Below are 105,234 nucleotides of genomic sequence, written 5' to 3'. Positions count from 1 at the left end.
AGCTCAGCTAAAAACTAAAAGAGCTAAAAGTCTCTCTCTCTCTCTCTCTCTCTCTCTCTCTCTCTCTCTCTCTCTCTCTCTCTCTCTCTCTCTCTCTCTCTCTCTCTCTCTCTCTCTCTCTCTCTCTCTCTCTCTCTCTCTCTCTCTCTCTCTCTCTCTCTCTCTCTCTCTCTCTCTCTCTCTCTCAGCTCAGAGTTTGATCTTCAGTCAATGAAATCTGACTCTTCATTCACTCGTGTTCTAACCCTCGAAGGGAACGAATGTCAATACGAGATTATGGAGCAGATGGAGAACTTTCAATAGCGCTTTAATTTAATTTCAAGCTTTATCTGACGTCCTGATTGACAGTTTGGCACTTGGCGGTGTTGCGCGCGCGGCTTGCGTGTAGGCTACAGACGTATACTCTAATTTTGGACTGTTTTAAGAGTCTTTAACGTGTTGAATTGATATGAAAACAGGACGTCTTTCCTCCGTCGGCAACCTCAGAATATAAAAGAGACAGCTTCGCGACATTTCGAGCCAGTTCTCTTCAGATACGCGCAGAAATGGATCTTGTGGGAATCTACCTGCTTCATCTCAGCTTCGCCGGTAGGTGATGTGCTGCATGCGCGTTTTATATTCTGTACTTACCAACATCAAAGTTCCGCCACAGAAAAGCTGATACAATGCTGAGAGTTTATTTTATTATTTATTTATTTTTATTTTATTGGCTGTTCATTGATGTGCACCGGCTGTATAGACTTTAGTTTAATTAATTAGAATTAATTGAACTGAATAAATATGAGCACGATAACCTGCTGTCTTCTCATTTGGATTTATGAATACATTATGCCTTATTAGTCAGCTAATGAAGTGTTTGCTCAGGTGTGAAAGGTTACTGCTTCTTGGCATTTGTCCTAACAGTTAAACATTACTCATAATAATATGATTTATAAATGGGCTGTTTTAATTTCACCCCACTAAAGCTATAACTTTTAATTGCTGCCATAGTAAAATCAAAGTGGTGACAAAGTCACAACCTGTGGGCTACTAATAAGTTCATTGCACTTTTTAGACCACTTTGAATTTAAGGAAATAAGTAGCCTTGTTGTGTGAAGTTAAATAGATGAGAACAAATATATTATGTTATCATAAAATGATAATGAATGCAGAACATATCACACTTAAGAGAGCACAGTCACTCTCTTACATCCAATAGAACATTGATATGTGTTCCTTTATAAAGGATGCAATGTGTTGTCAGGGACCTCAAATGTGTAGCCTCGGTTGATTGAATAGCCCGTGTGTTTTAGCAGATTGGATGTGTGCAAAGAATGTCTCTGTGTTGCTGTTAATATAATTAGATTTTCAGGTAGACTGTCTTTTGTGTATGCGTGTGTCTGTGCGTGTGTGTGATATGAATGAGAGGATGTGTGGCATTATAACAAGTGCATTTGCATGTTTTGAAAAATTGATTCACAGATGAAAGCTTTGAAAATTGAATTCACAGATGAAACCACATGAAACATGACCATAGCTTTGAAACAATTTTATTGTCCTTTAATATGGCAGTGTGAAAACTGACAAACATAGGGTCTTTTTCTGACTGGACTGGATTGCTGATCATTGGCTGATTATATTATAGATTTGAACACTGATTAATAGAAGAGCATTTAACTTTTTTTTTTTTAATTTTAAATCTTTTTTTCTATTAGCTATTTTTTTTGGCATCTATTATATATGCACCTTCTGGTTTGTCTATTATGAATTATTCAATATCCCTCTGTCATTCCAAAGTCTATCTACAGTAAAACATGCCAAGCTGTTGTTAAATTCCTTGAAACATCAAGCAGTTAAGTGACTGATCACTTAAGTTCCTAATAAATATTAAGAAATAGTGAAAATCTAAAACAAAAATCTACTTATGTAGAAGCAGGCCATTTATTTATATATATAACGCTCTTGACTCAATTTTAAAGAACCATTTATGACATGTTTATTTCCATTTTTAAACATAAAGTATGTTTGTGAATTGTTTAATTCATAAAATTTAATTAAACTAAATGAAGAATTAAAACAAAATTAATTAATTATAAATAAATTCATAGGTTTTTTATCCTCCTGGGACTCAGGAATAGACTTTTGTCCACTGTAGTGGACATTATATTTTAGTGAATTTCTCTGGCACCATACATGTCACATGTCACAAGCTGGGTGTCCTGTAAAGAGCACATTCAGGACATTTCAGAGATACCAAATTTTTAGAGGTTTCACCATGAAAACATCTTATCCTTGGTCTTTAAAAATGTCTGACATTAATTTAGTGATCAAATGTAGCACTCTTATGGAAATATGATAATATATTGTAATTCTAATTTAAATCAGACTACTTTTCAAATTGTATTTCATTAACCAACATCTCAGGAAAACGTTATGGGGTTTCAAATAAAAAAAATACTTTCTGTTACAGAACAGGACGTTGATTTCATACATGTCCACTGTAGAGCACATCAGGACTTAAATCATGTTTATCAGGCATTTTGGGAGACACAACAAGTGATTGGAAATAAGTTATACATCAATATTCCTATGAAATATTAGATATTATTATTAAAATGTTGCTAATTATTACTACAATTATTACACTTCTTTTTTCATTAAATGATGCTCCAAGAACACATTATTGTGCACATTATACAGTGTATAGATACATTGCATTGAATGGGAATATTCATTTATGGCCATTTTACCCACATATTGCATAAAGTAAAATGCTGTATCAATTCATTCCGTTATATCTTTCATAACATAGTTGAGAATCATCTTTATACAAATTTTAGTTAAAATAAATCCTGAAACCCCAAAATTTATTGGTGATGGGAAAATATAATACATATATACCATACATATAATTTCATGTCATTTTATTTTTTAAACAACCGAGTCCTGGTGTCCACTACAGAGGACATATGAATAAAATATCATTTTTCAAAAATGTTTTTTTACAATTTGTTTCTTATGCTCTAAACAATGTGATGACATGAAAAGAAACTAAATTCAAAAACTATTTTCTTTCTGGGTCTCAGGAGGATATGTAGTGCCTGATGTAAACCCTTTAAGTTTCTAAATAGAACTTTTTCTTTGAAGAGTGATACTTTTATACGCAGCCTTGGTTCTGGAAGTATTCCTATTCATTTTCACTGCATTTCAGGTAATTGTTCAGTAAATAATTCTAAACCTTGAGCCAACCCGACCAGCTCTGAATCACATTATAACATTTGATTTGAAACCTAAAAGTATTTAAATATCAGGAAAAAAGACAATACTGTATATGTAACATTTTACTGCTCATCATTGTAAATGATACAACTTACACAACTAATAGTCATTAATTATTCACTATCCATTATTTTTAATAATATTGCGAAAAACTCCCATATGGATAGATAGATAGATAGATAGATAGATAGATAGATAGATAGATAGATAGATAGATAGATAAAAAAGAGTATTTTTACTTCCTGAAGCCAACTGTTACGCTCTATTAATCCAGCATCCATCCTCCGTCCAAAGTTAGTTTTTATTGTCCATATATCCATTGAGCTTGAGTCAAGTCCCAAATCTGATTCCCTATTTTGAACATCAATCAAGACCTGTCTACCTTTTTCAAATCCTACATATACATTATGTGAACTTGTGAATAGAGGCCTTAGCTCCAGTTCCGTAGGTAATTCCACTGTCACTCAAGGGAAGTGAAAGGCAGGCAGTTTAGCCAAGGTGAAGATCGATTCATGCTCAGAGAGCTTGTAAATTAGGAACTCTATCAATGTCCATTAGCTCAGGCCATGACTGACATATGCTAATTCTGACCTTGTTGTTAACAGAATAATGCCATTATCAGCATTGACATAGAACTAGACCTGCAATTGAGCATTTATGGTTCAACTTTTCATAGCTTCATAGTTCAGGCTTACTGAAATATACAGTTTAAAGCCATAATCAAACTGTAGAATTGTAGCCGACAGCTTAAAGTTTAGCCTTTCTCCACGAGCCGACTGTTTCTCACTGTTACGCTCGACAGTGCCTCTCTCACTGTCTGACACCACATGCATAATCTGCACTCACATAGAAATATGATTCTTAATAAAGTGGCTTGCATAAACTTTTAGGCTTAAAGGGTTAGTTCACCCAAAAATGAAAATTCTGTCAGTAATTACTCACCCTCATGTTGTTCCAACCATGTAAGTCTTTCGTTCATCTTCGGAACACAAATTAAGATATTTTTGATGAAATCTGACAGAATTTTGACTCCTCCATAGGCTTCCAGTGTGACCGAAACTCACCGGCCCAGAATAGTTATTAAAACATCGTTAAAATAGTCACTACAGTGGCACTACATTAAGTTTATCATGCGACGACAATACTTTTTGTGCGGAAAAACAACAAAAATAACGACTGTTCCTCAATGTGGGCCTCTGACGAGAGTTCACGGGAGCGCCAGGACGCATGCGCGAGAACTGAGCTTACGGCGTTCTTCTTCTACTACTACTTGTTACTGACTGCTCACTCCTTGGGAGTATTTAAGCTCAGTTCTCGCGCATGCGTCCTGGCGCTCCCGTGAACTCTCGTCAGAGGCCCACATTGAGGAACACTAATAGTTGGATAAAGTCGTTATTTTTGTTGTTTTTCCGCACAAAAAGTATTGTCATCGCATGATAAACTTAATGTAGTGCCACTGTAGTTACTTGGACTATTTTAACGATGTTTTAATAACTATTCTGGGCCGGTGAGTTTCGGTCACACTGGAAGCCTATGGAGGAGTCAAAATTCTGTCAGATTTCATCAAAAATATCTTAATTTGTGTTCCGAAGATGAACGAAAGACTTACATGGTTGGAACAACATGAGGGTGAGTAATTACTGACAGAATTTTCATTTTTGGGTGAACTAACCCTTTAAACAATGCCTTAGAGGAACCATTTTAGGGTCCCTAAAGAACCAGTTAACAGTTCTTAAAAGATCAATTTCTCTTAGTGTAAAGAACCTTTTAATCATTTAAATACCTCCTATAAAGACCTTTTGTGCAATGGAAAGGTTCTATGGATTTTTAAGGTTCTTCATGGAACCGTAGATGCCAATAAAGATCCTTTATTTTTAAGAGCCAAAATATTAAACTTGTATATCATCCAATCAATGTGCTATTGACAAGGTTATTATTATATATATATATATATATATATATATATATATATATATATATATATATATATATATATATATATATATATATATATATATATATATATATATATATATATATATATATATATATTTAAGTTTAAACCATATTGATTAGTGGCTTCTAAAAGCACATCCCATCACTTTACTAACCACGTTTGGTCTGAGATTAGCTATGTGACACCACTGATGTTGTCAAACTATACTATTAAACTATAGGCCTGAACATTTCCTTGCTGATTAGAATGCAGTACTTCAGAAATCTGACTTGAATCCCTGGTTGGTTGCAGTGTTAAAGTGTGAAGTCTAATGGAATACGGTAACACAGCTGTGTGATAACAAAGTTGCATAGGCAGTGATGGCAGAGCATGGTATGCATTGATTTTATCTATATGACGAATGTGTAGGCCATTCAATGTGACAGACTAATGCTGCAAACTGCATAGAACTTGCACAGTGTACGTCTCTCTATTTTATTTTATTTTATTTAACAATATTTCAAACATTCACAAGTTCATTGTCATTGGTGGTGAAGAAGCTGTTCCAAGTTGAACTGTCAAGAAATGGCTCTGAATATTAATGGTTGATTTTCTCTGGTGAAAAGATAGCTCTGACATGCAATTTCTATGAAAATTAGTAATTATTTAAAGTTGGCTTTGAACAAACCCTTAACCCACGTAGCTCCCTGCCCCATTTGTGCTGCAGATATGAATGAATTGTGGGGCTTGTTGAGGAGACGAATGCTATTACTTTTCTGAGAGTAATGAGAATTATGCCTGATGGATGATAAAACTGGTGGAAAAATCAACATACGCTCATTTGAAAAACGTGCTTCTACCTACATTTCTGCAAATTCCAAAAACATAAATATACATACAATTCAATGCAGTTACCAGCTGAAATGAACACTAGAGGCGGTAAAACACCATACACTTTTATTCCTTTTCATGCAAATTATGATTACAGGGGCAGATTATTTATTTATAAAGACTTATTTTTGCATGGTTCCTTGGGCAATACTATATTATGACACCAAAACACTTTTGCCATTGTCTATGAGGTAAAGAAATACTTTGTGACATTTGCATCCCATAGCCAGCTCTATGAATGTCTTTTCTGACGTAGTAAACTTGCTTGGTAGCTCACTTGGTACAACATTGCACTTGTGATGCTAAGAGCCGAGTCCCTTGAAACACGAGTCCTGATGAAACAGCTCAAAGACTTGTAGAAGTAGCTAAAATGACATGGATGATGACCCTAACCCTAACCCTAACTCAGGTATGTTTTTCCAATGAGCTTGGGTTGCAAAAAAATCCTAGATTTACATTGAAGAAGAGGGACCAGAGTCAAATCTAGAGACCAGAGTATCATAAGGTTAGGCTTATGACTTTATCAAATAGCCAAGCACCCAACCAATACCCCAAAAACCTTAGCCTTTGCATGGGAAAGACTTCGTCCTTGTCCACACTAATACTTTTTCTTTTTCTCTCCGTTTTGGCCTTCCGTCCACACTGAGACGGCATTTTTATTAATGAAAGCTTTTTGAAAACGCTCTACAAAGTGGATAAATTTGAAAACGCCGTTTTCGAGTTGTAGTGTGGACTGACAAAGCTGAAATATTTAAAAACGATGACGTAAGTTTAGTCGTGCGTGACGCATATTGTACCAATGTATCATGTTTATACCGGTATGTGCCGGTATAACATATGTTATGTGCTATTCACTTTCACACCCTTGCTAAAATATTTTACTTTGCACACTCTTCATATCACAGTCCTGCAAAGATGACAGGAAATTTACTCAAATTTGCTGTCCTGCGGCAATACATGAGAGCAGTTGTGTTTGAGAGCAGTTGCGTTTTAGACCAAACATATGGTGACTGAGTGCGTCCTGGACGCATCAGTGAATGGTGAGATATATAATAAAATTATCCTGTCAGAAGAATTGCGCAATAACTTTATTATTTATTTTTCCGTATCATCTCAGTGAGCCTTTGTGAGTTTTTAATTTAGCGTTTTCAGGCGTTTCCCAAAAGTTTCTCATCCACACTGAAATGTCGGAAAATGCCTTAAAACACTAGTGTGGACAGAGAGCGTTTTTAAACTAAGACGCTGTTTTCAAATGTATGCAGATTAATGTAGACATAGCCTTTGTCACACTGTCTCCAGAAATTCTATTGATGGCTTTGGGATTTATCGATATACACTCACCTAAAGGATTATTAGGAACACCTGTTCAATTTCTCATTAATGCAATTATCTAATCAACCAATCACATGGCAGTTGCTTCAATGCATTTAGGGGTGTGGTCCTGGTCAAGACAATCTCCTGAACTCCAAACTGAATGTCAGAATGGGAAAGAAAGGTGATTTAAGCAATTTTGAGCGTGGCATGGTTGTTGGTGCCAGACGGGCCGGTCTGAGTATTTCACATTCTGCTTAGTTACTGGGATTTTCACGCACAACCATTTCTAGGGTTTACAAAGAATGGTGTGAAAAGGGAAAAACATCCAGTATGCGGCAGTCCTGTGGGCGAAAATGCCTTGTTGATGCTAGAGGTCAGAGGAGAATGGGACGACTGATTCAAGCTGATAGAAGAGCAACTTTGACTGAAATAACCACTCGTTACAACCGAGGTATGCAGCAAAGCATTTGTGAAGCCACAACACGCACAACCTTGAGGCGGATGGGCAACAACAGCAGAAGACCCCACCGAGTACCACTCATCTCCACTACAAATAGGAAAAAGAGGCTACAATTTGCACGAGCTCACCAAAATTGGACAGTTGAAGACTGGAAAAATGTTGCCTGGTCTTATGAGTCTCGATTTCTGTTGAGACATTCAGATGGTAGAGTCAGAATTTGGCGTAAACAGAATGAGAACATGGATCCATCATGCCTTGTTACCACTGTGCAGGCTGGTGGTGGTGGTGTAATGGTGTGGGGGATGTTTTCTTGGCACACTTTAGGCCCCTTAGTGCCAATTGGGCATCGTTTAAATGCCACGGCCTACCTGAGCATTGTTTCTGACCATGTCCATCCCTTTATGACCACCATGTACCCATCCTCTGATGGCTACTTCCAGCAGGATAATGCACCATGTCACAAAGCTCGAATCATTTCAAATTGGTTTCTTGAACATGACAATGAGTTCACTGTACTAAAATGGCCCCCACAGTCACCAGATCTCAACCCAATAGAGCATCTTTGGGATGTGGTGGAACGGGAGCTTCGTGCCCTGGATGTGCATCCCACAAATCTCCATCAACTGCAAGATGCTATCCTATCAATATGGGCCAACATTTCTAAAGAATGCTTTCAGCACCTTGTTGAATCAATGCCACGTAGAATTAAGGCAGTTCTGAAGGCGAGAGGGGGTCAAACACAGTATTAGTATGGTGTTCCTAATAATCCTTTAGGTGAGTGTACATATGTAAGATGTAGGACATTAGGACCCAGTAGGAAAAAGGTAAGAGTAGGACATTAGGACCTTCACTGCTCAGCCGGCTATATAGTGTGGCCAGGTTTTCTATAGGGTAAAGGAAAAACAGTGGCTGGCAAGGAGGATCGAAGAAGCAGCACAAGACCAACTGGACTTTAACCTCAAGACAATTGTTGTTTGTTTTCTTTTGTGCTTGTGTTTTGTGCTTATTTTATTTTATTTTTGTTTCTGGGCTCTGACCGAGCAGCTCTAGCAGCTACAAGCTTTTACTTTTTTAGGGGTCTGAGGGATTTTTGGGGTCCTTGAGATGTTCTGACATGCCCTGATAATTGTGCTTTTTTCAGTTGCTTATAAACATATTAATGGCAAAGGTGTAATTACAATCTATTTAGCACAAACAGGGCTAGCATGATATGTGAGCAACATGCATGTACATGTTTGTATTTTTGAGAGAATAATGTTTATGCATGGTTATTGAAAAAACTAAAAACTAAAGTTTCTGAAGTAAGGCCACAAAACACATACTAAATATGTGGCAATAAGACTTTTGACTAATGACTAATTGACTAATGTCGTTGCCTAGAGTTTTTTCTTCAAAATGATGTGAAAATCATCCTGCCTAATCATTGACAACACAATACATTGATTTAAATCTTGTAAAACACTTTTTGTTTGGAAAGGCCATATGCGCAAAGGGCGTCAACAATTCAACACCATCATGCATATTTAGTGATTCACACCTGAGGAGACAATGGGGCCCACATACTTAATGAGCCATTCATTCAGGTGTGTCACCTATAGCCACAAGAAAGAATATATATATATATTCTACCAAATTGGTTCACAGTTGGAAGCATCTCAATTTTTTTTTTTTTTTCACAAATTGTGCTTGCAAATTGTATAATATCCAAGGAAACATGTCTAGTAATTGTGCAGTTAATTCTCATACTGTATTTTCAATTTTGGAATATTTATCCTCTCCCCAAATTTGTCAATAATAAAACACAATAAAAATTCTTTAAAGAAAAGGCTTATATTTACCTTTTAAAATTTGTTTACATCTACCTTGTAAATATATATTTTTTTTATTAAAAAGGTTACAATTACAACAACAATTCAAGTGCAATCTTTCTTTGCAAAAACTAAAGTATACATTTTATCATACATATTTCAAAGTTAAGCATTCATTACTTTGAATATAGCCTACATTGACAAAACATACTATATTTAACATATTAGCAAAAATTGGCAAACAAAAGCTTATTTGAGGTGGCAGATATTTTACAGTAAAAATGTGAAGTAAAAGTACAGTACAGTAAAAATAATGTATCCAAATCTAGTCAACAAAATGTTGTCTTTCATATGTCTGTAACATAGGTCTTTAGTTTTTATTATAAGGAATATTTATGTTAATTTGCAGTTTAATACGTTGCTTATACAAATACATTTTATTTCAACATATTTCAGTCGATTTTTACTCAGTATAGCAAAATAGTTTGCTAAAAGCAGATCATTCATTCACACACAGAAACGCAATTCAAATTTAAACCGTCTTTTTGCGAGTTGTGGTAAACAGCGCGCATCTCTGCCGTTCATTCATTCACACAGAAACGTGATTTACTTGAGAATGAAAAAAACTTACTACAGTATTCCATCCGTTGCTCCTCGAAATACCAGCACTTCTGAGGTACATTTTCCATTATTATTATTATTCCTCACAGCGCTGCGAGACACAATGATCTGAATAAGCTTGATGTGTTTTCTCGAGCTGATATGGGGGCGTTCACAGTTTGCACGGATCGCCTCAGTCATTTGCGCTTGAATAGTGCGCGCTCTCCGTGGGCGGGGCAGATTAAAACGTAATGAGCTGAGATGAGAACGACTGACATATCTCTCTTTTTTTATAAAGATTACATAAACAGAGAATATTTTTTTTAAATAAAAATTACTTCATTTAAAAGAAGAGAATTCAAGCTTCATGCCTGTGTGTCTGTATGCCTGTTTGACTGAGTATTCGCTGAGTTATGGTTCATACGCGGATTCGGTTTCAGAATGGACTTCACTGACAGAGAGGAGGCAGAACTCGTGTTTATTTTTCTTTATTTGGCGAAAAACACAACACTTTGTTTTTATTGTGAGTATACACAAAAATAATACAAACTTAACAGGATCGATTGATGTATAACACAAGCATATAAGATAAGAAGTAATATTTTTATTTATTTATTTTTTTGCACTGATAAGGAAAAAAACGAGCCTATCGCGCCGGCGCGATAGCCGACCTCAGGGGGTTAATACCAGGCTTCAACTGGAAGCAGCAGCACAACCGAATGCTGCAGCAGGACAGGGAGGGGTAACCAGTAGTCAGCAAGAAAGTTTAGTAAACCCAAGGTATGTCATTTTCCCACGAGAGCGGAAATGCCCAAGGTTTTCAGGTAACAATAGTACTGGATGTCTGGGGGTTGAGGAGTGGGTAGAAGAAGCCTGTAGATCAGGAATGGGCAACTTCGGTCCTGGAGGGCCAATGTCCTACAGAGTTTAGCTCCAACCCTAATCAAACACACCTGAACAAGCTAATCAATGTCCTCAGGATTACTAGAAAGTTACAGGCAGGTGATTTTTTCAGGGTTGGAGCTAAACTCTGTAGGACAGTGGCCCTCAAGGACCGAAGTTGCCCATCCCTGCTGTAGATGTTTAAATTCTAAACATATGACCTCTACTGAGCAGGCACTGTTTCTGTATGACCATCTTGATGGGGAGGCTAAGTCAGAGATCCGATTTCGTCCCACTGCAGATAGAAATGACCCTGATCGATTCCTGGCTATTTTGCTTGAAACATTTGGTTGCCCTCAATCTTATATTGAAGCACAGAAAGAATTTTTTCAACGACGCCAGCGTGATGAGGAATCTTTATGCAAATTTTCTCATGCTGTAATGTCTTTAATGGAGGTAGTTGAGCGTAAGTTGAGCGGAATTCCTGATTCTGATTGTGTAATCCGTGATCATTTCGCTGAGTATGTTCAAGATAATATGCTTCGCAGAGAGTTAAAACGTCTCATAAGATCACAACCTAGTATGTCCTTTATCGACGTTCGCAGCGAAGCTCTGCGTTGGGCAGATGACGGGGAACATCCTAGCCTTCCGGGGGCTAGAGCCTACTCCTGTGATACCCATATAGATGCCTGTGAACTGGGGTTAAACTCAAGTGCTGTAGTAGCACAGCCCAGTAAAGAAATTAAAAGAAACCCTGCGCAAGCAACAAATACTGTTACGCCCGTTTCACACATACTCCGTTTGCAGTGCGTATGCGGTGCATATTTTTTTCTGCACCCATGTTAACAGGTCAGAGCTTTCACACTGCACGAGGATGCGGTCCGGCGATCCGTTCCAGGTGCGGTGCGTATACAGCAGTGCAGCGATCGTTTCCGCACAGAGTCTATTTTTGCTGTGCTGCACGCACTGAATTAAAGTGACAGCGCATGTTTTGTGGTCAAAATGAACACAGATTGACCTGAAAATGTAGTAATTTCACCATAAATGCATTTAATTAAATAAAATGAAGTAATCTCTCCATAAATTTATTTAATTAATTACTACTTTTTTCACAGTCATCTTTTTACTTTAAGAATGGGGTAAAGCAAGGAAAACTACAATATACCTCAACAAGGCGACATAATGAACAACACTTGTCTCATTCGTGGAGGTGGAAAAACAAGTTCTTTGTGACATGCCAGATTTATTGTATTTAAATTTAAATGCAAAAGAAAAGGCATGAGAGTCGGCTGTTTTTGTCAATTTTAAGTTTTAATTTAAAATGTTTGTGATTTTATTATAATTATGGTTAAATATTTGACCTCTTGCTTGAGCAACTTAATATAAGTAGAAGTAGCCTAATGCATGGAATAATTGGCCTACATTGTTTAAATTGTGTTTAAACGTGCATACGTCCATTAAAGAGTGTATATGTGTACAAAGAGAATCACAATGCTGACCAAACTTTTTTTAAATAAAAGTTGCTGCATAACTTCTGGATTTGAAATAAAAATAGCCAGTAGGTTTCTGTGGTACAGCCGCGGATCAGTTAGGCACTGCAAACGCAGCATATGTGAAAGCACTATAGCGCGTGCTGCTCCTGCGCCGCATACGCACCGCAACACGCACCGCATACGCACTGCACACGGAGTATGTGTGAAATGGGCGTTAGACGCAATTTTGCAACGTTTGTCTAACCCAGTTTGGCATGCTGCACCCAGTGGCCCTAGCACCAAGCCTCGTTGCTATCGGTTTGATTCAGAAGGCCAACCTATCTGTATGCGGTGTGGGCAGCCAGGTCATAAAGCTAGGCGCTGTCATAATCAGGAGGGTGCCCATCAAGCAGCTGTGGCAGGAGAGGTTCAGAGTGGGGCTGTGGGTCGGGGAGGAAATACTAGTGCTCAGAGCCAGGCTCTAGATGGTGGATTGGGTGGCTCCTTTTTAACATCCACATCTTCACATTCTACGCTCATTGGCCAGTGTCCAGTAATGAAGGTTGTAATGGCAGGTGTAGCTGTTCCATGTCTTGCTGATACAGGCTCAATGGTGACAACTATTACAGAGGACCTCCTCGTTGTGACGGATGTGTTTTCCAAGTTTGCACAGGCATATCCTATATCAGACCATAGAGCTGAAACGGTCTTTCGCATTCTTACAGAACGATGGTTTTATAGCTATGGTGTTCCAAAATGGATCCATTCAGACCAAGGACGAAATTTTGAGGGAGAGTTACTGAAACGCCTTTGTCAGTTGTATGGAATCGAGAAGTCATGTACTAGCCCTTACCATCCAGAAGGTAATGGGCAATGTGAACGGTTCAACCGGACATTGCACGATTTGTTGTGCACTCTACCCCCAGAACAGAAAAAGAGATGGCCTCAACATTTGCCTCAGTTATTGTTTGCTTATAACACCTCAGTGCATAGCTCTACAGGATTTTCTCCTTATAAGTTGATGTTTGGGAGAAAGCCTCTTCTTCCTATAGATTCGCTTCTGGGACTAACCAAGGATGTGACATTGGGTGGGACAGCAGAAGATTGGGTTCAAGAACATCAGAAGCATTTAACATACAACAACCTATCTTAAGGCACAAACTCAATTGGAAGCTACAGCTGCTTCTCGAGTGCAACATCGTTCTGTCCCTCTGCCAGTTTTGCCTATTGGTTCATTTGTGTACAGGCGAAGTCATCCTCCTGGTCATCATACAATCCAAGACCAATGGGAGCCTGTTGTATACAAAGTAGTTCCATGCCTGGACGAGGTTGGTGTATTATACAAGATCAAGCCCAAGGGTCAGTCGGGCACAGAGCGGAATATCCATCGACAAGAATTGCGCCCATTGCCAATTGATCTATTCTCCCCTCACCCGTGCGTGATTGATGTGGAGTTACCTAGAGATGTGCCCAAGGGTGATGTGGCACTCAGTCCTGACCCTAGTACCGACGAGGAATTTGACTTAGTGGTGTGTGCACCGTTGAATCTACATGATTCAGAAGGGCAGAGAAGTGTTGCTGCCCCGTTGGTATCCGGGCAGCTATATGAACATCCTGCTATACCAAGTCCCGATTCCATGGAACTGAGTCAAGACCTTGAAGGTGGTAGACCGGAGGAAGAAGAACAAGCATCAATTCAAACCATGCGACGGACCACACGGTTAACGGCAAGCCAGCATTCTAATCAATCTCCCTCGTGCAACCACAAGAAATGTGGAGGGTGGGGAGGAGGTTACAACTCACCCTACAGTTACTTCATCACACGTTGTGTTTAGACCCTGGTGTTGACCTTATTTTGCTTCTGTCACCGGGACGGTGACATTTTACGAGGGGGGTGTTACAATAACGAGTCCCAAGATCCAAGTGCAAGTAACAGACAGTTTATTAGACAGATAATATACTCAGAAGGTCAGACAAGAGGCAGGAGACTAATGAAACTCGACAGACGATACCACAAAGTGGATACTCAGGTGCAATGCAGGAAACTCTCAGTGTGGAGACACAGACAAGGATGCTGGTCAATGTAAACCCCGAAACCGGTAATCCAACGCAAGGCGGAACTCAGATGAGAACGCAGGGATCAAACACAGCAAGAACTCTGACAAGGTAACTGGCAATGAGAACAAGACATGAATAACGAACCGACACCCAGCATATCTCACTCTAGCTAGATATAGGCAGCTAACTAGCTGCAGCTGAAGTGACTGATTGGAGTGATCAGATGGTCACTAGGCAACAAACAAGCACCACACACATAGACCCAACACCTACAAAAACACCCGACAGATACACAAAATGAACACAAGGATCTATGAACCGTGACGGGGGTGAATGTAAGGTGTAGGACATTAGGACCCAGTAGACGACACCTCTGCGCGCCGGCTATATAGTGTGACATAGTCAGAGCGACAAGCCAAGGGGATTTTTGTTTTACTTTTTTTTTTTTATAACCTTATACACTCTGTGGGATTCTTTTAATTGAAATACTTATTGAGCAATGTGTAGTTTTCCAAAGAGACAAACACTGCAGTGGTGTGTGTATGGAGTGAGGGGGGGATATTGCTGTGTATCACGTGTACTGGATTTAACTGTGGTTATTTTACCTGTGGTATTCTTCACAACTTTATTTAAGACTGACGTGTGGTGTGATTCAATTCTGACACGTCTCGGGAGGGTAACTCGGCACATGCTCTTAAACATTTGGTGTTTTGATTGAGGGAAGTTTAATGGGGTATTACATGGTTGTCTTTTTAATTGTTTATATTATTGAACTATTGTGAAATAAATGTATACTTTTGATACACCAGCTTCCATCTGCGTGCTTTAATTAGGGTGGCTTACATGAAACCAGACAGGCCTTTTGAGCTGACTATTTAATGGTATAATCATTGGTTCTGGATATATTTAATTAGTAGTTTAGGGTGTGTAAAACGACCCCTGGTGGCCACACATATAATATAGATCTATGTTAAAATGTTGTTAAAAAGGCACTATCTCCAGAATCAATACCAATGTCCCTTGTCACATTATTCATAGAGTGGATAACAATTTTTACTGGCTGCACAGAGTAATAAGCCATACAGACATATTTATTGTTGCTGAAAGTGTATATATCACAGCCAGGGCCGCTGCTGGCCAAATGGGTGTCCTAAGCAGAATTGCTTTGTTGTATACCCCCTCCCCCATCTCCTCCAAAAGTTATGTAGGTTAAAATGCACACACACACACGCACGCACGCACGCACGCACGCACGCACAAACAAACATTATTGCAGTGATTATTATGTTTCTAGCATGTTATATGTTTGGCAACAGTTCTTCTTCAGGCTCAAATTGTGAAAGAATGGTTGGGAGGGAGCATGAAGAATCATTTTCACACATGAATTCGCACCTCTAAGTCCAGACCTTAAATTCATTGAAATTCTTTGCTTGGTTGCATGTTGCATGTTCTACTGTTATGGTGCCTATATAATGAATTACACAACCAAGCAATGAATAAAAGCTTGTAATTTAGACTGTAACATTGACTTACCTGTCGAGAAGAAAGCGGGCAACTTCAGCGTCCCTTTCAAAGTCTTTCAACTTCATTAGCTCTTTCCACCTGGGAAAAGCTATCCCGATATTTACCCTCGTTTTCTGAATTCGCCGGTCACATTTCCTTTTAAATTAAATTTTTGCTTTTTTGGCAACGAGGATTCCTTCTCCTATGGCTCGGCATAAGTTTGATCCTGCATACTAAGAAATTCTTTGCTTACGAGGATAAGTCAGATCATTGGCAGAGGTAATTTTACACCAAATGAGGACATATTTATGAATAAAGACATTGATTTTAGCTAATAAAATACTTAAAAAACTACACAGTGTACCTTTAATTTTACTAATGTCTAATTAAAACGTCTACAAATGTATAAAACTGATCAGAGATCAGGTAAAACCCACAGACACTTGTTCATTGGTTTTCAGTGACTCCTCATGATTCATGGGTTGACAGAGATCATTGCCCCCAGCGGTGAAACATTGAAATTTCCAAGTGTTTCTAAACGTTTCGAAACAGTCATGACGTAATGAAGCCTCATTTACAGAAATCACGTGACTCTGGCAGTTTGATACACGCTCCGAACCACTGATTCGGGACAAAAGATTTGTAAAGGTTTCAAAGCTTCATGAAGCAGTGTTTTGAAATTGCCATCACTACTTATTATTACAACTTATCTCATGTTTATGATGGGTAACGCAGGTGCTGGTCTACTCTGCAATGGTTGGACAACCTGAACTAGTCTAATATAGTCAGAATATGAACACTTATTATAGGTGTACCATAGTGATTCAGGATAAGACACAATCACGGTTTGGAAAATGGATTCATGATGTAGTCACTCATATAATTGTTGTACATTTTGAACACAAAAAAGTTACTGACTACAGCTTTAAATAAAAACTAACTTTTGGTGATCAAGTAACCAGTAGATTATTTTGATGATTAATCGAGTAATCAGATTTTGGTAACAATTTATTTTAGAGTGTCATTGTTACACGTTACATGTAGTTAATGTAGTAATAACTATAAATTATGCATAATTACATGCAATTAACCCTAAACCAAACACTCATCCTAAACCTAACCCTATAGTAAGTGCATGTAGTTAATTATTATTACTCAGTACTTGAATGTATAATAACATTGTAACACAGACACCTTAAAATAAAGTGTAACTGAATTTCTTTTTTTGTGGTAATAAAAGTGAATAATAAGTGAACCTTAGCCTTTAAAGGGATAGTTCACCCAAAAATAAAAATTAGCCCATGATTTATTCACCCTGGAGTCATCCTAGGTGTATATGACATTCTTCTTTCAGGCGAATACAATCAGAGTTATATTAAAAAATGTCCTGGCTCTTCCAAGCTTTATAATGGGAGTGAGTGGATGTATGTCTTTGGAAGTCCATTAAAGCACATCCATTCATGATTTAAGTGCTCCACGCGTCTCTGGGGGTTAATAAAGGCCTTCTGAAGCGAAGCGATGTGTTTGTATAAGAAGAATATCCATATTTAAAACTTTAGCGACTAAAATAACTAGCTTCCAGCAGACGGCTATACACTTCGATTTGAACATCAATTTAACCCTTGAACTTGACGCACAGCATAATGACGAACGTGGTTGCCCAGCCCTGTTTGTTGGAACCACGAGAGTTGTCAAAGCTTACACTGCTCCTACATCCTACGTTATACGTCGTCAAGTGTTACTCTTTTAGAGTAAGTCGACTTGCATGGGCCGTCTGCCGGAAGCTAGTTATTTAACCCTTGTTTGCCTCTGGGGATTAGCCCTTGGACTAAATTCCCTGGTTCTGAGCCACAGCTGAAACTGTCTCATGTGCAGAAGGCCCAAAGGTACACCGTGGACACAGCTGCCATAAGACCTAGAAGAAGTGATGGAAAGTAATTTCCTGACCTAGCCTGATATCGCTCAGGGTGTTTAAGATGGACTTGACACGTGCAGGGACAGCTGTGCCCATACCCCTAAATACATTGCCCTCTGGGCAGGAGAGAGAGCGCTTTTCTTGGCATTGAGTCTCAACCCCAGAGATACTAGATAAAAAATTTCAGACCGCAAAGGTCTAGGATAGGATGCAATCCCCCTTCTTTTTTTCTTTTTCTGGGAGCCAGAAAATAGTGGCTGTAATAACCTGACTGTCTGTCTGGGAGGGGAACATGTTCTGTGGCCCCTTTGTCCTGCAGAGTTTCCAGTTCTTGTTTCACAGTAGTTGAGACCACACTGTTGAAACACAGAGGACGGTGTGCAAACTGTATTCTGTAGCATTTTCCCATGGTTCTCAAAGCCCAAGGAAATATGTTTGGCAGTAGTTTCCACGCTGCTAAATATATTGTGACGCAATGTCTTGTGACACAGCGTCTTAATGGGGGAATGTTAAATATCCTTTGTCCTGGGGAATGGCAGGAAGCAACTGAATATTAAAAAAAATTCTGGAAATAGCTGCCCCCCAAAACACCAAAGGTGGCGGGGATGGAAAAGCAGTGTCATGAGGGTGTCGGGAAAGAGCTACTTAATATATTTTACGTGCCCCGTCCTCGGGGGGCTTTTTTGTTCTTCTTTCTTTTTCAGCAGGTAAGCCTGGTACGCCTTCCATAGTGTGCAGTGCAGCACCAACATGACCCACAGACTGAAACGCCTTCCCTACCTGCATGAATGTTGTTCTGCCCGGGTTTGTGGGGAGTGCTGACTTTTTAAGTGACGATGAGTTCCCAGGAGAGATAGCCCACGAGTGTCTCTTCCAACTGGGGCATCATTGTATAACCACATGTCCTTGCTCCCACGATAGTCGAATAAGTCGATGTTGAGGTCACAAAGACACATGAAGAATAAGGTTTCCCGCAACAAACGAGTTAAGTCGTCATAAAGGTCCTTGCAGAAGGGGAGAGAACATTGCTGAGGACCCGCCTCCTAACCCCTCATACACTTTATCATTGCAGGAGGAGTGCTCAAAGGTGGCATTCTCAAAGTCCATCTCCAGATGGCTATTTTGCCATTTAATTCCACAACTCACAGTGCTTTCACTCACCATGATTCTCTCTTTTTTAACTCTATTATTTTCGTTGTAGAGAAAGAGAAAGAGAGTGTGAAAGGCTTTATTCCTGCCTGACAAAACTAACTCCTAACAAAAGGGATAGTTTTCAGAAAGAAGTAGCACAGACGGTACAACTCTTTACCATGGTTCAAAACGCAATGCATAGCACATTAAAATAATTTAAATTATATGACATAAATTGCATTAGTATCAGTCAGGTGCATTGGTGGTGGTAAAATTATTAAGTAAATTAAACACGTTTAATTAACCTCACCCATGAACTTCAACAGCCAAAAATATATTCACGGGATTCATCTTGGGCTTTATTTCTTCGCTTCTCAGCGCCAGACAGCATTTGTGTTTTCCCGAGCATAGCTAGGGTTCAAACATGAGGTGGGGGCAGGGTAGATGCGTGTATGGCGTGTCACATGTGCTTACTGCTATCACCATAAAATGCTTTTTTTTATGTGTAACTGATCCTTCTCCGGCGAACCGGTGTGCTAACAAGGACACTAAATTCGCTAGTGCACCTCTTGAGGCCAGGTGAGTGAGGTTTACTTGCACAGCTCTCACTAGCTACTGTAGCTTCTGTTACGGATGTTTATATTTATTTTAATAAAAAAAATTACATTTATTTTTATGTTTATGCAAGAGGGTGCCACCCCTGGGAGTTGGTGTCCTACACAAACTGCATACTCTGCGTGTAGGCAGCACGGTACTGTTCACAGCCCTGCTAATAAGTGTACATGTACAACAACCTTTATTTATTTAGCATCCATACGATCAACAGCATTATGTGCTGCTATTATATATCTCATCTCATAATAATCGATCAAGCGGTTTCGTTGTCGGGCACTCCTCATTCACTGTGATGGCCCAATAGCCGATTGATTGCGATACTTATTTGACTTGATCCGAATGAATCATTTGTTTTCAAAATTGCCTTTTCACTTTCTGGGACACATTTTTAGTCTTTAAGCAGCAGGGGGTGGCTTTCAGATTTAACAGCGTATCATTTGCTCTGGCAGACAGGGGTTTTAAAAGTCAGAATGGGTTGTAACATAGGCTGCCTATACTGCCACCTCTATTCTGCTCTTATACTCAAACCTTTAAAACGGTTCTTATGTTTAATTATAGATGCTTTAGACCCCGCAGTTAAGCGGCCACTCTGCCATTCATCTAACGTCAGTCAGTTTGATGGTTTTGACCTTTCATGCTGACATTGTTCAATTCTTCACATTATCATCTTCCTACAATATTAAACTGTAATAGCTCCAAACAGTACATAATATAAAGAGTCAGATGGCACAGTTGAGAAATATAAGGTTCCCTGGTTAGGATTAATCTTAGTGGCAGGTCATTTAAAATGGTTGCTGAGCAGTGGAATGGAAATTAGCCCGCAGCCTGAAACACTGTATGTAGTGGGATATTTTCTTGGAATAAAAGGTTAGATCACTTTCCCCACCAGTCCTGTTAAGAAATTCAGGAGATGACTCCAGGGTTAGATGACTACGGTGTCCTCTGAGGGCCAAAGAGAGGCTCATTAGTTGAGTGATTGTTGACAGGTTCCCTGGCATAGAGAGATTGATGGATAGAGTGCTCTCCTGGCGGACATATACAATGACTATGTTTGCATAGACTGACATAATTTGGGCCATTTAAACAATTTTCACAAGACAAAATTGACATGTAGACATGTAATTGGACATGAAAGAGTAGTAAACATCCAATGAATTAAGATGGCACACAATCTGACTTTCTAATGGCAGTGGGCATTTTGTTTCATTTTGACTACTCCAGATATGTTAGCTCAAAATGGACATGGATTTTTTTTTTTTTTTTTTTTTTTATGGAATATTGCAGTATATATTGTAAATCACAATAGGGAAAATGCCAACTTTACACTTTCCATGAGTGTTTCTAATACAGCGGCTAAGGGAGTTATGACAAATTTGACATCCTTCACACTTCTAACCAACGTAATCTTTATTAATATATAAATATTTTTAATAATTTCCCCCCCCCTTTGTACAGTCATAGAAACACTGTCATGGATTTTTTCTTTTGCTATTGGAGCAAATGGGAACGAAAAAATATATATTTTTTGTAGTTTCCATTCACCAGAAATGTTCAGATTTCCACTCTGAGAACCCTTTAAATATGAAAAGAGTCCATTGGTGACTAATTCACATGAATATGTACGATTTCATTAATACGTTTTCGTACGATTTTCTTATGGCCCACTGACTTAGGGTTAGTTCTACCAGAAAGACTCGGGAGGCAAGTGGTAACAAGTATACATTTATTAACAGCCCAGCAAGCAAATATTATGATATAAAGTTCTTTGACGTAGGCCCCGTCCGTAGCTCGTAGTCCGAGGGTACGGAATCTGCATTTCCTGCCTGAAGGCGAAGGCAGGGGCGCAGCTGACCCCCTGGGAGGAATGGGAAGGGACCATCCTGGTGGTGGTGTTGAGGATGGAGGTGAATGAAAGTGTCAGCATCTGCAAACTCAGACATGTGTAAGTACCGATCTTTTATACTACAAGTATTAAAACACGATTGGATAGATGAGAAGGTAATAAGTGACGTAACAATTGAGTCTTCCCGGGAGAACTTACGCTAAAGCTTTCATGGAGGATCAATCTTTGTTAATGCTGGAACAACATTCCAATCCACCAATCAGATTTGAGGGACAAGTTTAGTTTATGTCAAGTTTAGGCTTACAACCAGGGTTAGGTGCTTCTACATCAGTGTTATTCACCTATCATTTCCCTCTGATTTTAGGGATAAGTTATGGGAAGGGTTAGGTTTAGGGGAAGGGATTGGGTTAGGATTATATTTTCAGACAGGAATGTTGTTCCAGGATAAATAAAATATGTTGACCCAGGAACACGTCTAACTCAGCAACATCAGGACGTACTAAGCTTTTACTGGAGCTTCAAGCCTACTTTTTTTTGTAAAAATCATGTTTCCATATAAATCACATTGAATACAAATTCCTACGAAATCACCACTTTGTAAAATAGTTAGGTTTTCTCATGAGATAGAGTTGGTCTAATAGCATGAAATCAAGCATAGTGTTAGTTCTTTTTTTTTTTTAAACAACTATTTTATTTGTCAAAAATTGTCACACAAGTTTAAACAGTGTTTCCATTTTCCATTACAACTGGATAAAAAAAATAAAAAAAAAATAAATAAATAAAAGATAATAATAAAATAAAAATAAATAAAAACATAAATAAATAATAATAATAATATAGAAAAAAAAAAAAAAAAAAAAAACACATACAGCAATAACATAGGCTGCTTGTCTATATACTCTCAATGTCCATCAATTCCACGAAGGAGTCACCATCTAGACTCTCCAAAAAGTTATAAAACACTTTCCAGATGGACCAAAAGGTATGTGGCTTATTTTTCAAAAAGTAGGTAATTTTTTCTAAGGCAAGGTGTGAGGTCATCCCCTTTATCCATTGAGACACGCCGGGACTTTCTTCTTTTTTCCAAGTACATGCTATTACACGTTTAGCTTCTAGCAAACAGAGAATTAACAATAATCTTTCATGTTTGGTGATTTTAAAATTCAGAGGACAAACATGCAATATACACAGCTTTGGATCAAGAGGAATTGCTTTACTAATGACTTGGCTTATAATATTCAGTATCTTAACCCAAAAGCAATTAACTTTAGTGCATTCCCACATACAGTGAAATAAAGTTCCCTTTTCTTGTTTACATTTGTAACACATGTCAGGAATATTCGGGTTGAAGTGATGTAACTTAACTGGAGTGATATATTGTCTGCTCAACCATTTATACTGAAGTAATCTCAAATGGGTGTTCATTGTCTGAGTTTGGGCTTTCAAGCATGCCATTTGCCACTCTTCCTCGGTTATATCAGTCTGCAGGTCAGACCGCCATGCTTGAAGTCTATCATTAAATGATTCTTTAGATTTGGCTACAAACAATTTATATAACATAGAAATCTGGCCTCTACCTTTCAAGCAATTAAGTGTGATATTCTCCAAAGTAGAAAGAGTCGGCTCAACCAGACTTTGGCCTTGTCTTGATAACATGAAGCTACGTAATTGCAAATATTTAAAAAAATGTTTTTGCGGAATTCCAAACCGTGTCCTAATTTCTTCAAAAGACATAAATCTTCCCTCGTTATAAAGATCAGACACCTTACTAATACCTTGAATTGACCAGATTTTAAAGCCTGGATCGGCTCTTCCAGGGCGAAAATTTTCATTACCAAAAACTGGTGAAAAGGGTGAGAAATGCGGTAATTCCCCTATGTGAGCAAGAGCCTCAAACCAAACTGCTATAGTATTTCTAGTATACGGGTTTTTAAGCATAGTGTTAGTTCTGGCAGGTCACATCAGTCAAGCTCACGTTAGCTGACTATAGGAAATCGACGCCTATCTCAGCATCCCTATGTAAGGTCTATTCCGTATTATCAGCAGCTTCATCGCATTGCAGGAGCTAAGTACCTTCCTCCATCCCCAGCTCTTCCTCTTGTCCACAGTCAGGACTTGACCTTCTGATATCTTGATTTATGTTGTTACATTAAATTATTGTCATTAAGAACATTAATGGTATCTGCATTAATGTTGGTTCTGTTCTGTTTACCCTGAGGGGGGTTATCACTGCTCTCCCTGCTCTTATCCATGCTAGGCTGCATGGATGGGCAAGGAGTTCTTGTCCAGAACAGAACCAAACCGCCAATCCAAACTGTATGCTAAATGTCAGTCGTCTTTGACAGAATGTTGTTTAAATTGCAAGTCAAGTTTAAGATAGTTAAATGCATCTCAAGACTCCAGTATTGTGCTCCATTCAGTTTGTTGGCCCTACAGAGGATAAAGTGAGTACAGAAGATATGGATGCAGAGGCCTATAATAATGGCACCTAATATTATATTCAACACATAAATAAAAAATAAATGAAATATCTATAACCTTTTATTGCACAAAACTATCAATCTCGTAGTCTCCAATAAATATCAGCACAAAACTAGAATGATGTGCCTCAGTGTAACCTGAGCACTTAGACCCAAAAGGCTCTCTCTGCTCCCATGTTCAAAAGTTTATAATTAGATCAAAAATGTTGTGACTGTGAAATGTCTAGTTCATGACATCCAACTGTTTAGACCTTTTGTGCTGCAATTATTTATTGAAGCATTCATCTGACTGCTATGTTCTGACAGACGCCTGGGAGCGAGCAATAAACAGCAAGTCATAAAACAAAATCTCTCAGCAACACCTCACTAATAAACCTGTGGATTGTGCATAATAGCGGGAACATTGATCACAGCGGGCGATTTGATGCCTGTCATTGTCTTTCCATTTAAAGGAGGTGAATTTGTACAAAGGCACTGCTTTGATGGTCATGGTGGTAGTGCTTTAAATTAGATCAATTAACAGACAAAGTTTTCTTAGAGTGTTTAACCATGCTGACTATTAGTAAAACCCATTACCATTGTGCAAACACGCTTTAAAGTCAGGATGATATGAAAATTCACCTAATCTGTTTTCTAAGTGCATGTTGTAATCTCACTCATTTGATTAATCAACCATCCTGGCCCATCTCGACCAGAGCCGGATTAACGCAAAGGCAAACTAGGCACGTGCCTAGGGCCCGATTGGCGGGATGGGGCCCAGACAGAGGGACAAAAAAAAACAAAAAAAATGTACAAATGTCCTATCTACAATTTATTTCAAAATGTATTAATTAACTAAAAATAGTGACGATGTTTATCTTAACCATAGACTGTTACATTACGTCACATTAACGCCAGCCCATGACTGTATATATAGAGGCGCCAGCCAGTTAAGTCCGAGGGGACGTCAGCGGCGGTCAGAGGCGGTCAACGAACGCATCCATCAGGTGCTACGAGTGCGAAGCAAAAGCCTAAATAGGCACGCAAAGAAGCACAGCTCGAAATGCAGGTCATCGATTTTGGAGTGATTGCAATGTATTTTAAATATAAACGTGTGGGCTACTGTAGATCAGCGTATTTCTGGAAAAATCATTCACCGCTTTGTTTGTCTAGTCTACGAGTTTAAAAGAGCGCGAGCGTCTAACGTGCCCAGACGCGACGCTTTGAATTTGCGCGTACAACGAATAACATCGCGTTGGGAGCTGACTAGTAAAAAGCTACAAAAGTAAAAGACAAGACGTTTGTATTCAAAGTTAAAAAAACCAACACACTGCAACATTTTTAAATGTTTCAAATAAAGGATCTCATATCTATGGGTCTATCTTCTATATTCTGATGCTGATGATTAGATAATACCCTGACATCATAGCCTATACGAATATTAGATTAGAATTTTTTTCCTGCTCAGTAGCGATCGTATCTTTCTCTTCCACTTGATTTGTGTATAGCATATTTAAGGTAGCAATGCAATACATAATATCATATTACTGATATTAATAATATGACAATATCTGCAGATATTGATTAAATGGGAGGGAAAAATCCTGCCCATAACGCAGCTATGAAAACAATTATAAAAGCAGGTTCATGTTCATCTACTGAAGTGGGATTCTGGAACTGTGAATAAACTGAATAAAACAGCTAAAAATAACAACAAGAACAATAACATCTTCATTAAACAAAAAAGAGATTACCTTAGATAAATTTTGATGTAGTAGCTACCAGTAAAAAGTCTGGACCCATTACTATCTTTAATGTTTTTGAAAGAAGTTTCTTATTATGCTCTACAAGCCTGCATTTATTTGATCAAAATACAGAAAAAAACAGGAATATTCAGCGAGGATGTGTTAAATATATAAAAGTGATAGTGAAAACTTTTTTAAAACAACTTTTTAATAATCAAAAAATCCTGAAAAAAGTATCACATGTTATAAAATAAAAATTAAGCACCATTTCTAACATTTGATAATAAATCAGAATATTATAAAGTTTTCTAAAGGATCACGTGACACTAAATTCAGCTTTGAATCGCAGAAATATATTTTAAAGTATAGTAAAATAGAAAACCATTATTTTAAATTGTAATAATATTTCACTATATTATTTTTCTGTATTTTTGATCAAATAAATCCAGGCTTGATGAGCATAAGAGACTTCTTTCAAAAACATTAAAAATAGTAATTTGTCCAAACTTATGTACTGTGTAAGTAAAAATATACTAAATTTAAAATTAAATGTTGTATAAATAAAAAGGTTAGGAATCATATTTGTTTCAAGTGTTTTTTATTGGGGGTGGGGGGCCTCCAACATGAATTTTGCCTAGGGCCTCCAAATGTCTAGAACCGGCCCTGATCTCGACTTTCTATCCTAGTTTGTCTAGCATTTTATGGCACATACAGCAATCAGAGTATTTGGTAGAGCATCTTTGGTGTCAGTAATAGTGCCAGATGCGGTCTGTTCCATGTAAATGCAAATATAAATGGAATGAAATAGGAATTTGAACTGTAATACACAAACAGCTCATTTAGAAAAGGCCAGAAGTCTGAATATTTCACTGCATGTAAACGTAGCCGGCTTCTCTGTAACTTCAAATAGAGGGCTTTTGCTGTTTGACAGTGTAAGTGCCAGTTTAAGGCGAACAAACAACCGTAGCCGGAGTCTGTGCTGAAGCCTAATAGTACAGTGAACACCGGGGGGCTTATTTATTTTCTCAAGAGTCTCAGCAGGATCTTTGGGATTCTGCCTAGTTCCAACTGCTGCTACGAAGTATTTGGAATACGAATTGGAAATAGTATTATATTTTTTTTTACGGATGGCCACAGTGGTGGGATCTTTAGACTTGGAAAAATATGTGATTGGTTTGATATTTTCTGATCTTTTATTTTATTTTATTTTACCTGCAATTAAACTTATTGCGAGTCCCTCCTCAAGGTCGGCATCATCCACAGACAGGTCTTCTATTGTCAGCCATTGGCCAGGAAGTGGAGCTTCTGTCTTTGGCTAGATCCTGAGGGAAATAATCTCTTGAATTAGATGTCAGGTCATTTTCTCAACAAGAGCCAGTCGATATTTCTGTAAAGGGGGCTCAGAGTCCGAAGGTCTTTTCTACATGTTTTTTCTTTTTCTTTCTTTCTCTGTTTGGTGTGTGCGTTTGTCACAGTGGGTTAAATCCACTGACTGATTCTTGCCTTTTAGTTTTTCTCATGAAGAGCTGTTGTCTTCTTAGCTCCTATGGAGACCGTCTCCTGCATAGACTCCTACACAATCTTCAGCACATTAAAATCTTTCTAGAACACACTCTGACAATTTTTTTTTCATGAAACCATTTTAATGGCATCTCAGTTGGGCAGGCCTTTTTATTTATAATATTTTATAGAGAAAAACACCCAATCATTTATACACAATCATTTTGTTTTGAGAGCAAAACACACAGTATTTCACCACTGAGTTGGACTGCGCTTCGAGTCAGAGAGGATCCATTTGCTTGCATGACACACAAATCAGTTTTTGGTTTGCATTGTGATGTCTGATACATGAATATTCAACATGTTACATAGTGTTCTGGAGTTTTTTGCAGTTAATTTTAGTTGTAGGTGTAGGTTAATTTGTATGCCTTTGATCAGAATCTCATATGTCACTTACATCAGCAAGGGCCAGATTTATAATTCAGTCTATTATTTGTATAGTTATTTTAAAATGAATAATTTTAAAATATGACCAATTTGAATCATGTGATTTGTCATTTACTCACCAGTGCCTATTTTACTTGCATTTGCTACAAGGCAAGTGTTGTTATTTTTACTCTGATTTCAACATTTATTAAAGAAACATTAAAAAAAATTGAACAAATGCAATTTATAAAAATATTACAATTAATTATAACAACAATAATACATACATACAAACTCAAATTAATATAAATTTTTTAAAATATCTGATATAATATTCTATATAAATCTACAGTCATATTATAATCATAAAATCACGAGAGAGAGAGAGAGAGAGAGAGAGAGAGAGAGAGAGAGAGAGAGAGAGAGAGAGAGAGAGAGAGAGAGAGAGAGAGAGAGAGCTGTAAGTGAGCTAGATAGCAGGGTAAGGAACTATGAGGACGTCAGTGGTAAAACAGTGATGGATGCGGTTGTCTGATCTCATTGTAGTCGCAACACAGCGTTTATGACAGCCAGAATGAATGAGCTCCTCGTGCTGAACAGCTCTTATACAGTACTCACACACTGTGAATGCATTATTTTCCTTTTAATCACTTACTTTCATAAGCATAAATTCAGGTTCAATACCTATGGCATTTAATTAATAACAGGCCACTCAGATGTTTACCCATATTTGAGGAGATGTAAATTACAAAACGGTAGCTTATCTGAAAGTGCAGGTACAATACAGTGTGCAATTCTTCTGCACAGCTGGGCTATACCACATGATATAGTTTCTAATGTCATATGAAGATTTTAGTTTTAAATTGGCCAATTTTAAATTGGAAATTTAATGAAGTAATCAATCTGCAGTGGTGTGGGACAGTGGTTAATAATCTAATAACTGGAAGGTTGTACTGTAGGTTCAAACACAACAAGAGGTGAATCTATCACCAGTGTGCACTTGAGCAAGACACTTCACCTCAGTTAAAGGTGTAGTCATGTTTAACCACTGTTCAAATTTTTTTTTGTCATTTTTATAGGATAGGGCATTTCTTGTGAAGGCAGATTTCTGCATCCAGATTTCGCAATGGGTTCAAATTAGTCATGTGTAATTTCTTGATTTGAAAGGTGAGATCCCAATTCGTCAGTTCACTTCTGACGTAACGTTGAACATGACAGACTGATAGGGAACAATGTAGTATAGCATATAGTCTGAAGCCACATGTTACATCTTGGATTTAGTTGGCAATAGTTTGTTTTCTTTAAACAAGACAGGCACATGAAAGGTCAATGAACAACATTTATGAATTGCGTGTCTACATGTTCATTCAATAGAATCTTAGCTTGGAGATAATTGTGGCCAAATTAAAGATTGTGTAGGAATCTGGGGAATCTGAAACCTGTGTGGTGCATGTAGAGTTTAACAGGTCACACAAACCTTTTAAATACATTTGTCCTCGGGTTAAAGAAAACTGTAGAATGTTTTGGATGGCTACCTCTCAGTTTTGTGCTTAGAAAATCAATAACTGAACACATGTAAAGGGCGAATGCAGTTGTAAGGGAAAAGGAAGATTGTGCTGGCATCGACTAAACAGCAATAGCAGGAAACACCCGTGTATTTGAAGAGTGAGGAGACAGAATTTTTTCCTAAAGTGCATTGACACTAGTAATAATGTAACTTCAATACATTGCAAGCAACACTAGATATTGCAAACTACAGAAGATGAAGCGGCTGTAAGAGAGTGAATTTGCATTTTCATTCAGCCCGTTGCTATTTTTCTGTAGACCAAAGTAAAAATAGACCCACATTTTTACGCAGCATAAAGTACACACAGTATTGTAAATGTTGACCGATGTATCGAAAAGACTGGTGCATTCTAAAACTCGAAATAATAAAATAATTCGGGGGTTAAATACTGTTATACAAAAGCATTATTCACTTTGGATCTTTGGAGAGTTGGCACTTTGGAGAAAAAAAATATCCTTGGAGAGTTCTCATCTCAATTGCTCGGATTTTGAGGCAAGTCCGATATCCATTGAATCATGAATTCAGAGAGCTCACATATAACACACTAAATATATTTAACCCTGTATAGCTCCCTTCGGTTTCACTCATTGATCTTAGGACACGGGGTCATAATGATCTTCGAGAAATAGACATTTGAGCCTAATCTTGGGTTCAATGGAAATGTCACAGTACCTCATATTTCGGCAAATGATAAAGGTCTGAGGAAGTGCATGCAGTCTTATTGTCCAATGTTCCAGGAATGGAAACAAACCATTACCAGTGCAGTTGACAGAAACCGGCTGGAGGGCACCTGCCTCGCCGATATGCTGCTGGATTTACAACATCTGCTCCAGTCAGGAAAAGACTGCCACCTCTTCCCGCCATGTCATGATTAATATACCGCCTAGCTGTGCTCGCTAACACGCTGTACACAACAATATTCTTCAGTCATTATTATGGTATGATGCTTCATTTTCTAAATCACACTTCAGTTTAGTCAACTATTTTATTGTCTTGCACTCTAAGAGAGTTTCCGTTCAAGGTCATCACACATAGAACTCTCATTTTGAGGGTTATAAAAATGATTAGATTTTCTCAACATAACATTTGCACATTCATTGATGGCAGGTGCATCATCTCTGAGTTTTTGTGCCATTCTCCATGAGTGCTTGAGGGTTTCATTTGTTTGGAACTGGAAAGCATGTTAGTCCATTATTGTGTCTCCTCCACTTTACAATATTCACAATATAACTGTTCTTGTTGTACATAATAATTTTGTATCTGTTGTAATTAAAGACCCAATACCTTCCCTTGTACCATGGCACATTGAAGCTAAATTAGCTGGAGAAAGAGTATGTCAGTAAGCATTTGACAGTTCAGTGTGAACAAAAGTGTTTAAAACTAGTGGCTCAGAGCCTAAGACTTGACTCTTGAGCGTTCGCTCCATATTAGACCAACTTACACACTCTCTCACCCAGAGTCAATGGGAATTAGCTTTAATTTGAACTTAAACAGTCAAATGAAGCTAAGGCCATTGCTGACATCCCTATACAGCCGACCTTAAAGACAGCTTGAAATAAAAAATTCACCCTGCTAAGCTTCTTAATAGATGTATCAAGTGTAAATAAAAATTACAAATGAGATCTTTCTAATAACTCAGTTCTTTTTCCTAGACAGTAATGAGATTAAATGGAGGGCTAATGGAGCAAATGCACATTTGTCTTCACTGGAGTTAAAGAAAATAGCTTAACATCACAAAACTATACTCAACCCAAACCCTGTAATCTAGGTTTTTTCTCAGATTTTTTTTAAATGAAGTCATATAAAAAAAAAAAAATCAGCTTCTTCCAAAATCAAACTGAGCTATCCAAATTGTTTATTTTTGTAACTGTATATTCTTACTGATGTTTCTCTGAAACATCTGATACAAAGTTAATACTTAGGCCTAGATGATGAAACATAAACTCATTAAGTCTCCATTAAAAATAAAAAGGTTTTCAGAATCTATCATATATATCAAAACTCTCTCCGACTTTCTGCTGATGTAATCAAGGCCATGTGAGCGAAGTCAAAAACACTTCAATATGCAATTAAATTAAGACATTTTAAATTCAGTCTATGCAATGTAAAGCACCAACAATTTTCTTTTCTTTTTTATGCAAATTATGATTACAGGAGCAGATTATTGATTAATAAAGACGTATTTTCGTGTGATTGCTCACACAATTCCTTATGACCTAAAAACACTTTTACCATAGAGTATGATGTAAACGAATACATTTTGACGTTTTTATCACAACTTTTCTGACTATTCTTGCTCGGTAGCTCACCTGGTATAACATTGCACTGTTTACTGTTTCACTGTTGAGTCATAGGCCCTGTTTACACCTGGTAAGATGCGTTTTGATCAATTGTATCACAACAAGGGAGAAAATTACCCATTTTTAACTGGTATTTTAATCTGTCTTTTCTGTCCACTTTCAACCATTTCTTAATTTCTTCCATCCTGATTTCTTCATTGGAGGGTCTATGGGCAGGCACATTTTTTTTCATATCTTTCGATCTAATGGACAAAATAAGCTTGTGCAATTTACATATAAACATAGCCAGAGACGACGGAAAAGCAAACGGAGAGCATCAGCTTTTGTTTCTGCTCTGACAGCCGCGAACATCATGCTTGGTATGTAGCCTATTTCGTCTTCAAACTAAACTTGGGTCTTCAGCCGGCAATGTTTAAATCCTGTCTGGCTTCGAAAGTGGACAAGGTTTTAGACCATGTTTACACCAACATTTAGCGTTGTCTATTAGAGATCTGATCAACCAAAATACATCTCCATACCAGGTATGTCATGGTTGCTTCAGCAAATGTGTTTTTATGTCACATGTGCTTTTGCTTTAGAGAGTATCATTTGAACGAAACATTGACAGATTCACGTTCATCTGTTTAGGGTTAAACTGAACGCGCCTTAAGCATCACTCACTGGATATTTCACTTTGAAAGTGTCCCGAAATGTGCAAGAAGGAATGTAATATCTTTGTGCAGAATTTTTTTGTTGTTGCAGAAAATGTTTTTCCAATGAGCCTGGGTTTGCTACAACCAAGTCCTGCCCTGCATGGTTATTGTTTCACTCAAAAAATATATCAAAAATCTTATATGAATATATATACTGTATATATGATATGAAATATATATGAATGTTAAATATTGCGAATGCCGATTCATGTGCTAATGAAGTTTCTCAGACTCACTTGCTATCAACATCTTATATCACATAACAGCTTAAAACTTAATACTGAGCAGCTTTATTTCAATTAATCAGCAAAACATTAGAGGAACATACACATAAATATAACTTTGATCAAAAGTCTCAGTACTTGTCATGTTTGTTAATCCTTTGACAGCCTTATCATGCAGCACAGTGAGGGGTGATGAGACTCATTGGCAGTCGACTTGGCATCCTTGTGCTGAAAAATGCATATGAAATGCGTGAAAACTTTATCTCCAGTATAACACGTAGCTGCAGAGGAGTGATGCCAGAACCATATGTTTCAAAGAGTTAGAGAGGCATTTTGTAAAATAGCATATGCACCTGCTAATGCACATTACCTGCTGTGGCAGAGAGATACAGATGCTCTGTGGGCACCAAATGTGAAGTGGCAGAGAATCTCAGTAGATGTTCAGCTGGAGTGAAGAGTCAACATATGGTGCGATGTTTCCATCACACTGCCAGAAGACTGTGGGATCATTTTCACTCTGCTTTAGATACTCTCTAAACTTCCTCGTAATGAAATCATCATTCTCTTCGAGAGTGAAATGCACTCTCTGTAGGCGTCAGTCTATACAGGACCCAACTGTCCTTTTACTGTCTCTAATGTGAAAGTTGGCAGATGAATCATATTTTTTTCCAGTCTGAAATTACAACAACATCTTTTAGCAACCATGTCTACTCTCTTCTCCCCACTGCGTATGTTCCATTAATTCAGAAATGGATTTCATCATCAAGAGATGAGCAATAGGTCTTAAACACTCTAGCTGGATGTGAGAGCTCATTTAAAATGTAACTGTACAAATCAGTCTCTTTCATACTTTGCATTATGGCAATACAGTACAGTGATTCATCAAGAGACACTGTTTTCTAGTTGCACCACATGACATTTATCAACCTGAACTAACCTTGCTTTGTCATAAAAATGATCTGATATTTTAAAAGACTTAGTTACCTTGACACACCATTCACAAGGGTCCTCTCTATGACACTTCCATGTTTGGCTATTATAATTTGATTATACCACATGACTGAAGACAAATGTTTTTTTAACATAAGGAGTGGAGCAGTTAATTTTTTTCTAAGAAATAATTATATTACCCCTTAAATGCATGAATGTTTCCGTCAATCATTACGTAATCTGGTCTTTAGCGACCCAGATCTTTATAACACAGATGGATCTCTACCTGTCACAATAATATAAAACTCTCCTGATATTAGATGGACAATTATAGAAGAATAAAATAAAGCATATTTTGTTACCTTTTTGAGCTGGGAAGAGTTCAGTTTGAGCTGATGTTTTATACCATCATCACTGTGTCACGATACACACACGGGGAAAAGGTAAGATCCAATCGCAAGTTTAATAGGGTAATCCGTAATCGTAAATAGTGATGTGACATTTGAACCGAGGCGTCGGAGCGTGTGTCGAGAAAAAGTGGGCGTGCCAGATGAAGCCGCGATTGTCATGATTCTGCCTTCTTGTCTCTGATTTTCACTGGTCTTGAGGCAGGATCATGACAGGCCCATGTTTTGTGTGTAAGCACATGGCCATTTGTTTGGCTGTGTGCTTGCGTTGTCTCGTCATGTAACCCCGCCCCCTTGTTATCTCATCTTGTTATCATTATTGCTTCACCTGTGTCACCTGTTTCCCTCATTAGTTTCTCCCTATTTAATCCCCTTGTGTTTGCTGTCCTGTGCTGGTTCATTGCCAATCTTTATGTGAAGAATCATTCGTGAGTAACCTGTTGAGAAGTCTTGTGAAGTGTTTGATCCTGTCTTAGCTGTTAGTTTATTGTTCAGTTTTCTGTCAGTCTTAGTCTAGTCTTGTTAGTCAATCCTGTCTTGTTTTGCCCCCTCGTGGGTTTTGTTTTCCCTGTTATTTGTAAAGAATAAACCTTGTTTCCTGCAAACCGTCTGCAATTGGGTTCATCCTTACACCACCATAACAGCGATTCGAGGCTTGTGTTGTTAACGTGAAAATCACGTGACTAATGACAAACGAGGCCTCGGTTTGTGTAAATACGTCATCGGTTCGGTCTGAGTGTCGCTTCCGGATTAAAGCCGGTTCGAAACTCGCGCCTCCTTGTGGGTGTTGTCAGGAGTTGTAGTAGTGTCAGGCTACGTTTACACGTAGGTGGCTATTTTCATAAACGGACATTTCACCCCTCTTCGTTTTCAAAAATAACATCATGCACACGAACCTGTGTATATGCTGTCAAGAGCATGCCAAACCTGTAGGTGGCAGTGTAACGAGAAGCTCAAGCCCACCTTAGCCAATCAGAATCCCGAAAATAGTCACATTCTGTGACGTCGCTACCTAAAACTCTGGTTTTCTCTGTTTACATGCAAACGTGCAAACGAAGATTTTCAAAATCTCCACTCTGGCCGGAGTTTTTAGAAAGAATCGGTTTCATTGGCGAATCCTCCGTTTGCGTGTAAACGAAGGGCGCAAACGATGGGAAATGTCTCCGTTTTTCAAAATAACCATGTACGTGTAAACGGGGCCTCAGAGAGTCAGAGAGTTGTCATTGTCGTTATTGTGTCATATGTGAGGGCTACAGCCTGTAGGCCTATATTATTACATTATTAGGTTAGAATAGTTATAGATAGTAGCCTATATTATTATTATTATTATAGTAGGCCTCGCTATATTATAGTCTTGTTATATTAATTAGACAAGATTATTTGGATTGCTCTGGATTTTTGGATCTGGACTGGACTGCTTTTTGATTTGGATTGCCCTTTTGGATTTGTTTGCTTTTTGTGACTCTTCCTTTTTCCTGGTAATGGAGCCAGCAAGAAAGAGGGAATCCTCCCCTGTCTGTGCTCAACAGAAGCATCAGTGTCCTCATTTGTACCACTGCCATTTTTACGTTCCCCTCCATCTGCATTCTCTGTTCCTTGTGAAAGGATATTTTCCAAGGCTAGAGAGATTTTGTCCAAGAAGAGGAATCGTCTAAACCCCAACACACTTGAAATAATTCTGTTTCTCAATAAAAAATCTATTTTTATTTTCCTTCCTTCCAGACTATTCTGTTGCATTTACTTTAATCTGTTATCTATAATCTGTTAAATTAATACATGTACTTTATTACACTCCCTCTAACATAAGCACTGCACTCAACACAGTGTCACTGTTGTTGTTCATACTGTCCCTATCCAAACAATTTATGAATAATTAATTAACTGTGTGTGAGACTCTGGACAAGTAAATTCAGACAGAGAAAGACACATATTTTATATTATACACAGTAATGAACAAATGTCTGATCATGTCTTTTTATTATTGCAAATGAAAGGTTACAGACATCAACAGTGAGTACAAAATAAATAAATAAATATTTTTTATTTATAAAAATATTTTTATAAAATATACATTTAAATATAAATATTTATTTGTATATTTACATTACAAATAAATATTTTTATTTATAAAAATATTTTTATAAAATATATTTTTTTTTATTTTTTATAAAATTAGGGAGGGAGGGCCACTGGTTCAGAATGAATGAATTTGTCTGCTATTTCTTTGCACAGTAGCTAGGTGTCACTAGTGAGCAATGCTGAATGAAGCTTCGAGTAATGAACCTTTAGCTAAAGCAATGGGCTGCGAGGTCTCAGTGGTTCAAGAAGCCTCATTTTGCCATCACTAATCGTAAATCATCCAGGCAAAGGGTCAAAAATCCATACAAAGGCAGTCCAAAACATGAAGCAAAACAAGAAACAAAACAGGCAAACGATCTCTGAAGTGCAGGTGACTTAAAACAAGGAATCAACAACAATCACAGAAACAGACAGGGTATACAGAAACTAACAAGGTGACGGGAAACAGCTGTGTGCAATGATCAATGAACAGACAGAACAGGATGATGGGAAATGTAGTCAAATGAGTGAATGACACCGTGGGGAAAGAGGACCTCTAGTGGAGACCAAGGGAACACAAACCAGACACTGTGACATAATAACCCACCCTCTATTGAGCGGCTACCAGATGCTCCAAGACCCAACAATAAACAAAACATGAGTCCAGGCGGGAGGTGAAATGGTGGAGGATCAGGGGGCGGGATGGGGGGCCAGGTCCATGGGGGGTAACAGAAACAGGGGGGAACAGCTTAGCCGGCAGCCAGGACAAAACAGACAGTCCATCGGGCGGCCAGGGCGGAGACAGGAACAGGAACAGACACCCGCTCAGGAACAGGAACAGACACCCGCTCAGGAACAGGAACAGACACCCGCTCAGGAACAGGAACAGACACCCGCTCAGGAACAGGAACAGACACCCGCTCAGGAACAGGGACAGACACCGGCTCAGGGACAGACACCGTTTCAGGGATAGGAACAGATTCAGACACCGGCTCAGGAATATACACAGACACCGGTTCAGGCACAGGAAAAGATACAGACACTGGCTCAGGAACAGACACCGGCTCCAGCACAGTGTCCGTGGTTCCAACTGGACTGGAGGCTGCCATCTTGGTGGTGTGTGCAGCCCAGGCACGCAGGACAGCAACCATATAAAGAGTGAAGACAGCCCTCTTGGCCGTGGCAGAGCTGACGGGTACAGCCTCCGGCACAGGAACACTCTCTGCATCGACAGACGTTACGCGAACAGTCTCTGGATCGACAGACGTGACCAGAAGATTCTCTGGATCGGCAGATGTGACGTGAACAGCCTCTGGATCGGCAGACATGACCTGAACAGCCTCTGGATCGGCAGACGTGACCTGAACTGGATCTGGATCGGCTTCCTCCATGCATGCACAACAGCCAATGCATAGAAGATGAAGAGAGCCCTCTTGGCCATGGCAGGACTGATGGTGGACAGCTCTGGACCACCGGCAAGATGGTGGCATCGAGCCCACCGCCTCTGGAGGCCCAACAATATCCGCGGTCCTTCGCGCACACATGGAAAAATACTCAAACAGGGAAATATGAGACCCTGAATCTCCTCCAGATGGAAAAACCTCACTCCGCGGTATCCACATATTGGTCAGTCCGTTCTCTAATTCCGCCGTACTTGCTGGATCTTTATATTGGTTGATTCCTTCTGTCACGATACACACATGGGGAAAAGGTAAGATCCAATCGCAAGTTTAATAGGGTAATCCGTAATCGTAAGTCATCCAGGCAAAGGGTAAAAAATCCATACAAAGGCAGTCCAAAACATGAAACAAAACAGGCAAGCGATCTCTCAAGTGCAGGTGACATAAAACAAGGAATCAACAACAATCACAGAAACAGACAGGGTATAAATTAGGCATTATTAATATACATTTATATACAACAATTTCTTGTTATATTGTTTAAAATGAATTGATTGAGCAATACTAAGAAGGTTGATGTCTAACTTTAAAATAATAATGAGGAGGAGGGTAGTGAATAATGTCCCGGGTCACTAAAGATCCGAGGTATGCGTTTAAAAAGCTATTTTTATTTTTCTTCAAGATTTTCATTCTTATAATGAGGCTTTTTTTTTTCTTCATAATGATATCAGGACAATTGTAAAATCTTAAATGTATTAATACATTTGGACAAAAGTAAAAACACTATGCCATTGCACACAACCTGGAAAAAAACACCTCTCTCTGTTTTATTTCCAAATAAAGGAAGAAGGTTGAAACTTGGAGAGGTCATCCTTCTTTGGCTGGCACATATTTAATTAATCTAATTAACAAACTGATACATTTGTTGTTCATTTATATGTAAGGAAGAAACAAGTGTATCTTTAGGGAATAGTGATAGGATGCAGGTGATGAATGGCTGATGTTGAAAGAGACTGTGATGCAGAGTCGATAATCAGTGGGGCCAAATTTGGGCTAAAAATATCTGCATTCTGATGAAATAAAAGGTTTGAGGTCACTTATGTGACATTGATTTAATTTACATTCATCCTATGTCTTCAGTCTATCAGTGTTCTTCTTAATGTCCTTTTACCACTGCTGAAAGCAGGCTTTTCCTGTTTTCAAGCATTAGACAGCACTATTCCCTTGTATACGCCTACAAAATGAACAATTCTCTCCAGATAATGCAAAGAAGGAGTCGTACCTCACTGATGGCGTGAAATGACATGACATTCTCACGTATGCTCAGTGTTCAGCAGATTTACACAGCCATAAGCACAGCAAGGCCGATCCTAGCCATCTCTTGACATCATGAGAAAAATGAGATGGCCTTGTCGGTCTTCATGACGAGACGCCATGAAATTACCTATTCTTAAATCATTACAGTAGCTGTAAATTAAAGCCCAGTAAGGACAGATGAAGAACATTTACGGTATTCAACAATATAAAGGAGTGCGTTAATACTGTATCTTCCCATAAAGTAATAATTGCTGAAAAAACAAAAAGTACAATGGCGCAGTGATTGTAATGACTGTATTACGTTTTCATATATCATTGTATATGACACACACACACACACACACACACACACACACACACACACATGAACACACACACAAACATATGTTGTTTTTCCATGTTTAATGGCAACTTTCCATAGACACAATGATTTTTATACTGTACAAACTGTATATTCCATCCTCTTACACCAACCCTATCCCTTAACCTACCCATCACACGCATTTTTACATCTTCAAAAAACATCACTTAGTATGATATACAAGCTGTTTTCCTCATGGGGATCAACAAATGTCCCCACAAGGATAAAGAATTCAGATATTGCCATCTTTGTGGTGACATATTGTCCCCAGAATGTAAGGTTTACCAGGACACACACACACACACACGCATAGGAATATGACTTGAGAAACCAAGACAGGAGTTTGATTAGTTTCAGACCTCAGCTTCATTACTACGAGTGCTAATGATTTTTGGGTTATCTCTGGGGTTTTTTTTCTGCGTAAGTGCACAATTTTAGGCTTTGACTTCTAAAGTCTGACAACAGACATGCCTGAAAAGGTTCAAAGAAATGGACAGACACAGATAGGTTGTATAGTTACGTTGTTCATATGCCCTGAATACCTGAAAGACACAGATGGAGATGGGTCTTGACATACTTTGCCCATCGCATAACAATCTCAAAATCTCTTTCCTACAGTGAAACACGCACATCATGCAAAGCGACCTACAGATGACCTGAGTCAGTCAGTTTGTGTAGATCAGACAAAGGCAAAAAGAGTCAGTAATGAGGGAGCACTCAAGTGCCTGCTGACAGTCTGAGCACCGTTCATTTAGCTTGTCATATTTTTCAATGCCAAACAAACTGCGTTCTCACATCGGCACAATGTTACTCTATAATTAGCTTGAATAGATGTTTTTGGATGTCTCACTACAACCTTCATAAAACTCAACCAAAGTGCTTTGAATCCTTTCATTTTTCATAATTAAATTTTCTGAAATATGATTAAAAGCTCATTGATGAACGTGGCTGAGTGCTTTAAATGTTAACCCTTAAAATAATGCCATGCATGTGCAGTAATGCTAGCTACAAACGACTTATCATATGCATGCAAAGTAAGCTACTTTTGAACATATAATGATACAGCTATTTCCTGAGCACAATGGATGTAAAAACTCACTTGATCAGTGCATATTTATATAGTCATGCCTGAATTCAGTGGAGAATCTAACCAGACGTAATCATGGACTGTTTATTTTCTCATTTCCTTCAGATTATCCAATTTAATTTCACAAGAATGTTGTCAGAAGTAATGAAGCGACACTATTTGGATATGATGTCACTCCTCAAGAATATTTGACCATTTGTTATGAGTTTTTTTTTCTCTAAAAGGCTTGTTAATTACATAGAATAACATTATCTCACCGCATATATGTGGTGTTATGCTGATGCACTCTCACGGCATGTATAAAGTGTATGCGAAAAATATAAACATTGTAGTTGCTGCTTATTTTTTTTCTTATTTTCATATATATTTCAACTTTTATAGCGACCCCTCGTTTTAACTCATTTTTTAAATCCGGTGAGAAAAAAGTCAGTAGCTTTTCCCTTCCACCCTCTTTCATTCTTTTTTAAAAAAATTTATTAACTTCAGGAGCAGGAAATTATTCTTGATCATAATTTCCCCCTGGGAAGATGATTAAAAAGTTACTCTTACTTTCTGACCCGGCATTGATTACTACATTGCCTCATTAATCTAGTTTTATTACAGCTTGCTACAATCAGTGTTTTCAGCCAGTGAAAATTTAACATTGTTTACAGTGCTTTCTTATGGTTGAAAAATAAAAAATAAAAAATGCTTTAATAAATGAAATGTCCCTTAAAGAGGTCGTGAATTGAGAAATATATATTTTTTCCTTGAGCTTTTGAAATATAAGAGGTCATCATACTATAAGAATATCCTGTAAGTTTCAGAACTGAAAATGTCCTTGTTAGCCCAAAAACAGTTTTGCAAACAGACTTTTACGATATGGACTCGACAGTAATGTGACAACATGTAAGTAACCATGTTAATTCTAATGCCTGATCTGTGATCAGCGATTTCTGATATGTAATGATTCATGTACAGTCAGATGTACTTTGTCTATGTGCCATAAAATCAACCCAGTGACTAAATGGTCAACTTCACATTGTTTCTCTTAGTAGGATGAAATAATCTATTTTTTAAACAGTGATTAAATTATTAATAGAAAGTGATCAAAGAACACTGCCTTTGCAATCGCTGGAGCTGTCAATTAAACAGTGCGAGTTTATCAGTGACTGAGTTCTGGACTCTTGCCAAAACTCCTGTTATAATCAACGACAAATCTCTTATTTACATCGTATTTGCACTGTTACTAATGATGAAAGCATTCGCTAGTGTGCAAAAATTGAGTTGCAATGATGAGATCACTGCATTAATGCGGTCAACATGTCTGTGATTGACTGCAATGCTCATCACTGCAACCTTTCATGCCACGATCTAAATATGATGCTATAGATCTAAATATAATGCTATAATCAGCACTTTTCATGATTATTTAACTTTGAGAGCTGTAATAGTAAAAACGTGCTAAAAGTTTTCGATAGAGTTCCACATGTAATATTTAGCTATTTCATTTGCAAAGGTGTTAGCCAATCACAGCAGTGGGCGTTTGCACTAAAGTCTCACATTAGACATGCCCCTTATTGGGTACAAAAAAGGCCTTTTATTTCTAATTTATGACAGTTTTTTAATGTAAAAATCATCCTAATATTATAAGTGCACCCCAGGAAACATTATAAAACAATAAAACAATGCAGTTCATGACCCCTTCAAAATAAACTCCAGGGTCAAATACTGCTTCGTAATAAACAAAATTAAAGCAATAAGTTGCATCAATGGTTCTAACCTTCATGTTGTATCAAACAAGTATTTTATCATTTAATATACTTTTTTATAACTCTGGTCTCAGCATACAATTTATAGTGACCATGTGCTTTGAATCTCTAAAAATGACAAACAACATAAAAAAACAGCATATGATGATTTGTGTAAAGAACAGATACTAGTAATAATAAACAGATAATAGAAAAATAACAGCACAAGTTTAGAACGACATGAAGGTGAGTAAATAATGAAAGGTTTGTTAATCTGTTTGTACATATTCATTTTTTGGTGAAAAATTTCTGCCACTGGCCCAGGTGTAGATCAACTGTCAGCACATAATGCAGCCTCTAATAAACAACCATAATACTATTAACTGCAAGACAGTTTTCTGCTTCTGATTTGCAATCTTTCTGGATGTTTTATGCAGCCTGCTGAACAGAGCGGAGGTTGACAAAGATCAATTTGTGACAGACCTCTGAGAGTCTCATTAGAACGAGCACCAATCTTTCTCACTGATGGAACACTTGCCATACACACGGCCCTGCCATCTTCTGCAGCAGTTGCCCTCGGTGCTGATGTCTGTCAATGCTTCACATTCCCAGCAGTTTCATTATCAAGCATGCCAGCTCTACTCGTGATGATTCAGAGGTGAAAATGGAATATCAAGGGTTAACTGTAGAAAACGGATATGCATCAGGGGTCATATGATTAAACATTGAGCTCATCATTGCAGTGTAAACAGACTGCAATAATTAGACAGCTGGAATTTTTTACTAATCAGACACCAAGAAATCAGCATGTAAACACCATTTTCCATGACCTGAATAATTTCGTTTTTGGAAAAATAATCTAATTATGATGTGCAAGTCTAATTCTTGGTGCATCTTATTCGTATGCGGTCATCCAAATGCTCTGTTCTTGGAAAAAGGGGAACCACTATAAAATAGCAAATCTGAAGTAGGGAATGTGGAGCAGTACATACATACAGCAGTCTGCAACTCACTCTAGACTCAATACAATTAATACATTTGCCGATAAATTTATTGCATTTATAATTTTTTGTTGATTCATTATTGTTTGAATTTATGTTTTTTTTAAATATCATAACTTGTGAAGGATGGACTTATTTCAAGCTTCGAGGTTCTGTGTACTCTTCTGTAACAGTCCATCTGAAGGGCCCTTTTTTTCTGAGTGAGCTGCTGTTACACACACAAATGGCAGTGACTAAACATATGACACCTGAAGGAGCCTGCATTGGGTGGTCAAATATGTTTCTAATTAATAAAGATGTGAATTGGTGATGAATAGAAAGAAAAATGTCAAAAGACAAGACAATCATTTGTCATTTGAGACCGTCATTTGGTACAACCAATTATATAAATGTTTCCTTAAAGGAAATATACTCATTTACGATAATGAATCATGCTTAATTAGAGGTGTATGCTAAGGCAAACATCCCTATTTGGATCAAATTAGGCTTTGGGGATTGAACAAATACCTATAATGTAACTCATCCCGCAGCATTTGTCCTACAGATTTGAAATAAATAGGCTTGTTAACTACTTGCTAACTTGTTAACTAACCACCGCCAGCATTTTTGATAATTTTTACAAATGTTTCATGGCCCCCAGAATATTTTGTTGTTTGAATATGTAAACATGCAATATATCAAAAGAAAGAAAAGAACCTCTGCTTTTACACAAAAAAGCATTTTATTCTAGCTTAATGCATTTTTTTATCAACACTTGAATGTGGGTAAGTTTAATAAAAAAAGCAACATTTTGAGCAAAATGCTGAGAAAATCGACTACATCCAGAATGGATTCAGAACCCTGATCAAAACACAGATGGAGTAGATCAAGTAGATCAAAGCTTGAACAGTCCTGTAGTTCGTCCTGGGTCTACATTTCATTCAGTAACATTAGGCAGTTTTATATGCCATTTAATGTTGATGATCGCGTTATTTTACATATGCACCTGCTTACATATAATATTATTTGTTTCTGCTTCTTCTTCACCCATGTTTTGATTAGGAGATTCAGTAATCTTTCAGAAGATGTGTAATAGCGCCCCTACCGTATAACAGTGAAAACACGGAAAGCCGAAAATTCCGTCAATGGCGGGGCAAGAGTTCAGGGAGATATTCTGAACACATAATAGTTTTTGTTGGTAACATGGGGATGATTACGGTACCAACCAAAAACATGCACCTTGAACTTAAACTTGCACCATTCTCAGGACCCAAAAACGCTGTTGTCGTGTAAATGAACGGCCAAAACGCATAAAATGTTTTGTAAAGTGAAAAATAAGTTTACAAATCCCATAGATGTACAAAAAGAATGGACTTCTTATCAATACCACCCAAAGGTAGTGTAAAACTGAGAAACTGGAAGAACTGGTAGAGAGGGCTACTCTCTGAGAAAACAAAGGAAATTAACATTTGAATTTTCTGCTATATTACCATCCCCATTCGAGACACGATCACACTTGAGTTGATCACCTCCCAATTTACACATCATTCCCTTCACCCATCCCTACCTGAATATGGTTTAATATGAACAATTATCAGACAGTTTTATACATGTTTGGTATCATTTGAAATGTCTCAGTGCGACTGGTACAAAGGTCTCATTTCCACAGAAGTAAACCAAAAAGGTAATAAGGTGTGAAGAGTTTAGAGATATCTTGTTAACTGCTGTGGGTGTGCCCCCATGCAAATCAACTTCTGTCCACAGTAAGTCTGGGATGGTGATTAATGCAAATTCCCACTGTGAACTCATGTTTACATTTGAAAAGAGGTTTCTGTCTTGGTCTGAGTATTTAGGGAGATGCTGAAGAAGGCTTGTGCCGATTTGTAACTCAAATTAGCAGGTTCGCATCTTCTCTCTTTATTCCAGAGCATTTGTATTTATTATCTTTGAACTGATTATAAAATTTACATGATACATTTATCTGACATAATAAATTTGTACATTTGATTTTATTCTGACTGACTCTGAAATTGTTTTCCCAAGTAGATTAAACGGATTTGAATGTTCCCTGAAGTTTTGCGTCAGATTAGTGATGATTAATATTTGGCACTAATTCAAGTGTACGTGTTTTGCAAAGACAAGAAGTGAATTTCCGTTTAGGGCAGCACAAGTGCTGCTTGACCAACCTAAATCTGGTTGTGTCTCACCTCTGTTTTAATTTAATGTTACTTTAGATAAGTGTATGTGGGAAACAATGGCATGGCCAATCCAAAGCTATTATAAGACAAGTAAAGTTGGTTGACTTATATCTGTAGTAGTGGCCATACCTCTACTGAAGTAAACGTTACTTTAATTTCAAGTGTAAGCAATCACGGGGGCTATACCGAAGTATCTTTGATTGTGTAAGCGTGAATGCGACCTCAGGTATATAGCAATTACCTCTGTTTAGTGACCGAAGCTGGCGAGCTTGTGATCGTGAGACCCACGTTAAACAAGGCGTGAGGACCTCTGAGCGACATAGTTTCCTAATATAATAATATGAAGTATATTTGCATGATAAAGAGGCTGAGTTCTGAGCTCAATTCTTACCCTGACAATCAGCCATTAGAGGAGGACTGACGCTGGCTCTGTGTTTTTAAGGACATTAGTCTCTCAACCACACAACGGCCAGAAAAAATTAGATGAGTCACGCTCTTGCTCTCCGCTCAGTGAAGGACAATATGCTGATAAGTTAATTGCTACCAAAATGAACCAACAGGTTCTGTTGCGGCTGTAATGTCATCGTGACCTGTCTTCAGATAAAAGTCTTTGGTTGTGGGGGGTGTTGCTATCGGTGCATATGAGAATCTGTCGACACCTGATTTTAACTAGACTTTTTTTTTTTTAATTAATGCTTGTTTTATAACTCAGGAGAATGGCTGAAATTAAACAGTTGCTCACTCTGTATGCAATCTCTTCTGAATACAAATAGAAGCGCCCCCGCGTTTGTACTCTCTTGTGTTTTATATATCCTGAGGGTATGAGAGGTTTTTTGTCAGTCTAGTAAAATGACAGTAAGATAGCGTGCATGTTGCAATTACACCAGAATGGATTAAGTACGAAATCTGCAAGTGTAACAAGAGTTTATTCTATTATTCATTCCAAATTTCATAATCAATTTTTACTTTGCGTTTAAGGAGGATTCATCTCTATTCAAGCCACAAGGCATGCTGGAAGTGCAGATGCCAATGTTTCATTAATGCAGCCTGCAATTGCATGGCCCTGCATTACTAGAGCAGCCTGCAAATTTAGACAAAACCATCAAGTGTTGCCCTTTCTTATACCATCCCGTTGTCTTTCCCTCAACAAGGATAAATACTCACTGTCAGAATCCAACCTCCCACCATCGCTAAATGACTGGAATGTTGCATTTCACCTTCTGAGGTGGTCAATTGTGTGTAACTAATTGCCATCTTTGTTTGTTCCTCTTTCACAAGCCTGTTTTCATGTTCTCTGCGGTCAGTAAATAAGAATGTGTTGTTTTGAGGTGTGATTGGGTGCATGTGCCCGAATTTTTGGCAAGCAGCCTGGAACTCTGTTGGTGCAATTGTTTGAAGTAAACTTAGTCCTGCAAGTGAACCTATCGACCACCTGTAAATAACTCCCAGCATGGGCAATTGCAAGTTTTACAATGGATTATATTTGCTTTTTGATAGTCATCGTCCACGCAGTGTATGCTTTTAGGGTTCAACTGAAGTGCAACACACAAAACAAGTTCACTTTGATAGTATGTAGTGTTAACTATTCAGATTTAAAATGCTGTTAATTTTTCCCATAGAGAGATGAATGTTTAATGACTTTCATTTTAATGAAACATAAATATGCTTGTACCTTTTGTTGTGTTCGTAAGTGAATTGTGTTGTGACTGCTATTTTGAAGAGGAAGTTTCTGTTGAACTGAAACAAGAGTAAACAAGATGGATGAAGTTTGTGTGTTTCTTTGCTTACTCATGACAGATACCACACCTTTCAATACAGACCTACCTTCACCTCTGATATTATTAAGCAAAAGTATGTGCCTCTTAGTCACAAATTAGTATGATTTAAAAAAAAAAAAAAAAGAAGTCATGTTTAACCGCCAAATTCCTATATGGAGCCCATAATCATGAAAAGAGATCAAATGAGTTAATATTACCATTAAAACGAGCACTGCGGCACAAGAGATCAGCATTGTGAATGACATGATTGAGTTGGATTTCCTACACTCTCAACCAACTCATAATATTTATATCTGAATATTATGCAATGAAATACACTAACTTTCAAAAGTGTGGGGTCAGTTATTTAAAAATTTAATAAAATTTCACAAGATTACTGTCACAATCACTACATTTCACATCATCCTCCCTGGGCCTCACCTGCATACTCTCCTCTGTTCATTTGTTCAGTTTCTTGCCACACCTTCATTAGTTTGGTTCAGCTGTATCTTGTTGGTTTCTATGGTTATTGTCATTGAGTTTATTTGACTCAACTGTGTCTTTGCAGCCATATCACCCTGTAGCCCAAGACTGGTTGCCAACTGAAGCTAAGCAGGGCTGAGCCTGGTTAGTACCTGGATGGGAGACCTCCTGAGAAAACCAGGTTCCTGCTGGAATAGGTGTTAGTGAGGTCCTGACTCTCTGTGGTCATTAAAAATCCCAGGATGTCCTTTGAAAAAGAGTAGGGGTGTAACCCCAAAATCCTGGCCAAATTTGTCCATCATGGCCTCCTAATCATCCCCATATACTTATTGGCTTCATCACTGTCTCCTCTCCACCAGTAAGCCGGTGTGTGGTGGACGTTCTGGCGCAATATGGCAGCCGTTGCATCATCCAGGTGGATGCTGCACATTGGTGGTGGTTGAGGAGATTCCCCCTTCCATGTAAAGCCCTTTGAGTAACTTTGTATCTCAAAGTTTACTATGTAAAGTATACTTTGAGCTATATAAATGTAACAAATTATTATTATTATTATTATTGTTTCCCTGATCTGTTCTCTGTGTATTTAAGCCCTCTGTTTCTCCCTGTTCCTTGTCTTGTAAAATTTTCTTTTACTTTAAGTTGATGTGTGGTTATGTTTCCTGGTATTATTTCTGAATTAAAGTCTCCTATTGAATCTTCTTCATTGTGCGCTTGATCTCAACCACCTCACCCGTAACAGAATACAAGACCGATAACAGTTTATTTTTTGTGGTGTTTTCTTTTCGTTTGTTTTCCATCATGGACATACCCGCTGTTGCCCTGCTATGCCTGGAGCAGAAGGACCGCTCCCTGGAGTCTCACACCAGGGATTTCTTGGAGTTGGCATGCCTAACGCACTATCCTGACCTGGTCCTGGTCCCGGGCACGCCTCCCAGGGAGCAGTCCTCGTGGAGATTTTGCCGCATGTGTGGAGTGGGTGTTGGTAAACAACAACTCTGCATTCACCATCGGCCTCGCAGAGCCTACAAACAGCCTTCCACCAAATCCAGAGTCTCATCCCGCTGAGATCCCCCTTCCAGAGTCTCGTCCCGCCGAGAGCCCCCTTCCAGAGTCTCGTACTGCCAAAAGAGACCCCTTCAAGAGTCTCATCCCGCCGAGAGCCCCCTTCCAGAGTCTCATCCCGCCGAGAGCACCCTTCCAGAGTCCCCTGTTCTTGCCCTTCTCCAGAGGAAGTACAGTAGATTTATCTACATAGATAAATCTACTAGTAATAATCTATTTCTAGATTACTACTTATAAGTAGGTATATCTGTCTGCCCGGAACTATCCATCAGTCCTGCCGAGCCTGAGCTTCTTCACGTCATGTCTGCCGAGCCTGAGCTTCTTCACGTCATGTCTGCCAAGCCTGAGCTTCTTCACGTCAGTCCTGCCGAGCCAGAGACTGCTGAGCCAGAGACTGTTCATGTCAGTCCTGCCGAGCCAGAGACCATTCACGCCAGGTCAGCCGTGCCTGTGTCTTCGGACACATGGCTGCTGCACCTGAGGTATAGGTCCCCGGCCATAGTGGCCAGGCTGGGCTCCCATGGAAAGGCCACGAAGGCCGTTCCACCATGGCCGCCTGAAGGGTCGTTTCCGCCCTGGCCGCCTGCTCCGCCTGCTCCGCCCTGGTCTCCCAAGCTGCCGGCACCGCCCGCAGTCCCGCATCGGAGTACTGTCACGATCACTACATTTCCCATCATCCTCCCTGGCCCTTACCTGCATGCTCTTCCTCTGTTCATTTGTTCAGTTTCTTGTCACTCCTTCATTAGTTTGGTTCAGCTGTATCTTGTTGGTTTCTATGGTTACTGTCATTGAGTTAATTTGCCCCAACTGTGTCTTGTTTCCCTGATCTGTTCTGTGTATTTAAGCCCTCTGTTTCTCCTTGTTCCTTGTCTTGTAACATTTTCTTTTAATTTAAGTTGATGTGTGGTTATGTTTCCTGGTATTATTTCTGAATTAAAGTCTCCTAATGAATCTCCTTCGTGCGCTTGATCTCAACCACCTCACCCGTGACAGTTACTGTAATGCAGCCTTGGTGAGCAGAGGAGACTTTAACTAAAACATTCAAAACCAAACCTATTTTTTTTATGGTATTGTACAACGTTTAGATTCAAGATGAATGGCGTGCTCAATTCCTTTTGAGTTTGATTTGGGTGCTCTTCGGTCCAAGGTAGAACATCTAAGAGGCAGTGTAGAGAAAGAATTCTCTGATAACCGAGGCACTCCTTAATTAAAATGTCTTTATTACAAAAATGACATGTCCTAACTGGACAACTTTAAAATGCCCACGCGTAGCGGCATGGAGCCTTCTTCAGGGCAAGTTGGCAAGTTTTAAAGTTGTCCAGTTAGGACATGTCATTTTTGTAATAAAGACATTTTAATTAAGGAGTGCCTCGGTTATCAGATAATTCTTTCTCTACACTGCCTCTTAATTGTACAACGTTTCTTAACTATTTTGTAACTATTATTTTTATATTATATTATTGACAATAAGTCAATTGTAAAAAATAAAGTACTTTAATTTGAGGCAATTACATCATTTGCAATGCTTCATGGGTTGAGTAGTTCATTTATCTGACTTCTAAAATTATTTTGTTTTAAAACAAAGTCTGATTTGTGATTCATCTCAAAGCTGGTTAGTTGGAGTCTGAAAATGCCCATAGAGAAAAATTCTTCCAGAACCCAAGTGCAGTCGCGGTTTCGCTCTATAGCTTTAGGAGCAGAGCAGCACAACACATGCATTCATAAACATGCAGTGACAAATCCTCAATCAGGCGCAATGAAACTTATCTGATCTCAAAGCAGCGATTAGGTATATCTGAGGAAATAGGGATGCGTAAATGTGTTTGCAGCTGGTGATTTCATGTTTCTGTAGGGAACTGCATGCTTCTATGCCTTTGTGTGAGATTATGAGAATGGCATGCCTCATGTGATGTCAGCAGATAAATCACCATCCAGTGTTTTGTTGGAGGAAGTGAGCCATGGGGAATAGGCATCTACTACTGACAAAATGCATGATTAAAGGAAGGCCACCGTGTTCAGTGCATCAGACGTGCTGATTAGCATTGGCTTTCCAGAGCTATCAGCATCATTTTATAACGGCATTTACAAGATTCAAGGTCTATTTTATGTGGACCGTTAGAAGACATTAGGTGGCCTTAATGTATTTTCCATTCTGCTTGTGTCTGATGCATTTTATCCCATTTTTGGTGATAAAATACTGTTGTTACTCGAGAGATAGGTATTTTTTTGTGCATGTTTATAGGAAACACTGAGACACCTTTGCTGAATGAGACAAGACCATGCATTTTATGCAGCGTTAAGAGCACACAGTTCACTGTGAATAATAGTGCAGCTTTAATTATGGGTTTTCACAGATTGCTTGCCTGAACATTTGTTACAGGGTTCCTATGTCGTTTGGAAAAGTATGTAATTTCCAGGTCTGGATAAGTATGGACAAATCTTTTTGTTTCCAGACTATTACCCCTATTCAGTTTTCTAAAATGTAAAATTAAGAATAAAAAAATAAATAATTCAATTATCATACAACCAGAGTGTTTCCATGGAAAAAGTTTAGTGATCCTTTTGTGATTGTCGAACACAGTTGAATAAATTCAAGGCACTCATTTTCATCACACAAAACTCTTTGTCTTTTACCAAGCAAGCCTTTTTTGAACCATCTAAATCAGACTGTACTTTGCTGTTTGGTGATCAGTGAACATCAAACCACGATTACAGTATCAAACCAATGTGTCAGAGGTGAATATATGCAGGTTATGAAGCATTTTAGGTTTCTTCTCATCATGTAAGCCAGGGGTGCCCAATCCTGCTCCTGCAGATCAACTGTCCTGCACAGTTCATCTCCAACTCTAATCAAACACATCTGAAGCAACCAATTAAGGTCTTTAGGATCACTTGAAAATTAATGGAGGTGTGTTTGATTAGGGTTGGAGATGAACTGTGCAAGACAGTCAAATAGGATTGTGCACCCTTGATGTAAGTGCATGCTATCCCATGGAGAAAACCAATGAAAACATTAAGATTATTTACAGATGACTACTATATGCCAAATGTAATGCTGAAAATAATGATGTATGAAGCATTTATGTTAAATATGGTATGAAAAATCTACAGAAAGGTTTGAAAATTTGAGTCTGGAATTTTGAAATGGAAAATGAACCCTGTAAACTTGGAACGTGACATTTCCCCCCCTCAAATTCAGCTGCCTTTTAAATCAGGACACGTATCTTGACCATATGTCGGAATACTAGAAGTGAAAAGGTTGGGGAAAAAAATTATTAAATATTGAACTTTTTTACTATATTGAACAGCAGATAAAATATCTCTTCTTTTCAGTGCTAAAGCTGCATTGCAGAGGAAGACGAGGACATATTTCCCCTGGAACTGACTTTTGGAAATTGCTTCTCTATCAAAACATTGTACAAGTAAATCTGTCTTTGCTCTGGGCTGTATCTCTGGTACACACAAATATGTGTGATGCGTTGCATATAGATTGGAACAGTTGTGATTCCTACAATTTTTAAACACCTTAAAATGTTTTGCTGTCTCAATTTTCTAAGAGCAATTTATTTTCCTTTGATGTCAGTAAGTGGTTTTTGTGCCCAGTTGAGGAATTGTGTCTGTGCTGGTTTCTGCTAGTGCGTGGCATCTTGTCTTTTTGGCATTCTAATATTTAAATCCCTTAAACTTTTGATTGGCTGCTCTAAATTTAATATCATCTCTTTCGGTTTTGTGTGTAATGAAATGTTTTTGTGTGAGTATCTAATTCTCTATCTGATTCTGTGTGCGTGATGTAAAGGTCAGGGATGTGCGACTAGGCAGTCATTAGCCAGTTCCTCATATTTGAGCTGTGAATTCACCCTCATTCAACATTCATGTCTTTAAGTTTTAACGAACATTCATCATGCCTCAGGCTGTCACGTGCGTTAAATGTATCATTTGCATGACGCTGACAATTGGCAAACAGGTTATGTAGGCATTAGATGGCTCACCATCTCCAACTAAAACGGTTGCTTTTAACTAAATAGACATATTAAACTGAAGTTGATATATACAACTTAAAACAATAAAAGTATTGCAGATCCTAACAAAACCTTGAAATCATTACATAAGAGCACTCAAGGTTAAGAGATAATGGGCCAGATTTACTAAACAGGGCAAATTAGTGTGAGAGCGCAATTCCAAAAAAGCGCAGACGAAAGTGAAAAGTTCTGCTTGTGATCTACTGACACATTAAAGAATGCAGCCGGATCATTTCCATAATGACCAACGCAATCTACCAAGAGCAGCGCATATTAGCGCCTGTTTTAAGACATGTTTTTTTAGGGGCCAGAAAATAATGGCTTGAATACCAGTTTATAGACTAGCGCAAACCTTAGTAAATCACCTTGCATGATACTCTCCTTCCATAAAATTTGCATCTGAAAGGGAAACTCCAACAAATACATATGCAATAAGTTCAGCCACAAAAATAACCCTGTCCATGCCTTTTCAGCGCTTATTTTTCACTGCACGTCTTTAGTAAATCCTGACATTAGTTTTTTAATGCCAAAAGAGAGTTTGCGCTGAGTTTACTGTTAGTAAATCTGTCCCAAAATGTCAACGAAAAATTAAACTGGTAAAAAGTCAAGTTAAACATAATGCTGCTATCTGCCATTGGTTAAACAAACAGGTAGCCCCGCCCCAAACTCACACTATTGGATGAGACAACGTTCAGGTTGGTTGGGATGCTCAAGTTAGTTCGTTAGTTCCAGTGTTTACTTTTTCTGCATATTAAACTGGGATGAGAGTTGGTATTTTAACATTGGCAAAACTGACACATATCATCTTAGCCACATAAAAATAGTTCTCTCTGTTTGATTGAAATTTAAATGACATTCACATTTGTAGAACAACATAATTTTCTTTCCTCACAGGGAGTGTCTGTGAAAGTATAAAGGGGCTCTGTTGGTGGCACCCTAACAGACTCCATTAACTTTCATTTTCACTGTCATCCATTCTAAAGTGGGTCGTTAGTTTGGTGCATCTGGGTAACTGATCGGCTAATCTGTCTTTGATTTATGTGCAAGGAGAAGTGAGGACTTAGCACAGGGCTCTGAAGGAATTGATTACTGACATGGTTAATTGGCTAAACCCACTGGTACACTGAGACAGGCTTATTGGAAATGTCAAATCAAGCACTTCATTTGCATTCATGATGTATGGTGTCTATTCTGGCTTCTGCCAATGCAGCATTAGCAGCGATGGAGAGAGGCTGTGGTTTCAGACTACCGTTGAAATCTCGGAACTGACCATCTGTCTTTTCACTACTGCAGCTCTGTACGTTTATGGACACTTGATCACAGTGTTGGTTCTTTGCATGCTCACTTAAAATACCAAACATTTGGATAGATGACGATGAAGTACACTATGTAATTTCTCACATCATTATTTGCCTCTTTATATTAATTAACTCAGTTACACTTTATTTTAAGGTGTCATTGTTACAGTGTATTTATATATTTAAGCACTGAGTAATATTAAGCAACTACTGTACATGTACTTACTATAGGATTAGGGTAGGATTAGGATTTGGTTGCATGTAATTATGCATAATTTACTGTTATTACTATGGTAAGTACACGTAACATGTAACAAGGACACTGTAAAATAAAGTAAAATAAAAAAAACTTTCCCAGCCAGCATTTTTTGATCATTTTCACAAAACTTTGCTGACCCCCAGAATATTTGATTATATATCAAAAGCCTCGTTTTATTTTAGCTTCATGCATTCTTTTTTCAATCAACACTTGAATATGGGTAAGTTTATTTTAAAAAAGCGAAATTTTGAACAAAAAGCTGAGAAAATCACATTTTCCACTACGTCTGGATCGGATTCAGAACGATGATTAAAACATAGATGGAGTAGATAGAGTCCATCAACACCCCCAAAGCAGCACAGTCCTAAGCCTCATCATAGATCGACATTTAATTTGATAATGTTAGGCAGTTTTGATTTATTGATTTTTATGCTGTTGTATGTTTGATGATCAGGTTATTTTTACCTGTGCATAAGCAATGCTTTTATCGCTTGTTTCTTCTTCTTTTTTCGTCAATGTTTTGATCCGGAGATTCTCTATTCTTTCAGAAGATGCGTAACAGCGCCCCCTACCGTATAACATTGAAAACATGGATCGCTGGGAATTTCTGTCAATGACTGGAAAGCACTGTCATAAATGACAGAAAATTCCATTAATCGTGGGGAAAGAGTTAACATGAATTACAGAGCAAAGTTGATTCAATCTTATGATTGGACTTTGTATTCTAAACAACAACTATTAATATGCTTGTGATTTTTTAGTATACCATTATTAGTTTTTTTAAGGAATACTATTATTTTTACAAAACTATGTTGTAAAAATGCATGGACTGATATAAGTCTTAAACAATTTAAAATATACACATTACACAAGAGTAACAGTTCTTAGTTAATTTCTAGTTAGACAAGGGTTGCCAACTTTATATACTAGGCTGAAGTGGGATTTGGATCACATGGGCTGAATAAATCACATGTGCCTATTTGACATGTGGTGGATGCCCATATATATATATATATATATATATATATATATATATATATATATATATATATATATATATATATATATATATATATATATATATATATATATATATTATAATAGAAACCTACATCTTGTTTGTCCACAGTTTTAAACAGCAAGATAATTAAAAAGCATTAGATTATAGAACACATATTTAATGAAAATGGATATTCTAAATTATTGCACTCTTTGTTACTTTGTCTGCTTGACATGCTTCTTATGACAAATAGTTTTGTGAAATGGATATATGCACATAAATTCGATATAAGCCTCGTCCTGCTCACCACACACTGCATGTATGACCTCTGGTAAAGAACTCTCATGTTTGGGAGAGCTTGGGTCCTGCACCTTTCCCAATGGAGTTTGATTTGTGGCCTCTTCCAAAAACACTTCCGTCTCATTCTCTCCAGTAAGGCAGAAAGCTAGCTTTTATGGAAAGATATTTTCCATTGGTGCAGACTCTTGATGCTTTAGACTAGTCCAATCGAGAATGTCTGTGTTAGACCAATCATATGCTGATTTATAGTGATTTATTTTGTGTTGTCTTTTTATTTGGTGTGAGAGCATGACTGTGTGTGTGTCTCACATCAAATGCGTGATAGCTGGCAACTCTGAATTGGACTCATAAATGCCTCATGGTTCAGTGTGAGTCAGTTATGCGAACTCAGTAACAGCTCTGAGCGTTTCTTATTCAAACGGCTAAATCACACATGATGTTTTTGTGAGCCTGACTCAATAAAAAGAACCAGGTCATAAGAGTCATCGGACATGACGGCTCGTACTGTGTTTTATTTGCCTGCTGTAAACATTGGTGCAAGATGATTTCCAAATTGCCAAAATCCCTGAATTACACGTAACTTTTAAAGAAGTCCGTTGAGTAAGTGAAAATAGTGAATGTTATAAGTCAAGTCAAGTCAAGTCAACTTTATTTATATAGCGCTTTTCACAATACAGATTGTATCAAAGCAGCTTCACAGTATTAAATAAAATAGTACATCAGTGTATGTTTCTGGTGTAAAACATCCACGTTTGGTAATGCAGATCAATAGCACTGTTGAATCGATTAATCAAATTAAGTATCCCCAACTGAGCAAGCCAAAGGCAACAGTGGCAAGGAACCGAAAAACTCCATTAGGTGACCTAATGGAGAAAAAAAAACCTTGGGAGAACCCAGGCTCAGTCGGGGGCCAGTTCTCCTCTGGCGTTTATGAAGTAGAGACCGGATTTAACTGTAAGATTAAAATATTATATGAATGCCTGGCTGAAGAGATGCGTCTTTAATCTAGTTTTAAACTGGGAGAGCGAATCTGAGCAACGAACAGTATCAGGAAGGCTATTCCAGAGTTTTGGTGCTAAATGTGAAAATGCTCTCCCTCCTTTGGTGGATCTGGATATCCTAGGTATGACCAGAAGCCTCGAATTTAGTGATCTTAAAGAGCGCGATGGATTATAGGGCGATAGAAGATCCGTTAAATAAACTGGAGCTAAGCCGTTTAGGGCTTTATAAGTCAGTAGCAATACCTTGTAATTAATACGGAACTTTATAGGTAACCAATGTAGTGATGATAAAATTGGTGTTATATGGTCAAACTTTCTTGATCTAGTAAGAACTCTAGCGGCGGCATTTTGGACTAACTGTAGCTTGTTTATTGAGGATGCAGGACAACCAGCTAATAAAGCATTACAGTAATCTAGTCTCGAGGTCATGAATGCATGAACTAGCTTTTCTGCATCAGAAACAGATAGCATGTTACGTAATTTAGCAATATTTCTAAGGTGAAAAAAGGCTGTTTTTGTAACATATGAAATATGATTTTCAAAAGACAAGTTACAATCTAATATAACACCCAGGTCTTTTACTGTAGAGGATAAAGTAACAGGACACCCTACTATGTTAAAGTTGTATTGAAGGAGGTTTTGTGGGCGGTTTTTTGAACCGATAAGTATTACCTCTGTCTTATCTGGATTTAATAAAAGAAAATTGTGCGTCATCCAATCTTTTATATCTTTAACACACTCTGTCAATTTGGATAATTTAGCGTTTTCATCCGGCCGTGATGAAATATATAGTTGAGTGTCATCAGCATAACAATGGAAACTAATTCCATGTTTCCTTATAATATTTCCAAGTGGCAGCATATATATTGAGAATAATAGAGGGCCTAACACAGATCCTTGCGGCACTCCATAGTTTACTGGAGTTATGATCGATTTTTCTCCGTTTAAATAGACAAAATGGTAGCGGTCAGATAGGTATGATCTGAACCAGCTTAATGCTTGTCCTTGAACACCGGTATAGTTTTGTAGCCGATCTAAGAGTATTGTGTGATCTATAGTATCGAACGCAGCACTAAGATCAAGTAAAACTAGTATTGAGATACAGCCTTGGTCAGAAGCTAAGAGTAAATCATTTGTGATTTTAACGAGCGCAGTTTCAGTGCTATGATGCGGCCTGAACCCAGACTGAAACTTTTCATAAGTGTCATTTTCTTGCAAGAAAGAGCCCAGTTGGGCAGACACAACTTTTTCTAATATTTTGGACATAAAAGGAAGATTTGAAATGGGTCTATAATTTGCTAGGTTATTTGGGTCTAATTGTGGTTTCTTAATTAGTGGTTTTATAACTGCCAATTTAAATATTCTTGGAACATGACCTAAAGATAAAGACGAGTTAATAATATTGAGGAGAGGCTCTTCCACTATAGGTAACACTTCTTTCAATAGTTTAGTTGGTATGGGATCTAATAAACATGTTGTTGTTTTAGAGGAAATGATAAATTTATTTAACTCTTTTTGTTCTATAGTTGTAAAGCACTGTAATTGTTCTTGCGGGGTGATAATCGAGGCTGAATTATAAGGCGCGATTGAAGATTGAACGTTTACAATTGTGGATCTGATGTTTTCTATTTTCTCAGTGAAAAAATTCATGAAATCATTACTACTAAACTGTAACGGAATATTTTGTTCAGGTGACGCTTGTTTATTTGTTAGTCTAGCCACGGTGTTAAATAAGAACCTAGGATTGTTTTGGATATTTTCTATTAGTTTGCGGAGATGCTCAGCCCTGGCCGCTTTTAGGGCCTTTTTATAGCGTGACGTACTGTCTTTCCAAGCGATTCTAAAAACCTCTAAATTAGTTTGTTTCCATTTACGCTCTAAATTACGGGTTTCTCTCTTTAGAACACGAGTAGTATTGTTGTACCATGGTGCTTTAATTTTCTCTCTGACCTTTTTTAGTCTCATAGGTGCAACAATATCTCATTTTCCAGAGAGAACGGTGCTCATAGTGCTGGTTAGTTCGTCTAGTTCATCTGTTTGTTTAGGTTCAGGCAGCAGCTGAGACAGATCCGATAAGCAATTTGAAAAATTATCTATGGTGGATGGAAGGATTGTTCTGCCTAATCGATAACGCGGCGCAGCATGATATATTACCGGGGTACGTAATATGCAAGTTACCATGTAATGGTCAGTTACATCATCACTTTGCGGAATGATATCTATATCGGTTGGATCGGTTCCATGTGATATAATTAAATCGAGTGTATGATTAAAACGATGAGTCGGTCCGGTAACGTTTTGCTTAACCCCAAAGGAGTTTAATAAGTCTATAAACGCAGCCCCTAACGTATCATTTTGATTATCTACGTGTATGTTAAAATCTCCAACAATTAATATTTTATCGACATTGACCAATAGATCTGAGAGAAAATTTGCAAATTCTTTTAGGAAATCAGCGTAAGGCCCTGGTGGTCTATATACGGTAGCCAAGGCTAAAGATAATAGGGATGTTTTTCTATCATCTAAGAGCGTAACATTTAGTACAAGTACTTCAAATGAAATAAACTTATAACCCGTTTTCTGAGTAACATTGAGAATATCTCTATAGATAGTTGCAATACCGCCGCCACGACCAATCAGACGGGGCTCGTGCTTATAGGAGTATCCTGCTGGAGTAGACTCATTTAGACCGAAATAATATAGTCTTTTAATACTTTGAGTCGGATTAGTATGTGCTAACTTTGAAATCAGACTTGATCAATAACTCCCTTGTCGGATTGGATCAGATATTGGTCAATGAGCCCATGCGGATTTGGGACAATATTTATCAGGATTGGGGTGGACACAGACTGTACAATTGTTCCATTCATCTTTACAACAACATGCCCACTTAGGGGTCTCTGAACAACAGGTTATCATTTTTAGACCAATAGAACTCCCGCTGTGCAATTTTGCCTCTCACTTTTCACAATGGACAGGGCACCAGCTGCTTAAAAGAGATTGTGTGTTTGTTAGTGTGTTTGTGCATGTGTACAAAAATACAGAAGCAAAAAGCTATGATTTGCTGGTTGAAAGCCCACAGGCTTTGATGTGCCGTGAATGACAAATATGAACTAAAAGAGAAGTGACTGTAGAACTTGATGGGTGTTTTTGATTGGCTGAATTGCCTGTATCTGTACCTAACTGTAAACCTTATAATGGCTTTGTATTTTATAGTTAAATGTGAAGGTTTTGTGGATGTTAGGCTTCTGCTTAAGCTTTAGCTGGTTTTTAACACTAATATGACATTGTCATTGCAAATTACAAGATAAATAAATGCTATATGAAGGCTGTGAGTACACAAGGTCCTGGTTTAGCCCTGACTTATTTTAAAGAAGGCAAAGGAACCATAAAAGTAGTTTATATGACTCCAAGTCTTCTGAAAATGATTTTTTCTGATGATTTTTAGTATTTTGAAAATCTTGCCCTCTGGCAAAGCTCTCATATCACATTTGTCTGTATTTAAACTTGAGTAGGGAATGTTCAATACTGTCACTGTCAGCATTCAAGAATTGGACATTCATTTCAAGACAAAATGTCACATTAGCTAACGAATAGTATTAGATTACATTATATGTTATGACTTGGCAGCTAACGTCATATTTTCACCTTCACACATCTCTCTCCACTCGCCTACCTAAGCATCTGAAAAGAGATTGCATGAATAGGCATTCACTGGAACCCGACAGGCAGAGAACATATTGGAAATATTGCATGGCCTGCAGGACTGCAAGAGTGTGAAGGACAAATATTGAATGAAACACAGCCTTTATTCAATAATACACACAACGTTTTAGTTTCTTCAGAAAACATCTTTGTTGAAATTGTTTTTCTTCATTTATTTATTCGAACACATAGAGTCTTGAAGTGTTTCAGGTTAAAAATATGTTAAGCTGTGTTGCCTGCAGCTGTGGTAGGGATGTTTAAAATCTGAAATGTGCAGCTTTGTTGTTGTTGTTGTTGTTGTTGTTGTTGTTGTTGTTGTTTATCACTCATATTCCTTCTTCTGCACAAACATATACACAGATCATTTGGAGTTAATGTATGGCTCATGAAGATCTGAACCATTCATTAATGATTACTGCATCAGCAATTAATAAAGAGTCAGTCAGATTAATTGATTAAGTAATACTGTATATGAATTGCTATTAATTAAATGTACCGTCATGTAGTAATTCCTATTCTATTCCTATTCTAATTAGTAATTCTAATGTTATGACGTACAGAGCTGGCTTTACATGCTGGATGATATGATCTGTTGATAACTTTGCACAGACACATTTAGTATGTGATTTTATAGTTTCACATTCACAAGTTGACTGTAAGCGATGTGCCAGTAAATTTATTGCGATTTATCACATATATCAATATTTTCTTGAAATTCTAGAAATATTTTAATTTGTATGTGTAAATATAACAAACATTCCATTTATTTAGAATTAACGTAAACTAGAAGGAGTTGGTCAGCTGATTTATCGGAAAGATTGGTGAGATTGTTAACTTGTATAGCCTCTTACTGTATTATCAGCAAAAGTAATAATCTGGAACACGCAGATGAAGGAATCTTGAAGTGAAGATTTGCTCTCCTGAGCTTAACCTTGTTGCAAATGTCTGTTTGTCTTCTGCCTCTCTGGCCCAGACACTCAAAACTTGTTCAATTTTGTCTCTCTGGCATGGAGACTCGGGGACGTGCTGTAGTTGATACAGTCTCGCTGAACAAAGACTCAGAACGTAATGTTTGTTAATGTCTCTTTCCTCCCATACTGGAGGCTCAGAACGTGGTCGTATCTTTTGCTGCCTCACAAGCTGTAGTAGATCCAGATCATGGAATCTGTTGTTGTCTCTCAGGATGAACCGGTGTCTCAAAACTGTGCGGTGTATCTGTTACAGTCTCTTACCTTACAGGACTGAGACCCAGAACCTGGTAGATATGTTTCTGTCTCTCCTTCGCAGGCCGGGACTTGTCTGTTGAAAATATGGATACCTTTAACCTTTTTCCAATGAGGAGGAGAATGCAATTTGGCGCTTCTCCGCTAATAGATTACATACAAAGTCAATGCAAAGACACGAATAGACGCGAATTCGCGCCGGGCGGTGCGAATTACGCGAATTGGGCGACGCAGTTGCCGCGAAAGCTCCATAATCGCCGGTGAAAAATTTAAACTCGAGCGGAAAATTCGTGTGAAGAATTTCCTCTGGATGGTGCTGGGACTTCCACAACAAGTACAGAGCAGGAATATCATTTATTTCAGACATGACGGAAAAATTATGGCAGAAAAAAATTGTGTTGTTGTTGATGATGATGACACACTCCTTTTCGCGGGATGTTTTTATTCGCGAGTGACGCGAAAAACAAGAAAAACATCCGCGAGTATTCTAGAGCGAGTAACGCGATGCGAATATACACTTCGCGTTTGGTGTGAACACACCATAAGAGGTGTCTGGCTGTTGTCCTAGCATCTTTATCTGATGGCGTTGGACAGTTTGTTTGTGTTAGTCCACCAAGATCCAATCAAAATGTAGCAAACCTTTGTCCACTGTTTCGGAAAGAGAAGGGCCCGGCCATAAACTGGGCCCTGAAATGTTCTGTTCACCACAAGATTTTACAGAGTATCTCAAAGAAACTGCGTCATTTGAAGAAGAACCATAAACAGTTATATAGCCTTACAAACACACTGCGCTGTGTAACTATACTAAACTCGATCTTAATGAGTGTCAGATTTTTGTGTAATGAGGAAAAAATATGACATTCATCACGGCGTGCAGTTCTAGTCATTAGAGCAGAAATGATCATCACACATTACAGAAGCCAGTCTCAAGGGCCAATTGTTCAGGGCTTAACAAACAAGCTTTTTACTTCACTCCCATATGAATTAGTTCAAACACGTCTCCCTCATGGCCACAATTTCCAGTCGTTAATGTAAATCTCGAATAAACAATGAAAAGGAATAAATTACACATGCATCAGGAACTAAAGTTAAGAAAGTAGCGTCCCTCATTAATATGCGTCCTAGCCTGGTGGAAAGAGAGGACAGGATTGTTTAATTGAAGTAATGAATTGTCTTGTTGTGTTTGGTTTGATCAAACTGTGGCTGGGTTGGAGTTTTTTTTTTTTAAGACTATTCCCTCACTAATCCAGCTCAGGCACTAATGTTGAACAATGCTCTAATAAGATATAGAAAGTCTCATTTTGCCTGCTGTCATGTTGATTTATTCTCATGTCTGTAGTCATGATACATTGCCTTCCCTGCCTCCACAAAACTCTCTGCATATGGTTGCATCTGTCAGAGAGCCTTTGAGTTTTTTGGGTACAAAATACCAGCCCACAGGTTCTGCTATTCCCGACTGAGGCTAAAAAACACCAGGCTATCACCGACAAGCACACAGATGTATGAAAAGCCATGTCAAAGACATGCAATGATGCTTTTCAACAGTGAGCTATTAATTTGCTTTTCGATCCAAAAATGTGGTTGTGATTTTACTTCTTATTTGATGTAGTCATTTGTCCAAAACACTAGCACATGCATAAATCGGTTAGATGATGAAATAATGTATTTTCTCTTTTTGTTTGAATTTAGTTCAGAGCACTTTCTCATTGAATTTAATCAGGGGATTAACAGATGGTGTTGCAACCTGAAGAATATTTTATGTATCTGTCTGTATGTCATTTCAGGAAATGTGTCACATCACATCTATTCTTTTATTTAAATGCATTCATTCTGACTCTTTTAGCAATGCCAAGTTACATCTCCAGTATTAGAAGCTTATCGTGTTACTGACCTCAAATTGTAAAGTCATTTTGATTTTCCCAAGTAATATACAGTATGATGTATAAAATAAAAGCAAATGTGTTTGCTCATGCAAAATAGATGTCGGTAATTGGCTAAAAATCTACCATGCGTACCTAAATTTGAATAATATTTTAATTCAAAAGTTTTTGAATATTTATGTCCCAAATGTATCACAATCACATATTTGTCAGGCATTTTCCTAACTTTTCTGCAATTAAAATGGACTACTTTAGTGCTGTATGTATCACAAAGTTATACTTCTCAATCTAGACAGTTTATTCATTTTACAAATACAGCATATGCATGTCAATATACAATTCAAGTAAATACAATTAACAAAGGGTTTACATAAGTAAACAAAAGCATACATATAAATATACAAACCCGGATCAGCAGGCTGTAGTTAGTGAGAGTGAATAATTACATTTGAACGGCAGATGGGATGTGATTGTATCTAATGAAGTCCAGGTGTTTGAGGGTAGCCTGTGAAACCTGAATGGTTATTTGATAGGTGTTTTGTGTGGAAATGGAGATGTTTTTGTCTGGTGGCCACTGTTTATGATGCTGCAGTACCACTTACCAGCCACTTAAACTTGAGAAGATGGATATTTCAATGTTGGTTGTTTGCTCTCCTAATGATATCAGTAAAGTACACTATACATTTACTAAACCACATCGGGCAAAACCAGATCCCTTTCTTATTAAATTTAGCCCATATCCTTTAGCTTTGCAGGTACTGCTTTCTGCGGGGAGAGACTGTCTTATAGCGGGAGACACCTGTTCCAGTGATGAGACCTGCAGTCCACGCCTTCGGACCCTTCGCCAATGCGTTGCCGGGAACGGCAGCATGAAACTCGGCCCTGGGGCCCGCAGTCAGTGTGCAAATGCTGTCTCTGCGCTGTTGTCCAGTCCTCTGCACGGCTGCCAGTGCAGACGAGGAATGAAGAGAGAGAAAAACTGTCTCAGCATATATTGGAGTCTCCACCAATCTGGAATGCATGGTGAGTAACACAACAATACCTTTCTTCGTATCTAAATGTCTTGAGGCCACCCTTGAGAAAGTAAACTATTTCGGAAAAAGTTTAAAGGAAGTGTCTTATTCTCACTGAGGTGTTTTTTAATGCATTAAAAACAGTAATATTGTGTAATATTTTTACAATTTAAAATAATTGTTTTCTATTTGAATATGTTTTAAAGTGTAATTCATTCATGTGATGTCAAAGCTGAATTTTCATCATCATTACTCCAGTCTTCAGAGTCACATGATTCATCAGAAATCATTCTAATATGCAGATTTGCCGCTCAAGAAACATTTCTTATTATTATCAAAGTTGAAAACGGTTGTGCTGCTAAATATCTTTATATACATTTATACATTATACATTTTTTTTCAGGATTCTTTGATGATTGGAAAGTTAAAAAGAACATCATTTAAAAATAAAATAAAAAAATACAATGTAAAAGTTTTTCCGGTCACTTTTGGCCAATTTAATGCTTTAATTTTATTAATGCCCGGAAAGATGACCAATCATGGCGATTTCGGTCCTGGCCTCTAAACGGTGGTCCTAAGTCGTACATTAGAGAGGTTCAAAGACGGCTGTTGTCACGGTCTTGCAACCAAAGATAGCCTGCTATAATTTTCTGACAGTGTCATAAATTTAGCATAATCGTCTCACAGTGTTACTGCTACTGATTAGCCAATAAAAATGCAACATGAAATGGCATATTGACGCGACATGGCACTAAAATATAAAACCACTTACCTCAAGCTCCATTTGCAAAATTGGCATGCCAAGTTGGCCTCTTTTCCCTAGCCATGACCGCGTCCATATTCTCCTCTTTCACATCCTCCTTTTTTTTCAGCGCATTTCAACTCATTTCACCAATTGCCATAACTTGTGCCGTAGCCTACAATTTAATAGGTGTCATCATCGTACAGTACATACATGTTGTACCCAAGTTTATTAGATACATGTCATACAGCCTGATTTTTAATAATCACACAGTCTAGCAGGCATAATAGGATAAGTGTATATAACCTAACCCTAATCATATCCCCAACTGTTTATTGAAACAAAGCTTCAAAAACATATAACTCAGAAATGGTCATGGTATAGGCATCACAAGCATGAACAAATTAAAATATGGCATATGACTGCCTAACAACACATATTCAGTATTGAGTAACTTGACCTGCCCTGATGAAGTGTGAATACACTGGTATGCAGCAGTCATTTATATGTTGAATTCTTAAAGCTGTTAACGACAGAATGGAAAATGTACATTAAACACAAAGTTCTAGCCAGGCGCAACACAATAAAGCGCCAATCGATAAAATCTCGTAAAAATGTAATCGAAGTTGATATCCTAACCAACCGCAAGTTCCGCAACAGGACGTTTTGTCGGTTGTCTGGTTTCTTGATGCATTTCTTGCCACGTCTAGCCCAGAGTGAAATCTCACTGGTATGTAGATGGTAAAAATAGAAACCCATTTCACACTTTTAAGAGCCCTTTAAAAATCACGGACAAAACATCTACTGTGATATAATTAAATATTTCAAGTTTCTATATTGGTTATAGAAAGTTTTAGATTTGTCAGAATACACAGCAACTTTTGAACTGCTATTGTAGCGGTGGTGTATTGGTAAATTGTGGGATAGTTCTAACAACTGCTATCACGTCACACTGGTTAGGACTGGATGGTTCTGGTTGCTGGACTCCACATGATCCCATACAATATATTGTTCTCTATAAAACATTTAATATAGGATTTCATTTCTGAAACAAAATGTTTGTTCTTGCAGGGCTTAACCTGGTAGAGAACTACCCATATGAAGCAGTGCAGAAAGGCTATGACTTTGTCCGTCTGGCCTCCATCACCGCAGGTAAGATCTATTTAGTACAATATGGCAATCTACTGCACAACCTGGCTTTTAAAATAGCGCTTTAGTAATGCAAAACTTATATAACAAAGATATACTAACATATGAAAATGCTCTTTATTGAAAAAGAATGAGCGTTTGTGAAAAAGAATGTAAAAGAAACAACGTTTGTAAAACCTTGACGTATATGTGAAGGAGGAAACCCTTATTGCAGTGTGTGTAATTATAGCCAATGCTTGAATATTTCAAACATTTCATTTCAATGTATGTCTTTATCTAGAGCCTCTTTGTATTGTGACTGACTAGAAGGGAGCTCAGGGATTAGAAAAAAGACTTATTTAACAAAAAGTCATAGTTAGAAATAATAATAAAAATAAAAAAAACACACACACTAACACACATGGACCCTATAGTACAATAATATTCACTTCAAATGTCATGGTTCCCAGAACATCTTATTAGCACGTGTGTTAGCAGTGTAAATGTGTCTCCGGTATGGGACAGTCTCAGTCGTTGTGTATTAGCGCTGCTCTGAAACTTGTTTTCACTGTCATCTCCTTTAGTTATACCCTTGTTTTTGCTCAGCTGTCCTGTGGAAATTAGTCATAGAGTCTCAGTTTGCTTGTTGAAGCTTTGTGTCTGGACTGGATTTTTCATCATCTCTGTAAGAATCAACAAAGCTTTTATCTGAATGATGTGGACAGACATTCTTGGCTCTTCTGTGATTATTAATCGCAATGAAATAGAGAGAGATTTCGAGAGCCAGAGTGAGCTGCTTATTTTCATTTTCCTCAGGTTTTACTGACCTCAGCCTTAGTTATTTACTGTGCTTTTGCATTAAAATCAGGATGCCGACGATTCTGTTTGATGATGTTGATCGGAATGCTAAAATGACGCTTTAACGGCATTCCTTTTATTTTGCTCCATCTCCTTTCACATCAAGAGACATTTCCTTTGGTCGTAATGAGTTTTGCCTCTGAGTAGTCTGTTTATTTGAGTTGTCTGAACCTCCTACATTACCCCTGCATTTCACAACATTATGTTTTATTAACAAAGTTCAGAAGGAGCACGTTCAGATAATCATTTTAATTAGCGCGACATGTGGTATATATACAGCAGACTTACCTCTGTCCCACAGCAGTTTTCCAGCATCCCTCCACTACCCCATCTCCTCACTCCTAACTGTTCCTATCCCAGCCTGGGATGGGGATATACTCTGGGTTCAGCCAAATTCCGACCTCAGAGCCCTCCCCATCGGACAGCAGGCCAAATACGCATAACCTTTACTTTACATAACCTAATCTGTTTATATGCAAGTGTGAACTTGTGAAATGTGCAAAGGTGATAGCCACAGAACATCTAGTAACCCAACAATCTTACAAATAAAGTTTCCAGTTACAACCAAAAGCAGAAGTTTTAGCACTTTGTAAAAACAAAAATCAAACATCTAAGATTTAGAGAATCATGATGAGAATAAAATCAAAATTGTACAGATGAAGTCATATCATTAAGAGGTTAAAACAGTAAACATTAACTATACTATAAATGCTTCATTCTCATAATTTTAACTCTTTTCAAAACATTTTATTCTCAAAACTTAAATCGCAATATTACAGTTTTATTCTCAAAATATTACGGTAACTTTTTATTTTTATTGTCACTTTTGAACATTCTGTTGACTATAAGTAACTTTGCAACTACATGTCAACTAACTCTCAGTAGAGTATTAGTAGACTGTCTGCTTAATATCTGCTAACACTGTATTGTGATGCTCCTCAACAGACATTCTACTGACTCTAAGTAACTTTGCAAGTACGTCAACTCATTCTAACCCCAACCCTACCAGTCTACTAATACTCGAGGAACACCCTAAGTTAGTAGACATAGTTAGTCAACAGAATGTGTTAAAGGGACCATCAAAGTGAAACCAATATTTTTTTTTTTACTTTTAACATGACACTAAAATTATGTTGCAGTTTTACAGCCTATGCAGTGTTACTAAAACTAAATAAATATAAGTAAAAAATAAATAAAAATATAGAAAACAAAAAGACCCAAAATCAAAACACTGATTTAATGAGCCTAATGTAACATCAAGAACTTTCAATAGAACTATCTAAATAGAACCTTATAGCAACAGAAGACTGATCCAGCCAAAACTGGTCTTGATAAGAAGAACAAGGTGCTACAAAGAACCATTGAAGTCTGATGTTTTGATGTATCCGTCTCAAATCCATTTAGTTGTTTGTAGGCTGAGCAGCAAAAAGCCTCACAGAGATTGGCTGTCAGCCCACATTCTTCAACTCTCATTTAAATACAAAGTTTCTCACTGTTTTGATGCTTTCCCCATTTGCTCCTCTCCATTTTTAGTCCCACAGCACCTTGTGAATTGAAAACGGCCACTCATCTCCACTCACTCTGTGCCTCTGAATGATGATGCTTATGCTGTCTGATTCACCTCATGAGTCAAAATGTCATGATGGACATGCATTTTCACATCATCTTTCATCATCCTCTTGTCATATGTCTATACTGAACATAATTTAGCTAAACCTTTGACCTGTGTTATAATATTTGAGACCCGATGAGATGGGACTAATCTCCAAAACCATATTTTCATGATCTTCGTCTTATCGTGAACTCAGGAGCATTTGGACTTTGAGTGCTTTCACACTAGAACTTTCGATGAACAGTTTTCCAAACTTCCGAGTCCGCTTCAGAAAGGTGGTCTGGGGAGTTATATTTTGTAGAAACCTTGGAAACACCAAAGACACTTTAATATATTATGTGTTTTATTAGACAGGTGATTAACACCTGATATATTTAGATATATTCATTGACAGAAAACTAATCATTGTTATACAGCTCAACACAGTTAGTCTTTTTGTTTAAATCTCGTTTTCTTAATTTACTGCGAGTACCAAGGCGTCATCAAGCTACATCTTTGTTTTGAATAAACAACCTCTATAGTGGGAAAAAATTACATAGTGTGCCTTTAATGACGTATGATTCTGTAGAACTGCGTGTTTGTGGGTGTTCTCACTCATATTCCTGACAAGTGTGACTGACACACAGCAAGCAGAGGAGAAATAGACTCCTGCATACTTTTGTAGAACATTTGTAGTACATTTGCGCCACATAAGATGCAAGAGCTATTCTGGACCAAAACCAAGCGTTCAAAAACCAAAGTATAAAAGTGAGGCAAGCAACTCTCAGCCTTCTCCTGCTTTGTCATTACATAGCAACAGGGGTAAACAGCTGCCACTTTAATGACAGAAATGTACAGTGCTTTGGACCCAAATATACCGTGTGAACACAATCTAATGGTAGCAGGGAGTAGCCTGGACACCATGGACCAGATTTTCCCTTCAAAAAGGGAACCAATCACAGAATGGGGAGGGAGCAGCAAGACGATGACGACGTCTATGCGACACACCGAAGCAGTTTGTTTATATCTATGGATCCAACATGGCATCAGACGCGAAGTTACCTTTCAATGCAGCCTTAGATAGTGTTCTAAGTAGTTTAGAACGCAAGTTTATTTCGTCTTCTTCCTCATCGCATTTCTGTCGCTCTACATACGTCATCTGGTATAATTGAAACGATTGGCTATGAGCTACGTACATTCAGGTCTCTGTCTTGCCTTGGACTCGACCCTCTTCTTCTTGACTCTGACTCTACTCAGGTCTCGGCCTGGACTCTGGTCCCGACTACAACCAGGGCCAGGTCTAGGGGGGAGAAAGGTGGTGACGATTTGGTTTTCTGATTTCCGCAGCATAACTAGAATGTGATTTCAACCTAATTACAACCCCAAACCCCCCCCCCCAACTTTTGAACCTTTGATGGTGTAAAGTCTTGTCCACATTGCAGCCTATTCCGGCCAATAACCCATTTAGACAGGTAGAGACTCTCTGACTGACACGTAAAACAACCAACCCAAGTTTGTTTTTGTTTTACTTGGTGCTTAGGAGCAAGTCTATCTGAAAATGAATCATAGCACAGTAATAAAAAATGTGGCAAATATAATTTATTCTCCTCGACTGGCTGTACAGAAAACCAATTTTGTCATCAGAATTTTGGTTGATACTGTGAGGATGAGACTAACTGGATATTAACTACACTGTGTGTCCAAACAGACCTGATTTTATCACTTCAGTCAGTCGTAAAGATTGAATTTGAGAAACATTTGAATTCTCCACAGATTCTGAGGTCGGTATGACAACAGTGAACCGCTGCCTGGATGCGGCCAAAGCTTGCAACATCGACGATGTGTGCCAGAAACTGCGCACAGAGTACGTGTCAACATGCATCAAGCCATCCACCAAGTCGGGTTTGTGTAACCAATCAAGGTGCAACAAGGCCTTGCGGCGGTTCTTTGACCGCGTGCCACCGGAGTACACCCACGAGCTGCTGTTCTGCCCTTGCAGCGACATGGCCTGTTCGGAGAGACGGCGACAGACCATTGTGCCCAGCTGCTCCTATGAGGGAGAAGATAAACCCAGCTGCCTCTCCCAGATGAGGATCTGTAAGGCTGACTATGTTTGCAGGTCAGTTGCGGAGGCCTCTCCTCTCTTCGGGCTTGGACAGCCACATACCATGTGGGCGGCGGGATTAAAAAACTCACCTTGCGTGCACTCTTTTCTCTGGCCAAAGAAAGCCTTGGCTTTTCCATAGCTGTCTAGAGAAAAGAGAGTACTCGCGTATTACTGCCGAAAAGAAAAGAGCTTTTCTTCTCATTCCTTGTAATCCATGTCTGTATAAATGGCCACCGGACAGACAAATTAAAGCTATGAGAATGTTAGGCTGGTAAAACCATGCCAGATAAAACCCCATCATTTTGCATTAAATATTGACCAGTGCAAGTTAGATGAAGTCAGATTCAATACCTTCATCAAGACTTTATTGACATATAAATGACATGTTATTCTGGATACTCAAGTAGTATACAGCAGTGTTACAGGCATTGCTTTTCTGTCTATCACTATAAATAACAGAAAGAAAACCATCTGTTGATGATTCATTGGTTTTAAAGAGAGGATCTAATTAGTTCAGCTTTGAAAAATAATATTTGGTTGTGAGGTAGCATTTTTTCTCTTCCAATAAATGATTAACCTGACTCAGATGCCTTAGTGAATAATTTCAAGAAAAGCAGCACACAATGATTATGATGATGACTATTTATCAAAGTCGTTGTCATGATGTTGGCATTTAAACCAACTGGTTGGTCGCAGGTCGCTGGCAGTGTCATGGATAAAAAGGGGGAAACTTGCTGTAAAATGCTGTAAAATTGTGAATTATGAAAAATCTAAAAGTGGGGGAAAATGCTACCCATATTGTTTTTACTTGTGTATGTGAAAAAATGTTGTTTCTGTTTTGGGATGCCATTTGATGTCCAGTTTAATTTAAAATTATGAAGTGAAACCAGTTGAGAAGCAGATTGAGACCATGTTGGTCAGTATGGCTGACACACTTATTAGGATGTTTCTGTGTACTTGTCTGCTGTCCATACATAACAGTTGTGCTTGTTCTTCAGGTCTCGTTTGGCCCAGTTTCAGTACGACTGCCAGCCAGAAGAGCAGTCTGCCAGCGGCTGCAAACAGGGAAACTATGCAGCATGTCTTATTGCTTACACTGGACTGATAGGCAAGTATTTTAAATGTGTATTCTATAATTGTTCTGCAAGTCAGTATGGCAAAGGATGTTCATGTGATTGTGGCTGTTTCTTTTTCATCTCCATTAAAACAGAGCAAGGCTTGTGTAATTAATTTAGAGTGTAATACCTTTGTTATTCCCCTGCTCAAAGAAACACAGGGACACCTGTGTGTCTGTGGCGAGAGACTATAAAACTACCCAGGCACTTTCAAAGTCATGGAGAGACTGATTTCACTTCCCAATAAAACATTGAAAGCAATATTTTTTTACGAGGCTTTTTGTTATATAAACCCTTTTTGTTTGTTTAGTTCTGCTTCACGCTCATTTGATATATTGAGCAAACAGAATCCCCTATAAATAAATCTCTTTTTTAAACAAAAATGTTTTATTCTGCAAACATACTTTTGACAGGAAATTTGATTTCGAAATGTTTAATACATACTATTATAATACATATTATTTTATATGTATACTGTGTATTTATATTTTCATATATATAAATATACAGTATACATATATATATATTATATATATATATATATATATATATATATATATATATATATATATATATATATATATATATATATATATATATATATATATATGTATACTGTATATTTATATATATGAAAATATAAATACATATATGTATATATATATATATATATATATATACACACATATGATATATATACATCTCCTAACAAGGCTACATATTAAGGTCTGGTAAATTAAGATGGCAAGCAAACAATCATTTCTTATAGTCAACATGTTGAATGCAGGAGAGCAATAAAATTGGTCTGGAATAAAAATCTGAATGGTTTGGTCCCCATGAGGAAAGTAGCTAATAAATCATACTAAATTATGTTCTTTCTTTTTTTTTTTTTTTATGTAAAATGCTGAACGTTTTATGTCAGGACTGTGATTAGGGTTCGGGGATAGAATATACAGTTTGTACAGTATAAATTCATTATGCTTATGGAAATGGATATAGTGTATATATATGTATATATATATATATATATATATATAAAATTGTGTATATATATATAAAAGTGTGTGTGTATATATATATATATATATGCTGTTTTGTGTACTGATCATGTTAATGGAAATCACAAAATTCACCATGCTCACACAGGCCGTTTGGTATTGCAGGCAGCTCAATCACCCCAAACTACGTGGACAACTCCACATCCAATGTGTCTCCCTGGTGCTCGTGTTCAGCCAGCGGGAATCTGAGAGATCAGTGCAATGACTTCCTGAACTATTACACAGACAACGTCTGTCTAAGTGAGTGAATGCTGCTCCTGTAAATCATCTGTATCAGCCGTCATATTCGAGTCATGAACATCTGATTTTTGAAAGGACGTTGCATGTGTAGTCTGGCATGAGAACTCTATGGTTATTGTTAGTCAATTTAGTAATGTCGAGACAGAATTACAGGCTCTGTTTTAAACCCTTTGGTGCAACAGATTTATCACAGTCCAAAGTTTCTGAACTTTAAATTCAGAAATTAATTTTAAACATTACATGCATTAAAACAACATGTGCAGATTTTCAAATGAAGGCCACAGCTGTTGGCAATGAGGGAAAATGCATTTAAATTACTTTTAGCTGCCCATACATTTTTTAATTCTTTAAAGTAGAAGTTTATATTAAAGTTGAACGTCCTTCACAGCAGCACAGAACATTATCAAATCTCCTCTTGGTATTCACTGCACCATTAGTCATACGTTCTCTGTTATACTGGATCACATCAAACTAGTGTTCAGCCCCACTGCACAGAAAACCAAATTGTCAGCCTGCCTCTCTCACACAACAGAACATTTCAGAAATCCCCTAATCGGTCTCTCATCGCTTGTATCCTGATTCTCCACTTAAGCAGTACCAGTTAAGCAGTAACTTCATTTATAAAGTTTTAAATATGTATATTTTGATGACAAAACCGCACGAATTACCCTCAGAAGGCCTTCGTTTATCCCCCTGGAGCCGGATGGATTATTTTGTGAAGGATGCATGCACATTTTTGGGACTTAAAGGAGTGGACCCCATAACTTCACATTATAACCACTGAAAGATCTAAGACATTTTCTAAAATAACTGAAAATGTGTTCGTCTGAAAAATGATTGACATATGCATCTCGAACGGCTTGAGGGTGAGTAAATCATGGGTTTAATATCATTTTTGGCCGAACTATCCCTTTAACACCAAAGTAATGTTCTTGAAACCTGACAGAATAAATGGGTTTTATATAGATTCACAGATTTCCTATTAACTTATTTTCTCTTCTTTATACACGTCACATGTTTTCATATTATTATTGTTTTTGTACTTTTCAAACACCTTTAATTGTTAAGATATGAAAATCCATCATTAAAATATTAATTACACTTTTAAAACTATGATAATTTAGAGAAAGTGTACTACTTCAACATTTATTGTGTAAAAATTAGTCATATATAAAAATATTTATATAAATTACAGTCCTATACGACCATAAACTAAGTGTACTTCAATAGTGTCAGTGAAGAGCTTGAGATATGAGACATGTGATGTGCTAAGAAAATAAAGAGAAATAAAAGTATATATTTTTGGGGGTCAGTAAGAATATTTGTTTATGTTATAGAACATTAAAACATTTGAACTCATGTTTTAATGATTCTCTTATGCTCACCAAGGCTGAAACACGTAATATTGTGAAATAACACTACAACTTAACACTGTTTTCTATTCAAATATATTTTAAAATGTAATTTATTTCAGTAATGACAGATTACTCATTACTCCTTCAGAAATCATTCTAATATGATGATTTGATGCTCAAAAAATATTTCTGATTAATATCAATGTTGAAAACAGTTGCTTAATATTTTTGAATTTAAAAACAACAGCATTTATTTTGTAACATTATAAAAATGTACTGTCACCTGTGATCAATTTAATGTGTCCTTGCAGAATAAAAGTATTAATTTCTTTAAAAAAACAAACAAACAAAAATCTTACTGACACCAAACATTTGCAATTCAACAAGTGAAATGTGTGAGAGTTTGTTTTCTAAAAACGCACAGTGCCCATATAGAAGAAAACCCCATAAATATCCAATATATTTAGATCATCTGTTGCAGTTTGGCATCTGATGTTGAGCAGGCTAGAGACGTTTAAAAATGTGAAGAGCTATATAAAGTGCAAAGGTCTCTCTGATGTATGTCAGAAGCCGCAAGCATTAATGAATCTCTGATTGATATCCAGCCCCCTCTCAGTCACACTTCTCCAGTCCCGTTCCTGCGTTTCTGAAGGCCCTTATGTATTATATATAGCAATTCATCAAAACAGTCGATTCCGCCGTAATATTCTGCTCAGTCCTGTTCAAACAGAGATCTCTTACATGAAGCAACTCCTCAGACAGCCAAATGGCAGCTCCTGGAGTGAGCGATGTGAGCGGATGAGAGTGATGTTTGGTCAAGCCACTCATCTGTGAGTTAATGAGAGGATGTGGAGAGGCAGGTGCAGCCGTGTGGCCTGAGCAGAATACAGAGCGCCCGAAAGCGGCAAGCTCTTCTCAGTCCGGAATTCAAATAGGCGTCTGATAACAGAAGCAGTTGCGGATGGAAATGGTGTCTGTTTCACTCAGAGCTGTGGATGTCTTGTCTGTTACATGAATAGGGAACGCTCTCCTGACGTTTGGGAATGGAATGGACTTCACGCCCACTCCCCCCCAACTGCTGCGGTTAAGTCCTGTGACGGACAGAGGGCCCTGGCGGACGACTCATGCGTTTGTCACCATGGAGACCGAACAGAACGTTCTGAGCCCAGCTAAACCTACACAGGTGAGGGTTAGAGATGGAGAGCAGTTTGGTTTTTGAGCTGATAACTACCTTGATTGTCGTGTGGCTCCAAAAAAATTGGCTTCACACAATAAAGAGGTATTTCATCTGTGATGCTGAGAGATTACACAATTGTGCTGATTTCTCTAGAGCTTTATGCCCTCATAAAATGGCAAATGGGGATTCTCTTACAGCAGGGGTCAGGAACCTTTTTTGACCAAAGAGCCATTTGTTCATTTTCGGATAATAAAGACGTTACGGAGTAAACGTTACAGACAGAAGACGTTACAGACAGAAGGCTGTTATAAGTTTACGTCATCTTACCTGAGCATTCGAATGCACAAATATTTTCATAATAACATGAGCCGACTGGAATGAAGATGATATTGATATTGTTATGACATGATATTCAAAACGGTAAGCAAGCACTGCTGTATTTCTGCAGTCCTAGTTTCGGTTTCTCTTTTTGAATGACGAAAATAGACTATTGATACCTGCTGGTATAGACAGATATTTACTTACACGCAGGCAGAGAATGCACATGGGGCAAATATTGCCCCTTAATGGAAAAGCTCATCTCTGACCCTGGTGTAAATACACTCACCTAAAGGATTATTAGGAACACCATACTTATACTGTGTTTGACCCCCTTTCGCCTTCATAACTGCCTTAATTCTACGTGGCATTGATTCAACAAGGTGCTGAAAGCATTCTTTAGAAATGTTGGCCCATATTGATAGGATAGCATCTTGCAGTTGATGGAGATTTGTGGGATGCACATCCAGGGCACGAAGCTCCCGTTCCACCACATCCCAAAGATGCTCTATTGGGTTGAGATCTGGTGACTGTGGGGGCCATTTTAGTACAGTGAACTCATTGTCATGTTCAAGATACCAATTTGAAACGATTCGAGCTTTGTGACATGGTGCATTATCCTGCTGGAAGAAACCATCAGAGGATGGGTACATGGTGGTCATAAAGGGATGGACATGGTCAGAAACAATGCTCAGGTAGGCCGTGGCATTTAAAAGATGCCCAATTGGCACTAAGGGGCCTAAAGTGTGCCAAGAAAACATCCCCCACACCATTACACCACCACCACCAGCCTGCACAGTGGTAACAAGGCATGAAGGATCCATGTTCTCATTCTGTTTACGCCAAATTCTGACTCTACCATCTGAATGTCTCAACAGAAATCGACTCATCAGACCAGGCAACATTTTCCCAGACTGCCGCATTTTCCCTTTTCACACCATTCTTTGTAAACCCTAGAAATGGTTGTGCGTGAAAATCCCAGTAACTGAGCAGATTGTGAAATACTCAGACCGGCCTGTCTGGCACCAACAACCATGCCACGCTCAAAATTGCTTAAATCACCTTTCTTTCCCATTCTGACATTCAGTTTGGAGTTCTGGAGATTGTCTTGACCAGGACCACACCCCTAAATGCATTGAAGCAACTGCCATGTGATTGGTTGATTAGATAATTGCATTAATGAGAAATTGAACAGGTGTTCCTAATAATCCTTTAGGTGAGTGCATAACCAAACGCACATGAAGCCATTAATAATTTTGTTGGGTATTGCAAATGTAGTCTAGATTGCAATTCCCATTATAAACTAGACTGATAATACTTTCTCTTCTTGTTCTTCAGGATGCTGCAAAGGTGAGACTTTGGTCTGACTCCACCGCGTCCTTCGACACACACCAGAACTCTGCTCGAGCGTTTTCTGCGGTGTCGCTACCTGTCTGGATTTGTATGTTTCTTAGCATCTTGCTCAGCTGTGATGAGTAAACAGACTAAAGACTTTTGGGACATCTATTCTGACGGGCCCATGAGTTTGAACAGACTGGAACATATTCAGCTACAGAGCTGAAGGAACCGGCCATACTGGCCTCATTTCTCTAACACTGAAGTCATCGTGTTTTCTCTGTTTCTGTGGAACCGCCAGTAAAACCAACAGAATCTGAATTTGCAAGGCACTTTTGTAGAAATGAATGTGGTTAGTCAAACACAAAGGCCAGTGGAAAATGTACCTGTACATATGTACATAACATCACACAGAGTCAATATGAAACTGTGCTGTTCATTGAGAGTTTCAGTGTAAAATCCAACATGTTTCTAAAGCCCAAATTACCTTCTAGCACTCCAAAATCAATTCCTGATGAAATGTGGAGCGGAGAGAAATGATATAGTTCTTTTATAGTTCCTCATGCATCAGTTCAACCATTTGGAGATCCCCTTGAGGAAAACAGGGATTTAATATCATTCTGTTCAACTTGACTGAAGAGAAGACATAGGCTATTTCTAATCAATAATGGAATGGCAATGCCTTTAGGTTGAAGTAAACAATACCTTTCTCAAAGCTCATAGCACAAAACCAAATGCAAAATTTGGTAATTGGACATAAGCTACTTCAACTAAACAATCTTCAGATATTGACTCGAGACTCAACATTGTTCTGGTGTCATCACAGCTGATCTCCTTTATGTATAATATGGTGTGTTTATAAGGAATCCCGGTGGTTGTGATTATGAATATGAGGGCTGATGATGTGGAAACGGGGTAGGAGAGGTGTTTGAGGGGTCCTGCTCCAGCCCCTGATAAGAAAGCCCTTGATATTTCTAAAGGAAGGCTGGGAATCTCATTATGGAACATTCTTTGGTTCATCATATGGCACTAATAAAAGATGCTGGTTCATTTAAAGCCTGTTGTTGTTCCTTTGTGACTCAGAAACCTTGAACAAACTGGCACAAAAATGTGGAAAGGTTATTCAGGTGAAACTCCACACAGTGTGTGTCTTTGTCAAAAACATGCTTGGGGCCAAATGTGTGGAGAAACGGTTATTCATAGCGAGAAGAGAAGCTATAGAGGTTCCTTGTCCGACAGAGAGATAGTTTATGGCCAGGTAAATCAAGTGAACTGTGGCAGGGGGATTATTTGGATCTCAAGAAGGGAAGAACATTTTGTCAAAACTTGAGCGTGCTAAATCCATTAATTCCACAAAGATATTATTTCGGGGAACTCTATTAATTTTTTCAACAAGTACCACAAAAAAGTAAGTTAAAATTATTTGACTACCTACTTCTGATGTAAAATTTGACTGAGGAGTATAAAAAAAAATTCAAAACAGTAGATAAAAATAAAATGTACTTAATTTGATTTGAATATATTTTATTTAATTAAATATGTGTTTTAAATTTATTCTTTAACAATAAATAATAGATTAAATGAAATAACAATAAAAATAAGTGTTATTAGCTCAGTACGCATAACCTAAAAATAAATCTGAAATGCGAAATTTGCCAGTTTGGCAAACTATAGTTTCTCTTCATCTTTTATCTCATTGGTTTTGGTCTACGGGAATGATAAGCAGTGATGGTGCGGTGATGGTGCTCTGAACCAAATTCTGAGTAAATTCATCATGGTCTGTTACCCAATTGCACAGGATATCAAGATCCTCAGACCCACATGGAAAAATGCTGCAGTCTGTCCTGGCCCTGTGCCCAGTTATAATGGAGCTTTTCCATTCCAATCCTTTTTAACACATTTTATTGATTAGATTCCAGACACAGATATGGATTTCTTTAATAAAAAGGCCAGTATTCAAGCAAAAAATTATGGTTTACGCTCTTTTTTTCTTTTAATTTCCTTTTCCTCGAGCTCATTTTCCAGTTTCATTAGAAATTAGTCTTCATTTATTCTTTTTTTTTTTTTTTTTGCCTACAAACCAGTAAAACAAGTAGCTACAAATCACAGCCATAGTAACTCAAATATCCCTTATATTTATGATAAGTAACTAATTTTGCAATATTTAAATGTTCTATGTGATGTACACTCAAAGTTTTTGTGGCTTATGTTGCACTCAGAGCAGCCCAACCATCATTTGCTTTAGCTGACATTTAAAAACCAGGTGCAACGGCGCAACAAGCACACTGCATCGCATTTTGGACTGGTTGCAAAATATTTATACCAAGCCCATATAACCACAGTGCTAGGGGAAAATCAATTAAATCTATTTGCTGAGGCATGTTAAAAGGAGTTCATTTAAAAAAGAGCCAGAGGCCCGATCCCGAAAGGGCACAGTGCTATAATACAACCGAGCACCTCTCCAGCCCTCATCCTTCCATTTTCAATCCCAGACCGTTCATTGATCCACCTGAGCGTAGACCCACATCATCAAGCAACGATCCATCTCAATATGATACCGACATCTCCATCAGAGGTAATTGTTGGGTACATTTATCTGAATATGTGTTGAAATGAAGTATTCATACATGTTCTATCTAGACTGCGATCCAGTGAGAGATCTGGGACGCAATTTCTTATTCTGAATAAACACCCTGTCACAGTGACATTATGTTTGTGTGGCTCCTGAGAACTACAGCAAAGAGCATAATGTAATTTCACAGCTTTTTTAAATTAGCTAACTTTCCATAAGTGTAAAATACAACTAAAATTTAAAAATACTTGCTAAACACATACATGCTAAACAGTTTCACCCTCTGCTTTAAATAGAAATAGGCTCAGTGAATACAGAAGTTGACAGGTTATCGCTGACATTTATTCTTTTAAAAAACGTGTAAATCCCAGTACCCTTTACCATTTAAATCCATCTTTTACTTCACAGAGTGAAATATGAGTACTTCCGTAGCATGTCTGCACCTGTTTCATTCATCTCACAGTGAAGATGTCAAAATACTTGGGGTTTCTGAGTGAATGGCTGGCAAAGGTGTCCAACCTTCTGTCATCTCCTGTCTAAATTATGGTCTGTAGCCATTTCACGGTATTTACTACTTCATCATGGTAGAAACACGAGGATGTAATGTGTCATCACACGGAGCAAGGATCAGCTTCAAGATCTGAATAAATCCCCGCCGATGCCGATTCCTGTTTAAATTTGTGAAGAACTTGAAGTCAAGCAAAATTGGATAGTAGGCTAGTGACTAGGGACATACATTTTAAGGTAGGCCCCTTTTTCCTTTTGTCTAATGAATGGGCAATACCATAGAGAACCTTAGTGGGGCGCCTGGCTTGGGCCCCTCCATCACAGTGCCAAAATTCCCTCCCTGAAAGATGGAAACTAAGTGTGGAAAAATGGAGGGGGATGGTGGGATGGGGGGGTCAATTAGGCCATGTCCATAAGGCCATGCTCATGGACTGCGCACACTAGAGAATAGCGAACATATCAAGAGCAATCATAATGGAGCTCTATTATGTATGAAGCATAAGACCGCAGACTTCGTACACATCTCAGATTAACTCAGAAGATAACAACAAATGCATTGTCCTCTTGTAATCTGCAATTGGTGAGTTGCTACTTTGGTGGCTTAAGCCCCTGATTATTGTCAAATTCGGCTAATATTTGTGAAGATATTTGTGTCAAGGTAAACTTTTCTTGCACTTAATATAAATTCTTTGCCCTAGGCTAGGCTAGTGGTGATGAAAAAGAGGTTGTTTGTGATCTAAACATAGGCTAGTGCATTAAACAGATGTCCTCCGCCTCGTCTGATTTTTCAGTTTTCCGCACCGTGTTTTAAAACGACATGTCAAGTTAAAAAACAGTTTTAAAAAGTTTTAAAAACATGTCTTGACACACTGCACTGTTTTCCATTTTGTTCGAATTTTTAAAAGCACAAACGCGTGCATTCATTTAGCCAAAGCTATCTCACGACCAATTCGTACGAATTCGTACGAGTGTGAAAAAGTGACTGATTCGCATGACCTCACTTGTAGGAATTCGAACGATTTGTCTAAACCCCAGTGACGGGTAGGTTTAGGGGCGGGGTCAGGGGTAGGTCATTCGTACGAATTCATACGAATTGGGCAACTCGTAAAATATGTAAGATTTAGCAAAAATCTTACAAATTCGTACGAATTTGTACGAATTAGCCACCTCGTAAAATTCGTACGAATTGCCATGAGATGGGGTTGATTTAGCTCACTGCAGTTTTAAAGTCCTCATTATCTGTTCGGACCAGTAGGTGGAAATGTCCATGACATGATAAATACATAGACGCCTATACAGTATATCTATGGGATTGTCAGTCTGCAATTAAAAAAAAAAAAACGCTGTTGATCCAAAGCTTTGATAAGGTAATAATAAAGATGTTCAGAGAAATTGATAACGTGCTTAATAACTGTACAGTTTACAATGTGACCTTTTAAATGTAGAGATTTAAGGTAAAATAAAAATTAAAACCATAAAACAATAATAAAAAAAATATTATTGTTATTGATGCACTTAAACATTTTTCTTAGCACCCCTCTGAACTGTTAAGCCCCCCTTAGCACCCCCGAGAAAAAAAGACCCGAGTCCGACCTGACCCGATTAGACCCTAACGTAAACAGCATTGACGTGTGCACAACCCCGCAGTCAGTCAGGAAAAATCCCGGTGACCTGTTGACTGTAACAAGTGTGTACAGATAGGAAGATGTACTGCAGACACAGAAGATGACAAAATAGTTCAACTTTCGACGCTGAGCTCTGTGACATTTACCCGAGCGGCCAATAGAAACGGGGCATCCAAACAAGCGCGGAAAGCAAAATGGGTGAACAGCTAGTATTGTGTGTGTTGGAATTTCCGGAGCTATACAGTACAAGTTTGCGATTGTCTAGGGACATCGGGAGAAAACCTGTCATGGAGACATATCTCAATTCAAGTTGGCATCATGTCAGATGCAGTCGCTCGCTCCTTAGCACGAGACGGATACATATTTTGCTGCTGAACGAAAGGTGAAACAACAATCACATGACTAGACGTATAGAACTCTCTCTAAAAGTTTTAAAAACTTTGCTCTGGCCAGCGTAGCGCAAATCGCGTTGTATCTGAAGGGCTACGTTGAACCCAGCGGCCAGCGCAGCGTAGTTCGCGTCCTTGTCTGAAACAGCCTTGAGACTGTTGGCCTTGCTCGGCTGTCCTCAGTCTGCTGTGACATATGGTTCTACGGTTCTGCAGTTGGTTATTATTGGCTCAGTCTGGCTGAGGGGGCGTGTCCCGGTGGGAAAGTGACGTCAATGCATCCCCTCTATGGCGACAGGGAGTTGATACTTTTCCCCATGAAATTTCTTTAGCTGATCATTCAGCCTATTATTCAGCCAGAGGGTCTGAATGAGGGTTGAACATAACAATTTTTGCAAATATAATATAATATGCAAAAATAAAAACTTTATTAACATTGTAAGTGAACCTCAAAAAACATATTTAAAAATTCTTTAAACTGGTGGTAAAAGGACAGGTTACATAGAAGTTTATCCTCCTTTATTAGTTTTTTTTTCATACTTGTCAGATTTTATGTTTGACATTTCATTTTGATTGTTTTGGAAAAAGAGACGCTGCCACGAACACTTGGAGAGGTCATTTTGTTAGATGGTAAACATTTCACAATATTCATAACTTGTTCAAAAATGTCAGCTCTTAGCTGTCCTACTTTTTTTCTAGATTCCTGCTGTACTCACAGAAGCTGAATCTTGGCAACGGAATAATCTCTGTGGCATCCTCATTTTTTCCAAAGTTCATCCTCACCTATGATTATAAATCCCTACACGATCAATAAAAACGATTCTGCAGTGTGCTGGCAGGGTTTCGAAACCTTTTGCCATTATAACAGCATCCTAGCCACGCATGTACTGTATATCTGTCCGTCTCCTATGGATGTTGTCTGTCTTTTTCCCAGTGGTGTGTTTGCATTCAAAGGAGTGACTCACATGCACAACTTCCATTATTTCCAAAGCCATCATTGGCGAAGAAAGAATTATGATCGATTTTTTTCCTCTCACTGCTGTAAACATTGTGACAAAGCTGAAAGCAAAGTCATGCTGCATGTCAACTTAATTTTCCTGTTTTTTTTTTTTTTTTTCTTTAGGGTAAAACAAACAGTTTTTGCTCAAAAGCTTAACTGTGCAACCCGATATAAGTGCCCACGGTTAATTATTTAGACCATTGTTGAATTCACCTTGTGTTTTGTGCTTTCTTGGAGTAGGTAATTAAAACCCCACAAATTGCAAATGCAAAGAAAAAGTGTGCTGCTTTCAATCTCTGTTGGCGAGAAAAAGACAATTACACCCTACATTAATATTGATGGATCTTTAAAAGGGTTCTGAAAAGGGTTATGACTTCTCATATGATGATCCTACCAATATACAGACTTTTATATTTCACCAGCCCAGCAGAGTAAATGATCTGCAGACGTACAAATATTAAGATCGTTCAGTATGGCAGGCTGTGATAAAAAAATAAAAAATAAATCCAGAACTGCGTTTTCGCCTGTCAAATAAAGAAATAATGGACTGGACATCAGTAATTTCAGATGATTGGAGACGTCTGTGGAAATTCACAGATATATAAACATATGATTGCAGTTGACTTCACTTTTCAAATTTTACTTCAGGTAAATTCAATCTAAATGAATATATGACGTGCTGCTGGAATTAAGGCTATAGCATTAGCACAAGCAAGAGTGCTTTTGACCAAATATGATTCAGCAGCAATCACTCTCTGAGCTGATTCAGACCAGCATTATTGGGAATGTGACACTGACGATTTCTCAATTCTAAGAACGCAAAAGCTGACTTGTGTTCTCATGGAGACCGGTCTTTCCAGGCTATCTTGAAAGAGTGAACTCGGAAGGACACGGTTTGTGAGAATTTAGATATGCTCACCTGACCATTCAGCACATATTAGTATTAGTATTTAATGTTGCGCTTTGTCAACATTAAGATTCTTTTAAATAGGTGTATGCCAATTAAAAAAGTACTGAAGGCTTTCGCTAGGTATTTATAACTTTATGCCAAACAAAAAGACAAATGTTTTCTTTTACAAGCCGTCACATATTCGCCAGCTTTTAGCATGAATCTCTTAAGGAAAAAGTTTAAAGTTTAAAAGCGTTGTCCGCTCGCTATGACTTCTGGGATTTTTATCAATTCTCTCAAGTCTGCACTCAATGCATCCTCTATCAAGAATGCGTCCAGGTTCTTTAATGCGTACTCGGTACTTGCTTTCTTGAGTAATGGAACTGGACTTTCACGGTTGATGACGTATTACGAAAACACAGGGACGCAAGATCGTTTAAGAACGCATATTGAGAAACGGCAATTGATTTTATGTAACAGTTAGCCGGTAACACTTTAAAGGTTTGTTAAAGGTACAATATGCACGAATTTTGTATCAAAATATCCAAAATCCAATTGCACAGTGTTATATATTTCTTTCAATTGTGCACTTAAATTATCATAAATGTTTCCAAGAATTCGTAAATCACAATTCACAATTTTAAATAGTGCCCGTCCCTTGTCACTTGTCGCCCATCCTCTTGTTCTGCCATAGTAACCATGGTGTTGCTGTTTCGTTCAAACATTATGGACCATGGCGAGCAGACTTTGGGACAAAAGGAGAAATAAAACAAGGATCAATATCGGCGTGCCGTTTTCGAGATGCTGAGAGCTCCAAGTCCGCGACAAACTTTGACTTGACAGAGCTTCACGACTTGACAGAGGCGCCACTCTTGCATGTATTTTATTAGACAGGTGAGCAAATGTACATAAAATGAATCAATGTTATATAGCTCAACATGATGAAATGTTAGAATATGATCAGGATGTTATTCTAATGTTGATCTGGCTTACTGCTAGTATCACAGCCAACAAACTAACACATAGAATAACATATTAACATATAACTTTCAACACACTCAAATGCAGTTTAGTATGATAGTGTGGAGACCAAGTGAAACAGCGCTGTGTTACCTCACAATTTTAATTTGTTACATAAACTGACCAGTTTGAGTATTAATTCAGCACTTGCGGGTAGTTTAGTAAAATTAAATTTCCTCATTCCTTTATATCCGCGGGACTCGCGTGTGGCATCTGTCTCTCATTAGAAATCGCGACCTGCTTCATACCACAGTCATGTTAAAAAACATGAATGTATTCACTCATCCATAAACATTATTTCCCATAAACATTATTAGATCCATCAGCATGACCACAAGTTCCATGATTCCATTTATTCACTGCGTCATCAATCTACGCCTTTGTTATTGTAAGAGGTTAGCGACCCCTAGCGGCGAAAAAATGACATATTGTTGCTTTAACATTAGTTTACTTCACAAGTTAATATGAACTGATGTTGAAAGATATTGCTTAAAGTCCCACTGAAGTGCCTCGGAACACACAGCTTTGAATGATGCGTTGATGTAATTTCCACTGAAACAGGAAGCTAAGGCGGGACATATTGAATGGCTCCTCCCCATTTTCAAATAGCCAATAGCGTTTAGTTTACCTCACAGACTGCAAGTCATACTTGACAGCACCATAGAAGCGAATCCGAGCGCTGACGATATGTTGGATTCAATAGTAGAGGTGTGAATACATTCTAGCCTTTTCATTTTTAACCAATGTAAAGTTGGAAATGGAATAAAACTGTAGCGTTTGGGCAACCGCACACAGATCTCCAACCCATACTGCTCTGTGATGTGACAACGGTCGCTTTGGCCAGGTGGTATTTATAGCATAGGGGGCGGGAGTCGCGGGACGCTTTAGATTCTAGAGAGCATTTGATTAGACAGAAGATCATAAAAGTCATAAAAATTCATAATCCATTTTAGCAGAAGTGAGAGACTGTAAGTTTTGAATGCTTACATCTCCTAAATGCAAATTTTTTCATTGTTTTGGAACACACCAGCTTATTCGTAACCTTAAGGCTAACATATTCATACTAAACGCTAAAAAACTTAAATTTTGATTTCAGGGGGCTTTAATGTTTCACTGTTTGCTACATTATTAAAATCTAAAGTTTTATCTGTTAATATTATTTAATGGACCTGAACTAACACAAAACAACAATGAACCCTTGTATATTTAGCTAACGTTAACAAAGATCAATAGACCTAAATATTGTAACAATTATATTGCTCATTGTTCGTTAATACTACTTAATGCATATTGAAACCTTATTGTAAAGTGTTACCAGTTAGCCTAAACAAACAAGATGTTCATATTGAGTTACATGATTTTATACACAATGCTCACCAACAAATATTGTTCCAAATGAAGCCACAGCAGGCTAAATCGTCTTAGAGCAGGGATGGACAACTTCGGTCCTGGAGGGCCACTGTCCTGCAGAGTTTAGCTCCAACCCTAATCAAACACACCTGTTTTATTTCTTTAACATGGATTATTTTCTCATCCAATTTTTTGAGGAGGCACTGCCTCCCTTGCCTCCTCAGAGAAACGCATCTGGCTGTAAGAATCACAAGACAATACATTATACCTGCCCAACTTGAAGATCTGCTTTTTCCAAAGATTTGGCCCCCATGGAGTATTATTTCTAAAGCATCTCATGTGCATCAGCAAAAGCAAATTTGTTATTTTTGTGTGTGTGTGTTCAACCTCATGCCTGTGATTGGAGATGTTTGTACAAGCTTCCACTTGACTGAACTTTAAAGAGAAAAGGAGATGAGCTTGATTGTCCTGGCCCGTGTTTCTTGTCCTGTATTCCTCTAGGGAGCCTTGTCCTGCTGCCCAGCAGCCCTTCCACATGAGACCTCAGGCACTTCTGCATGCAGCCATTTCTCTGCCAATCCACTGGAAAAGAAAAAAACATGGTGAACCCATTTAACCCTGTTCCAAATCTGGAGAGGAAAACAGGAAAACTAACAACCAGCATTAGTTTTATGTACCTGATGTAGCCTCATGTAGCTTAAACTCATCGAATGAAAGACAAAAATACTGCTGAATGTTCAATGCCCCCCGCTCTGACCTGTTATTAACATCCATTTTGAGTAATCTGATTTTCATCAAAGTGGATATTATGGGCAGTTGTGGCCTAATGGTTAGAGAGTCAGACTGGTAACACGAAGGTTGTGAGTTCGATTCTCAATACTGGCAGGAATTGACCTTGAGCAAGGCACCCCTAACCCCCAATCACTCCCTGGGCGCTAGCAATATGGCTGCCCACTTCTCCGGGGTGTGTGCACTAACTTGGATGGATTCATGTGTCACTTTACTAAATCCAGGGCTAAACATCCAGGGTATTTTGCGATCTGATCCATCAAACCACATTCAGTGTGACCACTTCACATTTGTAGTGTATGATAATTAATTACAGTAATCATTTATACAATGCTGATGCAACATCAAAATACCACCTACTCAGCAGTCAATCAATCACTGTTCTTTGCTGGTTACAAAACATCATATAAATGTCAGATTGAAAAATTTGTAAAAGCACTTATACCAACCTGATTTCAACTCATGGCAATTTGTATGTATTTTACAAGGTGGCTAATTGTACAAATTCATACGATCTCATTCGTAAGATTTTTGCTAAATCGTACATATTTTACGAGTTGCCCAATTTGTATGAATTCGTACGAATGACCTACCCCTTACCCCGCCCCTAAACCTACCTATCATTGGTGTTTAGACAAATTGTACGAATTCATACAAATTAGTCACCTCGAAAAATACGTACAAATTGGTCGTGAGATAACGTTGCTTATACTGTAATATGCACAAGACTTCATGGAACTCTTGTTTGACAATAAAACTTAAACTGAATTGAGTTGGATAATGACTGTATTGCCATCTGTAGCCAGCTGCATAGCTGAATTAGCCTGGCTCCGCCCTCCTGCGTACTTCTGCTCAATTTTCATTTTCCTTCAGTACTCCGTCTGGGTTTTTGGGATATTCTTGGGTTTTCTCCGGCCAAATTTTTGGCGGTCCAATCAGCGAACAGAGGGAGTGGCTGAGAACGATGACGTAGAGGTCGTGTTATCGAGTTATTGAACTGAATTAAATCTTCATTGAACTGACTTGAGCCGAATAATGACACTATTGTCTTCTGTAGAGATGCTTAAGTTGAATTGAGTTTGTTTCATAACTGAATTGAATCAACATTGAACTGAATTGAGCTGAATAACGACACTTCTTCTGTAAAGCAACTTTATAACTGAAATTGAATTAGTTTCATAATGGATTAATTTTGAAGCATCATTTTACTGTGCAGCTGCTTTGAAACAATCTGTATTATAAAGTGTTTTTATTTTTTTTAGCTTTATCACCATGCATAACACAGTAAGTGATATACTCAACGCAGTCACGAAGAGACCCTCCCCTCAAAATTCAATCACAAGTGGTTACGGCAGACACATTTGCGGCTTATGCAACTAACAGGTTTAAATGATGATCTAGCTCACCTTTCAACTTGTGAAAGATGACAGAATATGACTGAATATGAATGTTGATACCAGGGGCAAACAGGACCTAGGTCTTCTTCATTTTGCATGTTACAAGACCACATGAAGTCAACATTTTTTAAGTTTTGTGGTGTTTAGTCTTAACCTATATGCTTTAAGGCTATTTACCTGTAAGCAGTATATTGTAAGGGTGGTTTCCCTTTGGATTGCCGGTTCAGGCTGCAGGATTGCCGAATGACTAAAGATATCTACAAGATGAACAGTTGCTTTCTTAGAAAATATAGAACTGTGTTAGTCAAACCACTGACACATCTTGTCAATCTTGTCAAGAACTTGTTTCATTTCCTTTAGGATGGAAAAAAGCAGTCATTGTGCCTGTGTTTAAATCAGGAAGTCAGGACTCTATATCGTCCAATATCTATTTACCTATTTTATCAAAAGTAATTGAGAAAGTTGTTGCAGCACAACTGGTTGACAACTTAGAAGCCAGTCAGCTCCTCCACCCATGGCAGTTTGGCTTTAGATCGGTTTATTCAACCGAAATTGCAAACTGCTGCTTTAGTGAAAATGTGAAAAAATCCCTGGATAGAGGTGATGTGGTGGGAGCTGTATTCCTTGATCTTAAAAAGGCTTTTGATACAATCAACCATAGCTTGCTTTTAAGTAAAACGTCAACTTTTAATTTCTCTATTGAGGCAGTACATTGGTTTGCATCCTTTCTTCAGGTTAGAGTGTTAAAGTCGCTCAAGAAAATTCTTCGCTCTCAGTGGGCGTACCACAGGGCTCTATACTTGGTCCTTTGCTGTTCAGTATTTTTATAAATGACTTACCATTAAACTGTTCAGGTGCCAGCTCTATGCAGATGATGCAGTTCTTTATGTACCCGCCAAGTCACCAGAGCTGGCTGCTGATGTACTGTCTACATGTATGGCTGATGTCACACAGTGGCTCAATCAAAATCAGTTGGTGCTAAATCTTACAAAGACCGTGTCCATGTGTTTTTCTATTAAGAAACTCGATCTAAATGAAAGATTTAAAGTTAACTTACAAAATGAAAAAAATCACTCTGTTACACAATTTAAATATCTTGGATTGGTCCTAGATCCTCAACTTAAATTTACTAAACATATAAAGAAAATCTCTAAAACAATACAAAGTAATCTTAACTGTTTTAAACTAATCAGAAACTATATATCAAAACAGGCAGCCCTGCTGTACATGCATGCTGGTCTTTTCACATATTTCATACTGCATGACAGTTTGGGTGCAAGCAGCTCCATCTGCAACAAAACACATTGGTTCACTTGACTTTACAATCAAGCAATACAAATTATGGATACAAAGCCAATCTGTCACCATCACTGTCATATCCTCAATAAATATAATTTATTAAGCTTTGAAAGCTTCAGTAATTTATGTTTACTTAAGTTAATTTTTAAGTGTATTCATAATTTAGCACCTGAGCCACTTAGCAAATTTATTCAAATACAGAACAGCAAAAGAGTTACCAGAAGCACCACAAATCATAACTGTACAACACCATACTGTAGGACAAGCTTTGCACAGACAGCCTTTTTTTTTCTAAGAGCTGTAAAGCTCTGGAATTCGTTACCATCTGACATTAAAATCATATCTGACTTAAAAAAGTTCACTTCCAGGCTTAAGTTGTAGCTAAAGACAACCAAAACTGTAGCCATTTTTAAATATTGTCATTTTGAGAGTGAATGAGTGAGTGACTGCATGTTTGAAGAAATGTGAATGTTTTATACTTGTATGTATCTGTTTTATAATGCACTTAGAAAAGCCCAACAGGAGTTGAAAATTAGCATTAGCTATAAACTCTATATGCTGCGCATCAGTTGCAGGATTTGTATTGTAACTATGTTTGACTGCATTGTCCCTGTTAAATAAATAAACAAATAAACAAATAAAAAAGAAACGTTATCAGCAAGATGGTATAAAATTTTGCATTTCTTTTATGGGTCTATTACCTACTGCTACTTATACCAATGACAGAAATAAATGCAGTTACAATAGCAAAATATTTGGGAGAGTGTTGCTATAGTGTGACGATATTGTATTGTATTTGCAGTAGGTAGCAATGTTAATACTGAATCAAAATTAGTTAGCACAGGTTATCATTTATAGATTTAGTAACATTATTTTGTTATGCTTGTGACATTCAAACTGACCAATCAGAAGATTACAGCTTCCCCCACCTTACTAAAGATGGGACAATTAGCAGACCCTCATTGCACACAAATATTAGCCCACAGGCCTTTATCACTATCAACACCTCTGTCTTTAGGAATTCCAAATGGCCCTTGGAGGGGGTTGGATCTGGAAAGTAAAAGATTTTCATCCTTACAATATCTTTAGGTGTGTTCGCCTTTGGCTGGTGTTAATGATCGGCAAGATTTGCCGCTTGCCAAGTCAAACACTTTCTGCTTCCCGTAGTGACACTCGTTTGATGTTTGCGTACTTTATTGCGGACAAAGTCGATTAGGTGTGTAATTCTCCGATGAAAATTTTTCATGCAGCAACCAGAATTACTGTTCATTCAATAGGTTTATGTGCTGCTTAATGCTCTTAATAGGTCAAAAAGATAGGTCAAGTTTGATCAGTTTATTTTGACAATATAACGTTTAGATTACATGAAAGTGTTTTTACTGTTATAAAACATGGATTTGTGAGCATTAGCGCAACTAAAAGTGTCAGAATAAGCACATAACAGAGCAGATCTTGTGCAGATGCTCTGGAGAAACTGTGCAGAATGAACCAGACGCATTGTGACAAACAACTGCATTCAAAAATACCACATATGGAGTGATTATGCTTTAACTTATTCCGACACAATACCTGTTTGCTGGAATTTAGCAAACTCAAGGTCAGATGTGCCATTGTGCTCAATGACTGCTGAAATGAGGTAACATTGGTTAATATACATGGACCAAATAAAAAACAGAAGGTGAGTTAAGAATATTTAAGCTCTTCAAAGCAGAAAATGCTCAAATGGTTTCTGCTCACCTTCGAGAGGAGGGAACAGTGCTTTTATTTGATGATTGTGTTGAAGTACTTATCTCTCATTATATAACTGCTAATTGGAATGCACTCCGGCACAGACTTGAACAGACTAACAGGGATGAGAAATGTCAACAGCTCTCTTGATAACTAAACGAGGCCCATGCAGCCAATACATGCAGGAAACCTTTGTGATTAAAACCGTCCATAGATTGATAGTCAAGATGAGATGATTGATTCAGATCGCTCAGAGAAAGATCAGTAGGCAATTAAGGCGGTCTATTTTGGTTGCATACAGACGACACTTTGGTCTCTAAAAAGATTCTTGCTCCATGTCTAACTCTGTGATACCTCTCTAATGTTATTAGAAAAAGCAGTATCTTCACAACTGTGTTCCTTTCTTGAAAGAAATGATATCTGCGAAGATTTCCAGTCAGGATTTAGACCGGACCGTAGTACTGAGACGGCTCTCGTTAGAGTCACAAATGATTTGCTCTTATCATCCGATCGTGGTTGTGTCTCCCTATTAGTGTTACTCGATCTTAGTGCTGCATTTGACACTATCGACCACAACATTCTTTTAAATAGGCTCGAAAATTATGTTGGCATTAGTGGAATTGCACTAGCATGGTTTAAATCATACTTATCTGACCGTTATCAGTTTGTAGCAGTAAATGAAGAGATGTCTCATCGATCACAAGTTCAGTATGGCGTACCACAAGGCTCAGTACTAGGACCGCTGCTGTTCACTCTGTACATGCTACCATTAGGAGATATCATTAGGAAACATGGCATTAGCTTTCACTGTTATGCCGACGATACTCAGCTCTATATTTCTTCAAAACCTAACGAAACTTACCAATTCACAAAATTAACGGAATGCATAGCGGATATAAAAAATTGGATGACTCGTAATTTCCTGCTACTAAATTCTGAAATTAAACAGAGATTCTAATTATTGGACAAAAAACTTCCTCACGCAATAACCTAGAATACTGTCTAACACTTGATGGCTGCTCTGTTAAGTCTTCGTCGTCGGTTAGGAACCTGGGTGTGCTCTTTGATACCAATTTGAAAGTCACGTATCCAGTATCTGTAAAACTGCATTTTTCCATCTTAAAAATATATCTAAATTACGTCATATGCTCTCATTGACAAATGCGGAACAATTAGTTCATGCGTTCATGACCTCAAGGCTAGATTATTGTAATGCTCTACTGGGTGGTTGCCCTGCACGCTTAATAAACAAACTACAGCTAGTTCAAAACGCAGCAGCACAAGTTCTTACCAGAACCAGTAAATATGACCATATTAGCCCGGTTCTGTCAAAACTGCAATGGCTCCCTATTAAACATTGCATCAATTTTAAAATATTGCTGATCACGTACAAAGCACTAAATGGTTTAGCTCCGCAGTACTTGAGCGAGCTCTTAATGCACTATAGTCCTTCACGTCTATTGCGATCTCAAAATTCCGGCCAGTTGATAATACCTAGAATATCAAAATCGACTGCTGGCGGTAGATCCTTCTCCTATTTAGCACCAAAACTTTGGAACAGACTTCCTAACATTGTCCGGGAAGCAGACACACTCTGTCAGTTCAAAGCTATACTAAAAACACATCTCTTTGACCTAGCTTTCACATAATACATTATAGACTTCTATAATTCAATGTTAGGCTGCATAGATTAGGTCAGCTGGAACTGGGAACACTTCCCATTAATCCTGATGTACTCGTTACATCATAAGAAGAATGGCATCTAAGCTAATTTTAGTGTCTTTGTTTATCCCGAGGTTTTCCCGCAGCATGCCGGATCCAGGCCGTATCCAGATCTGATGAAGGACCTGCGCCTGGACCCGATGACAACGCAGTGCTGAAGTGCCAACTAGTCTCTCCCCATGGAGGATCCCTTTACCACTCTACAGATAAAGCGTTGTCGGGAAACTCAATTCTTGTATCTACCCCGAATTGATAAAATAAAATAAAATTCTGTATCAAAAATTATAAGGAAACACCAGTACTTTGTTTAGGCTTGGTTTGTAGGGAATTACAAACCTGCGTACATATATTCAAACGCACATAACTATAGAACCAATTCTTAATGCGCATGTGAACGCCATCAGCGTTTCTCACAGGTTCGCGTTTAAAGTCTATGTAGAGAGAATGGTGTCGTCTTAGTGGCCCCTAATTTAATAACAAATGATTGTTGCGACGGAAGCGAATCAATCATAACTAACCATAGCTGGAAAATAACTTTACTAAAGAACCGCTATAAAGCCAAAACAATCTCTGTTACCATAAATTATACGTTTATCTCTGTAAAGCTGCTTTGAAACAATCTACATTGTTAAAAGCGCTATATAAATGAAGATGACTTGACTTGACTAATGTGGATAATTGATGTTAATGTAAAAACCTTATGATAGCAACAGGTTATTCTGAAAACACCAGCTAACTGTTAGCAATCTCAATGGCAGTTGCTCAGTTGCACCCCAAAAGAAGTATGCAGTCTGAAAATCTGACATCTTGGATGGTCTAATAATTTAGCACTTTTTTTTAGCTTTCACTTTTAATGGCTGTGAATGGGGAAAAGATGCGTTTGGGACCAGGGGCTATATTCACAACAGGTCAATGATCCCAAGCATACCTCAAATTCCACCAAGCCTTGGTTGCAGAAGAAGTCCTGGAAGATTCTACAGTGGCCATCACAGTCACATGACCTGAACCCCATATAAAATCTCTGGTGGGATTTGAAGAAGGCAGTTGCATCACGCAAACCCAATAATATTACTGAACTGGAGGCCAATGCTTAGGGTTGGGCCGATAGACGATGCCATCGTCCATCGCGATGGCTGACAGACATCACGATGTTGAGCCGGCATCGCGATACACCCCCCCCATGTGATTCACCACAGCCAAAATAGCTCTGTATGACAGATGTAGCGCTTTTATTTCTAAATATTAAAGGGGGGGTGAAACACTCATTTTCAGTCAATCTCATGTTAATCTTGAGTACCTATAGAGTAGTACTGCATCCTTCATATCTCCAAAAAGTCTTTAGTTTTATTATATTTATAAAAGAAAGATTGGCAGTTCCGAGTCTTTCCGGAAAAAAAACGAGTGGCTGGAGGTGTGCCGTGTGGGCTGTGCTTACGCGCCGATAGCTAACAACACACAGACATTTGAAGCAGACAAGCAGTTTTACTCACCGCCTGCGGTTCCGACGCACGACCGTGAACCTTTATCATTGGGACTGCTCCATCCTTAAGTATTAGACGATCTGCAAATCCGGCGTCGAACTGGGCTTTGTTTATAAAACAATCATTGTCGAAATGCAGGGAACAAACAGTCTTGCACAACTCCGTTGATGCTCTGGAAAAACAAACTCCATCCACTGGTCCCTTAGCGCTGGGTTCTTTAGGAATCTGTGCAGGGATGTCTTGCCCTGGCAACTAAAAACCCACTTCTTTGGTGACACTGACTTCCCTAAAGCCGAGTACAGCGCTGTGATGATGGGCGAACTGCTTTCGCTCTCTTGCTCTTCCGATAGAAGTGCCCTTAGGACCCATATAAGGAAATTCTGCCCCATCTGACGTTACACATGCCCATATCGAAAAAAACTTTCCGAAACTTGTGACAAACCGGAAGGAGCATTTTTGGCACAGAAATACTCCTTCAAACGTACAATTTAATTTTTGAAACTTTGTCCATGTTTAGCATGGGAATCCAACTCTTTAACAGTGTAAAAAACTCAGTATGCATGAAATAGCATTTCACCCCCCCTTTAACAAACTTGCTTACCATGTCATCAACTATCTTCTATTCCGATTCTCAAATACGTGAAAGTGAGTTTGTTTTATTGAAGACAGGTTAAAACAGGGATAATACTCAAAACACCACGTATAACAGGCGTGCGACCAGGATAACCATTCACATGAGAGGATGAGTGATATGAATAAACCCAGCGCGGATGCCAAACTGGAACTTGATGAAGAGAACTCCAAATGATCTCCAGAAGTCTGGAAACACAGATGAGATCGATCCTATTCCATTATTCCTAGCTGCGGAAATAACTCCGCTAGGAAACTCAGACACAGGAACTAGGTGAGAGAACACAGGCAAGAGTGACGACCCGACACCCAGCAATGATCACTCCCGCTAGGCAGCTAACAATAGAAGTAACTAGCTGCAGCTGCGGACTGATTAAGTGATCAGCTGGTTACTAAGCAACAAACAAGCACTACACACTCAGAGCCCACACCCACAACAACCAACAGATACACAAAATGAACACACTGATCGATGAACCATGACACATGTCTGTTGGATTTATTAAAGCACGTGAATTCATCAGTTTCTCCAGAAATAAATGAAATTAAGTGGCCGGTGAACTGGGAGAAGGATAGAGTAAACTTTATAGTTACTTACACTGTGTATCTGATATGAATAAAACAAATCTGCAAATTTGAATGGATTGTTATTGCTGCTTCCATAGACACCATTATGTATTTTACAAACTATAAATGTATTGTTTTGCTATAAATTATATGTATTTAAATGTCAGAAACCTAAAATAAACATTATGTGGTTATACACACTGAATAGTTGTGATATATGACAAGCGCTGAGCGCGTCCGTCTTTGGCTCAGCGCCAGCCATAGCACGAATATCACGTCACTGAACATTCGCTCCTTAGTGGTCAGATGAGATGTAGAGGAAAATATCTAGTGGAAAATGAGAATGTTAGATATTATGTATAAGAGACTTATTGATCTTGAAACAAACCAAATTGTATTTTGAAAATGTAATAAACAGTTAAATATTTTCTCTGAAATAATAATAAAAGGTTATTCAAAACTACTTAGTGTTAAACTGAAGCTTTCATTAAGACAGTTTGCCCTGACTTTTTTTTTTAAAACATGCTCATCAGAGTGCTGTATTCTTTGTGTAAATTGCATTTAATATATATATTTTAATAAATTAATAAATAGGACAAAAATAATAAAAATAATGAGTCATGCCATTGACCCATAAATTAACAGACTGTGTTGCTGGTCGTGCGGTCTGAGGCCTGGAATATGACTTATTTAATAAAGCGCAGAATAGGATGTAGATATCCTGCCACGTGCCACACTGCTGATTTCTCTGATTTCTTGCCTTTTTTTATTTGGCTGTCCTTTTATTTCAATCTGTCATCTCAAGAATTCAATCTCAGTTCTTTCTCTCCCTCCTCACCATGCAGCCATCCTCGTCCAGTGCATGTGGTCTGGCCGTATGTCAGTCAGTAAGCTGTCTATTACATGCGGTCCAGGCTATCCAGTCAGGCCTCAGGCATATACTCAGAGAAGCCTGGCTTTGCCTGATGGATTCCAAGAGCACACCTCCCTCCAAACTTTCCTTCAGCTTACAGCAAGAGGCACTTCTGTCAGGAAAAAAATAATGAGCAATGCAAACTCGCTTGACCTCCCTGCAATGAGGCAGATCCTTCTCCATAGACAAAATTTGAAACGCCACCAACTGCAAATGCAATAAAATCTTTTTTGATCTGCTTGCGCTTGTTGAATATTTCCACAGATGCAGATCTCTGAAGCCGTTAGATAAATATTTCAGCGTCACTCCTTTTTTTGCCCAACATAATAGTATTGCAAACCTTACGGAGTGGGCTGCAATCAGACCTTGTCCAAATGCAATCAGACAGGTGCTTCAAACACAATCAGGCAGAAATGTTAGTCATTAAGGTGCTAATAAGTATTCTTAAGTCCTGTAAGACCCACGTAGGTAACAGTACAGATCCTTCTCAAGCCATTACAGTGCAATCTAGATACTCTCTATGCAATTACTTTTAGAAGTACTGTGAATCAGTATTATTTCTGAGCTGTGCGTATGTCAATTTTTCCAGCCAGGCTGAATATGGACACTGTCCAGCATGCTAAAACCGAGGTGCTCGACCTTCCATTTGCTAAGTAAATAAACAAGGTGATGATGAGGGAGGCAGGAGCATGTGTGCTTCACATGATGATTCACCTAAATAACAAGCAAAGGAAAGTGCATTTGGCAGGCATTTATAAACAGAAAACCACAAAGTTTATGCTTCTCAAAGTGCAAAGACACTAGTTACTTTGCAAGCTCTTCTGAGTTATTGAGTTACTGCCCCCTGCTGCCCATCAGACACATCACATATGTTTTTGACATTTCTTTTTGGGTTATTTGAACTGTAATTCCAATTGCAGTTATTGCACAATGAGTTTTTTGTGCTAGCCAATTATTTTCACATTCAGCGACCACTTTAGCCTCTCCAGCTTATCACATGGTTAGTGAAATAAAGTGCTTTTGGAAACCATGCAACAATCTTTAAGTACACCTAAAATCCTGCTGCATGTCAATACATCTCTTTTCCACCAACTCAATGTGAGTTATTTTCTATGCTTTCTGGTCATGGGTTTTGAGATCCTCTATGTGTGTGTTCATCAGGTGATGGTACATATTTTGATTGCAACATGATTATATGAAAATCGGTGGTGCTTGAGGATTTTCTAGGGTTTTAAAGGCTGAACGTGACCAGTCGTAAATAATCATTTAAAAGTATATTTCCATTTGCATTTAAAAAAAATACATCTCATTTTCTTATCATTCTCATTCCCCATTTGTGTATGAAAATTTCAGTGTTAAATTTTTTTATTACTTAATTTTAAATGTATTACTTAATTATAAATTGTCATTTATACTATTATAGTTTAATTAGCCTAATATTTGGATCTAGTTTTTTATAGTTTCATTTACATTTTAGTAATTTTACCATGTGTTTTGTCATTTTCTTCTTCTTTTTTTACAATTTTTTTTTTTTTTTTTTTTTTTTACATTTTTAGTCAAATATTTTTAGTTATTTAACTTAAAGTTTATTTATTAGTGTCAAGGCAACATTTCTCATTTTCGTTAAGTTTCTACGTTTTTTTAAAAAACATTTTCATCTATTATTTATATTTTATTTTATGTCAGTTTTTATTATTATTTTTTTTTTTTTATTACTGAAACATTTTTGAATAGTTTAAGTTATAGTTTAAAATAACAACACTGGTTTAGATGAATTCTATTGAAGCTTGTTTCTGCCACGGAATACAAAATATATATTTTTTTCTCCTGCAGTTCCGAGTTTATAAATTGCAATTCTGACATTCTTCTCAGAATTGTGAGATATAAAACTTGCAATTGTGAGTAAAAAAAGTATATATATATCCAAATGAATGATAACAAGAGTAACTTTGCTCCTCTACAACTAAGCAACAAAACAGCTTTTAGTAAAGGGTAATGTCAAACCTGCTGTTTATTTAATATCAGCACAAATAGACCTGCAGTCTGAATGCAACAATCATTCGCCTATTATGTTTTTGTGTGCGTCAGCACTTATAATAGCAATTTATTTTTAAAATGATTTTTTTTCTTCTTTTTTTTAATGAATTGGGCACATTCCGTCCACAATCTCTGACAAGACCCAATATAAATTTTTTAGAGATATATCAACAAATGTCCAACAGTGTATATTTCCATACTGAGCGAGTCAGGACAGATTGACATTTAAAATTGATTATGAACATTATTCCAATTAGGACACTTGTGGCAGGTCAGTGTTCGGCACAGTACATCTTGTACTCCAGGTCAGATTGAGCAGCCTGTGGAGAGGCAATATTGGCAAACCTCATGGCTCTAATCAGTCCGCGTCGTGAGGCTAATGATAGTGAAACAAAGCCAAGTCCTAGAGCTGATAGCCACTTCTGTCAACATTTTGAAGTTAACTTTGTTGCTTCTCTGCAATGAATCCCAAACAACTTTTCACACACACAAAAAGAAAGGATAAAAATGTGAGGGGAAATATATATATATATATATATATATATATATATATATATATATATATATATACATATATATATATATATATATATATATATACATATATATATATACATATATATATATATATATATATATACATATATATATATATATATATATATATATACATATATATATATATATATACATATATATATATATATATATATATACATATATATATATATATATATATATATATATATATATATATATATATATATATATATATGATATGAATGATATTATAGTGCATTATTATTCCTGAAATACTCATTTGTTGAAATACTCATCTAAATATTTTTGTCTGGCTTAAAACAAGAAGAAAAAATAAATCTGCCAGTAGGGAAAGAAAAATAAACTCAATTCATAAGGAAAACAAGTTTATTTTTCTTATCATTTTGGCAGGTATTTTTCTTGCTTTAAGCACAAACTCAACTAATTCTGATACATTTGAGACAATAGATAGATAGATTTCATAAGTCCCCCTTCACACTGATTATAGAGGTCTGATAGTGAGTCAGTAACTGAGGCAGTAACTGATAATGGTAAAGTGGGACACTGTAAAGGCCCGTACACACCGGGACGAATATCGGCGCGCGTTATTCGCCAGCGTTTTTCAACGCGTTTTTTGTGTTCACACCATAGACTGTAAAAAATATGGACAAAGCGTCTGTGACGTCACCCATAGACTTTCTGAAGAACGGGTTTGAAGCATAGACTGTAAAAAAATATGGACGTAGTGTCCGTGACGTCACCCGTAGGTTTCTGAAGAGCATTTTTGAAGCCTAAAGTGGGCGGAGCCGGCCGTCGCCATCTTGGCCTTGCGTCACTCCCGGATAACAGAAAATGGACAAACAGGCGGGGCGTGAGTGGAGCTGAGGAGCCTGGCTTGGCTATCTGAAATCACCTAGCTCGACGTGATCGAGTTAGCTGATGATGTAAAGCCAATTAAACGTTCCTATTTTTGCCCTTCGAAATATTATAATAGTTAAAAGACATGGCTACAAGTGAGACTGTGTATTACTTCGAGAGTGTTTGTGTGTGACAGTGATTTATGTGCATACATGTCCGTCACTCTTTCACGGTCCGTCAGCGCGGCATTGCTCAAGTTCGTAGAGAGCTTATATTCAGTCCATTTTAAATTCTGATGTTGGTCGTCTCTCAAATGGGTTATGGTTTAACCGTTAAACCATAGATATATTGCCTTTGAAGTGCAAGTAAATGCGCTAGAAAATCCGCGCTCATTCACGGACGGAGAAAGCGCCGACGCCTGCATGATTTCATCTGACGGTAACCTACATAAGCATATTATATTCCATCTGTTCCATGGGAGCAGAACGAACGAGCATTTATTGACGTTTTAAATTTGAAAACCCCAAAAAGCAACGAAATTGTCAGACATCCATTAGTGCATGTTCACAGAGGAAAACAACTGAAATACAGCGCTGGTTGTTCTCTCGAACGATAACGACGGAATCCAAAGACGTGAGCTTTGTAACGTTACCCAAGTATTAAAATTGTATGATAATCCCGAAAAAAAGCACAAACACTGCAGAGATGGCAACTTCAGCAGCTAACATTGCTGAGGTGAAGTGACGGCTAACAGCAGACAAACGGCTAGCACTGACAGCGGCAATCCATCTGTCACTCAAGTGGCCACTGGCCACACCCTTAAATTTAAATATGAATCAACTAAACGGACGAGTTATAAAATAATTCACCCCCCTCACAGTTGTTATGAAGGGCAAAATTAGCTGTATAGACCAAATCCACATACAGACACCAGGCTTTAAACACGTTTTTTCCTGCTGTAAAGTTGGTCATTTTAACATGGGGGAGATACAGATTTGACTCACTTCTGACAACAGCCTCAAGCGGCCAGTCAACGAATTACAGTTTAACTCACTTCCGTGTTGGTTTCAAGGGAGAGACGGGGAGGTTGCCGCTTGGTTTGAAGCCGTTTATGGGGGGTATGGGCGGCGCCATCTTGGAAAATCTTGGGAAATCCTAACCCCGCCCACCTTCTAACGCAGCGCGCGTCACCCCGCCCACCTTCACTCAGCTCGCATGCTACTCCGGTCATCTTTGTGTATATTTCAGGCAACGAAATATGTTATAAAACACCATACTAACTCTTTTCGTTTTCATTTAAAGAAATCTTAAACATTATAGCCACACAAATGTGGTTCAGGCAACGCATATTGATTACATTCAATTGCACATAACGTTTGCCTATTTATGAAAAAAAAAATATATATATATATAAAACACAAACCTGCCTCTTTTTATTTTAAATATAATATAAAAATATTAAACATTTTATGGTCCAGGCAATATGTGCATTTGTACTAAACAACAGATTTTGCAGTAAACAACATTACAGATCATCTTCGTTGTATTAAAATTTAAAATGACAAAAACTCAACCCAGTCTCTTTTTGTTAAATTTCAGTTTTATCAATGTAATGTGGGAGGAGACTGGCCAGCAATCAGTTTCAGGTGTAGGTGGTTAGTTCTATCATTAAGATCGCATAAAGGGTTCTTACAGCAACAGGAGGTGGTTTTTCTGCAGTTCTGGCGTGTGTTTGTTGTGCTCAACGTGCAGCCTCTGTACCCTTTCATAGGTATGTTTTTAGTTGTTTGGGTTGTTTGCGTGAAGTTTCCAACTGCTCCTTGATGGTGCAATTCCATCTTTGTTATTTTCTTTTAGGCTGATTATTTAAGAGGTTTTATTCTCTGTCTGGGAAATGAGGCAGACAAACATTTATTGCTGCGGTACCTTCAATGGGCTGATGGCCGTGTTGGAATGCTGAATAACGGTAAACGCAGTATATACACTTTAAGACCGATCATTTATGAGTTTGAGTCAATTAATATACAAATGTATTTGATGTTGTGGTAATCTTTTTTCTTGTTTTATAGTACCTTTTATCAATCATGTTTGGGGATTGAGAGCTGAGATTGGGTAACTGTGTTGCAGTTGTACTTTCGCTAAAGTAGGTTATGTTTTGTTTTAAATTGTGGGCTGCATTGATGTGTATTAACATGCATGTTTCTTTATTGTTAAAGGGGCAGACCAGCCACTGTTTCTTGTATATTTTAGATTTATATTGTGGTTTGTTATTTGATATTGATTTTGATCTTAATGTTATTTGTTATTTGCTTTGTTTTCTTTGGTACTGCTCTCCTCTTTTGTGTGTTCCAGTGGTCAGAGACTTTGTACAGGGCCGGACCTGCATCTACACTAAACCTCCTTCGGTGTAGGTGATTTGGGTGGTGTGACATTGCTGTGTGGTGTGTACTGGAGCTTGGCACTGAAATAGTGACTTAAAGGTTACTACTTATTTGCGGTGTATGTTGTGGGGTTTCTTCTGTCTTCTGTCTCTTACAGGTGGTAGGAGGTCCACAAGAGCAGGTCCGACCCTCTTGCAGTCTTGAGGAGAGCTAATTCCAACTTCTGTGAATGTTATTACTAGTTTTTAACATTTGATGGTTCTATTGGAACAATAAAAATTGTTACCTTTTTACAAACTACATTTGTTGTCCATAATCTGTATTTTGTGACCCCTAGAGGGCTCCTCCTGCCTTAAGGAGGTGGCGTAGTCAGCTTATATTTCCTACACTACATTAGCCATTATAAAAGTATAAGTAAAAGGTATAAGAAGCTATACAAATAAAGCAAACAATTCAGTCAAACATACAAAGTCAGCGTGAGTCTAACCATACATCGGTAAAGTTAAATAGCTTATAAAGTTATGAAACTTCCCCTCAGCCAAAACGATTGCCCAGGGAAAAAATATAGATTCACGAGACCAAAAATCGCCCATTAGATATACACAAGATGAATTATATCTCATGTTTAACCACTACAGAGACGCCAGAGTCCGCGGCATTGGCGGCAAACCTCAGAACGTCAAGCCGATGAAAGACTCTTCCAGGCGGGGTACATCGCGCCGAGCGCCCGGTCATCGCTGGATCAACTGGATAAAATTTTCATAAATCTTTAAATAAACCACAGATTTGAGCTTTAAACAACTACATTCTCGCCTGAAAAACTCTTAAAACTACATTTCATGATACAGAAACAGTAGTATTATATGTCAACTGTATTAAAAAATGGCGCTTATGTTGTCATTCTCCGTGGCGCTGCCTTGTCAGCTGTCAATCAAGCTGTCAATCAAAGTTAACCACGCCCTTATTGTCATATATTTTATAACTAAATACGATCTAAACTAACGAGTTAGAAAAAAATTCACCCCCCTCACAGTTGTCAGGCACTCGGAACCTATCGAAAAATACAATAAAAGTCCATGGGACCAACTTGTAAAAACATGAATTTATGCTGTGAAAACGGACATTTTAACATGGGGGCTATGGACATTTGCTCCCTTTTGGGACCTGCCCCTAGCGGATTTTCGATGTATTGCAGTTTTTCGCACTTCCGGGTAGGCTTCATTTTTCAGATCAGAATGTTGCCGCTTGGTTCACACCCAAGCGATTTTCGCTGACGATGAGCCGAGTGAACATGCAAATTCATTCCCTGACATTAGATGGCGCTTAATACCACTCCATAACAGTTCTCTTTTATCAAGATTTTTGTAGTCGCTGTCGCGTTTGTCATATAGTTCTTTATGTTCCGACACCGAGACCAGCAGCTCTACATTCATCTTGCCTTGCATCTTCCTTGTCTTATTTCTTCCCGGCAGTGTTTAGACGCTACTCGGAGTATATCTTCTTCGCCGTTACGTATGTGTGCTTGTTTTGTGTTTGAGCGCCCCCAAGTTGTGTTTTATTGTAACTCCAGAAGCTCCAGACACGTGAGCAAAAGCGCCAATCTCATTGGTCGGATAGTTTTTGACGCGGCGCGTCAAACCAAAAAAACTAACCCGAGGCGTTTTTAAAAAAAATACGCTTTTACGCGTGACGTTTTTCGCGTCGGTGTGCACACTCACATTGGCGCCCTTTGTTTAGTTACGAGGCGTTAAACGTCGGCGAATTTCGTCCCGGTGTGAACAGGCCTTTAGTGTAATCTCTGTTCTAGAGCTGACAATGTAAAGCTGCCCCTGTTTATACAGTGATGATCTTTCCCAAAAGTCTCTGTGACTATGTGATATTTTTTTTAAAGGTGAATTATTATTATTTATTTATTTTGGCACATGAAATGGCAAACTCAGCATGAGGCAACAACGGTTTGCGTTATTTGTTTGAATTAGATTTAATCTAATTTTTAAAATTTTTTTTTAGTCTTGAGGTTTAAATCTGATGCTTTTAATTCAATGTAGTGAGAGCAGACAGCCTGTCCGGGTCTCAGGAGGGATTGCATTCTTATATAATTTGATAGTCTGGATCATAGGGGTGTAGAGGGAGATAAATGACCTCTTGGGTTTCAGATTTTCAATTTCCTTCCTGTGCTGCCCTTCCTGCAACTGTTGACCACACATTTTCTGTCTGGATTGAAGCCGGGGGCAGTTAGAAAAGAGTCATGCTCTTCACAGCTGAAGCAAGGTTGCTGGGTTTTGACTTTATATTAGGGGTGTAAAGGTACACGTATTTTTAGATTTTTTTTTTTTTTTTTTTTTTACGGGTTGTTCAGTACATTGCCGAACCATTTAATTCCGAAAACCAGTCAGTATTTGATGTGACCACCATTTGCCTCATGCAGTGCAACACATCTCCTTCGCAT

At 38.0% G+C, this 105,234-nt stretch overlaps 1 protein-coding gene across 1 annotated transcript; it reads left to right on the top strand.

The window, feature by feature from the left end:
* The first annotated feature begins 227 nt into the window (after positions 1-227).
* Positions 228-78,144, top strand: gfra4b (GDNF family receptor alpha 4b). Its single transcript, XM_081381867.1, has 8 exons — positions 228-588; positions 63,802-64,077; positions 65,881-65,961; positions 70,160-70,505; positions 71,492-71,605; positions 72,776-72,906; positions 75,281-75,444; positions 77,095-78,144. The coding sequence occupies exons 1-8, from the start codon at positions 546-548 to the stop codon at positions 77,233-77,235; spliced, it is 1,296 nt and encodes a 431-aa protein (XP_081237993.1). The 5' UTR covers positions 228-545; the 3' UTR covers positions 77,236-78,144.
* The last annotated feature ends 27,090 nt before the right edge of the window (positions 78,145-105,234 follow it).

Source organism: Scardinius erythrophthalmus (assembly GCF_964197995.2).
Source record: "Scardinius erythrophthalmus genome assembly, chromosome: 13".
NCBI classification, from domain to species: Eukaryota; Metazoa; Chordata; class Actinopteri; order Cypriniformes; family Leuciscidae; genus Scardinius; species Scardinius erythrophthalmus.
This window is presented reverse-complemented; position numbering and strand designations above follow the sequence as displayed.

Bases quoted from the DNA above. Each gene is read 5' to 3' on its own strand.
- gfra4b (XM_081381867.1), top strand. From the start codon at position 546: ATGGATCTTGTGGGAATCTACCTGCTTCATCTCAGCTTCGCCG. The intron at 65,962-70,159 runs GTAAGATCTATT...AATTCTCCACAG, and splicing joins TCTGGCCTCCATCACCGCAG to ATTCTGAGGTCGGTATGACA. The intron at 71,606-72,775 runs GTATTTTAAATG...TATTGCAGGCAG, and splicing joins TACACTGGACTGATAGGCAA to CTCAATCACCCCAAACTACG.